Source organism: Micromys minutus (assembly GCF_963924665.1).
Source record: "Micromys minutus genome assembly, chromosome: 8".
Taxonomy (NCBI): Eukaryota; Metazoa; Chordata; class Mammalia; order Rodentia; family Muridae; genus Micromys; species Micromys minutus.
Window position 1 is genome coordinate 72,078,736 of NC_137977.1, and position 144,179 is coordinate 72,222,914.

The 144,179-nt window shown below is 38.7% G+C and overlaps 1 pseudogene across 1 annotated transcript; it reads right to left on the reverse strand.

Moving 5' to 3' along the window:
• Positions 1 to 17,930: 17,930 nt before the first annotated feature.
• LOC308423681 (glyceraldehyde-3-phosphate dehydrogenase-like) lies at positions 17,931 to 114,628 on the reverse strand (annotated as a pseudogene). The gene is made up of 2 exons (XR_013975666.1): positions 114,605 to 114,628; positions 17,931 to 19,050 (listed from the first exon to the last, which is right to left on the reverse strand). The product of XR_013975666.1 is annotated as a glyceraldehyde-3-phosphate dehydrogenase-like (transcript).
• Between the last annotated feature and the right edge of the window lie 29,551 nt (positions 114,629 to 144,179).

A 144,179-nucleotide genomic window follows, 5' to 3' on the forward strand; every position in this document is an offset into this window, starting at 1 on the left:
AGAGGAAAGCGAAAACACTTACCCAAGGGAAACCAAGACAACCTAGCAACACCAGACCCCAGCTCTCCCATCACAGCAAACAGCAGAATGCCAAACACTCCAGAATAAGAAGTCTCAGACCTGAAATCAAACCTCAAGATGATGATGGAGATCCTTAAACAAGAACAGGAGGAAAAGCATAAAGAAATAGAAGCTTTTAAAGAGGAAACAAAAAAAAGAAAACACTCAAAGAAATTAAAGAAATAGAGGAAAACAGAACCAAAAAGATGAAGGAATTAAAGAGGGGATTTAAAATGGAAATGGAAAAAATTACAAAAAAATACTAAAAGAGGCAACCCTGGAGGCAGAAATCCTAAAAATCAAATCAGTAGTCACAGATGCAAGCATCTCCAACAGACTACAAGGGATGGAAGAGAGAATCTCAGGGGCTGAAGACAACATGAAAAACAGAGAAAGAACAGTCAGACAAGATACAAAAGCCGAAAAGCTCCTAACCCAAAATATCCAGGAGATCCAGGACACAATGAGAAGACCAAACTTAAGGATAATAGGAATAGAAGAGGGCAAAGAATATCAACTAAGAGGCACAGTAAATATCTTTAACAAAATTGTAGAAGAAAACTCCCCTACTCTTAAGAATGAGATGACCATGAACATAAAAGAAGCCTACAGAACTCCAAATAGAGTTGATCAGAAAAGAAATTCCTCCCAACATATAATAGTCAAAACGCCAAGTGTCCAAAGCAAAGAAGGAATACTAAAAGCAGTAAGGGAAAAAAGGTCATGTAACATATAAAGGCATACCAATCAGAATCACACCCGATTTCTCAACAGAGGCTATGAAAGCTAGAAGAGCCTGGACAGACATCATGAAGACCCTAAGAAAACACAAGTGTCAGCCCAAGCTGCTATACCCAGCAAAACTCTCAATCACCATAGATGGAGAGATGAAGATATTCCAAGACAAAAAAAAAAAAATTCACACAATATATGACCACAAACCCTGCACTACAATGAATTATAGGTGAAAAACCTATGAACCAACTGGAATTAGTAGATATCTACAGAACATATCATCCTAAAACAAAAGAATACACCTTCTTCTCAGCACCTCACAGCACCTTCTTGAAAATTGACCACATAATTGGACACAGAACTACATCCTAGTAATAACAACAAAATACCTAAGCAAGAAAACCAAAAGAAGAAAGACACACAGGCACAATTCAACCTACAAAAGCAATAATAGCAGCAACCAGCAACCACTATTCCTTAGTTTGTGTTAACATAAATGGACTCAACTCCCCAATAAAAAGATATAGGCTATCAGATGGGATACATAAACAGAATCCAGCATTTTGCTGCATACAGGAAACTCATCTCAGAGACAAAGACAGACACTATCTCAGAGCCAAAGGTTGGGAAACAACCTTCCAAGCAAAAGGCCCCAAGAAGCAAGCTGGAGTGGCCATTCTAATATCGAATAAAGTACATTTTCAAGGAAAGTTATCAAAAAAGATAAGGAAGGACAATTTTACTCATTACAGGGAAAATTTTCAGGAGGAACTCTCAGTCCATAACATATATGCTCCAAACACAAGCGCACCCATATTCATAAAAGAAACCCTACTAAAGCTCAAAAAATACATTTTACCCCACACAATGATAGTGGGAGACCTCAACACACCACTCTCATCAATGGACAGATCATGGAAACAGAAACTGAACAAGGACACAGTAAAACTAGCAGAGGTTATGAACCAATTTTAATTAATAGACATCTACAGAACATTTCATCCTAAAACAAAAGTACACATTTCTTCTCAGCACCTCACGGCACCTTCTCCAAAATTGACCATATAATATAATCAGTCACAGAACAAGCATCAATAGTTGAAGATTGAAATACTCTTATGCATCCTATTAGATCACCATAGTCTAAGTCTGGTCTTTAATAACAACAAAGACAACAAAATCCCATATACACATGGAACAATGGGCTAAACAAAGCTCTATTAAGCAATAGCATGGTCAAAGAAGAAATAAAGAAAGAAATTAAGGATTTTCTAGAATTTAATGAAAATGAAAAAACAACATACCCAAACTTATGGGATGCAAGGAAAGCAGCACTGAGAGGAAAACTCATAGCTCTGAGTGCTTCCAAAAAGAAACTAGAGAGAGCATACACTAGCAACCTGACAGCACAGTTGAAAGCTCTAGAACAAAATGAAGCAGATACACCCAAGAGGAGTAGAAGGCAAGAAATAATCAAACTCAGAGCAGAAATTGACCAAATAGAAACAAAAAGAACCATCGAAAGAATCAACAAAACCAAGTTTTTGTTCTTTTAGAAAATTAACTAGATTGATAAACCCTATTTTTTATTTTTTAAATTGAGCAACTTTATTTTAAAAAACAAAGATAAATGTACAGATTTTAAGCATTTATGCATAAAAGTATACAATACATTTTTTCAGTACTTGATTTTTTTTTAAGGTTTGATAGTATGCATTAAAATCTTACTAGCTACAATGAGCATAAAGTACATGTAATACAAGATTTAACTTGGAAATAGTCAAAGTTTTCTTGGTCTGTAAAGATTAAGCATAATGGTTTTTAATTTTTTTTGGCTTTTTTTCTTCATGAATTTCATATAGTCTCTGAGTTGTTTCTGTGGTGTTCAGAGCTTTCTGGGGTTAGTATCCAATTATCAGTGACTGCATATTATGTCTGTTCCTTTGTGACTGAGTTATCTCACTCAGGATCATATTCTCTAGATGCATCCATTTTCTTAAAAATTTCATAAAGTAATTGGTTCTGATAACTGAGTAATATATATATGCATTTATGTTTGTATGTGAATCTGTACATGTATAGGTGTATAAGCTTCAGTACACAGAGATAAGTGTTATGATAGCATATTTCAAATAGAGTGATTTCATAGCAAACAGCATGAATAGTGAAGCTGAACTATAGTGGAAAAGGAATTGTGAAAATTAAGAGGGAAAGTTAAGTAGCAAAGTACCATGTAGTTCAAAGCCAAGGTTCTCTAGTATGGAGTTAGTAATTAGCCTGTGTGCTGCATTCTAACTTGTTCTAGTTTCCATTTAACCTGACTAGAATGCAAAGTACTGTTTGAGTTGCTGCTAAAAAAAAAAGATGGAGGTCTTATCATCATGTATCCTGTAGGATATTCCCCCCCCCCAATAAAAACTACATTTCCAGAAGTATGTGTTTCTGAATGAATAACTGAAAAAAAATGTTTGTAAATTTCAATTACAAGGCCCAGTATGAGTATCTAAAAATATGCGAAAGGCATAAAATTCACATCAGAGTCAAATTCTAAAATGAAAATATTATACAAAATATTTCAATTACTCACACATTCCTATGGCTCCTGGGGGGAACTTTGAAGGTAGAGCGAGAAAGAAAGATTACCTCTGTGAACAGCTCCCTGATCATCAGCATAAGCTGGGAAGAGAATGGGAGTGGGTATTTACTTCCCCTCTACTCTTTGCAGATGAGTGACAGTCTCCTTTCTCAAAGAACATGCCAGGTGACCTTGGCAGCTCCTCATCTAACCCTGAGTCTGTCTACCAGGAGTTTCACTACTAGTTTTTGCTTCCACTAAGAAAAGTGCTTATGAACTATAAAATTAGGACATGGGTTGCTTAAGATGGTTACACTGACACATGAAGCATAATTTGAAGGATTTAATTATACCTTTCTTGTGTCTACAGACAAAATCACAAAGAGATAGTCATGTTCCCCTGCAGAAAGAGAGAAAGAAAAAGAGAGATCATCATAAAGTCACTCACAGACTCACACAAAGTGTAATTTATAACCTCTCTAAATTAATAACCGTAGGCTGACTGAAATTTCCCTTCCACTAAGCCTGCATCAAAGCATTTTAAATTCTTCCACATTTTTATATGTCTGTACTTGGTAATTAATCCCCCAAGCACACTGTATAGCTTGGCTGATACAAATGCGCCTAGGTTTCTAGAAGCATTCAACTGAGACTGTGATGCAGGTAAACACATCAACATCTAGAATTTGATTGGAAAATAGGGGTGAGAGATACAGGCTAGAGGAGGAATGAGAAAAATGAAGCCACAAAAATCAACCAAGCAACTCTTCTATTTCCAGAGACAACAGAATTCACTGGCTAGATTAAAAATTGCCAAGAGATTTTATTACCATCTTATTTCCACAATGTAAACATTATTAAATGAAAAGAAACAAGAAACCAATTCTGTTGCAGTGTGAATGTAAATAACAATAATAGGAAATGTGGCCGCACACGGTATCTGACCTCTTGGGTCTCAGGCTCATAAACCAGCTCTGCTTATGGCAACAAATACTCCAGGGTAATGTGATAGCCGGGACCAGTGAAATTGCATGCAGAGTGGAACAACTTCCCATCCATGCAGCTTTCCTTGCAGTCTGATTCTAACACTGCCTTCCCAGAACTTTGCTCTCATTTCAAATTCCATCCTAAACAGCCACTTTCCTAACTGAAGCTATTTATGGATTTAAAGCAAAGAAGAAATTAGATTATTTGGCAATTGTGTACTTATGTCATGGGGAGAAATGGTACGTGTGTGTGTTTCTGTTTACAAATATATGTAGTAGGATAGGTGCACTTCCCTATGCATGTGCTTATAAAGGCCCACTGATAGAAGTTCAGTGTCTTTCAATATCACACCCTGCAACTTCTTTGTTTCGAAGAAAATCTCTCAGTGAACCTGGAATTTGCCATTTCATTTACACTGGTTGGGAACCCGTGCCTACCCATAGAAGGGACTTTCTTTTTCACACCCAGCTCCTTGGGAATCCTCTTATTTCTACCTCTTCAGACCCAGAATTACAGACTCACACTAGTATGCATAGCTGTGGATGCTGGGTATCCTCATAGTTTCTTAGACTTGTACAACAAGCCCTTTAGCCACTGAGCCCTGAAAATGGAATCCATTTTACAAATATTTTCAGAAGTGTTAGAACCAAGCCATATGATAAATATGATGCTAGAAGTAAATACAGATTATTGATGTAAGGCTGGATTCTTCATCAATGTTTACTGAAAATAATCTCAATCTTATGACAGGTGTGACTATCAATACCCCTTAAAGAAGTGAATGACATGGAAAGGTAGCAGGAAAAGAGAACATTGTCTAAACTCCACAGCTAATAGATAGACCATTATACTGTCTCACACAAAATTTAATAATAATTAAAATCTATTACTTGTTTTAACAACTTTATTTTACAAAACAAGGATAAAAGTACAGATTTTAAGCATTGTTTGCATAAAATTATACAATACATTTTTGTCGGTACTTTTTTTCAGATTTTAAAATAATTTTTACATAAAACTGTATGAATATATTTTTAGTCAGTACTTGATTTTTTAAAAGGTTTGATACTATGCATTGAAAACTTAATAGTTATAATGAGCATAAAGTACATGTAAAACAAAATGTAACAGGAAATAGTCAAAGTTTTCTTGTTGTATAGAGATTATTTTGTTTTGTTTTGTTTTGTTTTCCTTATTTCTTGGACTTCATACAGACTGTGAGTTGTTTCTGGGGCAGTGCGAGCCTCTGGGGTTAGCATCCCATTATCAGTGACTGCATATTATGTCTGTTCTTTTGTGACTGGGTTATCTCACTCAGAATTTATATTCTCTAGATGCAGCAATTTTCTTAAGAATTTGGTCAAGTCATTGTTTCTGGTGGCTGAGTAGTATTCCATTGTGTAAACTTACCACAATTTTTGTATCCATTCATCTTCTGAAGGACATCTGGGTTCTTTCCAGCTTCTGGCTATTATAAATAGAGCTTCTGAGAACATTGTGGTGCATATATCTTTGTTGTGTACTAAGGTGTCTCTGGGGTATATGTGCAGAAGTGGAATAGCTGGGACTTCAGGTAGTATTATGTCCAATTTTCTGAGGTATCACCAGACTGATTTCCAGAGTGGTTGTATTAGTTTGCAACCCCACCAACAGTGGAGAATGGTTCCTCTTTCTCCGAAACCTTGCCAGCATCTGTTGTCCTCTGAGTTTTGGATCTTGGCCAATCTGACTGGTGTGAGGTGGAATCTCAGGGTTGTTTTGATTTGCATTTCCCTGATGGCTAAGGATGTCGAGCACTTCCTCAGATATTTCTCAGCCATTTGATATTCTTCAACTGAAAATGTTTTGTTTAGCTCTGTACCCCATTTTTAATAGGGTTATTTGATTCTCTGGTGTCTAGCTTTTTGAGTTCTTTGTATGCCTTAGATATTAGGCCTCTATCTGATGTGGAGTTGGTAAAAATCTTTTCCCATACTGGTGGCTGCCATTTTGTTTTCTTGACAATGTCCTTAGCCTTACAGAAACTTTGCAATCTCATTAAGTCCCATTTGTTAATCTTTGACCTTAGAGCTTGAGCCATTGGTGTTTTGTTCACAAAATTTTCTCCTGTGCCTACATGATCTAAAGTTTTCCCTACTTTCTCATCTAATAGTTTAAGTGTATCTGGTTTAATGTGGAGATCTTTGATCCACTTACACTTGAGCTTTGTACAAGGAGATAAGAAAGGGTCTATTTTCATTCTTTTGCATGTTGAGTGCCAGTTGGACCAGAACCATTTGTTGAATAGGCTGTCCTTTTACCATTGAATGTTTACGGCTCCTTTGTCAAAAATCAGGTGACCATATATGTGAGGGCACATTTCTGGATCTTCTATTCTATTCCATTGATCCACATGCCTATTTCTGTACCAGTACCATGCAGTATTCAGCACAATTGCCTTGTAATATAGCTTGAGGTCAGGGATAGTGATTCCCGCAGATGTTTTCTTGTTGTTGAGGATAGATTTCACTATTCTAGGTCTTTTGTTATTCCATATGAAATTGCACATTGATCTTTCCAATTCCATGAAGAACTGGGTTGGAATTTTGATGGGGATTGCATTGAATCTGTAGATTGCTTCTGGTAGGATGGCCATTTTTAAAATGTTGATCTTTCCAATCAATGAGCATGGGAGATCTTTCCATTTTCTGAGGTCCTCCTCAATTTCCTTCTTTAGAGGTTTGAAGTTCTTGTCATACAGGTCCTTCACTTGCTTAGTTAGAGTCACACCAAGGTATTTCATAGTATTGGTGAAAATTGTGAAGGGTACCTTTTCCCTAATTTCTTTCTCCACATGTTTGTCCTTTGAGTATAGGAAGGCTACTGATTTGTTTGAGTTGATTTTGTATCCAGCCACTTTGCTGAACTTGTTTATCAGTTGTAGGAGTTCTCTGGTGGAGTTTTTGGGGTCACTCAAGTACACTATCATGTCATCGGCAAAGAGTGACGTTTTTATCTCTTCCTTTCCAATTTGTATCACCTTGATCTCCTTTTGCTCTCTAATTGCTCCAGCCAGGACTTCCAGTACTCTGTTGAATAGGTAGGGGGAGAGTGGGCAGCCTTGTCCAGTCCCTGATTTTAGTGGGATTGCTTCAAGTTTCCAACTGTTAAGTTTGATGTTGGCTGTTGGTTTGCTGTATATTGATTTTATTATGTTTAAGTATGGACCTTGGATTCCTGTTCTTTCCAGGACTTTTAACATGAAGTGGTGTTGAATTTTGTCAAATGCTTTCTCAGCATCTAGTGAGATGACCATGTGATTTTGTTCTTTGAGTTTGTTTATATGGTGGATTACATTGATAGATTTCCTTATATTAAACAATCCCTGCATCCCAGGGATGAAGCCAACTTGGTCATGATGAATGATCATTTTGATGTGTTCTTGGATTCGGTGTGCAAGGATTTTGTTGAATATTTTTGCGTCAGTGTTCATAAGTGAGATTGGTCTGAAGTTCTCTTTCCTTGTAGGGTCTTTGTGTGGTTTAGGTACAAGAGTTATTGTAGCCTCAAAAAATGAGTTGAGTAGCATTCCATCTGATTCTATTTTTTAGAATAGTTTGGAGAGTATTGGTGTTATATCCGCAATAAATGTCTGATATAACTCTGCACTGAACCCGTCTGGACCTGGGCTTTTTTTGGTTGGGTTATAGGGTTATTTAGATGGTTTACTTGATCTTGGTTTAACTTTGGGATCTTGTATCTGTCTAGGAATTCATCCATTTCCTCCAGATTTTCCAATTTTGTGGAGTATAAGTTTTTGTAGTAGGATCTGATGATTTCTTGAATTTTCTCAGTTTCAGTTGTTATGTTTCCACTTTCCTTTCCTATTTTATTAATTTGTATACTCTCTCTTTGCCCTCTAGTTAGTCTGGCTAGGGGTTTATCAATCTTGCTGATTTTCTCAAAGAACCAACTCTTGGTTTTGTTGATTTTTTCAATGGTTCTTTTTGTTTCTATTTGTTCTATTTCTGCTCTAATTTTGATTATTTCTTGCCGTCTACTCCTCTTGGGTATATCTGCTTCCTTTTGTTCTAGGGCTTTTAGCTGTGCTGTCAGGTTGCTGATGTAAGCTCTCTCCAGTTTCTTTTTGAAGCAGTTAAGGCTATGAGTATTCCTCACAGTACTGCTTTTATTGTATCCCATAGGTTTGGGTATGTTGTTTTTTCGTTTTCGTTGAATTCTAGAAAGTCCTTAATTTCTTTCTTTATTTCTTCTTTGACCCTGCTATCATTTAACAGAGAGTTGTTTAGTTTTCATGTGTACGTAGGATTTTTGTTGTCTTTGTTGTTGTTAAAGACCAGCCATAGACCATGGTGATCTCACAGGATGCATGAAGTATTTCAATCTTCTTATATCGATTGAGGCTTGTTCTGTGTCCAATTATGTGGTCAATTTTCGAGAAGGTGCCATGGGGTGGTGAGAAGAAGGTGTATTCTTTTACTTAAGGATGATATGTTCTGTATATATCTATTAAATCTAGTTGGTTCAGAGTATCTGCTAGTTTTGCAGTGTCCTTGTTCAGTTTCTGTTTCAATGATCTGTCCATTGGTGAGAGTGGGGTATTAAAGTCTCCCACTATTATTGTGTGGGGTGAAATGTATTTTTTGAGCTTTAGTAGGGTTTCTTTTATGAATGTGGGTGCTTTTTTATTTGGAGCATATATGTTAAGAATAGAGAGTTCCTCCTGACAGATTTCCCCGGTAATGAGTAAAAAGTGTCCTTCCTTTTCTTTTTTGATAACTTTTGGTTGGAAATTTACTTTATTCGATATTAGAATAGCCACTCCAGCTTGCTTCTTGGGGTTGTTTGCTTGGAAGTTTTTTTTTCCCACCCTTTTACTCTGAGATAGTGTCTGTCTCTGTCTCTGAGATGAGTTTCCTGTATGCAGCAAAAGGCTGGATTTTGTTTATGTATCCAGTCTGATAGTCTATGTCTCTTTATTAGGGTGTTGAGACCATTTATGTTAATACATATCAAGGAATAATTGTTTCTGTTTCCTGCCATTTTTGCTTTTTTGGGTTGAGTTGTATCTGTGTTTTTTTCTTCTTTTAGTTTTCTTGTTTAGGAGTTTTCTTGTTTTTACTAGGCTGTATTTTCCCTCCTTGTATTGGGTTTTCCACCTATAATTCTCTGTAGTGCTGGGTTTGTGGTGAGATATTGTGTAAATTTTGATTTGTCTTGAAATATCTTCATCTCTCCATCTATGGTGATTGATAGTTTTGCTGGGTATAGCAGCTTGGGCTGGCACTTGTGCTCTCTTAGGGTCTGCATGATGTCTGTCCAGGCTCTTCTAGCTTTCATAGTCTCTGTTGAGAAATCGGGTGTGATTCTGATTGGCCTGCCTTTATATGTTATCTGACCTTTTTCCCTTACTGCTTTTAGTATTCTTTCTTTGCTTTGGGCACTTGGTGTTTTGACTATTATGTGTAGGGAGGTATTTTTTTTCTGGTCCAACCTCTTTGGAGTTCTGAAGGCTTCTTTTATGCGCGTGATCATCTCATTCTTGAGGGTAGGGAAGTTTTCTTCTATGATTTTGTTGAAGATATTTACTGTGCCCCTTAGTTGATACTCTTCTCCCTCTTCTATTCCTATTATCCTTAGGTACAGTCTTCTCATTTTGTCTTGGATTTCCTGGACATTTTGGTTTAGGAGCTCTTTGTTTTTTGCATCTTCTCTGGCTGTTTTGTCTATGTTTGCAATGTTGTCTTCTGCCCCCAAGATTCTTTCTTCGATCTCTTGTAATCTATTAGAAATGCTTGCTTCTGTGACTCCTGATTTCTTTTTTTGGTGTTCTGCCTCTAGGGTTATCTCTTTTAGTGTTTTCTTTAATGTGTCAATTTCCGTTTTAATTTCCCTCTTCCATTCCTTTATTTCTTTGGTTCTGTTTTCCTCTAGTTCTTTGAGTTCTTTGAGTGTTTTTCTTGTTTCCTCTTTAAAAGCTTCTGAATCTTTTTGCTTTTCCTCCCATTCTTGTTTAAGTATCTCTATCAGCATCTTGAGGTATGATTTCAGGTCTGCATCTTCTTTTTCTGGAGTGTTTGGAATTCCAATGTTTGCTGTTATGGGAGAGCTGGGTTCTAGTGTTGCCAGGTTGTCTTGGTTTCCTTGGGATATACTCTTTCACTTTCCTCTTGCCATTTCGTTGTCAGTGATATGTTCTCACCTTTCCCTTGTATCTGGTCTGTGTCCCTGGATATCCACTGGTCTAGGTGGCAGATGGGCCCAGCCCTGTTCTCTGCCTCAGAGTCGCCGGGTGGGAACAGAGGTTCCAAAGTTCTGTTTCTGGTCCCCGGATCAGGCAGGTTGGAGGGTGCGCCCCGCGTGCACACTCCGCAGAGATCTCCCTGCTCCTCGGCCGCCCAGATCTCCCACTCACCATTCTCACAACTTTAGGAGCTGGCGGTCTGCGCGGCAGATGGTCCGGGCTCTGTTCTGCGCCCTGAAGTCGCCGCCAGGTGGAAACAGAAGTTCCAAAGTTCTGTTCCTGGTCCCAGATTTTCAGCCCTAGGAGCTGGCGGTCTGCACAGCAGATGGTCCGGGCTCTGTTCTGCGCCCTGAATTCGCCGCCGGTAGAAACAAGTTCCAAAGTTCTGCTCCTGGTCCCTGGATCAGGCAGGTCAGAGGGTGCGCCCTGCGTGCGCACTCTGCAGAGATCTCTCTGCTCCCTGGCTACCCAGATCCCCCACTCACCAGTTTTTCCACCTTAGGGGCTGGCGGTCCGCGTGGCACATCAAAATCTATTACTTTTTTATTGAAAAATTTATTTTAAGAAACAAAGATAAATAAATTTAAGCATTTTTGCATTAAAGTATACAAATACATTTTTAAGGTTACAATTAAATATTTGTGGGTACATATACATACACACATATATATGTAACAATAATAGAGGAAAACAGGCTATGAATTTGAGGGGATAGGAAAGAAACTGGGAGGGGCTGGAGAGAGGAGAGGGGGATGTGATACAGTTCTATTTTAATTAAAATATATTCTTTTTTGTTTTTTTTTTTCTTTTTTTCTTTTTTTTTCTTGAACTTTACACAGTCTATGACTTGTTTCTGGAGTGTTCAGAGCTTTCTGAGGTTAGTTTCCAATTATCAGTGACTGCATATTATGTCTGTTCTTTTGTGACTGGGTTATCTCACTCAGGATAATATTCTCTAGATGCATCCATTTTCTTAAGAATTTCATGAAGTCATTGTTTCTGATAGCTGAGTAGTACTCCATTGTGTAAATGTACCACAATTTTTATATCCATTCATCTACTGAAGGACATCTTGGTTCTTTCCAGCTTCTGGCTATTATAAATAGCTGCAATGAATATTATGGTGCATGTATCTTTGTTGTATGTTGGAGGATCTCTGGGGTATATGCCCAGAAGTGGAATAGCTGGGTCTTCAGGTAGTACTATGTCCATTTTTCTAAGGAACCGCCAGACTGATATCCAGAGTGGTTATATCAGTTTGCAACCCCAATACCAATAGAGAAGTGTTCCTTTTTCTCCACATCCTTGCCAGCATCTGCCGTCATCTGAGTTTTGGATCTTGGCCAATCTGACTGGTGTGAAGTGGATTCTCAGGGTTGTTTTAATTTCCATTTCTCTGATGCCTAAGGATGTTGAACACTGCCTGAGATGTTTATCAGCCATTTCATATTCCTCGATTGAGAACTTTTTGTTTAACTCTGTACCCCGTTTTTAATAGGGTTGTTTGATTCTCTGGTGTCTAGCTTTTTGAGTTCTTTGTATAACTTGGATATTAGGCCTCTATCTAATGTGGGGTTGGTAAAGATCTTTTCCCACCTGTTGGCCGCCGTTTTGTTTTCTTGACAGTGTCATTAGCCTTACAGAAACTGTGCAATTTCATTAAGTCCCATTTGTAAATCTTTGACCTTAGAGCTCCAGTCATTGGTGTTCTGTTCAGGAAATTTTCTCCTATGCCTATGAGTTCTAAGGTTTTCCCTACTTACTCATCTAATAGTTTCAGAGTACCTGGTTTAATGTGGGGATCTTTGATCCATTTACACTTGAGCGTTATACAAGGAGATAAGAAAGGGTCTATTTTCATTCTTCTGCATGCTGAGTGTAGGTTGGACCAACACCATTTGTTGAATAGGCTGTGCTTTTTCAATGTTTACAGCTCCTTTGTCAAAAATCAGGTGACCATATACATGAAGGCTCATTTCTGGATCTTCTATTCTATTCCACTGATCCATGTGCCTATTCTGTACCAATACCATGCAGTTTTATTGCCTTGCAATATAGCTTGAGGTCAGGGATAATGATTCCCGCAGATGTTTTCTTGTTGTTGAGGATGGATTGCGCTATTCTAGGTCTTTTGTTATTCCAGATGAAATTGCACATTCTTCTTTCCAACTCATTGTAGAACTGGGTGGGAATTTTGATGGGGATTGCATTGAATCTATAGATTGCTTTTGGTAAGATGGCCATTTTTAAAATGTTGATCATTCCAATCCATGAGCATGGTAGATCTTTCCATTTTCTGAAATCTTCCTCAATTTCCTTCTTTAGAGGTTTGAAGTTCTTGTCATACAGGTCCTTCACTTGCTTAGTTAGAGTCACACCAAGGTATTTCATAGTATTTGCAACTATTGTGAAGGGTATCTTTTCCCTAATTTCTTTCTCCACATGATTGTCCTTTGAATATAGAAAGGCTACTGATTCGTTTGAGTTAATTTTATATCCAGCCATTTTGTTGAACTAGTTTATCAGCTGTAGGAATTCTCTGGTGGAATTTGTGGGGTCACTTACGTACACTATCATGTCATCTGCAAATAGTAATGTTTTACTTCTTCCTTTCCAATTTGTATACATTTGATTTCCTTTTGCTGTCTAATTGTTCTGGCCAGGACTTCCAATACTATAATGAATAGGTAGGGGGAGAGTAGGCAGTCTTGTCAAGTTCCTGATTTTAGTGGGATTGCTTCAAGTTTCCCACTGTTAAATTTGTTGTTGTCTGTTGGTTTGCTGTATATTGCTTTTATTATGTTTAGGTATGGGCCTTGGATTCCTGTTCTTTCCAAGACTTTTAACATGAAGGGAGGTTGGATTCTGTCAAATGCTTTCTCAGCATTTAGTGAGATGACCATGTGGTTTTTTCCTTTGATTTTGTTTATATGGTGGATTACATTGATGGATTTCCGTATATTAAACCATCCCTGCATCCCAGTGATCAAGCCTACTTGATCATGGTGAATGATCATTTTGATGTGTTCTTGGATTCAGTTTGCAAGGATTCTGTTGAGTATTTTTGCATCAATGTTCATAAGTGAGATTGGTCTGAAGTTCTCTTTCCTTGTAGGGTCTTTGTGTGGTTTAGGAACGAGGGTTATTGTAGCCTTAAAAAATATGTTACATAGTGTTCCATCTGATTCTATTTTGTGGAATAGTGTGGAGAGTATTGGTATTATGTTGTCAATAAATATCTTATAAAACTCTGCACTGAACCCATCTGGACCTGGGCTTTTTTTTTTTTTGGTTGGGAGGCGTTTGATGAGTGCTTCTATTTTTTTAGGTGTTATGAGATTATTTAGATGGTTTACCTGGTCCTGGTTTAACTTTGGTATCTTGTATCTGTCTAGGAATTCATCCATTTCCTCCAGATTTTCCAGCTTTGTTGAGTATAGGCTTTTGTAGTAGGATCTGATGATTTCTTGAATTTCATTAGTTTCAGTCGTTATTTCTCCACTTTCCTTCTGATTTTGTTAATTTGGATACTCTCTCTTTGCCCTCTAGTTAGTCTGGCTAAGAGTTTATCAATCTTGTTAATTTTCTCAAAGAACCAGCTCTTGGTTTTGTTGATTCTTTGAATGGTTCTTTTTTTTTTCTGTTTTGTCCATTTCTGCCCTAAGTTTGATTATTTCTTGAAGTCTACTCTTCTTGGGTGTATCTGCTTCCTTTTGTTCTAGAGCTTTCAACTGTGCTGTCAGGTTGCTAGTGTATGCTCTCTCTAGTTTCTTTTTGGAAGCACTCAGAGTTATGAGTTTTCCTCTCAGTACTGCTTTCATTGCATCCCATAGGTTTGAGTATGTCATGTTTTCATTTTCATTGAATTCTAGAAAATTCTTAATTTCTTTTTATTTCTTCTTTGACCATGCTATTGTTTAACATAGGGTTGTTTAGTTTCCATGTGTATATGGGCTTTTTGTTGTCTTTGTTGCTATTAAAGACCAGCCTTAGACCATGGTGATCTGAAAGGATGCATGTGAGTATTTCAATCTTCTTATATCGATTGAGCCTCATTCTGTGTCTCCGCTGTTCCTGGTGGCCCATGGTCTGAGCACCTGTTGTGCACCTAAAAGCCACTTGCTGGGAACCGAGGGCCAGATGCTGGGTTCCTGGGTTTCTGGGTCCCTGGATCAAGCTGGTCAGGCGTGCACTTTCCAAGTGCTCCGCTGAGATCTCTCTGCCCTATGGCTAGTCGGAACCCGTTCTCACCCCCTTCTCACCAGGCCTGTGTCTCTGGGTCTCCTAAAATCTATTTCTAATATTCAAGTAGGAAAAAAATGGCAATACAACAAAAAGTTCCATTTGCCAGAGGATATTCTTAGTAAACTATAAAACATTTATAAATAAATCTCTGGGACAGATATAAGATCCAGGTAAATATTCCAAAATGTGCCCTAATAACAAGCTAAATGAGTGAAAAAAAATTTACTCTACAGTTGTCTGTATCAGTCATGACCTTAAGTGAATTTATATGCTCAGTAGTGTTTCAGTAAATGTACTAATTCTAAAGAATGTTCCAGATCTTTGCAAGTTGATCCTAAAAGTTATGAAAGAGAAATGTGATAGAAAAGGCCAAGACATTTTTATTACAGGAGGAAATACAGGCCTAGCATATTATAGCATTTAGAAAGTTAAACCATGGTTAATGGTGCTACAAATGATAACAAGATTTTAAAAAAAAATAAGGTGGAAAACTCAGAAGCAGCTATTGATATATGAAGCTAAGGACACTGAGAGACAGCAGGTTAGTTTAGGGAATGAGCTTTATACATTTTTTAAAGTTTATATTCCCCAACTCCCCTAATAACACATCAATTCCATTGAAGGAGTCATAAGAAACTTCGTAGTATGGGGGAAATAGAAGAATTGTTAATAACCTAGGGGAGATATGTGACACTTTTGTAAACAAACACCAAGTAAAGAAAGAATGGGGGAAAATCTAACTGCATTAAAACTTTAATCTTCACTAAAAAATGCAAGACAAGCCTGAAAGGAGATATAATGCATTTAATTGGAACTACCCTACCCAGGAGACTCTATTCATCCCAGACACCATAGGTTACTAAACAAAAAACCCAATGCCAGGTGTAGGATACTTTCCCTCAAGTTGTTGGTCAGAGGTATCCAAGAGACCATAAAACAATACAGAATATAATGTCATTTCTCTTGTTTACCCACCAGTACTTGATTATAAAGTACTATGGCAGAAGACAACACACATTGGTCATAAGATACAGAAATTTTAAAGCAATACTAATTGGAAAGCTTCTTCTCAGCTGACTAGCTCTAATGCTACTATATGCTGGACAGGCAACTGTTGGATTAAGGAGGCATCAGCATCAGGCCTATCCATCTGTGGACTCTGAATTTCATGGATGAAATGATATTGCCATGAATGCAAAGTAGCAAAAACATTTGGCAATGACTAAGTACTTCTGATTATACATAGGTACTGGAACATTGGCAGACAGGCTAATCTGCAAAGTTGGGCAACACCAACTACTATTGATTATAACTTAGGTATTGCAATGTTGGGGGCAATTTACCCAAGGCTTTCTTAGAGGCTCTGATGAAAGAATAGGAGACTAGTTCTGTGTCCTTCCCCAGATCCTTGCCCAGACTTGGCAAGGTCTAATCTGGGGCTTGGATCAGGGCCTCAGGTTAGTCGAATCTTAAGTTGCTGAGAACCTTAGTTTTCCCTCTGAAAGGCTGTAGTAGGCCATTGTATACTCAGTCTGACACACATGAAATACCCTGTGTTCCCACTGTGCGACAATGCTTGATAAGCTTTCTGATAACTTTGTCCTGTTGTGTGATAGCTTTCTGCTGACTTTCTCCCAGTTTCACCCCATAAACAGTATTAAGTATGCTGTGCTACTTAATAAATATGCTCGCATGAGCCATCCGCTTATGCAGACCTCCTCGCCCCAGGTTTCTGTATTATTTATTTTCTCATACCTCAACATCGTCCTCTCCCTCAACATGTATCAATTTGAGACCTTCATTCAGGTCACTGAAAAATCTAGCCAAGAACTCAGGGGCCCTTGGGGAGGTCGTAGGCCCTTAAGATGAACTTACTACTACTTGCTCAATGGGCATAGTATCAGTATGCTTGTAAATTTGTATCTATATTCCTATTTTACAGTGACCCACTCAGACTTCATAGAAGTTTCTGTGTGGAATAGATGATAATAAAAATGAAAACTTACAATTGGTCAAAGCAATAATCACTGAGGAGTGCTCAGCCACAAACTGAATATTCATAATACACCCCTTTCCCCAAGGCTCTGGAACTATCACAGAAGAGAGAACAAAGATTGGTGACAGCCAGAGGTTGGAGAGGATCACAGTAAACTGGGTTCAGTGTCATGACAGGACAGAAAAACTACACTCACAAACTCTCAGCCCCTGTGGTTCTCTGCACAAGATGAAATCAGCCAGCATTCTAGCATCAGATTAGGAGAGTTTCGTGAGCTCAGACCCATAACTGCCAAGTTAAACAGTTGAGTTTCTGGGTTTTCATAAAGGGTTTGTCTCCTATTCAGGATAAACATATTCCAGTGAATGGACCCATACTCAGAAGCATATGAACAGCACAAAGTGGAAGTGAGTCTCTTGGTCATTAACTTTTTAAAGAGAAAATAAGTTGTATGGATAGGAAGTAAGAGCTGATCTAGGAAGAGTTAGTGGGAGGAGTTGGGGAATAAGTTTGATCAAAATGCTTTTCATAAAAGTCTTACAGAATTAATTTTAAAAATTTTAAGCAGAAAGTTTGCAGTTCATATCAGAGCTGCAGAAATGCTATAGAATGACAATATTTAAATATGGACAAGTACTGGAGCCTTGTTGTCATGGAGATGGAAGGAACACATAGAGCACCCAGTGAGGAAGTTTCCTCTTTAACTACCACTGTGAGAAGTACCCTGCCTTGGCTCAGAGATGTAAACTGGCTACAGGCATACTTTTACTTCAGCCCTGTCATACCCTTCAGAATTGAAATAATACATTCACTGTTGGAAGCTGCTAGACAGATTACACATGGTTATTTCTTCAAGGAGAAATGAAACTGATTATCCCAGTAAACATTTAGAAACATAGATATTGTCTGAATTCTTAACAACAAGAATGCATATTGCATATGCTAATTCATTTTTTGGGGTGCAGAGGAACTTTATTGATGGTATTCAAGAGAGTAGGGAGGGCTCTCTAGGCCCCTATTATTATGGGGGTCTGGGATGGAAATCGTGAGGGAGATGCTCAGTGTTGGGGGCTGAGTTGGCATGGGACTCCTCAGAAACTGAGGGCCTCTCTCTTGCTCTCAGTGTCCTTGCTGGGGGGTGGGTGGTCCAGGGTTTCTTACTCCTTAGAGGCCATGTAGGCCATGAGGTCCACCACCCTGTTGCTGTAGCCGTATTCATTGTCATACCAAGAAATGAGCTTTACAAAGTTGTCATTGAGACCAATGCCAGCTCCAGCATCAAAAGTGGAAGAGTGGGAGTTGCTGTTGAAGTCACAGGAGACAACCTGGTCCTCAGTGTAGCCCAGAATGCCCTTTAGTGGGCCCTCAGCTGCCTGCTTTACCAACTTCTTGATGTCATCATACTTGGCAGGCTTCTCCAGGCGGCATGTCAGAACCACAACAGATACATTAGGGGTAGGAACACAGAAAGCCATGCTAGTGAGTTTCCCATTCAGCTCTGGATGACCTTGCCCACGGCTTTGGCAGCACCAGTGGATGCAGGGATAATGTTCTGGGCTGCCCCACGGCCATCACGCCACAGCTTTCCAGAGGGGCCATCCACAGTCTTCTGAGTGGCAGTGATGGCATGAACTGTGGTCATGAGCCCTTCCACGATGCCAAAGTTGTCATGGATGACCTTAGCCGGGGGGCTAAGCAGTTGTTGGTGCAGGATGCATTGCTGACAATCTTGAGGGAGTTGTCATATTTCTCATGGTTCACACCCATCACAAACATGGGGCATCGGCCGAAGGGGCAGAGATGATGACCCTTTTGGCCCCACCCTTCAAGTGGGCCCCGGCCTTCTCCATGGTGGTGAAGACACCAATAGATTCCACAACATACTCAGCACCAGCATCAGCCCATTTGATGTTAGCGGGATCCCGCTCCTGGAAGATGGTGATGGGCTTCCCATTGATGACAAGCTTCCCATTCTCAGCCTTGACTGTGCCATTGAATTTGCCATGGGTAGAGTCATACTGGAACATGTAGACCATGTAGTTGAGGTCAATGAAGGGGTCGTTGATGGCGACAATCTCCACCTTGCTAGATCCTGAGCAGAAGGCAGCCCTGGTAACCAGGAGCCCAATGCGGCCAAATCCGTTCACACCGACCTTCACCATCTTGTCTAAGGGATGGGGCTGGCACTGCACGAGAAGATGCGGCTGTCTGTAGAACAGGGAGGAGCAGAGAGCCGCTAATTCATTTTTAAATGATAAATACCAACCCTGGTTCATTAAGCAGGTTTAGTTTGAACTCCTGAATGAACTGAACCAGATAACATGAGATGATTACCGCTCAGATTTTAAATAAAAATATATGAAGATTTAGTTGCTTGGGCTCATGTAGTTTGGAATCTATTGTTGACTGAAGACACACAGTATAAATTTGAAAAATGGATTGATCTTTAAATGAACTAATGAGGTTTTCTCAGAATATATTTCTGAGCACAGTTGGTAGTGTGGGAAATATTTCATCCAAAAAAGTAAAAATATCAATAGCAATAAGAGACTTGTCTTTTTCTCCCCTGAAAGATGTAAACCATAAGTAGTGATTTATCTTACCACTTTTTACAGAAAATTGCTGCCAAGTAAAAATAATTACAGTTGGCCCGCATATTTTACTGCCAAGTGATCAACCACACATGAAAATATCCTAGCACTCATAAGTAACGTATTTTTAACATTTTCATACATATTTACTTGAATAAATCTCACATTTGAAATTATCATATCAAAAAATATTTTAAAACTCTAAACAATGGGAATATTTATAGTTGTAACATCTTTGAAACTTTTAGTCCACAATTCTATGGCCTATCAAATTGATATTTTTGTGTGCCTGTGATATTTTCAGAAAATATAAACTTGCTGCAATTGTATTGGTTTCACTAACTTTACATTTGCTTAATATGTCTCTTTATAAGGATCTAATTTAGTTTTTCAAATGATCCATTCAAATCAGTTTTACACCATGATGTTTCTCCAATAGATTCTGATTTTTCTAAGATGCATTTTCTGAAGATCAGAGTCAGAAGAGTTTTGTGATACTGAGTTCCCTTGGCTTTAATTTTATCTCAGTGAGTCACACTTGAGTAGTTCAGCTAGGAGACCTCCTTTTTCATTCTGCCTTCATAAGTGATTCAAAAATAAACATATATGTATTTCATTCATTTTTTTAAATAAATGCATCATATTTTATATATGTTCATAGTCCTTTTCAATCTGCTCCCAAATTCCATGCCCACACAATTTTTTTGTCTTCTTCATTTTGTGAACTCATTGAATTCTATTGATGCAACCTATAAACTCAGAGTAATGTGGCCATATACTGGAGCATGTGGGACATACCAGGGGTTGTGCCTTTGAAGAAAATTCTCTCTACAAGCACCAGTCAATTATGAATAGCTCCTCAGAATTATGGCTTGATGCCCCATTCCACTCTCTATGCTGGGACTTTTTCTGGCTATAGCTTGTACAGGATTTGTACACATTGTGATAACTGCTATGAGCTCATATATGCAAGAGTCCTCTTGTATATGGAAAACAGTTTCATTAGAGACATCCACCACCCGTGACTCTTTCAATTGTTCTGTATCCTCTACCACAATGGTTTCAAATCATTAGGAAGAGGAGAGTTTGGTATACTCATCCCAGTTATTGCCATGGTCACTTATTCTCTTCACCTTGATCAGTTGTGGGTCTGTATATTAATTGTGATCTACTAAAAAAGAGCAGACATAATATGCAGTCACTGATAATTTGATACTAGCCCCAGAAAGCTCTGAACACCCCAGAAACAACTCACAGGCCATATGAAGCTCAAGAATAACAAAAGCCAAAAAGTGAAAGCCTCAGTCCTTCTTAGGAAAAAAAAATAAGTGTATAGCATCCTCTCAGAGTGTGGTACACCTCGACCTTAAATCATTAATATTCCAAGAGCTAGGAATATAGCCTTGTGGTAATTTTTTCTATTCAAAGATCATTATGCTTAATCTATACACACCAAGAAAACTCCGACTGTTTCCATGTTACATTCTATTCTACATGTACTTTATTCTTATGGTAACTAGTAAGATTTCAATGCATGCTATGAAAACTCTAAAAGAATTAAGTACTGTCAGAAATATATTCATATAGTGTTATGCCAAAATGCTTTTAAAAATCTCTACATGTATCTCTCTTTTTTAAATAAAGTTGTAAGACAAAAAAGAAGTCTAGTTGATGAGATTTGAGAGATGAACTAATCTGTGGATATAATGATAAGTCACTGAAAGTCTGATTGACACAGGGACATTTGAAAAAATAATGGTAGTAAGTTCTCCCCCTTGAGCCTATGGTATATATCTCCCACACATTCTTCGTACCCTTAACATTTCTAGGTATGGGTTGCATCTTGTTGAGCCATCCTTGGATATAATTAGTGTACTGTGCATTATTCCCATGGTATTCCTACTACTGTTGCACCAGGGAGCATACCTTTCCACGTAGGTTCTTACTATAAGTTAAAGGGCTAATAGCTGGAGAAGATACATGATTTTTCACTTCTTGGAGCATGAAATATAGCTACTAGAGATGAAGCTTCCAGATCAATGCCATCTTCATTTTCCCATGTTCCCGTGTTCATGCAATCTCTTCCATAATAAGGTATTTGTTTTAGTATATTCTACATGTTTTCATTGGTAAGACTAAAAGCTCCCTAGTGGTAACCCTAAGAGGTAACTGACATGTCATGGCAGACTTCATTCACAAGACTAACTGGGCAATGCAACCTAAACTTTACAGGAAAAGAAAAATAAAACAGGAACCTAATTGTTGGGTGAAAGAGGATGAGAGTAGTTATTAAAGGAATTGGGTAGGTAAGTGTTCAAAGAAACATTGCATCAAATTCTCAAGTACTAAATGGGTGATACAAAGCACTGCATCCGAAATCACCTATCTTCACATTGGTCACAATGCAAAAAGCTACAAATCTCCAAACTCAAGTTGAGCAGCTCCACTCAAAGACTCCTCCTTCCCAGTAGCAGTTTAATGATTCTATGATTAATGATACTGGGAGGTGTGTGAATCTTTATGTGTTATGAGCTTTCTGAGCCTGGCAAATTTCTTAAATCTTGGGACCTTCCTTCTCCTTCCAGGAGTATAAGTATCAATTAAGAAGAAATGGTTATATAATATGTGCATACCTGGATCCCCAAACAATTCAGAAAGAAAAATGAGCCCATCAAGATGGGTGAAGATGAAGAAGAGCCTTAAACTCTTTATACAAACATTACACTTAAAAACTAGTGAAGATTAATAATGGTGAGACACTTGCTACAGAGCCTAAACTTGATAGATTTATACACATACTCATATACAAACAAACTCATGTCAAACACACACACACACACACAGACAGACAAATTTAGAGTATACACACACACACAACTTTTTTTTCTTTTTTAAATTTTTTACTTTATTTTAAAAAACAAAAATAAATATACAAATTTTCAGTATTTTGTATAAAAGTATATGAATACATTTTAAGGTTGTAATTAAGTATTTGTGGGTACATATACATACACATATGTATATATGTAACAATAATATAGGAAAAGAGGCTATTAATTTTAGGGGATAGGAGAGAGACAAGGAAGGGCTGTAGAGAGAAAAGGGGGATGTAATACAGTTCTATTTTAATTAAAATATATTCTTTTTTGTTGTTGTTAAACTTCACATAGTCTGTGAGTTGTTTCTGGTGTGTTCAGAGCTTTCTGGGGTTAGTATCCCATTATCAGTGACTGTATATTATGTCTGTTCTTTTGTGACTGGATTATCTCACTCAGGATGATATTCTCTAGATGTAACCATTTTCTTGAGAATTTCATTAAGTCATTGTTCCTGATAGCTGAGTAGTACTCCATTGTGTAAATGTACCACAATTTTTGTATCCATTCACCTACTAAAGGACATCTGAGTTCTTTCCAGCTTCTGGCTATTATAAATAGAGCTGCAATGAATATTGTGGTGCATGTATCTTTGTTGTATGTTGGAGCGTCTCTGGAGTAAATGCCCAGAAGTGGAATAACTGGGTCTTCAGGTAGTACTATGTCCATTTTTCTGAGGAACCACCAGACTGATTTCCAGAGTGGTTGTATCAGTTTACAACCCCATCAACAGTGGAGAAGTGTTCCTCTTTCTCCACATCCTTGCCAGCATCTGCTGTCATCTGAGTTTTGGATCTTGGCCAATCTGACTTGTGTGAGGTGGAATCTCAGGGTTGTTTTGATTTGCATTTCCCTGATGCCTAAGGATGTTGAGCACTTTCTTAGATGTTTCTCAGCCATTTGATATTCCTCCACTAAGAAATTTTTGTTTAAGTCTGTACCCCATTTTTAATAGGGTTGTTTAATTTTCTGATGTCTAGCTTTTTGAGTTCTTTGTATACCTTGGATATTAGGCCTCTATCTGATGTGGGGTTGGTAAAGATCTTTTGTCACTCTGTTGGCTGCTGTTTTGTTTTCTTGACATTGTCCTTAGCCTTACAGAAACTTTGCAATCTCATTAAGTCCCATTTGTAAATCTTTGACCTTAGAGCTGGAGCCATTGGCGTTCTGTTCAGGAAATTTTCTCCTGTGCCTATGAGTTCTAAGGTTTTCCCTACTTTCTCATCTAATAGTTTCAGTGTACCTGGTTTAATGTGGGGATCTTTGATCCACTTACACTTGAGCTTTATACGAGGAGATAAGAAAGGGTCTATTTTCATTCTTCTGCATGCTGAGTGCCAGTTGAACCAACACCATTTGTTGAATAGGCTGTGCTTTTTCAATGTTTACAGCTCCTTTGTCAAAAATCAGGTGACCATAGCCCTCATGTATATGGGCTCACAATTTTTTTTTTCAACTCATTCAAAGCACCATATGAAAGACAGAAATGTAAAGTTCTCTCTTAAGAAAACTAGAGAATGGGAGAAATTTTTTTGGCTACACTTTAGACTGAAAATACATATAGAACTCAAAAAACAAAGCATAAAAACAAAACAGCCAGTAAATGGGCTAGAATTCTGAAGTGTTCTCAAAATAGGAAATACAAACAGCTAATAAACATTTTTAGAAATACTCAAATCATCAATTATCAAAGAAATTAAAATTAAAACTATTTTAAGATTTCATTTCATACTAATCAGAATGATTATCATCAAGAAATCAAACAATTTGTTGTTATCTTGGCAACAGGCTTCTTTTTATTTTTCATGCTATCAAAAAAATCTTGATGATCCATGTAATGTAAACATGGGTAAAAATGTGCCTAACTGCACATATTAAATTGCCTGACTTTCAAAGTGAGGTTTTTTTAATGAATCTTTTGTAATTATGAAAGAAAAGAAATTAAATGATAACAAATGTTTATTAGAATATGGAAAAAGAGAAATTCTTGTTCACTGCTGGTAAGAGTACAAACTCAAGATGTAACTATGGAAATCAGAGGTTCCTCAGAAACCTAGAAAACAAGATTATAATGTGACCCTGTTCCATTCCTGAACATATACCCAAAACTCTACATCCCACTTTGCCCCAAGCCTGCCTAGTATTTGGCTGTGGGGTGTTTATATCTGCTCCTATCAGTTGCTGAATGAAACCGCTCTAAAGATGATTTGGAGAGGCACCAATCTGTGAGAATGGCTGTCTATAATTAGGTATCATTTCACTGACATTTTTGGCCAGTTGTGTTTGCTTCTATCCTAGACCTCTGAGCTACTTGTTCCTAGCCATTCTGACAGTCTCCTTTGGGCTTCCTCTCATGGTGTGGGTCTCAAGTTGGACAAATCATTCATCAGCCACTCCCACAAGTTCTGTGCCATCATTACTCCAACACATCTTGCAGGTAGCCCACATTGTGGGTCAAAGGTTTTGTGGCTGGGTTGATGTCTCAGTCCCACCACTGAAAGCCTTGTCTGGTTACAGAAGATAGCTGGTTCAGGTTCTGTATTCCCCATTACTAGGAGTCTTCCATAGGTTCACCCTCATAGATTCCAGTGAGATTTCATTGCACAAGGTTTCCGTATTACTTACCCCCAGTGCTTGCTAACTCTAGTCATCTCTTCCCCTCCATCCTTTCCCCTATACCTAATCCCCTGACCCTTCCTGTTCTCCTCTGCATCTGTCTCCAGTCTACCTTGCAAAATCTATCCTATTTCCCCTTCCAAGGGAGATCCATGCACAACTCCTCCTGCCCCTTTAGCCTTTCTTTTAACTTGTCCCCTCTGGGCATGTGGATTGTAGCACCTTTATCATTTATTTAATAGCTAATATCCTCTTATGAATGAGTATGTATCGTGCTTGCCTTTCTGGTTCTAGTTTATCTCACTTGGAATCATTTTTTCTAGTTCTATCCATTTGCCTGAAAATTGAATGACATCATTTTTTAGCAGCTAAGTAAAACTCCTTTATTTAAATGTACCACATTTTCTCAATCCATATTTAATTTGAGGAACATTTAGGCTAGAGAGCTGGCTTAGTTATTAAAGGTTAGATCAACAACCAAAACCATGTACTTTTAAAAAGCATTCTCTTTGTCAAATTTATTTCAACACTGAAGAAGAAATGCCCAGGAGACATGTATATTCATATTCTAAGGACTGTAGTAAAATCTCAGGAACTAGGAATGTAGACAGTCCCTGATGCCTTGATGTGAACAGTATTAATTTAGCAGAGAAGATTATTAAGGAATAGAAAGTTCAAATATCAAGTCTCAATGCATCCAGGTATCTAGTGATCATAAAATTAATGGTGGTGAAAAAGTCAAAGATTGCTGATTCAGCTTGCTTTGTTTCCTGCCTCTTCTCTCTGTCTCTGTCTCTGTCTCTGTCTCTCTCTTTCTCTCTCTCTCTCTCTCTCTCTCTCTCTCTCTCTCTCTCTCTCTCTCTCTCTCTCTCTCATTATCTCTATCTTTATCTCTATGTCTATCTCTCTCTCACACACACACATACATACATACATACATACACACACACACACACACACACACACACACACACACACACACACACAAATTGACCATTTTCTGGGGACTCAAACTATTTAGTGCATACAAATTGATAAACCTTTGCTTTTCTGCTTTGCTTCTTTTCCATGCCTCTACTCTGAGTATCTCTAACATTCTGCCTTTCATTCTTCTCCATCATGTAATTATAGGATATTGACAAAATAGATCAGTTGTTTCTCCTGAAGGCCATGATTATTACCTGATGACTCCTGGCTGTGTTTTTAGTGAGGTCAAGTTTCAAAGCCCTCTAAGTCTCTTACTAACTGCTACCTCATAATTCCTCTGGACCTTTGTCCTACTTCAGAAAGATCCCTGTAGACATGAACTGCGTTGATTTCCTTCCACCGCTAAATTGATAGTATGCGTTTATATGTCTGACTTTATATTTACTTTTATTATTCTACAAAAACAATCCTATCCTGTTCAGCTATACACCTTTCATTCTTCATCCTTTTTCACTTAGACCTGTCCTAGCATCCTCTACTTCTTTTCAACAGTTCATATTTCCCCATAAAGATTTTACTCTTTTTTAAACCTTTTTACCCTTCCCTCTTCTCTCACCATATCTTGTCTAAATATACCTTAAATCTCAGCCTACATCCTACATCTCAATTTCCTTTTCACTGCTTGCCCTATTCAACTCTAGCACCTATTTTTGTGATTCTCATGAAATTACATCCAGGAGAACACTTCTTATCCATTCCAGAATGTAAGTTTCCTGCTATATTTGACTTTATTTCTTACTCAGAATTTTATGATGGTTCACTAATAGTCTTGATTCTTTCTGCCCTTTAGTATTTCCTCTTGTACTGTGCCTGGGTTCTGCCTTTGGGCCTATACTTTTTCCACTCTGTATTCTTTCTGGATAATATTATGCACTCTTTATTAATGATCATATAATCAAAAAAGTGCCCAACTCTAATCATTTATTTCTTAATCTTTTGCGATTTCCACATTCTAGACCAATTATTAGCTAGAGAGAAAATATAAACAAGCTAGACACAATAAATTGTCTTTCTTCTTAGCAGTCTTAAACTTCAAACATTATTTAACATGTTTTAGGCTTAACTAATGACTAATGACTAATCCAGAGCTCATCTGCAAATAAATGGTCTGAACAATTCAAGAAAGCTACAGATCAATCATCCAAGTCCCCAAAGGTAGTTCTCATAGTTTTTCCTCTTCTTGACTCTGGCATCAGTTCTAAGTAACTTGCCAAGTTTGTACTTAAACAAAGGCAACTGTAAGGTGTCCCTTGTGTTAAAAAAAATGGGGCATCTCCAAAGATGGTTCTGATTACTAATTTGGAGCCTGGAAAAGTAAAGGGCACATGAGCAGAGAGAAAAACAAAAATAAACACCAAAGTCCTGCTTTTTCTGATGAGAATGTTCTATAGAAGTCAAGACATTTCTCAAAAGAGGAAATACTCCCAATGGCGAAGCTTTTGAGAGTGCCATTGTATAGTGTGCCCAAGTGCTCTTCTATGCTGTAATACTGAGTTGCTGCTGCAAGAGAATCAACAAGCAAAAAATGACTTCATTCTATTAGCTAGTTCAAACTTAGATGGGGTGTCTAAGTAGGGCAACTGCACCAAGAAGATGAAGATACTAAACTGTTGTTACCACACTAAGAAAAATGCAATGAAAATTTTCAAGGTCAGAACACAGAGAATGTGCACAGAACTGTGGTATATACAAAATTACTATCAGCAACATCCATTCATGATCTGTGTGTGTGTCTGCCTTGGGGGAGTTCTTTGGTGATATAGGAAGTGGTGGTGAAGTGTGAGCTAAGTTTTGAATTCTGGTCCAAAGTGGAAGGATATGGGGAAATCATGACAGTTTATAAAATGCCTTAAAATAGAACACGATTGGTTTAGGAAATGACAGTAGTAGGTGTTCCTCTAGGGTCAATGACCTACTCAAAGTTAGTTAGCTAGGTTGACAGTACCAAGCACAATTTCTCTGCTATTAATAAGCTTTTTAACTCCAAATTAGCTTTTGGTTACCAACAAGATAAAAGTGACACGTTGCAACACTGGGACTATCTTTCCAGGTCATTATTGTGGTTTCCAGGCATCATAGCTTGTTGGCACCATTGGTTGCCTTTATCCTTTGGCAGATTATATAGCACCTTCCTGTGCAGTGAGAGCCAGTACTCAGGGGAAAGGGCTTCCCGCCCAAGTCCAGCTCAGTTCCTACAAGTTCTGTGTCCAACTATTTCTGGTCCTCAACAACAGGGTCTTACTTTCACATCTTAGCATGCAGCCAAGACAGTACAATAGCAAACACTGGTTTGAAAAATCTCTCAAACAAACTACCAATTCACATCTTCCTAACCAGAAATTTTAAAGGAGTTTCACATATCTTTTTTTTCTCCCATGAGTTTTTTTTTTTTTTTTCTCACATGGTCTATATCTCTTGGGGACAGTGTTAACACCCCATGTGGCATAACTACATTTGATACCTCTCTCGTCTTCTACCTATATCTATCATCTCTATCTGTATATCTATCTATCTATCTATCTACCTACTTACCATCAGCTATCACCTATATGTTTGTATCTATTTCTCTCCACTTCCTATGCTCTGTGTGTGTGTTTGTGTATAAAGTGAACATATAAAACAATATTTCTCTGTGGCTCATTAAAAAAAAACCCCAATGTTATTATTTACCTTTTCATCTTCTCACTTTCTCTGTATTACCCCCTTTCTGAAATTCTCCAGACAAAGTCTCCCTTAATTTTTTCATTTCCCCTTTCTGGTACCTGTGCCCTGATGCCCCTATCTTGAACTTCTCCCTCCTCCACCATTGCTTCCTCTTTACTCTACTGGCTTCTGCAGTTATATCAGGTTATAAGATTTGGAGCTAATATTCACAAATGAAAGAAATGTGCAGTTTTGTCAATCTCTATCCTATCCCCTCACTCAGTATAATAATTATTATATAAACATATTATAATTATGATAACAATCTTAATTCCTGGGAACAACTAAGATATACCTCACCCGAAGAATAGATAAAGAAAATGTGGTACATTCACACATGGAATACTATTTGGCTATTAAAAAAAGAGACATACTGAGATCCAGAGACACAGGCCTGGTGAGAATGAGCTGAAAGTAGCCTGGCCAAAGGGGGCCAAGCATGCAGAAAGCACCCCTACCAGATTGGTTCAAAAGGCAGGAACTCTACAATAGGGACTCAGTTTCCACCCAAGGGGCCCTTGCATGCAGAACAAAAACTCAGGTCATCTGCAAAAAGGTACAGCGGAGATCTAGGGAAACAGGCAAGGTACACAGGAGAGACAGGAAAAAAATCACGGACAACAAGACCACTTATAATCACAGACAACAAGATGGCAAGATGAAAGCAAAAGAACATACCCCTGGGAAACCAAGACAACATGGCAACACCAGAACCCAGCTCTCCCATCAGGGCAAAGAGCAGAATGCCAAGCACTCCAGAAAAAGAAGACTCAGACCCGAAATCATACCTCAAGATGATGATAGAGATTCTTAAACAAGAATGAGAGGAAAAGCATAAAGAAATAGAAGCTTTTAACGAGGAAACAAGAAAAACACTCAAAGAAATCAAAGAACTAGAGGAAAACAGAACCAAAGAGATGAAGGAATGGAAGTGGGAATTTAAAATGGAAATGGAAACAATAAAGAAAACACTAAAAGAGACAACCCTGTAGGTAGAAAACCTAAAAGAGAAATCAGTAGTCACAGATGCAAGCATCTCCAACAGACTACAAGACATGAAAGAGAAAATCTCGGGTGCTGAAGACAACATGGAAAACATAGACAATACAGTCAGAGGAGATGCAAAAACCAAAAAGCTCCTAACCCAAAATGATTCTGACCTGAAAGTTTCATTCCTAGTGGGTAGTTTTCATTGTTCTGGGATGCACTGTGCATGCTACTGGGTTAGGAAGAATGATCAACAGTATATCTAGATGTGGTCCCTTTAGGCTATCAGAATTAATGACCTCACTAGTTATGCCCACTGGTACAACAGTGGCACAAATGTTATGGGAGTAATGAACCACTTTATGGTTAGATTTAAAATATTCTTCACTAAAAATAATTTACATCTTGTACCATTAACTAGGCCAAAAATATTTGTATGTCACAGGATCTAGGGTAAGACCCAATACTGCTAAATATAATATAATAAAATGCCTCATAGGTTATCATTATATTCCTGTATTTGGGTATCTCTTTCCTCTTAATGCTTATAGGGCACAGAAATTAACACAAAGACATACAATTAGTCAACTTATAAATTTCAGCTCTAAATGGATCACTTATATTATACCCTCTTTTTCAAGACTCACAGATAATCATAAAAGAGAGAATTAAAAGAAATTGTAAGTGCAGAGAAGTAGTAGGTGTCTTCAGTTAAACAGTATTCTGTAGGCACTTAGGTACCACTGTATACATGAACTCACAAATGTGACTTCATGCACAAGATCAAGTCAGCTAAACTCTCAACATGAGTAAAAAAGGGACTCATGAAGTTGCACCCAAAGATGAGAGGTTACTGGTAATCAATGGCTCCTGGAGAATGAAGTTGGGAGGATAAAATTATTGGGGAAAATGAAGGATAAATTTGAAAAAGATAAAAAGGTGATAGGTTTGATCAAAATGTGTTATACAAACGTGTGAAATTCATGAACAATGGAAAAGAAATACTTACAAAAGGAATAAAAACAGATTGCTTTGGAGACCCAGGAGGGACCAAAAGATGACATCTCAGTCAATTCATGAGTTATAAGTATATACATAGGGCTGGGTGATAAACAAACAACATAGAACTATTTATAACAATTCTAAGGAACTAGAACCTTCAAAAACAATGCCATTGATATCTGATGTGGCCTCTCTTGCTGTGTTCATAGTTAGATGACAGGATAAAAAGGCAAAATTTGAAATGTAGGCCTATCAAGTTCCCTAGATCCCTGTTTATTAATATTAATCACATCCTTAATAACAGAATCCTCTTAATCACATCCTAAAGATCCTTCTTTTTTGTTCTATCATTGAAATCTCAGTTATAATACACAAATCCAAGGTAAAAATCAATCCACAGAATAGAATTTTGACAACATCATGCTGAGACAGCTCAGTTCCATGATGGTCTGAAGAGCCTTCTGGTTTGCTGTAAAAATGTGATTGATATTGCTATATATCATGGGGAAAGGTAATGGAAACCTGTAAAGAAAAGTTAAGGCCAAATAGTCCTTGTCTCAAGTTTAGGCTCAAGATTGACTTTCAGATATCAAAGTAAATCATGGCAATTAGCTTCAATATTACTAATAAATAAAAAAGACTTCTTGGGTTGTAATCCAACTTCACCAGCTAGGGCAAGACCTTATATTGGAGCATGAATGATTTTCAATAACACTAGATAGAATATATGGAGGCAATGCTGGGGTCTGTGGGAAAATATAGGTGGAATTACAGGTAAGCAGACCAACCCTTTAGTAATTAGGATCAGTGATTTAAATCAAATCTCTCTTTGGACCACTAAGTCTAGGGGCCTAATCAGTAAATGCATATACATTAGTTATTTAAAAGAATTTACTATGGAGACCTGGACAATGAGGAACAAGAAGCTACACCTTCATATGATCTATGTTGCCTCCATAATAATCAACAGCATCCACTGTGGTTTCACATAAGTTCTTTCTTTGTGTCCAGACTCTGATGTGCACTGGACTGGAAGAATGAAGCAGAGACTGGAACAGGTGGTATCTGCATGATTCCTACCTGGCTTGGAGATGAGGGGCCTTCTCTGATGATCTTAGTGTTACAGCTCTTTTAGACAAAGGCTTTCTCTGAAGATCTTCAGTGAAACAGCTGGTGAAAATGCACTTTATTCGAGGTGACCATATATGAACCTTGGAGAGTAAGAAGGAGTTTTCAGCACAAATGTAAAATCCTTGGCTAGAGTCTAACATACAGAAAATGCCTCATTTGTACAGAGAAGCATTCTAGGAATCCCAAGTACTGGCCAAGTGGATTCTCATTGTGAAAGAGGATGTTGAACTTGTAGGTTTGTCATATGACCTATGCTTCTATTGTGAACCTAGTTCTGGTCATTGGAGGAAATGTGGGCTGGTTCCTGCTTTGAGAGGACTCTGAGTAGATCCTAGTGGTGTATGCAGGGAGGCAACACAAGATGATCAGTGAAACCCTCTGGCCTCACCACTGACTTGAACCTGTCACACAGGCTGGCTACAAGTACTATGCAGACAATTTTATACAGATGCAACCAGGTCGTCCCTGCCCTGAAGCTATCTATACTACAGGCCTCTCCAGTCCTAATCCAGGGACTGGCATTTAGGAACCAAGCAATGGGCCAGACCACTGAAAATGTCTGAATGTGTCATCTTCCTGGGAGCTAAATATATCACACAGTTCCACTGGCTCTTATAGAAATTAGCTGTTCTGAACCAGAGAAACTGTGTGAGAATGTGCCCTGAGGCTATTTTGTCTATTCCAGGAGGCTATTCATGCACAGGACAACTGTTCTGTGAGGCAGGAAGAAATAGTGGGCTACCTTCTCCAACTCAGAAACAAGTGAGTACAGAACTGAAATTGTGCTGTCAGGCCTCCAGTGAGCATCTCAACAGGCTTCTGCTACCTGAATCAAACACTTGACTTTCACTCTCTTGCTCCAAGAACATGATGTCATGAGGTTCAAAGGGAGGAACAAAAGGTTCAATTCTCCTAGAGCTAATTTCATAACTAAATCCTAAGCTTTTCATAGAAAGGTCACAGAGCACAGATGACTTCCCCAGGTAACATTAACAAATACTTGCTAAACTCCAGTTTGCGAGAACAGCTACCAGTAACAAAATCAGTTTTCTGCAAGGTTCCAGCCCACTTCAACAGTCCTTTGAAGGCCTCTCACCCAGCCCAGCATCTCTTACTACCCTGGAAAACATGACAATAGCTAGGAAAAATCCCAGGAACTTGGATACAGTTTAATAAGAGACATAGTCAAAGTTTCAGATTTTTTTTCTTAAGTAGATTATCTATTCTTCAATTAGGCATAAAGAAGAGGCCATGAAGTCAGAAAACAGATATCGAGCTAAGAAATCAAAGGCACAGCTTCTCCTAGGTATCACATTAGGGTTCATTGACAACATGAACTTGTTGCTCAGGTGGATTAAAGGTGGTGATGCATACCTTTAACCCCAGCACTTGGGAGGTAGAGGCAGGCAGATTTCTGTAAATTTGAGGCAAGCCTGGACTACAGGACTGAGTTTCAGGATAGCCAGAGCTACAAAAAGAATCTAAAAAATCAACAAAAAAGAAGCTGATGGGTCTGAAGCGATATCTTGGTAGATAAGAACATTAACTCTGCAAGTTCATTTACCCCTTAATGAAATGTTGTTCTGTTTGAGCTGCTTCTGCAGCATTAGTATTCTGAAACTGTTTTTTGCAGACAACGCTCCCATGCAGGCAGCTTTGTGATGGTCAGGTCAGTCAATAAGTGTGTGTGTGTGTGTGTGTGTGTGTGTGTGTGTGTGTGTGTGTGTTTTCTATCCTAGCCACCAGGCAAAGATGGCATAGTCAATACTCTCACAGTGATGGATGGCTTCATTCAATTTGAACAAGTGTATCCCAGCAAAGAACAAAGCATCTCCACAGTAGCTGAGTTCACTCTGGAAGTACTTGTCAGGACACAAGTTCCCCACATAAATCTACTCAAATTGATATATCAATGTGAGGCCTGGCTGTCATGTCCCGTATTTTACTAGACAAAGCTCCAGAAACATATTTCCTCTAGAGGGCTGATAAACTACAGTCCACTGGTGGTTTCTTGGCAGCATTTTGAGATAAAAAACGTTTCTGTAATTATTAGATTAAAACATTATGACTGCTTTATGATGTATGAAAATGGTATGAAATTCCAGCCTCATGTCCATAAATAAAACGGTACTGGAACACAAGCATCCTTGTTCATTTGTACAAGGCAACATTTACACTAAATAAAAGAGATGCATAGTTGAAAAGGCTTAAAATATTTAGAATCTATTTTGTAATTCACTGAACTCTATCTCTCCAAAATTCAGATAGCAAAGTCCTTATTCTCAGTGTCTCTGACTATGAATTTACTAAAGATAGACCTTTAAAGGGTTATTAATTTGGTCACATGAGATCCTTTTAAGGGCCTCATGCACTGATGTCTGGCCTCATAGGAAGAAGAAACAATCCAGACATTTACTTGGGCAGACCAAATGAAAATAGGGCAGGGAGAAAGATACATAAGAGTCGGGGCAGGAGCTTCTAGAAAACACAACCCCATCAGCATCGTTGACTGACTCTGACTCTGTCTCAGGACCAAGTTCTGTTGGGCAAGTCACTTGGTCTATGATATTTTTGTCAATCCAAGTAAAATACATATGCTTTGTTTAAAATGCATGCTTACAACTTTTGTCATATGATATAATGTTGCTTTAAAAATTATCTCTGAACTGGGCTACAGTAGTGCACACCTTTAATCCCAGCACTTGGGAGGCAGAGATAGGAAGATCTCTGTGAGTTCAAAGCCAGCCTGAACTACAGAGTTCCAGGACTGTCTAAGTTACACAAAGAAACCCTCTCTTGAAAAGACAAAAAAGCAAATAAGTAAAGCAAGCTCATGGGGTCTGGTGCAATGGCTTGGTAGGTAAGAGCATCAACTCTTACGTGTCTGTGTTCAAATCTCTGGCGCCCACATTACACACAGGGCACAGATATATGTTCCTGAAACACTAGTGTTTAAATAACACGCCAGCATTAGATAGCACACCAGAATATAGGTAACAAAGAGAGATATAAAGCAGGGTGGCATCCAAATTACCCATCGAGGCATAGATAGGAGGACTGCGTCTCCCACAGATGACATCTCCAAGGCCTAGGGTGGAGGTGGAAGTACAGACACCCAGCATTTTCCTTTTGGCTGTCTGCCTCCATAGTTCGGATAAACTACAAGATGTTTCCCTTATACCGCAGCAGCCCGACAATATTATGGTCAAGAAGCATCTCCTGAGGACACAGAATTTAATCCTCTTTCAGCTTTCATTGTGACAGTGCCTTGTTTCTGTGTCTTTCTTTGCCTCTTCTCTCTCAGAAATGCATAAGACATCCTGGGCTGTTTTGTTATTGAAAGCATGTCTCTCTGCATGTCTCATTTTAGAGGACACCAGGATGTTTGCATCTTGTCTACTCTTGCTAAAAGGACGATCAGCATCTGATTGCTCTACCAACTTGTGCTTCACATCCATGCAAACTGCATGGGAGGAGAGCTCTGTTCTCAGTCTGAAGCATAGAAGACATTCCAGAAGGCAGCAGTCAGATCCACAGTGACCAAGCATGGTCTTTTACCAGAACACAGAATATATCTCCAATATATATCCAAGTGTGCACATGAAGTAATGAGATCTGGATAAAAGCATTTGTTTAGTAAATACATAAATGTAATAAATCTACTGTAAATAATTAACCATGTCTTTAAAGAGTATCAAGAGTGCATTCATCATATACGAAGAAAGATAACCCCTTTTCACCAACCTCTGGTAACTACAAATAAGAGGAAAGCGCCCAATCAGTAGTGTTCAGGGATACTGAATATTTGTCTTCAATGCTACCAGTGCTGTCTGCAATAGCATACTTGGCAACTGGCATGAACAAAGGTGTCAGCCACCTGCCTAGATTTTTCAGGCATAATGCTAGGAACCAGACTGAAGAAAGACATGGTACTGACTTAAAAAAAAAAAAAAAAAAAAAAAAAAAAAAAAAAAAAAAAACAACCACAGAATAGGGATGTCTTAATCAGACCCAGGGGAGGTCGGGGTGGATGGACATGGTTGAAATCATGAGCCAAGGAATAGTCCCTAAGGAACAAAAAATATTTGATTCACCTAAGTTAAATCTTAAAGAATAAAGAATTTAGAGAATATGAAATTAAAGAATTTCACAAAGTAGAAAATGAGGACAAAGAAAAGGGCAAATGTGCCTCCAGGAATGAAAAAGCTTCACATGAAATGTAAAGAGTATTTCTGTGATGACAGGAAAGCCCGACGTCAGACAGGACTTTTTGAAGTGGAAAACAGTGCATCTCTTTTAACAAGGTAACACTCCTCTGAAATCCTCACCTTCCCGTGGCCTGCTGGAACTGACCTGTGCCCTAATTCCTTCATGTCTTCTTGAATCACTCAGCTATACATGTAAAGATCTGCTATTGCCTGGCACCACTACAGACCCTGCTGATATGAAAGCAACAAGCAAGAGCGTATGCTGTCTTCAAGAAAGTTATGTTAATGATCTAAAATAAAACTAGTAAGTATTTTTAAAGTGAAAGTTCTCATTCATTGGAAGAAGGTACTCATTGTGAATGATAAAAAGAAGAAGAATTGTGGCAAACAGTAATCTGGTAACAAGGGAGAATCTGTCCGAGGTTGCTGTTCCCATTTAACTGAATCAAAACTGCACAGGATCTTATTGGCATCCGCTGTTTGGTAGCACTGGTCATGTCTCAGTGTTCAAGGCCTGTGTGGGGCTAGCCAAGAGCCCAGAGTGGGCTAAAGAATTAATTAGACAAGAATAATCTGAAAAAAATCCCCATAACTGACAGAGAGATCCATTGTCTGACAGTTAATGTTAGATACTTACTTCTAAACTATTACACTAAGATTTAACAAGTCCATAGTTCTTTCTGAATCATGGTGTCATCTCAGCATGTTTTATGAATGACCCTTTCTGAGTGGTGGTTCACATTTTGGACTTCAAACTAAATGTGCTTTTCCTGCCTTTGTGTCTAAGATTTCTCTGCAGTGATAGCCAAGAGAGAAGAAAGATTTGCAATGGTTATTTCTAAGGGTGGGAGGTTTCTGAAGGATTCTAAGCTTGTGTGGATACTGGACACAGAAGAGATAAAGGATCGTGGGGAAGCTCACTGTGTAAGAGATTAGCTGGGGACTCAGATAAGACAATAGCTGCTGGGGCTCAAGGGTGCCAGGAAACAGGGACATCAGGTTAAAATCCGACTGCAAAGGATTCTCTACTCCCAGCTCTTCACACAAAACACCCAGAAGCCAGCACGCTTTATAAGTCAAGAAACAAATGAAATTAATAATATAAAACAACAACAAAGGTCTATCCTCAAGAAGTCAGGTTTAACAGGACTGTGGGGGGAAAAAAAAACAGGGATATCACTAGAGGTGACACCCCACCATGTGAAGCTACAAAGGACATTACACAGGGTTCTGAAACTACGCTGGTTCCTTCGTGGCCCTGCACAACATTGTGTGTTGGTGATCCTGTGTAGCAAAAGTAAATGCACAAAGAGCTAATAATATGTGAAGTCAAGGCACTCCCAGATATTTTAGAACATTATTCATCAGTATAAATGATGAACAACTAGCAAAGCTTCATCATGCATTGGACAAGATCCTACAGCACAAACAAGAGTGCCAAAGAGAAAATAAGAGACCTAAAGGCTTTGGGTAGTTTTGTTTTATTGTATTTTTGAAACTGTAATTGCAACATCTCTCCCTTTACTTTCCTCCCTCAAAACTCTCCCACTTGGCTCCCATTCTCTTTCAAACACATGGCCTCTCGTTTCACTAGTTGTTACTTCAAGTATGAATATATAGTCATAAATATATATATATATATATATATATATATATATATATATATTCACAAATTTAACCACCTCAGTTCATATAACATTGCTTGTATATATTTTACAGGGCTAATCATTGGCTAATCATTTACCAATCACTGAATTCTTCCCTTGCCTGCTCACAGCTTTACTTAATCACCTACATTTATTTGTGTAAGGTTGAAGCCTTCTGGGCTTACCTCTGTCCACTTGGGCATGGCCACTGCTGTCATCCTGTTCAGCTCACATTTGGGTAGTCACGATGACAAGGCTTTATAGATGTGGCAAAAGTCCAAACGAGTAAAATTGAAACAAGAGTTTAAAAGAAGAAGAAAAAACAAAACAGAACAAGAAAAATGATGTTTTAATGGCTCCAGCCACATATGTAGCAGACGATGACATTGTCTGGCATCAATAGGAGAAGCTTTTGGTCCTGTGAAGGCTTGTTTCCCAGTGTAGGGGGATGCCAGGGAGGTAAGATGGGAGTGGGTATGTGGAAGTGGGAGCTTCTCCATTGGAGCAAGAGTAAGGTAGAGGAAGGGAAAGGGATGGGATAGGGGAAGAGAGGATAACATTTAAAATGTAAATACAAAAAAAAATATCCAATAAAAAGATTTAAAAAACCAAAAACAAAAAAAATCTAATGATGTATTCAGTTTTATAACTGATGCTCTAATTTGATATGAAAAGAAAAAAATCTTAAAGTAGGACTCTCAGAAATAAAAATATGATCTCCAGCAACTGTACTAGGAGGGAAAGAAACTAAAGAATATCTTGAAGAAGAATAATAAAGATTTAATCTGATTCTTTTTTAATCAATCTAACATGTTTTGAAGGAAGTAAATAAAAAATGGGAAATGTTATTTTAAAAAGACAAAGGTTAAAAAATAGATATTTATGCTTTCATATAAAATGGAAGAAAACCTACAACAGAAAAGAATGCTTTAGAGAATGCTGGGAGACAGCTGACAATGCAAAGATATCTTCAAATTTCCTGTAAGGGCTAAAGGTAGACTTTGTCAAACACACCAGCATGCTTTTCCCTCTCAGGAAGTTATTAAGAATATAGGTCACCAAGAAAAATGACTATGGCAAGAAATCAAAAAATTTAACATTCAGAACACAGTGGATCCAGGATCCACCTAAGAAATGCAGTAAAGGAACATTCCAGATGACAGGTACCAGATATGCACAGAGAGCAGCAACTTAGGACCAGAAAATAAGTGGATAAATAAATAGATGGATAGATAGACAGATAGATATATAGACAGACAGACAGACAGACAGACAGACAGACAGACAGACAGATAGATAGATAGATAGATAGATAGATAGATAGATAGATAGATAGATAGATATAGATAGATAGACAGATAGATGACATACATACAGAGAGATAGACAGACAGACAAACTAACAAATATAAAATATAAAATCAATAAATGATACAGGGGCACGTCTTTGGGTCAGGAGGAAATGAATGGTGCAGACGGTACTGTCTTGTGTTAATTGATGTTGAGAATATGGATTATGGAAAGAGATCAAGTCAAAAAGGAAGACAAAGAAACTCCATGAAAAACAAAAGTTCTAGAGCCTCACCATCACTGTGGACTACTGGTGAATAGTCATCTAACCACTACCAGAAAAAGTATTTTGCCTTCAAATTCTTATCAAACAACTAGTAAAAAATTAAAACAAAAGCTTATGTTAACAATGTCAAGATACAGAAAGAAACTATGATGAGCTAAAAGAATAATGGCCTGGCTACTGTTGTGTAACAGTTAGGAACCAACAGATTCGATCCCAGAATTATAGAATTAAGAAACTTGAAAAACATAATAGACTCGTCCTGGGATAGAGGTGGGATTCTTAGTTTTTTACCTGTATGATTCTCACAAAATAATCAAATATTGATGATAAATCACAAAAGTATAAGTATGTTAGCTAGCAATATATAAATGAACACCATCAAAGATGAACTGAGTTAAATAGTTTTAAGTAGAATTAGAAGTGGCAAGGATATTGCTTTTACTAGAACAGCCTCTGTGTCATAAGCATGTATTGTTTAACCATATATGTTATTATGTAGTAACTATAACAATGACCTTTTCCTTTTTGAGAATATAATTACATCATTTCTCCCTTCCTTCCAAATCTTCCCATATACCCCTTCTTTTTGTCCAATCTGTGGCCTTCCTTTTAATTGTTCTTGCATACACATATGTTTACATTATATTGGATTATATGCATATATTATATATGTATAGTATGTAATATATGGTCTGTTATTTACAGTATATATTATAATGCATGCATGTATTATAACATGTTCAGTCAGTTTAATGTTACACATATGTATGTTTTCAAGGCTGATTATTTGGTAATGGATAACCAAGTGCTTGCTCTTCCCTTGGGACACTGTTTCTCCTGTTCTCTGTTTTCCTTGGTTGCCTGTAGTTCTTTCTGTAAAGTTAAAGCTTCCTGAGATTTCTCTGTCCACATTGTCTGTTGGTGTTCTTATTCAACTCATGTTTTTGCAGAATTGTTGGCGTGACTTTATGGGTGTAGTTTCTAACACTACTAGGAGATACAATATCACAGCAAACACCCTGTTTCTGAACCACCCCATATGCAGCCAACAAACCCAAGCACTATTGCTGATGCCAAGAAGTGTTTACTGGCAGGAACCAGATATGGATGCCTTCTCAGAGGCTCTCCCAGAGTCATATATATACAGATGCGGATGCTTGCAGCTAACCATCAGATTGAACATGGGGACACCAAAGAAAAACTAGAGAAAGGATGGAAATAGCTGAAAGGTTTGCACCCTCATGGGAAGAACAACATCAGCAGCAGCCAAGGCACTGAGGTGGAAAGGGTGAATGGGAGAAGGAGCACCTTCATGGAAACAAGTTGAGGGGGAGGAAGGAGGGAAGGTATAACATTTGAAAAGTAAATACAGAAAATATTCAATAAAATTTAAAAAATAAATAAATAAAACAAAAAAATAAATTTGACTTAAGCCTTATGCACATTTATCATGTTTTAGTGCAGATCTCAAATGTTCCCCCAAAGTATCTGTAATGATGACATTATTCTCATGCAGCCATGTTCAAATGTGGGGTGTTTTGAAGGTAGCTAGACCATAAATGATTCAACTTAGTAAATGTAGTAATTCATAGAATAAGACATTGGACAAGGGCAGAAACTTTAGAAGTCAGTAAGAAGTAGCAGGTCATTAGGAGCATGTACTTGGGGAGTAGGTGTATATCCTGACCTATACATCCTGTCCATGCCAAAAGCAATTTAGCTGAGCCACATACTCCAGCTATGATGTTCTGACTCACCATAACCTAATGCAAGGGACCCAGAATAATGCAGTCTGAAATCTCTGAAACTGTAAGCAAAATTTGTTATTCTTAGTTCATTTCTCTTAGGCAGTTTGTCATAACAATTGGAAGCTGAATAACAAACTTGTCCTTACCCAGGATCCACTGAATCAGAACAGTAGGGAAGGAAAAGTGAAAAATCTGTTTAACATTCTCTCTGAGAGATTTTGATGCCATAAATTTAAGCAACTATTGTAAATTCTCAAAAACATTGAGAATGAACCCTAAGTTTAAAATAATGAAAATTCTCAGGAATGGGACAGCTATATTCTTGACTTTCAATGAACAATTATTATTTTCATAAACATAGTGTATGTGTCTTTGTATGTTTATGTGTATTACAACATAAAATGTTTCCAAAATCGAAGTATTATTTAATCATATTTACTTACCCAAAAAATAGGTGACAAGTTTTAGGATAGATATGTTCTCTAGATACTCAGATGAAAACTAGACATAATTTGATATCTATAAAGACTCATAAAGTAGAATATAAGTTGTACTAAGATTCAACCAGACATACATTGTAGTAGAGTCATTCCTAACAACCTCCTTCCAGAGAGACAATATGTACCTTGCTAAGAGACATGGGTGTGGCATTCCCACATCATAGACCAACAATAAATGTGTTAATTACCAAAGCAGACTACATTTCAGCCTTATGAAAATTATTCTAGAGAACAGGTGCTCAGGCCATCTGCCACCAGGAACAGCGGAGATCCAGGGACACAGGCCTGGTGAGACTGTGCTGCGAGTAGTTGAGGTGCAGAGAAGTCTGGGCCGAGTGCCTGGAAAGCGCTCCCTGCCATTGGTTCAGGGGAGCAGGAACTCTGCCATAGGGTCTTGGTTTCCACCCAAAGAGCCCTTGCTTGCAGAACAAATGCTCAGGCAATTTGCCACTGGGAACAATGGAGATCCAGGAACACAGGCCAGGTACACGGGAGAGATGGGAACCAATCACTGAAAACAAGACCACGTATAATCAAAGACAACAAGATGGCAAGAGGAAAGCGAAAGAACTTACCCAAGGGAAACCAAGACAACCTGGCAACACCAGTACCCAGCTCTCCCATCACAGCAAACAGCAGAATGCCAAACACTCCAAAAAAAGAAAATTCAGACCTGAAATCATACCTCAAGATGATGATAGAGATCTTTAAACAAGAACAGGAGGAAAAGCATAAAGAAATAGAGCTTTTAAAGAAGAAACAAAAACACTCAAAGAAATCAAAGAACTAGAGGAAAACAGAACCAAAGAGATGAAGGAATTAAAGAAAGAATTTAAAATGAAAATTGAAACAATAAAGAAAATACTAAAAGAGACAACCCTGGAGGTAGAAAACCTGAAAAGGAAATCAGGAGTCACAGATGCAAGCATCTCCAACAGACTACAAGAGATGGAAGAGAGAATCTCAGAGGCCAAAGACAACATGGAAAAAACATAGACAAAACAGTCAAGAAGATGCAAAAGCTGAAAAGCTCCTAACCCAAAATGTCCAGGAGATCCAGGACACAATGAGAAGACCAAACCTAAGGATAATAGAAATAGAAGAGGGTGAAGAACAGACATAATATGCAGTCACTGATAATTGGATACTAGCCCCAGAAAGCTCTGAATACCCAAGAAACAACTCACAGACTATATGAAGTTCAAGAAAAAAAAAAAGGCCAAAAAAAAGAAAGAAAGAAAATGAAAAACCATTATGCTTAATCTTTACACACCAAGAAAACTTTGACTATTTCCAGGCTACATCTTGTTTTACATGTACTTTATGCTCACTGTAACTAGTAAGATTTTAATGCACACTATCAAACCTTTAAAAAAGCAAGTACTGACAAAAATGTATTCACATATTTTTATGGATAAATGCTTAAAATCTGTACATTTATCTTTATTTTTTAAAATAAAGTTGTTCAATTAAAAAATCCAAAACTGCAAAAAAATAGTATTTTAATTCTAGATAATAGAATCCAAATAATTATAAATATGTTTGTTGTGCTACTTATGTTTGATAAATAATCAAAGTATAAATTAATCTATTTAATGACAGTCTTGGATTCAGTGAGTCCATTTGGTTCAAATTCTTTCTGGATCACATTTTGATGTGAGAAATCTTCAGGTTACAAGAGTTCTCAGTACTTAAGATAAAAGCTATTTATGTATGAAAAAGTTCAGAAAGCATACAGAAGGGGCAGAACTGAAAAGCCCAAAGCAAAACTAAAAGGGAAAAATGGGAAGAACAGATGACAAGGATGGTTGGCTGTAGTGTGGCTCAAGTTCAAATTAAAGAATAAAGCCAATAAAAATGACAAGAATGAGGAGGAAAGACAAGAAATGTCTGTGTCACCCAAGACACCCAAGGACTTAGGTTTAAAATGAAATAGACCTGGAGAAAATGGAGACTTAACAACCGCCATTACCTTTGATTTATATAATCCAGGGTAAGTGCCTGTGAGAGCAACATTCAGTGCACATAGAGTTTCAATTCTTTTAGCCATTTTCTTTTAGGAAGATTTGTGTGCAATAGCACTTACAGGTTAAAATTCCATAGTGAGGATGAAATTTAACTCTAAATATTGCCCTACATGCAGTCTTGAAAATTTCAGCACAAAGTACTGAGATTGTTTTCAAATAATATAAATTATTTTCAAAGAATGTACTAAAGCAAATAGCAGTTGGTCCATCTTATGTCTCTAATGCCAGTGTGGCCAGATTAAGTGGACATTTTACATTTCTCCCTTTCCAACTCATCAACAAATTAATGACAAAGATATAATGATTAAAGTGTGTGCCTGTTTCCATGGAAAAACAAGTCATATGTTTTACTAGTAAAAATTAGTAATTTACAAAATATTGACCTGTTTTGAGAATTAGATAAGCCAGGAGTTTCTTCTACTTTCCAAGTACAGCTATATCTTCCTTGAGCATATATTAATATATCACAGCAACTCTTTTGTTATTATCACTAGTACTGAAATTTCAATTCAACATCTATACCAATCACTACTTAATGGCTTCCAAATATAAATGCTCATCTTAAACAAAATTATTATCAAATAGTAAGTGAATCACAAAATATCAAATATGTAATTCGAATTATATGTAGCAATCAATTCCCTCTCTATTTTTGAACATGATCAGCACAGTTGCTCTTACTGATTCAACAGCAGGTTCTTGTGCCCACATAGTTGGGCTCTCCCCATGGGTGCTGCAAAGGAATGAACCAAGGTTCCTAAGAAGTATTTTCTCAGTCTTTCTATATTGGATTTATGTGCAGCTATTTACCGGATGATGTAATTGTGATGTTCAAGTTTTTAGTCATCAGCAAAATAGTCAAGACGTCTCTCTACATTTTAGAAGTCTCATATTTTGGCGGAAATATAACTTGTTATAAAACAAAGGATGAGAATTATGCCTAGAATCAATCATAAACATGATCATAGCAAATAACAAGAGTGTATCATTAGAACACAAGTGTCCAAGTCAAAAACCTGTCTGTATCTGTCGACAGGCCCAGTGCTATAGAGCAGAGAGACCAATGGATCCCTGTAATGCACTTGTCAAATGTTCTGACCGAACTGGTGTGTTACATATCTAATGAGAAACTTAGATTCAAAGGGAAAAGGGCTGCCTGATATTGATCTCTGCTTCTTTGAGCATCTGTCTGCACATATGCAGGCATGCACACATTTCAGTGTCTCCATACTTCCCTATTTATTTCAGAGTTTCTTATACTCCTTCCATTAATGCACTCACTACCAAGGAATCTTTCTTCAACTAGAGGATTATAGAGAGATTTAAAAGTTCACCTGATTAAATTTTTGTGGCCTCTGTCTATAGCCCTGCAATAAGCCACTGCATGAGTAGATGTGTCATAATAAGAGCATACTTCTGTTGAGACAAAATATTCTTACAAAGTCCTTCACAAAGTACATAATTAATTATACTGTAGTCAAATGGGAATGAAAACAAATACAAAACTATTTAAAGATATAGAGAGAACTTAAGTACATTCAAATGAATGAAACTAATCTGAAAAGATTACCAATTGTGTAACATTCTTGAAAAATAAAACTGTAGATGCCAGTAATTACCAAAGTTTGGACCAGAGGGGGCGGAGTAGACAGAGGAGATTTTTATAGCTTCGACCTTATTTTATGCTGTGATAGTGGATACATGTCATTTTATGTTTGACCAAAACAACGGAGTATACACTACTCAGACTGACTCTGCTGTTAGCCATCTGCTGCAGATACTGATGGAACACTGACGCACATTCTTCAGTTGTAATAAATGCACCCTCTGAGGATGTTGATAGAAGAGGCTATGTATGTGTATTGTGTTGTGGGGAATATGGGAAACTCACATACATCCATCAAACTCAACTTTCCTATATGCCTAAAGCTGCCCTAAAATTATAAAGTCCCCTAAAAATGAGAAGCACTTCCCTGATGGTCTGAAACTGAACCTTATCTGGGAGTCTTGTATTTTACTTGCTAAACCCAGCAGCAGTACTCAAAGTTAGCTGGAGTATTTAGTTATACAATTTGCAATAAATGTCTTACTACATATGGCATATTTTGAGCTTCCTTCTCCCATCTCAGAAGGCACGTATCATTATCTGTTCAACCTAAACACCCTGCCATATAGACAGTGAAGTAGTGGTGAATTACTGCATTCACTACAGTTTGGCTCCCTCTAATGAATTTTGGGGTTATAAAAATATTTCCATGTCAATTTCTAGCCTTGTAAATGAACATTCTTTGTTTATATAGGTTTTTCATTTGATCACAGGCCTTTTTGTTTACATGTGTATTGTTTTCATAATTTTGTTAAGGCTCTGCCAAGTTAGAAATTGCTGTTTCAATTGTTTGGGTATTCCTCATGGTCTGAAAGTGACATCAGAAGAATGCTCTGCATAAATATTCTCCTGTATCAGAAATTTTTTAAGTTGTACATCTGACCTTTAATGCAACATGCTTTTTGTTCTGATAATAGGGCTATCTCTGAGAAGCTCATTTACATGGTATCACTACGAATTTTGTATTTTATTTATTCATAGAGCAATCCCTGTCAATCTTTGCAAGGCCATGATTAGAATCTTTATATTTCTGAAGCTACCTGTCAATGCAACTGTGCTTGAATAATTACATTCAGAAATCTATAACCCTGGGCAACTTCACTTGCTACAGCTATTTCTATGCTGAGAATTTTAGGTATCAGCACATAACCAAGCTAACAATAAAGCTGGTGAAACTGAACCTATTACCTGCCAAACACATCTCTAGACACTTGTATCTTAGAGAGAAGTCTATTATAGGGATACTGACACATATCACACCCCCACTGTCCCTCTACACACATACAATATTATAAATGGTAGGTGCCAACTAAGGGCTGTCATGGGCCATAATCGGCCTATCTGCCAGAATAGATTTAATTTGCTGACATAAAACAACCTCACTTTATATATTCCTGGGTTCAACTGATGTCTGAGAAGTCTCAGAGACTCATAGTTCCCACCCTGATGACAGACTATCAGTCACTAATTACAGTGGACATTGGGCACTCTTCACTTTACTCTGAGACCTTCACAGGGGCTCTTATTAGAAGGTTTTTCTTCTAAGTCCAAAGCCAAGATGGAATACCTCAACATAGCATCCAATTTTAATGACTCTCAAACTAGAATATAAACCCCTATTCAGCATGCATTAACTCTCGTCAGGATTTTAACCACTGGCCTCTTTCTTGTCTCTCTCTGGCCATAGTAGATGCAAATCTTTGGTGTAACCATAGTAGACCCAGAGGAGTCAGGCTTTAGAACATCTAGCTGGTGGTTAAAATAAAGACCGATAGAGTTAAGAGACAATCCAGGCCCTCCTTCATCCCCAGAGTCCTGTGACAGCTCCCTCCATGTTCTAACCCCTCCTGCAAGAAAGGAAAATTAGGGGTTTGATTATTTATTCTCAGTGAACAGAGAAGCCCTGAGGGAAATGCAGGCTGTCAAATATTAAGAACAAGTGGTGCAATTAGAAACCAGAGTTTGGGTCTTAGATTTCTCTGTAAGGAAAAAAGACAGAAAGAAAGTTAGAAATGGGGAACCAGAGAGCTTTAGAAAACACATATTCTTAAGCAAAATCTGAGAATTCATACCCAGCCTTCTCATTCAGATTTCATTTGCTTCACCCTTGGAATAAAATATAAAGATGCTCAGAAATAGACACAAAATTGGCAGCCTGCTACTGGTGTAAAATACATCCAAACACAATAAATGACACTTCTTATAAACAGTGATCTCTGACATGATGGAGTGAATTGGCCACACCAGGCAGAGCCGAGGCAATGGTCACTCCCTCCACCTGAAAATAAATGTTCAGTGAACATATATGCCTTTGGAGAATGCTCACAGGTATATGAAAATATCTACCAGATGACAAAATGTATTATTAAAAATAAATGAAAATTCTATACCCTTCCTTTAGAACAGAAGATTCTGCTTCATTGTCCATGTGCACATGCTGCTTTTTAGCCTGAGTATATGAAGGTGCACAGTTCACACAAAGGCCACCAGGTATCCACTGATCATATTGTCCCTTCATGGGACATGAAGGGACTCTGGAGCCTTTCCTTTGCCTATTCTGTGAGGTATTTTTTATGAATTTTATGCAATAAAGCTCTTAGAAATTGACTAGGAGACTACAGTGGAGCTATACCTGAACAATTAGCCACTTGGGGTAGAAGGAGTACTTTGGCTAATTGGGTAATTGTACTTAATTACTGCCAATCTTGATGCTCCCTTTGACATTGATAATCTATGCACATGGGTGTAACACCTAAAATCTAGAATCAATGTTATTGCAGCATCGATGTCTGGAGAAAACACGAACCTAGAATTGCCTGTCCTTGCACTCTTTTCCCTACTCTAGTTCCAAGGGAAAGATCAATGAGCTATTCAATTCCCCTTTTTCTAAAACTGGGTATTATTCATATTTATCAGTGAGCACCAGGCTTCCAATCCTTGTCCTATATGATATTGAGGAGCCAGCTTTACCCTATGTTACTACAAACCCTGCCTTCCATAGTTCCCAATTTATACCCTGTTCTGAGTTCAAGTCATACTATTTCCATATGACCCTGTCTGGCAAATAGTTCCCTCCTGCCCCAAGCTTGGGTTTCCTCAGGACATTGCAATGGATGATGGAGATTTCATCATTCTCCATCCTTAAGGTGTATATCCATAGTGCAACATATAGAGTGATTTGCACATCACATTTCATAGCTGAGAAATTCCTCCAAGTCTTCTCATGTTCTTCCAAGTAAAATCTGAGCTCCCGTGATGGTTAATTCAAGGCCCAGATTCCCATTACTCCATGCCACAGCATAGATCTCCTTGATCATCTATTGTTTATTTTTTCAATTTAAACCATAGTAAAAGAGCTATTGATTGCTGCCATGCTATGTGTGCCACTACAGCACCCGTAGGATTATCTTGCCATGCTGGTCATTGTGGTTCATAGATGTCAAAGCTATGTAGAATGTCTTAGCTGTGTTGGTGAAGTCCCTTCCTGAGAAGCATGAATGTTACCTTTTGCTACCATAAAAGCTAGTTCTCCAGTGTGAAGTATTCAGGACAGTTCCAGTTTAGGGGTTTCTAGGACCTGTTGCATGGTGTCTTCAACAATTGGAATTTATCTTCAACCTCTGGAGGGCAACCAAGAAAATTACCTCTAACATTTTAGGAGTATCTTGAACAATGACCATTAACTCAAAAGAGGACTTCCTCATGTCTGGTATTGGAATTTTGCTAGATAATTTCTGGTTCTTAGAGAAAGCATTAATCAAGATGGTAGGGATTTCTTTAAACTGTATATGTGTATTTATACACAGATTGATATGTATTATAGGTCTTTATTAGACAGATAGTTAATAGTATGATTTTTACAACTTTTTCAGACATATTTGCTAATATTTTCCTCGTCTTCCTGTAGTTTTCTCTCTCCCTCCCTAATTAGATCTATTCCCTCATTTTTCCCATTTCCCAATCAGATTTCTTGTCTCTTGCCATTCCTCTCTTTATTGATCCCCCACTTTCCCACCCCAGAAATGGTCCTGATTTATGCACTTACTCCAGGGTATGTACTCATATCTAAGATTTGGGGGTAGCAGCCTCAAATGAAGGACATTATGTGGTGTTTGTCTTTCTGGATCTTGGTTTCATAATTCAATATTATTTTTCCTATTCCCATCATTTACCTACAAAGTTTATGATTTCACCTTTCTTTGCAGATGAATAGTATTTCCTAGTGCCACAGAACATACTATGAAAATTGAATATTCAATGCCAAATGGTTAGCTCTGAGAACCTATGTTATATGGGAACTAGCATTATATGGGAAGGTTAGCATTAGAAGAGTGGAAAGACAAGGATACATAATACTTATCATCTCAAAATATAAAAAAATTAATTAAATATGTTTTTAAGTTTCAAAAGAAAAAGAGAATTAGAATGACTATCTCAACTTTTTTCTCCCTTCTTAAATGAGTAACAGATATGTCTACAAATGCAAGTCATGAAAGGAACATTGTTCTACTAATAAAACCCTTTTGAAGAAGGCTGTCTCCTCCAACACTTCTATACCAAACAGCAGTCTTCCCTTCTGTTCTTTCTGCATTGAACTTAGTTTAAATAATAACCTAACAACCACCTACAACATAAACTATGTCATACTTGTTCATGAAAAGCCATCTAATGATGAATATATTACTGCCATGATATATCTATACACATTCCGGGTTTTAAAGACAGCTGCTATTATCACAACTTATGGCTGTTCTTTGCCACTCCAACCACCCCGGGTCTTCTTTAAGCTCACACCTGGAAGTTTCTACTGAGTCATCCTCCTAGGAGCCCAGAGATCCTCCCAACAACCACAGTGGTGAAATCATTTTGAGATATATGTTCCCCAAAAATACCTACTGTGTGAGTTAGTGTTGTGTTATCAACTTGACAGAATCTAGAATGGCCTTGGAAATGGGCCTCCAGGCATGCCTGTTAGGAACTATCTTAATTACATTAATTGATGTGGGAACACCCATTTAAATTATGGGTAAGACCATTCCCTGGGCAAGAGACTTTAGACATCATAATTTTTTTTAAAAGCAACCTTAAAATTAGCATGGATGCATTTCTGTCTTTATTCTTATGTGACTGTGATGTGACCATTCTGCACCATAAAAGACTGTGCCTTGTCCTGTGAGCTAAAATAAACCATTTTCCCTTGAGCTACTTTTGTCAGAGTATCTTATCACAAAAATGGGAGAAGAAAGCCAAGACTCTCACTGACTCATGGGCAATTCAGGCCACCAAAAAGCCTGCTGCTCTAAGACCACAGGCTGTTTCTGACTCTGTTGCCTGTCTTTGGGATCCCTTTCCCTAACTGGGCCACCTCTTCTAGTCTTATACTGCAACATGAACATCCAAAACTGGTTGATGTTCATGGGCAGCCTTCCCTTTTCCAAAGAGGAAGGGAAGAGAAGTGGACATGGCAGGGGTGGGGACGGACAGGTCGCAGTAGGGGTTGTGGCTGGGAGGAAAGGAGAGAAAGAAAACTGCAGTTGGAAAGTAAATCAATCAATTAATTATATTTAAAATAGATTGTCTACCCAAATCTCATATGTGACACCTGCATCTTTACACACTTAAATATGACCCTTTTTTTCTGTCTTTCTCAAAGTCAATTTATAAGCAGGATGCAAACAAAACCAGCCTTTTCTGGTTGTAGCATATGTTCAAGGGTTTCTTACTTGAAGTACAAACTTCCAAGAATCTAGTAGAATGTTACAGAAAGCAGCCCTGCTGTTGCCTGTTGCCTCAGCAGACCCTACAAAGTTGAAGGCTACTGGAGTTGACTAAAACACATTTCTTCCCATTTTTCTTACTAACACATTTTTATTTATTGAAGGCCTATTGCTTAGCTGACATTGTCCTAGATGCAACAGTATAGTGATGTATAAGCTCTCTCTGTTCCCTTGCTCACCGTAGTTGGATGTGCCTGAAAGGACCCAATCAAAACACTGTGAGAAAGAAAAGTGGATAAATAACTGTGGAACAGCAGGACAGTATTTGGGTGTGTGTTCAGGTAGTATGCATGGTGCCATAGAATGATCGGCAGTGTCTTTAAAGCCATGTTTCTGAATGAAAGAAGCCAATGTGGCAATGTGCAATCTGTATGCCTCCAACCACAGGGCAGTCTGAGAAGTTCAGAACTGTAAAGAGATGAGTTGGAGGTTAAGAAAGTGTGGATTAGCATAGCTTGCAGGGCACACTGTATGAGGTTGTAAGGGAAAACACAACCCACAGAGTTAGGACTGGAGACATGGCTCAGCAGCTATGAGTGTTGGCTTCTCTTCCAGAGGTCCTGAGTTTGAGTTCAATGTCCAGAACGCAGATGGCAGCTCACAACACTCTACAGCTGTTGTCTAGTGGGATCCAACATCCTCTTTTAGTGTGCAATGTTTATGCAGATAAATTAACCGTATACATAAAATAAATATAGAAAATAAACATTCAAAAAATTAGAAAAGAAAAAAAAGAAGAGTTTTCAACACCAGAATAAACCAAGCTGCAGGCTGTGTTCATTCACTGACAGACACACACTAACCTGTAACAAGATGTAGGCTGTGTCTGTTCATTCACACTAACCTGTCACATGAGTCATAACAAGTCTACCGTGCCACTGGAATACAGAATGAATGTAGACAAAAAGAGTGGGGAGTCTGTGATGCTCGACTTCCTGTAACCCTACAACTGTTCTAAGAGGGAAATATCAATTAACTGCAAATTTAAAATCATTGGAAAGACCAGTTTTAGCACTAATGTAGACTTCTAAAGATAACATACAATGACTGACTAGTGTCTCATATGCCAGCAATACCTAATCTTTATATAATCCATTACTGGCTCATCTTTAGATGACACAATTTAAGCGAGACAGGAAACAATTTGCCCGGGTTGGTTTGACCCATGGACTGTGGGTCATGTTTGTGTATACATATATTCATGTAGGTGTACATGCTCATACATTCACATGTATATGGAGACCAGAGGTCAACATCAGATATCTTTTTCACATCCTGGAGCTCATCTATTGGCTGTCTAGTCAGCCAGCAGGTTCTCAGGATCCTCCTGACTCCATCTTCCTATCGCTATGGTTGCACGGACTTATTTATACACACCAACAGATCTTCACTGGTGTCTTCACCCCTTTATTCACAGATCCATCTTTTCAGCCTCCAAAAGTTCTCTTAAAACAGTACAAAGGCAGTGAGCATCTTTAGTAATCGTGTTAATGACTAGGCTAATCTTTAGAACCTCAAGCAATGACTTTCTGTTCTAAGGTTGTCACTCATCTTCTCCATCCTCTTTTTATTTTTTTTTTGTTTTTTTTTTTACATTTTTTTAAACGACTTTATTTTACAAAGCAAAGATAAATGTACAGATTTTAAACATTTTTTGCTTAAAATTATACATTTTTGTCAGTAATGTTTTTTCAGACATTGAAATAATTTTTACATAAAACCATGTGAATATATTTTTTTGTCAGAACTTGATTTTTTTCAAGGGCTTGACAGTATGCATTGAAAACCTAATAGTTACAATAAGCATAAAGTACATGCAAAAAAAAAAAAAAAAAAAACGCAACATGGGAATAGTCAAAGTCTTCTTGTTTTGTAAATATATGTATATTTTTTTTTGTTTTCTTTATTTCTTGGACTTCATACAGTCTGTGAGTTGTTTCTGGGGGAGTGCAAGCCTCTGGGGTTAGCATCCCACTATCAGTGACTGCATATTATGTCTGTTCTTTTGTGACTGGATTATCTCACTCAGGATGATATTCTCTAGATGCAGCCATTTTCTTAAGAATTTGGTTAAGTCATTGTTTCTGGTGGCTGAGTAGTATTCCATTGTGCATATGTACCACAATTTTTGTATCCATCCTCTTTTTAAATGCATGCAATTCCTACTACAGAAGCCTCCCAATTCAGAAGGAAAGCAGAAGGCAGTCAGTCAAACAGGCAGAGGATTTCACTTGCATAAAGATGTGTGGCCACAAGAGGGCACTGCAGACATGGTGAGGAATGGCGTGTACACAGGTACCAAGCTATGCTCATGGAAATGAAATCCAAGGGGAAAAAGCTGTTGCCTTCTTCCAGTTTAAAAAAATGAATCATGAATTTATTAAAATGGTGGCACCTCCTATTTTAAGCCACCACACACTGTTGAGCAGTTTATTCAGCAGTATTCAGAATAGAATTATTTCTCCTGAAAGAATCCACAGTAATATTTAATGGCATTAATTAGGTCCTAGCTGACTCATAAAACTACTCACCTTCTATGCTAAGCAATAAAACTAAGTAAATTCTTAGGTAATCCAAGTATTGATTAAGGCATCATAAGCTGACAGATTTTTGTTGTCACATAACACCTGCCACAGCACCATTTATTCATTTAGCAAGACTGAGTTGCAAATTATCATTAAACATACTTGGTTAGCTTATAAACTGTTACAGAGCACAGATTACAGACATGGGGATAAAGGAATCTGAATAAAAAATTCCCCTGAGGGGTTGCTGGGTAAGAAACGTTGAGTAAGTTTCTTTCAGCTGTGTCAAAATACCTGGGTCCTTGGTGGCTGACAATTGTCATACTAAATATGATAGAACTTATATTTTTGCCACATAAATGGGACATGGGAAACCAAGACAGAAGCATTTCATGGGCTCAGTTGGATTTTTTTAATGCAGCGCATTAATTTACAATGCAGCCATGCAAAAAGAAAAAAAAAGAAAAAAAGAAGAAAAAAAGTTCCATGTGGTCATGTTTTACCAAGTAAAAAATTTGAAATGAGACTTCCTAGTTTGTTAATAAGAAGGTGAAGGTAAGGATTGTTTTTAACTTTAGCAAGTACATATGGATGGTGTATAATAATACATATTTGAAAACAGAAGTTGTGCATGGCAACACTTTGTTTATTATACAAACATTGGTGTATTTTGAAAAATGAATTGGGGATTAATTTTTAATCTTTATTTTGGGGTTGAGAATTAAACCGCATAATGAAACCAAAAAAGCACTTCCAAACATAATTTAGAAGCTGTGCCGATTTAAAGCAAATTTGTTGACCCCCACTTACCTAATAGCTATACTCAAAGCAATGCAGAAATGGGTGTGCAAAGGGACATTTTCATTATATGTAGAGAAAAGTTATGTCATCAATTTAACCCCTGCTCAGTCATTTATAATTTTGTTCATGTGTTAGTGTCTGAAACAGAGCTAGCCAAGCACACAGAAAACACCTCTGAATAGATCTGGAAACTTGAGGGCACCAGAAGATTCAGTGTAGACTGTCGGTATGTAGCGCCCTCTGCTGTCCAACTGAACAATTCATTGTCAGAATATCTGTTCCTTAGTCCTAGACAATGGGAGACAGGGATGTTAAGATTTTTCTAGAATTAGACCTGTAATTCCAGGTAATAACCACTCATCTCTGTGGTTTATCGGATAAACATTTTCTTTTATTGAACAAAACAAAAGCTGGTATATGCAAATAAATAATCACCAAAAATAAATAAATAAATCACATTTAGAGTGCACATTTAAAGGCTTTCTGTCTGTTCAGATCGAAGATGGAAGGTAAACTCACCTCATCTTCCACCGATTCATCAGCATAACTTGCCCTCTTCAAGGTTGCACAGCCACTTCCTGTAGCGAGAACTATTTACCCTGAATCTATAAGCTTGTATCTTCTCCCGTGGGACCCAAAACGCACCACACAATAAACATGCATTGTTTACCTTGGATACTTTGAGTGCTCTGACCATTCAGCAAATTATTATTATCTCATTTAATTTTTAAAACCTATTCGGCGGCAGTGGAAGCTAAAGAGACTCAAAACCAATCAAAGCTCTGAGAATAACCAACAGTTGATTCAACGGTCCCAAATGAGACACCTATGTCATGGCATAGGGAATGTTAGGAACAGGAAACTTGAAAAATAAAAGGGATCAGGTGTATAGAAGGTGTTGTAAAGTTCTGTCTTTGGGGGTTGGGACGACTGTGGCAATCTTAGCAGGTGGTGACCTACAGAAGAGCTATACACCCCGTTCTGATTATGATTATTATTGTGCCTTACATTTGAAAGTTGTATTATCTGCCCAAAGCAGCTTTCTAACCTCAGAACTAGGTCGTGCAATACTGGGAATTTTGGCTTTCTAAGTATTTCTTTTGTGTGGGGTGTTGTTTCTTGGGAAATCGGTGAGTTTAAAGGGGTCACTTATGAGAACATGGGTAGGGAGTTATTTTTCAGAGCTTGGGTGATTTCCCAGTGGCTTATACCACCAACACCCATTCCCTGCAACCATAAACTTCTTATGGATCCTCTGGGGAACAGTAATGGATTGGCAACTGTCAGCTAGATACACACTCAAATTTGAACGTGTCCATGATACAGGTGTTGTAAAGCAACTTGAAGAAAAATTTGTTTACAGTGTTGGAAAGGTGCTAAACTAAAGGCTTGTCATACTCAAAAGCTGGACAAGCGAGTTATGTAAATTTAGGAAATCATGACCACCACATTCCTAATCCTCATTTTGACTGATGTTTTCATATGCTCTACAGCAACACTGAGGTGTGGCATATAAATAGTCCCAGTAAGACCTCCATGATTTATTTCCCTGAGAGTGAAAAAGTCATCTCAGCAGACAAGAGTAAGATTCTTAGTAGGTGAGTTATTTGTGTATAAGAGTTTTGTAACTTTAATGAATTATGATTTTTTTCTCAATAGTAAAAATATACCACTAATTTGGAGGTGACATTTCAAGCTAAAATAAACTGAAGCACCCTTAAGCGATATAATACTATAGAATAATTTTTCTTGCTTTTATCAACAGTATGAAGGAATGCTTCAACACATGCTTATATTTTTTAATTCTTTTTTACGTGAGCACTATATTTTCACCAAAATATGTATGACTTTATCATATCACAGTTTTCAGTTTCCCTCAACAGTATATCAAGATACAGAGTTCAACTTTCCCACATGAATAAAATTGACTTTTGCAATAATTTCCTTTTTTACCTATCAAAACTCTGTTCTTGGAACAAATTTCCACATTCTAAAAACTATAGATCACAAAATGAAAATTCCCCAAGCTCCTTCAAATACCACACAATGACTGTTACCTGCACAAACAAAATTCTTGTGGGAAGAGTTCCTGGAGGAGAAGCAGCTGTTCCGGACCTTGCTTTTCTGTGGAATCAGCATATCTTCCAGGACTGGTCTGCACTTGGTACTCAGTCAGCCTTGTGCACACAGAACAGTGTCTCTCTGAGCATGCTCACACAGAAGTCCTCCATTCTCATCGGGGACACTGTGGCACTGTGTAACCCAAGCCCACTTGTTTGCTAAGATTCTTGTATCAAGAGGGCCCTGCTGTCTTTTACTTTATTTTTCATTCTGTTTCTTTAAGAAAGGGTCTCACTGTATAGTATAGAATGCCCTGAAGCTCATGTTCATCCTCCTGGCTCATCCTCTCAAGTGCTGGGATCAAAAGAACATACCTATTGATTTTTATAGCTGATTTATATGTATCATTTTAACCAAATGTGTGCAGCATGTAGTATTCTTTCTTTAATGAATGCTTCTGAATGGTTCCTCTATGGTCAATCCTTCAGCATTTCGGTGGGTTGAAATAAAATTTAACTTAAATAAAAATGTCTTCCATTGCACATATTGTAAAACCTTGTAGTTGTTCTACCAAAAGAAATAAAGGGGGTGTCACTTGATTTTGGAAGATTCAAATAGTTGGTGGGCTGTTGCCACATAGTGAGAGAGTTCAATCCAAAAACATCATGTCACAGTGACTGGAGTTCAGAGGTCTGAACATACCATAGAAGTATGCATAGTATTTATAAATAAATATACAATATAATTATATAGTACATATTTGTTTGATAAATATATTTACACCTACTGTCTTGGGGTTACTATTGTTGTAACCAAACACCTTTTCTTTCTTATTCATCCCTGAGGTCTCAAATCTAAACCATAAATAAGCTTTAAAGTCCCAGGCTTTACAAATCTAAAATTAAATTTTCAATCTCTTTAACATATCCAATCCCTCTAAAAATCCAAAATCTCTTTTTAAAAGTTCAGTCTTTCAGCCACAGGCTCCAGGAAAAATTAAATAATTAAATGTTTTCTTCAAGAGGAAAGAACCACAGGACAGTCACAATCTAAACACAGTACAACAAAATTCCAATAGTATAAATAACTCAGCATCCAGTTATCTGGGATTCACTCATGATTTTCTGAGCTTCTCCAGGGAAGTTGGGTCACATAGCTCTGGCCTCTGTAGCACACACAGCTTGTCTTCTCTGCTTCAGCTGGCTGCTGCTACTCCACTGCTGTTGCTGCTACTGGTGGTCGTCCATGATCCCACCAAACACTGGGGGGTTCTTCTGCTGCAGCTGGATTGCACTTTCACCAATAACCTTTCATAGACTCTCTTCATGGTGCTCAACTTCAACTTCTCTGCATGACCCCTTTAGTCCGGGGCCTTCAACTACCACTAAGGCTGCACCTTCACCATAGCCTCTCCTGAACTCTCACAGGGCCAAGTCTTAGCTGTTTTACATGACCCCTTCAGGCCTTCACAAAAAGTGCCACCTGAGTAATCTTACAAAATCAAATTCAGCTGCCAGCCTGAGGCATAACCTTAGTAGCCTCTGTGTGCTGACTCTCAGGAAACACCTCCTAGATTTCACTTCAATGATTCTGGTCTATATTCAATCACCAACAAATTCTCAGTTCCCAACAACTAGAATGAGTAACCCAGTAAAGCAAAAGTCTTGTTTTAGTAGTTTTGGTATCTTGTTAATCACAGCTGATTCTTCAGCCCAGGTCACCAGAAGCACAAAAAGACCAAGGTAGTCTCTGCTTCCATCTGAAACCTCAAAAGCCAGGCCATCATTGTCTGTGCTGTTCTCAACTTTCTTATCTTCCAAACTCCTATTGAACAGCCTACTGAGTTCTCACCCCTTAATGGCTTTTATAGTCCCAAGTTCCAAAGTCCTTCCACGATCCTCCCCAAAACTTGATCAGGGCTGTCACAGCAATACCCAACTCTTCTAGTACCAACTTGTCCTTGGAGTTTCTATTGCTGTGACTAAACCCCATAACTAAAAATCAAGTTGGAAAAGCGTTTATTCATCTTATACTTCCACACTGTTGTGCATTACCAAAGGAAGTCAGAAACACAAACAGGGTTGGATCTTGCTACTTACTGGCTTGCTTTCCCTGGCTTGCTCAATCTGCTTTCTTATAGAACCTAGGACCACCTGCCCAGGGCTCCACCCACAGTGGGCTGGACCCTCCCTTATTGAACACTAATTGAGAAAATAGCTTACATCTGGAACTCAGAGGTATTTGCTCTTCCTTCCTCTCTGATGATTGTAGCCTATGTCAAGTTAACACAAAACAGTCAGTACACCTAGTTTTAAGGTATTCACAGATGGCCTTTGGGTAGCTTGTTTAAAATATTCACACTCAGAAAGTCAATGTTTATCAGTACAAACAGACTTTCATTCCTTATTCAGCTGGAGTTTCATTTATCATTTGAATTCATAGAATTACTTTGAATATATATATATGAATACATATTTAAATATATATACACCCATTTGCTATCAAGATTTATAGAAATATTTTGATTTTAATATATGTGCTCTATTTTTCTATTTTCATCATTACCTGCATTCTACAAAAGTCTTATTAGCCTTTCATCTAAGTTTGTAAGTAAATTGAGTGGGATACAACTCCTATCATCAAGACAAATCATAACATTATTGATTATCCTTAAAACTCTAAGCAATATTGTGCAAATAAGGTGAAAATATTCTGAGTACTAACTGGAAGTTGTGTGAAAATGCCAGACAAGGAAGGCAATCCACACAACTCCTGTCCAGCTTCTAAGAATGAAGTTATTAGCTGCGGTAAGACTGAAAATCATAAGACATGTAATGAAAATGTGTAAAATGTTCATGAGCTGCTTTCCAGGTCTGTGATTGAATCCATTTGCTTCTCCTTCTCTATGGGACAATGGTTAAAACATTAGAGGCCATCAGGTTCAAGAAGAAGCAGGTCTAGTCTAACAACGCAGCATACATCCCTCTGGGGCATCATCTTCAGTGGCTTAAAATGACCGTGATGACATTGCTCGTATCTTGGATGCTTCTAGCCTTTGCAGGTCAAAGCTTTATAGCCAGATTTCTGACCTAGATGGGGAAGCTGCTTGTCAGGCTCACCCCTACAGAGAAGTTTTTGAGAGCTGATAGCTGCTGGTGGAGCGAGGCTCATTCTTCCTGATGATATGGCCACTGGCAGGATTGGCCCCTCATCCAGGCACATGAGTACAGTAGTTAAATTTTTAAAAAGAAGAAATGTCATTTTGAGCAGATGGGTTGGGAAAGTTATGGTGGAGATATAGGAAGAAAATGGGGTGTCAATATGATTATATTTTATTGTACATATGTATTTAATTCTCAAATAATAATTTAAAATATCAAGGTTTGGGAGATTTACAGAAGACTACCATACCTCAGGGATAACTTTAATCTAAAGAAGTCTTCTAGAAACACAAATTCCTTCATTCCACATAAACCCCTTGATTTACACATCAATCAACTGCTGAACCATTTGGTGTATGGTATAATGCACACGGTACCAAGCAGGGCATAAGCCCATGTGGAAACACAGGGTAGTAAACAGGGATGATTCATTCTGTCTCTCAGAAGATGTGCAATTGGTGTTTGGGACAAACTATAAATTAGCTAACTAACAAAAGTTTTATTATGAAATGGATAAAGGCTGGAAGCAACAATAGACAGGAAAAAAACATGAAATTAGTCAGAAAGGTCTCTGCTGATGGGGCAGAGGGATAGTGACTAGCATGGGAAATGCCCTGTGTAGTGGCAGTAGATAGGTGACATTGAAGAGATCCTCAGGGCCCACTAACTGGATTTTCAGGACTCCAGAGCAGAATTTGCATTTACCTTCAAAGAATAACTGCTTTAAGAGGGTAAATGATATTTTATTATACATGAATAATATCTATACATACATATATGTATATATCATACTTGTATGCCATGTTGCATATACTTTCTATGATACAAATCTATGATCTATGTAGGGGAATTTTAATCCAGCAACATGCATGATGGCTCTGGCAAACAAAACATGATCTGAATAAAATATGATGTGCCCTGGATTACAGTATGATCTGGCTGGAATACAAATATGTCCTTAGTACACATCTTTAATCCCAAAAAATGAAGAAAATGTTAGTTTGTAGAAGAAAGCAGCCATGTTTAAAAATCGTGTCTAATTGAGGGGAGCAGGCAAAGTGTGGAATCAGAGAAAGGCTTAGTAGAATGAATCAGAAATAGGATCTGCCTAATTCTCCTAAGAACAGAGGGAAAGAGAAGCTATTTAAGAGCAGCATTGGGTGGTGGGGGATGGAGACAGATAGAGAGAGGGAGAGAGGGAGGAATCAGTGCAGTGAGTTCAGTTCAGTAGAGTTGAGTTCATTTGGGAGTTTGTAAAGTTTGGTGCAGGTCAGCAGAGGTAGTTGAAGCCTGAAAATAAGGAGCCAGAAGATTACAACAAATTACCAGAGTTAGCTTGAGGCCAAGCAGAGCAATTCAGTGAGAAGCTAAGAGAAAATAGATTGAATCAGTCAGCTTGGACAAGAGTTTGAGCCAGAAGAGCTGAGTTGAATCAACCAGCCAAAGTTCAGAAAAAACTATAAAGAGTAAAAATACTCAACAATAAATCTCAGAGGCTGAAATATTCTAGGCCTCAGTTAGCAGACAGAGAATGGAAAATGAAGCCTCCAAGATCCAGGCTTGGATTATATGGAGGCTAGAAACTTCCAGATCTAACTAGACCTAGGGATGATAAGAACAGAGATAGAAATGTTTTGGGTGCTGCTCAAGCAAATGTGTTCACACAGCTGTGTAAAGTTCTCATCTCAGTCAGTTCATCTGAGGAAGTAAAGGTGACAATTACTTTTATAAATCTATCATATGTGTGTATGTGTGTGTTGGTCAAATGTAAATGGGGAATAGCAATAAATAAATAAAATTCAAATAGATGATGGGGGTTTGGACAGATGCAGTCAGAGAGAAAATGGAGCCCATGGTGTCCATTAGGAATAGATTTAAGACGCAGATATACATCTGCTCATGTATATCTAAGAAACTGAGAAATTGTCACCAGTGCCTAAGTGCTGGCTTACCCACTTGGATGACAATTTTATTTAGATTATGATGTCTAGAAAATGGGGGGAAAACCCTATGAGGACAGGATGAAAGAAGATCAGCTGTTTAAAAGACACTGTAGAATTCCAATGATGAAGACACGCTGGCAATGGATCATGCTAAGATGTGTCTCCCTTCCCACTTAGCAAGTAGAGATTACAATATCGACAAGTTCTATAAAAGGCCAAAATACTCCTTGGATGTGTCACTAATCATCTAGCCATGCCCCTCCTATGGCAGTTGTACCATGAAACAATCACCTTCTTAAAACCTTAGTTCAATAGTTAATTCTCTTTTCAAAAATTGTCCGTAAGTAATTTTTCAAAATAAAATCAGAATTCCAATATTTAAAATGATCTGGCCTTAAGCATCTTTTTACTCAGTAATTCCTTACAAACCCAAGTAATTAAAGCATCCTCACCTCTCCTTGAACCTTCTTGATGACGGATTTTATTATTTCATTCTCTTCCTTTTTCTTTTTCTTTTCACCTCATTAGCTCATTCTTACTTGGCTCACCATTATTAACTATTAAGAAGCATACACAACAATAGTTCTGATCTCATGATATCTTTCCAATCTTGATATATATGTAGTATAGTCTGTGCAGGACCTAAGTGATTTGGACTTGTAGACAAAATATGCTTAGTGTCTGATCTCAGGATAAGAGCTAACCTTGCATTTCTCAACTATGTTTTAAACAGGTTTACTAAAAGGACTCAATGGACTCTGACCCACCACCAACTCTCAACATAACTTAAAGAGGAAACTAAAATTAAAATAGCAAAACTATAGGACTGCAATGCCAAAACTCTAAAAGGGAAAAACAAAACAAGATGAGCTTTGCAGATGACTTTCCATTTGTAGCTGCCAAAGACTCTGTCCATAAATGATACCCTATATCTTATAACAAATAAAACTTGATTTCTCCTTGTCCCCAAATAGCATATTTCTGAATTCATAGAAATCCTCTTTTTAAATATCCTCTTTTTAATAAATTGAAATTTCTAAAAGTTTTTATCAAAAACAGGTGGTCAGGGACATGATGGCTCAGTGGGTAAATGTATTTACCATACAAGCTGAGTAGCCTGAGTCTAATTCACCCAAACCACATAAAGGTGAAAGAAAAGAATCAACTCCATAAAATTGTCTTCTGGCTTACGCGTGTGTCCTGTGGTGCATGTACTCACACATGCATTCATCATGCACACAGCTACACACTAATCATTTTTAAAAATTAGATGAAGTAGATGTTTTAATTCTACCTGATGCCAGCTTCCTCCAACCCTTTATGTTGATGTCTATAATAGCCAAAAGAATAAGTATCTTTACTATCAAAACTTTAAAAGAGTCAAGTACTGACAAAAATGTATTCATATACTTTTATGCAAAAAGGCTTAAACTCTGTACATTTATCTTTGTTTTTTAAAATAAAGTTGTTCAATTTTTAAAAAAGAATAAGTATCTTTATTGAAATTTTATTGTTTTCCAATAATACTATTATTTATTCCTAACAATAATCCTATGCCACGGGTACATTCATTGTTCCCACTTTAGGAAAGAGTAAACTAAGGCTTAGTGAGTCTGAATCATGTATGCAAGCATTTCATAGCCTATGCACACACAGTACGGCAATTTGCAGCCACGTTTGTGTGATTTGTCGATAATGACAATGGTCCTATTTGGCATCACTCTCTATTGCTAACATAATTCCTAACTACATATTTCAAGATTTGGAATCTTGAATGTCTGTGGTCAAGATCTTGTCGAGGATACCTCCCATCCCCTGCCCCTACAACTAATATCCTCATTTGCAACCAGAGACTACTCCCAACAATAGTGGAAATTGTTAACTCCAAGAAACATTATGTCTGTCTGTAGGTCTTAATGCTTTTACAATAAATGAAGATTCTGTGCTAATGTGGAGCAAAGAATAGACTGAAAATGTCCCTAAACCTTTGCCTGAGGACAGATGATCAGTAAATAAGGAGGAGGCATTAGTGAGAGAAGCTTAATGAAATGCTAATGAGCAATCTTTTCTTCAAAGGTTAATAACTGGGAACGCTTCCAAGCCACTATTTCACTTCTGAGTATGAACAAGAAACTTACTTCCAAAACTCTGAGATTGCACATCACCCAGCATTCAGGACTCCTGTCACCAGAGCAGTTCCAGCCATTGGTGGCAACTTAGAAACACTAATGCTAATTATGACCATAAGCTGCTCATGAGGATCCCTTATGGGAATTATACCTCTATAGAATTACTAGTTGTATTTTACTTAGGACTAAATCCATTTTTTTTCTTTCAGGACATTTATGTCTTTAGTATTGAAGAAATAACTAGACTAATCCTATGCTAATCCTAAAAGCTGTAATCCTCTTTATATTTTCAAATCTATTATCACTGTAGAGTGAATGGCATTTAAACAACATCCTCTTTTCTATTTGTCCATGCCAAGGAGACTTCCCACAGACCCGCAGCCTCTGAACCTGATACCTAGGAGTCTCTTCCTAGTCAGTAAAACTAGGAAAGAACAGAATCTGCCTCTAGCTGCCATCCCTGGTCTTTCTACAGCTCTTCAAGTAGAAACCCCCAGCCCTGGGCAGGAGCTATGAGGCACCAGTTGCCAGTGGCTACTGCCAACAGTGAGTCTCTGTGGAAGTCTTTGCTCCCTCCACAGTAGGACACTCTTACTTGGTTTATCAACTGTAACTGCCAGCAGGCATTCCACTGTAGGTAGGAGTCCCAAACGTGCAATAACAGGAGCAGAGCTGGCAGAGGTCTCCCCTACATAATTGAATCTGAGCTCTCTGAGAGTTCACTGCTTAAACCTGGACTACAGTCAAGATTGGCCTCCCCTCCTCTCTGGTCTGTAACTGAATCAGGTCTTGTAATTATGCCTGCAGCCATGCCAAACTCCATCTGTGTCTTACAACTGGGACTTAGAGGAGGGAAGTGAGATCCTTTTAATAGACAAACTCATGACAAACTAACACATTCTGCAGGACCAGTGACTTTTATAGTGTCATAATGATCATCAATAACAAAGTTTCCACGAACCTATTTGATATAAGGTGGTGTGCTAAAGTTTCCTAAAATTTAACACCAATGTTTAACAAGCCATCCTTGACACTCAATGAATTCATAGGCCATGTTAGGCATAGTCTTGTGTTACACCTCCATATGGATCTACTGAGAATAAAATGCAAATGTTTTTCCAATCTTGATCATTAGACCAAATTTCAATTTTTAAAAATCTCAAGCAAAATATCTAAGTCTGTGAAATAGATTTTAAATAAATAACTACATATGAAGTACAGGTGTTGATCTACATCTCTTCATTACAACTTCATTGTTTTAATTTTTTCCTGACTCTTAGGAATAAACAGTCACGGTTTTTAAAATCACTTTGGAACTAGGGGTACTGATGCAAACCTGTAATCCTAGAGCCCAACAGATGGAGGCAGGAAGATGACACATTCCAGGCCATCTTTGACAACCATAGAGAAAGCCTGTCTCAAAAATCAAGTATAGATGTTTGAGAATGCTTGTTTGGGGTTTAAGAACTTCTAGAAGGATCTGCACACAGTGAGCAATTTCTAAATCATACATAAAGTGTTAGGAAGGAGCACACAAATCCTCTCTCTGACATGGTTGTAAAATACACACCTGGGAGTTTTGTCATTTACAAAATCTTCTATCTCTAATCCCCTGAGGATGTAACTCGGGCTCTCAAAGAGTTCTGTGGCTGAATGTGTAACTTGTTGCCTGTCTTCCATCTGAGGATACAGTTATAAACACCCAGCCTCACAGAGGACCAGCCTACTAGGAGACCTGGAAGCCTCCCTTTGTCCCATTCACACCCATGGGTAGGATGTGATATAAGTCATATCTGGGAGTCCCAATCAAACTGATGGCAAAACCTTTGGGAAACACCATACTAAGGTGCTTTGTTGTTTATTTTCTTTCTCTCTTTTTTTCTTTCTTTCTTTCTTTTTTGTATTTTTATGTGCATTGGTTTTTGCCTGTATGTCTGTCTGTCAGATACCCTGGAACAAGAGTTACAGACAGTTTTGAGCTGCCATGTAGGTGCTGAGAATTGAACCTGGGTCCTCTGGTAGAGCAGCCAATTTGTCCAACTGCTGAGCCATCTCTCCAGCCTCTGTTGTTTATTTTTTGAGATGACTTTATAATAAAGGAAGTTATGTGGATATCAAAGTCTGTAGGGATAAGAAATCATTCTCCAAGGGACCGCTTTTAATTATAGTTTGCATTTTAACATCAATGATTCTTAATCTTTGCTTCAGCTCTTGCATAGAACAGCAGTTTTTAATCTTAGTTGTACATTAGAATCACCAGGGAGCATTTAAAATGCCTCATGCCCTGGACACATGCCAGAACAATTAAACCAGATGCTAAGAAGCTGAGACCCAGGCATCAGTAGCTTTCACGGCTCCCAGGTGACCCCAAAGTGCAACCATGATTATGGGCCACCGGAGGAGAACTTTTCTCTAACTGGGTCTTGATGACTGTGATTTCAGCAGTTTTCACATATGTTGCAGATTGTGTTCATGAAAACATATAAAAACAGTCAAAAGTAATCCACTTTCAAGAGTATACTCAACCAGAGAGTTCCATGTATAGGCACACATAAATATGTAAATTATGAATATTTAAATAAGAAAGTAAAATATAAACACTAGAAAACCAATTGGATGTTGTTTATAAATATGTGAAAACCAGCAGGCTGGAATACACAAAGGTGAATGGAAAGATGAACATCACATTTGTAAAGCTGATCCCATTTGAAATGAGGACTCTACTCCAGCAATGATCTTACTGTTTCCTTAATAGTTCTCACCTTTTAAATTATTATAACAATGCATTTTGAAATTTAAAATAGACACTTTCAAGATATCAAACTTGTTAATGGAAAATGAAATAATTATATGTAATTTACCCAATTAACGATCAGAATTGTTAAATCTGTAAAATCTGACAATTCACACAGACAAGTGACAAGAAAAAAACTAGAAAAATACTAGGACTATGTAAGCAGCTGGGGAGTGCTGAGAGGCTAGGCAGGGCCAAGATGCAGGTAAAATGTGGTTAAGGTGTTGGCCCAGATGTACAATGATCACTACAGTACCTGTCACAACTCTGTTGGCTGAGAGGGAGATGAGGAAGGAAATATTAACACTGGCAGTCAACATCAATGAAATAGAAATATATCCAGCATATCTTTCTATAATCATCACTTAGGAGTCTCATGATAATTCAATGAGATGGAGATGTGGCCAGGGTGTCTTCATAGTCAACATTCATCAGTGTAGCAATAAGCATCCCTCACTTAGAAAATCTGGCCCAGGTTGCCATGAATAAGCATGAAGAGAAGTGAGAGGTTAAAGAACATCTTGACTACATTTTCAGAAGAGCTTTTGGAGTTTGGTAGTCCTTGACGGAGCAGAGAAAACAGAAGCTCCAATTTGAAGAAGGATCAGAGGTCCTTGCAAGCACAAATTAAGGCAGATTATGACCACCAAGCCAGCACTGTAGAGATATGTAAAGGAGAAACACACACAGAGGGGGGAAAAAGACTGTTTCAGTCATGAGAACACATGAAATAAGTTTCACAGAAGAAATAGATGAACAGAGGGAAACCGAGACAGAGTCCAGCATATCTAACACAGGAAACTAGCCAACACCTTTGACCAATTAAGGAGAAAGTTCAGAACAAGCAATTATTGAACCAACAGAAAAACAACCAACAAGATGACAAAAACTGGTAAGCTGCTTTTCAATAACCTTAAATATTTAAGTGGCCTCGAGTCCCTAGTAAAGAGATACATACCTCACAATTCTTCAGAGTACAAAGAAAAAGTAACTAACATCCTCAGCCACAAATAGGACGTTTACATCACACTCATTCTCTCCCCACGGCTCAGAGACCATTGCAAAAGAGACAAAAAGATTTTAAGATCTAGAGATTGGAGTGACAGGAGCAAAAGTGTGTGCAAGACAAGACCACTGCATTCATAAACTCACAGAAACTGTGGTTGCTGGCACAAAATCAATAGAAATTAGCAGGAAAAGGAAGACTACACACACACACACACACACACACACACACACACACACACACACCTGCAACCACAGCTGAGGAGCTATTGACAGTTGATAGTTCTAGAGAAGAGTGAACTGCTGTTCTTTAAGGTTATGTCCCCTGGGAGGTTGACCATATGCCTGTGTATTGCCCCACTCTTACAAATATATAGGCACATATATTGAACTCAGATGTTATGAAGAGAAAGATAGAAGGAGAAATAAGGAAGAGAAGGAGGAAGGGAAGAAGGGAGGAAGGGAGAGAGGGAGGGAGGGAGAGAGGGAGGGAGGGAAGAAAGGGAGACCAGCATTAGGAAAGAAGTAGAACAAGAGAGGTGGATGTGAGACGACTTAAGGGGAGGATGGGGGTGAATATGATCAAAATACATTGTAGGTATACATAAAATTCTTAAATAATTGATTAAAACGCTTTAATTAAAAACTAAGAGTTAAAAACCAAAGAGATGAATACTACTTCCTGTAAAGAGAAATAAATTTCAACTATATTATCCCTAAGAAATGCACCTCGCTGACAAAGACACCCACAGACTGAATACCAAATGATGTAAAACAAATGGCTGAAACAATCTGTCATAGCTATTCTGATGTATGATAAAGTAGGCTTCAAGCTCAAGTTAACACTAAGTAGCATAACAGGTCATGTATGTGCTACTACAGTAATAGTGGGTTCAGTACCTATCCTAGTTAATTTATATTGTCAATTTGGCACAACCTTGAGTCACTTTGGAAGAGGTAACTTTAGTTGAAGAATTGCCTCTATCCAATTGGCCTGTGGTCATATTTTTTAGATTATCTTGATTGATAATTGATGGAGAACCTAGCCCATAGTGTGCAGCACCATCACTAGACAGGCAGGAAAGGTAACTAAGCATGATCCAGTGAACAAGACAATCAGCAGTGCCTCCCAGGGTTTCTGCTCAATTTATGTTTGTGTTCCTGCCTTGACTTCCCTCAATGATGGACTGAAACCTATAAAATGAGTTAAACTCTGTTCTTCCCCTAGTCATTTTCAGTCAGATTGTGAATCACCAAAAGAGAAAGCAAACTAAGACAGTCCCTAACTCCCATCCTGAGAAATGTCAGCGAAAATGTCCATCAACAAGTAAATAAAATGTGATGCATGTATACATTTTTATTTATTTATAAATGACTTTAATTCTTTTTGTTTATTCACTTTATATCCCAATATCAGCCCCCCAACTCCTTCCAAAACACCCTCAAACAGATCCCCCCATTCCTCATTCCCCTTCTCCTCTGAGATGGGGGTGGCCCCATTGGTATTAGCCACCTACACTATCCCCACCCCCACCACTGGCACTTCAAATCACTGCAGGAATAGGTACATCCTCTCCAGACAAAGCAGCCCAGTTGGGGAATCAGAATGCATAGGCAGGCAGGCAACAGATTCAGGGGCAGCCCTTACTCCAGTTGTTGGGGGACTTGAAGGAAAACCAAACTGCACAACTGCTACATATGTACAGAGGGTTTAGGTACAGCCTGTGCTCACTCTTTGGTTGGTGGTTCAGGTTAATTGGGAGTCCCCAAGAGTTCAGGTTAATTGGTTCTGTTGGTCTTCCCATGGAGTCTCTGTCCTCTTCAGGTCCCTCAGTCCTTCCCTCAACTCTGCCATAAGACTCCATGAGCTCCATCTGGTGATTGGCTGTAGGTCTCTGCATCTCTTTCCATTGGCTGCTGTGTGGAGCCTCTTGGAGAACAGTTATACTAGGCTCCTGTCTGCAAACATAATAGAATATCATTAAGAGTGTCAGGGATTGGTTCTGGCCCATGGGATTTGTCTCAGTTTGGGGCCATTTATTGGTTGGCCATTCCCTTAGTCTCTGACCTATGTTTGTCCCTGCACATCTTGAAGGTAGGACACATTTTGGGTCAAAGGTTTTGTGGGGGGTAGGCACCTACAAATGATTTCCAAAGTGGTTGTATAATGACATTTGCAGAAAAGTAGAAAAGTGAATGATTGCTATGTTAATGTAAATAAGCTAGACTCAGGAAAGCAAAACCAAGAGTTAAATGTGTGTGTGTGTGTGTGTGTGTGTGTGTGTGTGTGTGTGTGTGTGATATCCTATCATCATCCTATTTGTCAAAGAACCCAGTAATACAATAAGCATGTTTATTAATTTACAAAGTGAAGAAATGCTATCTGTTGCACTTCAAGATCTCTCTCATTTGTATATTAAATAGGATTTCAGTACTGACTATACTTATTCAAACAACAGCTTTAGAGAAAACAGTTAAACTAAAATTTCAGTGTCTTACTGTAGCCAGTTAGGGATGATCTGACTTTGAAGACTTGGTGATGCAGTATTATAAAAAATATCTCCTGGGTCCCTAATTCTTGTGCCTTCTCTTGGACTCTTTTCCTTCCTTTGGTTTGTGTTGTCATACTCCAAAGTGGCAATTTTTGTTTTATCTTATTATATCTTATTTTGATATATTTTTAAATGAATGATTAAATTAAAAACTAGTCATTATGGTAAAGGTTTGTGGGGCAAGTAAGTTGTGTAATCAGGGAAATGTGCTTAGAACTAGAGTGAGGTCAAGACATGTCCAAACCCTGAAAATCTCATCTTCAGACTGCAGGAGTAAGGGTCACTCTCTCCCTGTTCTAGATATAATGCCCTGGAACATGGATCCTTGGGACCTTCACTTCCTATAAGGACATGTCCAGGAAACACCTAAAATTCCTCATGGAGCAAATGAAGCCTTCCCAGTACCTCGGCCCCAGCCAATAATGTACATTCACCCTGAAAACCCCTACCCACTCTGCAAGGTTTATATAGCCTTTATTACCCCTGAATAAAGAGAGCTATAACACAGAATATATCTTGGAGAAGTCTATTTCTTCCCAGAACTTAAGCCAACTACTGAGTTCCTATGAATCCACCAGCCCAGAAAAGCTTTGTTCCTTTCATTCCAGGACAGAAGCTGTCAAAGGTTAGCACCTGAACTATAATTTATACCTGCTGGGAAATGGAAAATCAGTTTTCTCCAATATAGTGACACTAAATATATCAACCACTCCAGCACAGGCTTCATCTTTAGGTGCATTTGACCAACATATAATGGACTGCATAGGTGTGTGTGCATGTGTGTGTGCGTGTGTGTGTGTGTGTGTGTGTGTGTATCTCCTCAGTGTTCAGAGCAAATATATTCCCCAGAGTTCCCTACCATAACTCCCACCTCCTTTTTCCTGCCTCAGCTAATAAGCCATCAGCTTTTTATTGACATGTGATACTTCTAATCAGTACATAAGAGATTCTGTCTACATTGGCATGGTTTTGTTGTTTTTGCTTGATTTGGAGGATTGTTGTTATATTGGGGTTTTGTTTGTTTGTTAAGAGAGAACATAAAGTTGAATGGGAGGAAGAGGGTCTGGAAAGACTTAAGGAAGGGGAGGGGTAAAAAGTTTAAATCAAAATATGTAGATTGTCCTGAAGCTGTTTGTTTAACATTAATTCCACTTCCTCAAGAAGGGCTGCCTAGTCATATGACTCCAACTGAACCTTCCCACTTTAATTAGTAAAATAAAGGAAAGCCAGTGACTGTGCAGGTTGAGGGAGGTGGAGACGGCTGAAAGGTCTGAGGAGGTCAGAGGTCAAAGGGTGGAGGTCGTGGCAACCTGGAGGTTCCCAAGGACCAGCTGGTCCCAGGTGGGATTGACTGGCGTTAAATAGCTATGAACATCAAGTATTTCATAGGTCTAATATCACATATAGAAGGGCAGTTTGTATCTTTGTCTATTTGATGCAATCTTGTTGTGTAGAGGGTTTGTAGATTGAGAGTTGAATATATAAATCTGTATGAAAAGCTATTGCCTGTAAAGTTGTATTTATGTGGGATTTTGGGGTATAGAAACACCCAGGGACAGAGGCAGAGAACAAGCAGTGGAAAACCACCAGGTAAGGGAGTTTTGAGGACAAGTTGGGCCATGGTGGTGGCTCAGACCGGGCGCCAGAAGTGTGCACGGCTCTGTATCAGGGTCAGGCCTGTGGAGTGAGACCTCAGGGCCGATAAAGGGATAAACCATTTATTGTTCAATATTTACTGCAACAAAAATATCTCTTACATTCTAAGAGATTGGAACTTTTGCTGAACTTCATAGCCAGAGTTAATATTACACCTTGAGGTCACAAAAGACTGCTGTCATACTGTGTACTCAGCCTGTTTGTTTAACCTGCTTTTAAAAGAACAATGTTAACAGTCAACCTTACTTGTCTTGGGTTTTCCATGCAATCAACTTTTACAGCCTAACCTAATGCAAAGCTGTAATCTTAAATTACCTGCTCTTTTATGGCCCTGAACCATAGCAATGAATCTGTGTTCCAATAATCATGTGCTGAAAGTAGCAAAATTAGAGATTAAAAGTGACTTTATAAAATGAATATCCACCATAAATGTTCAACACAACAGTTGGATATTGCTTGATAAACAAAAATGTTGCTAGTTTGGTATCTTGGTTTGGTTGTGCAGTATGTTGGGGTCATCTGAAATCATTGACTTCATCCCTTGTAAATTGCTGTTAAAGATTTCTGTAAGTTTTTCTTCATTCCTTCCCATGTGATGCTTTCTGTGTTATTCAATAGAGAGCAAACTTCTTTGATTGGGACAGGCACTTAGAAACACATTCATATAGAGACAGACATAGACACGGCAGGCACAGATTCAGACGCATGCAACTGATAGACAGGACTAAAGACTCAAGGCGGCATGGAATAGAGAATTTAAAACCTGCTTCACTCACTTGTTCAATGACAGCAAAATGAAATGCCCTGATTTCTTTCCTTAGTAGGACATTAATCTATTACTGGTGACTCAGTGTTTATTATTAATTCATTCAAAACTGCCAAAGATATTACCAGAAAAAAAATCACTTTAAATTGTTAGTGTGTGCCAGGAATACATCCTGTTACATGTAAGGCAAGAAATTAAACTGTAAGTCCCACCCACCCAAGAACCAGGTGATTTCCTGGAATATTGGGACTTGTACTTTTTTAAAAATAACAATAGTATCTGTGCTTGGTGTCTGCAGATGGGATGGAGTAGTCCCTAGATGTCCAAGGGAGTGGCACAATTTAGAGGTGTGGCCTTGTTGGAGTAGGTGTGTCACTGTGGGTGTGGGCTTAAGACCCTCACCCTAGCTTCCTGACAATCACTCTTCTACTAGCATCCCTCAGATGAAAATGTAGAACTCTCAGCTACTCCTGCCTGAAAGCTGATATGTTCCTGCCTTGATGATAATGGACTGAACCTCTGAACCTGTAAGCCAGCCCCAATTAAATTAATTAAAAGTCCTTTATAGAACTTGCCTTGGTCATGGTGCCTGTTCACAGCAGTAAAACCCTAACTAAGACACATAATAATAACAAAGTAAAAGTATTTATGGGGCGAATGTATAGCCCTCTCTATTGTACAATAAAGTCCTGAAGAATGTGTGTATACACATGCATGTGTGTGCAAACATAAGTGTATCAGCATGTGTGTGTGCATGTAATTCTTGGTTCCCCATCTCTAGTCTCCCACCACAGTGTCTGAGAACATAAATAAATAAATTTAGAACCAAAGTTCAAAAACTCACATTTTTCTCACCAACTATAAAATTTAGTTACATACAATGTGTGCTCAGACTGTGCTAACTATTGCTCTGTCAAGACTCACTTGTTCTTCAAAGACATGCTTCTTTCTTTATTGATTCAGAAAAGATCCAGTTTTCTAACAGTGTGTAAAGTTCTGGGGCATGTTTTCGCTCCCTTTCCTGCCTTATTTCAGGAGTAAGAAGTTACAGCCCTTTATTTCTTCCTTTGAAAGAATCCTTATTTTCTTTCATATTTGGCCTTTGTTTATTCAATTAAGTATGCACTGTATCAGGTGCCTAAGATATGTTTGTGAATGAAACAAAGCAAGACCCCTATCCTCAAGAGTCTTACATACTAGGACGAGACAAACAATATGCACCTTCTAGCATACTAGATGAAGGCTTCCACAGTACAAACATTTGAACAAGGTGGTGGAGATCAGGGGCAGACAGAGGGAAATGGCTAGTGTAGGAAAGAGAAGGGATTGTATGGAGCTGAACAAATTGCAGGTTTTCTTGTCAGTTTCATCAGAAATTTAGCAGCCTGTCCCTCAGAAGAAGTTTAAGTTATGAGGATGTGCTTTCAACTGTAAAACAGTACAAAAGTAGAAAGGTTCACTTTTTACCACCACTATTTATAGACTAACTGGAATATAGGCATGAAAATTGAGTAGATCATCCCTCTCACATACATACCCACACAGAGAGAGACAGTGTAGTCATTATTATACTTTTAAAAGCATACTGTTTCAGACTGGGTCTTACTACTATCCCAGGCTGCCTCTGACTCATAATTCTTCCACTTCCAGGAAACAATTCTCCTGTAAGATTTCTATTTCCTTCATTGTACTTGCCCTGTTACTCTCACTTTCTCATTTTTTCTGACATCAACATCTATGTGATTAATTGGTCCTCACTGAGAATCTGAAATCAATGTTGTATTATACCACACTGGTCTAATGAAGACATTCCACTGCTAAATGAGGCCAAGATCTGCTTTCACTTAATGCTGCTGTTTTGTGGTGGATATGTGCTCAGTCTCAGCAGAATGGAGAATTGAGAAAATACAGAATGTTTGATTTTTTTTCATTGCACACAGAAAAAAAGATTGATCATCTTTCTATCCCTTAACTAGTAATGATTTTGTTGTGAGCATTCACTTCTTTGCAGTGCAGTACGTTTCCTTAATAATATTTCTTTGACCAGCAGGTTTCCTGTTGCTCCTTTCTGGGAGTTTTGACTGTGCAGTTTACCTTACCATAAAACTTTCACCTATACTCAGATGGATCTTTTCCTTCTGGGTGCATGTTTTAACTTCAAGGACTTGAAACTTTCCTTCTATTTGAAGAGGCCTGAAGACTTTCTACACAGCAACAGGAATGCTGACGTGGATAAGGAACTGGCCCTGGGGCTGATAAAATTCCTGTAGCTCCAAAATCTCCACTAATAAGAGTGCCCTGCAGTCAAGGAGCCATAGCAAACAGTAATGGTCTATTCGCATCCATTATACGGCAGGGTGCCCACTGCTTTATTGACTGGCAGAAAACAATTCCCATTCCATGAAACAATAAAAACTAAATTGAGTGTGAACTCTCCCAAGGTCACTGCCTGTAACCTTATAACACCAAAAATGAGAGCTGTAAACCCTATCGTGTACCATCCTGTCAACAATGGCCTCTGTGCTGCCTCCCATAGATCGTGCTGCCAGAATACTACAGAGATGCATTTCTTCCCCACATCTAGATATCTTTCTGGTAGCTATTGCTACCCCTCAACAGAGCCACACAGCAGGTGTCCACACCTACTGAGGTGCACCATAGCAATACACAACAATCAATCAGGTCCTCTATGTTGATACCCATCTGTGTAATCACCAGCCTCCAGAGCTCCTCAGTACTCATTCCCACCCAGGGTGACTGTAACAACTGACAAATTTATACCCATGTCTTTCTCAGACACAAAGGCTCACCTTCTCTTTGACTAATGTTTAAGTATTTTAGGGCAGATATTGAGTGTGAAGGTTTGTATATGTTTGGTCCTGGGAGTGGCACTATTGAGAAGTGTGGCTTTGTTGAAGTAGGTGTGGCCTTGTTGGTGTGAGCTTTAATACCTTTGCCTTAACTGCCTGAGAGCCAGTATTCTTCTAGCAGCCTTCAGATAAAGATGTGAAACTCTCAGCTCCTCCTACATGGCACCATGACTACCCAGATGCTACCATGTTCCCACCTTGATGATTATGAACTGAACCTCTGACCCTGTAAGCCTGCCCCAATTAAATTTTGTCCTTATAAGAGTTGCTTTGGTCATGGTGTCTGTTCACAGCAGTAAAACCCTAAGACACTGAATGAATCCTAAAATGACAGAGACAACTAAAAGGGGATCCATCTCAACTCTCTTCATGCAGAGAAATGTTCCTCAAACCATCTGAGGATGCTATTCTTGTTCAATAGGGAAAAAAAAGTTCTAGTGTTCTGCTATGCCTGGGAATGCACACATTTAACAGAGTATGTTACATACCTCAGAATAAAAGAGAGCAGCATGAGTATACACACCATAAAAAAATAAGAGACTTAATGTAATGGATACAATAGTTACCCTGTGTTGTTTGCTGTGCTGTTTACACAGTGTGTTGGTTTATTATTGGTTCCAAGTAATTTTTTTAAGAATCAACTCAGCTCATGCACTTGTCCAGCATTAAAACAAAACCTAGGTGTGCAATCTTCCTTTCTCTAAGTCATCATTCCATCTCATTACTCTTGTTCTGAATCCAGCTTGTCTCTTGGTTCTTTGGAACTCACCCTATTTTACCTCCATGGCTCCCTATGGATTTTATGATGGAAACAATGAGGAAGTAACCAACATGAAACTGCTGTTCCCACCAGCCCAGAGTTTAAGAGACCACAGCAGGCAGAACACAAAAGGCCAAGCAAACGTCAAAGCCTATTTAACAATAACCAACTCAGATATTTTAGTTAGAGTTTTACTGCTGTGAACAGACACATAACCAAGGCAACTCTTATAAATGACAACATTTAATTGGGACTAACTTCCACATTTAGAGTTTCAGTTCATTATCATCAAGGTAGGAAGCATGACAGCATCCAGGCAGACATGGTGCTGGGGAAGAAGCTGAGAGTTCTGCATCTTGATCAGAAGGCAGCAAGGAGACTAGATTACATACGGGGTAGAGGTTGAGCATAGGAGACCTCAATGCCCACCCCTACAGTGACATACTTCCTCCAACAAGGTCACACCTCCTAATAGTGCCACTCCTTGGGCCAAGCATATTCAAACCACCACACCAGGTAAGAGGAGAATTGGGGCCAAGCTTTGATATACTATATGCTCACAGAAGCAGGGAGGCATTCATGAACAGACTCTCTGATTGGAGAGAAGGTATAGGAGGTCTCACATGAATAACTTGGACTTTACTGAAGTAGTAGAACAATCCCTATAACTGCAAATCATTATAAATTCATATTGGCCCAGATACTTACCCTCTACACAAGGCCTTCACAGTCACCCAGTAGATGTCTTTGACATGCTCTTAGACTTTCAAAACTGTGAACTAAGTGAATTTCCTTTGTTAACAAATTACTCAGTCTCTGGTGCTTTGCTACAACAACACAGAACAGACACTGATCAACTTTCTACTTCAGTCTCTGTCTTGTTTTCTCCCCACTGCAGTGGCTTATGCCTTAATGGATAATTCTGAGACTTGGCACCTGACAGGAAAGAAAATCATACTGAGTTGAAGGAACAGACTAAATCCTACTGTGAGCCCTGTCTTGGGGGAGAACCAAAGGCATCGTGGCCTAAAGCCTTCCTGCTGCTCCAAAACTTCTCACTGTTGGGTCATCAACACTATCATTTTGCACAGCCCCATCCTACCACAGGTGAACTTCACTTCATTACCTTGGGCAAGTCCTCATAAGGACAAACTATCAAAGATCCTGGTCATGTCTCAAACCATCACAATACCTTGGCAGGGCATCATTTCACTGGCTGCCTTAACTTAGATGATAACAAGATCAGAAGGTGTTCAGCCTTGCTTGTCGAAAGGCAAGTTTTCTTGTTTCCCTCACTCCACCAAGAGCCTCTACTTTCTGCCTATGTTAGCGTGGTGCCACCAAAAAGAAAGAAAAAAGAAAAAAAAATGAGTAACAGGCCCTAAACCAGTCACTAAAAGAAATAGGCTGGGCTGTTTTCAGAGGGAAACAGTCACCTGCACCAAAGTTGAAAGCACAGGAAGTGTTCATTCTAAGGAAACAGACTATAAAACCCAAAGTAGATGCTTTACGGCAGCTTTGCAGATAAAATAAAACTTTAGCAGACTATAACATGCGTTGCCATTCCTCTTTCTTCACGGGCTCACAGTACTGCAAAAATATCCCACATCAGATCAACATTATTGCTCTCTCATGGAAATTTATGACTTCCCTGAACAAAGACTAGCAAATGATGTATGTAGATTTTATTTCTGTTCTCAGGGCCTGTAGTCCAGGCAGAAGCCACAGATATTTCCCCACCAATGATGCACACTCTATTTGAACAAAATACTTAATATCTTGTAAACAAATGAAGCTTATAGTTACAACCATTAAAATATCACCACAAAGTTATGAAGAGAATACAAAATTTGGTTATATTTTAGAAAACAAATGAAAGACCTTCATTTAAACTTAGAATTTTTATTTACTGTGCAAGTGCCCTCGATCAAGTCATCCCTTGTACAATGACATAACCTCTTTCTCTCTCTCTCTCTCTCACTCTCTCTCTCTTAAACATATGGTGTTGTCTTAGGGATTAAGTAATGCAATATAATTCAGACATTTGGGACACTAAAAGTGCCATCCAGATGCACAACATTTTATTTGAAATGTATTTTTCATGGGTGTTTCCAAAGCACAAAAAGAAGAAAATTCCTAAAACATTTATTTGCAGCATTTATTCAATGCCTTCCTAATAGATCTATAGCCTTACTGAAGCTGACAAAGATTTAACAGTGACTCTTCATGCCAAAACATTAAGCTTTTCCAAATAACAGCATGTTCTGTTTTGTTTTGTTTTGCTTTAAAAAAAAAAAGAAGAAGAACCTAAGTATTTTTTCTTCACTGGTAAATTTTTCCTTCCTTACAAGAACCGGTATTTTTTTTCTCTTTCAACTTTATTTAAAAATAGAGAGAGAGATACATGTACAGACTTTTAAAAGCATTTTGGGATAACACAATATGAATATGTTTTTGTCAGTACTTAATTCTTTTAGAGGTTTGATAGCATGCATTGAAATCTTACTAGTTACCATAAGTGTCGTCATGTAGAATAGAATGTAACATGGAGACAGTCAGAGTTTTCTTGGTGTGTATAGATTAAACATAATGATTTTTGAATAACAAAAATTGCGACAAGGCTATATTCTTAGATCTTGAATTATTAATGGTTTAAGGTCCAGGTGTACCAGACTCTGAGAGGGTATTATACACTTATATTTTTTCCTAAGAAGAACTGAAGCTTTCACTTTTTGGCCTTTGTTTTTCTTGGCCTGTGAGTTGTTTCTTGGGTATTCAGAGATTTCTGGGGCTAGTATCCAATTATCAGTGACTGCATATTATGTCTGCTCTTTTGTGACTGGGTTACCTCACTCAGGATGATATTCTCTAGATGCATCCACTTTCTTAGGAATTTCATAAAGACATTGTTTCTAATAGCTGAGTAGTATTCCATTCTGTAAATATACCACAATTTTTGTATCCATTCATCTACTGAAGGATATCTGGGTTCTTTCCAGCTTCTGGCTATTATAAATAAGGTTGCTATGAACATTGTGGTGCATGTGTCTTTATTGTATATTGGAACATCTCTGGGGTATATGCTCAGAAGTGGAATAACTCGGTCTTCAGGTAGTACTATGTCCAATTTTCTGAGGAACCGCCAGACTGATTTCCAGAGTGGTTGTACCAGTTTACAACCCCACCAACAGTGGAGAAGTGTTCTTCTTTCTCCACATCCTCACCAGCATCTGCTGTCATCTGAATTTTTGATCTTGACCAATCTGACTGGTATGAGGTGGAATCTCAGGGTTGTTTTGATTTGCATTTCCCTGATGACTAGGGATGTCAAGCACTTCCTTAGATGCTTCACAGTCATTTGAGATTCCTCAATTGAGAATTTTTTGTTTAGCTCTGTACCCCATATCTGGTATTTTTACATCGTAGTAATAGCTCTCCCCATTTTTCATATCTAACTGTGATGGCTATTCCTGGTTGTCAACCTGACTACATCTAGAATGAACACCAAACCAGAAATGAAGGGCACACCTGTGATCTAGAACTTGAGGCTGGAAAACACAGGCTTTTGACCTGGATCTTGAACTGGAGATCATGAGGCATAATGGCCATTAAAATCTTGGGCTCAGGAAAAGTAGTGCATGCCTTTAATCCTAGGAGACTGGGGCAAGCAGATTTCTGAGTTCAAGGCCAGCCTGAGACAAAGCTAGTTCCAGATCCAAGTATGATGGTACACTTTAATCTGGGCCACATCTTTTGCTCAAGAACTACAAAAGGACATTGGAAGAAGGAAGACTCATTCTTCTTCACCTCCTTAAACTTGCCTGCTCATCTCTTGGAGCCTGCTTCTTCAGTATTCCAGCTTATACAGAAGACCAGGTGAAACAACTAGCTTCATGGGACTGAACTACTACCAGATTTATTTAACTTCCCATTCAAAGTTGCTGGGTTTGTTGAACTACAGGCTATAAGTCATTACAATAAATTTCCTTAATATACAAAGACATCCCCATAAGTTCCATGCCTCTACAGAACCCTAATACACTAACCATTATTCACAGTCAACACATTAATATGTCTATCCCTTCTGGACCTCATAAACTTATTCAAAAAGCCCTCTTTCAATGCTACAGCAACCCGTATCTCAGTAGATAAAGTCTTAGTATATGTGTGAGTTCATAGCTCAAGAATAGTTCATTCCTCAAGAGCAGGAATAACAAGGACATCATGCCAGGACCCCTCTAACATCTGCAAGGTATCCCAGTGATGAGAAATTCCCTCTTGGTCTCATTTTACTCACTGTTTTAAAAAAGACACCCTAATACTAGAAAAGAAAGAAAATCAACTACTAAATTTTATTTAATATATTACATTGGTTTGTTATGTTTGTTTTATTATATGTTTATTCAAGCTAATCTTTAAGTTCATAAAAGGCAAATGAATTCAGGAAATGCATTGGTAAAATGGCTTAGTATTCTTCCATACTTCCTCCCACAAGTAATAGTTATCATCTTGACACAAATACAATGCACTTGATCATATCCACCCATTCCCAACCACTCATTCTCAGATCCTTACATAAGCATCTCCCTTTCAAAATCATGTTCTCTTCTTCTCTTTTTGGATGACCATCAGCAACCTATCAGTAGTTCATTCCTAAAGAAAAACAACTCTCCCTTCTCCAGGAGCTGTGGACTGCCCATAGATCCTCAATATGAACAGGGACTTGTAAGCCCTTCACACACCTATGCTTGATTGATGACTGGCTTGATCTTGTGCAGGTCTATTCAGACATCAACAGCTGCTGTGAGTTCACTTGGGCAATATTCCTGTCATGTCCAGAAGGCACCAATTTTTGGCAGTCTTCATAGCCCTCTGGCTCTTTGAACTTGAATGGCCCATGTCATACATAATGTCTCATCATGAAATGTTCTAACACTGGGGTGTCAAATAATTTTCCATCTAAAAATGAAACTGTTCTAAAATTGTAAGAACATGTCTGGTAATCAAAATATGAAGTTTGCAGTGTTTTTTTTTTTTTTTTAATTGGTACAAATTTCATCTCCAAATAGGTAATGTGTTTTCTTTCCTATATAAGTCTTGTTGCACAGTAGTTGAAATGTCTTCCAAAATATCCAGGAGAGCTGCTTTCTTTTCTTGAAGTGAGTGAAAATAATTAGAGGCTTTAAATTTGTGTTATTTCATAGATAAATACCTAGAACCAAGAGCTACACTGAGTCCTAGGTCTGACCAATGCCTGACACACTCCAGAGAAAATCAGAAGGCATCAGAGATAAGTTACCGCATACCCTCACTCCCAAATCAGCATAGCTACATACATACACAAGCACATGCACATAACTTGCCATAGTAAAGAAAGAATTCTCAAAGTCAGAGGATCAGTCAGCGTTTGGTTGAACAGATCCTGAAGAAGACAGGATCTTCTTCACAAAGGAAAGACTCAAATGACATCAAATCAAAGGCTTGTTTTCTTTTGATTGCCATTATCTAGGCATTTTTAGAATAGACTCTGGGTTTCCAAGAATATAAAAGCCTGGATAACACGTATGTAACTTTCATGTTGCTCCAATAAGGGGATACTGTATATAACTCTAGCAGGAGGGGTGTAAGTTGACCCAACAGAGTATGATCAAGGTGTGAATGTCATTGAAACACAAAGAACACTAACAAAGACTTTATAAAGTTACAATGCACTGGACCACAGAGGTTGCTCCTTCTTGAGTTGTAGTGTTTCACAGGTCTGAATAAAACTTCCTTCTGTACAATGGGAGGTAAGAAGGGGTAAAAAGGACTCTGGTTGTGTCAGACATTATTTTTTCTTTTTAAATATCAGCCTAGAGAATGAAACCTAATTTTACCTCCTTATATCATAGACTTCAAATATGAACAGTTTTTCTTTTGTTTTGTTTTGTTGGTTTTTCAATTTTATTGGATATTCTCTGTATTTACATTTCAAATGTTATACTCTTCCCCCATCCCTTCCCTCCTCCCCCTCAACTTTTTTCCATGAAGGTGCTCCCTCTCCCAATCACTCTCTCCACCTCAGTGTGTATGGTGATAAACTGTTTTTCTTTTCTTGCTAACTATAATTGCTTCAGGAACTTTCATAGTTGGTATTCACTGTAGGGTCCAAACAAGTGGAAAATGTATGAGAGTGAGAGATGGATGGATGAATGGATGGATGAATGGATGGATGAATGGATGGATGGATGGGGATAGATAGATAGATAGATGATAGATAGATAGATAGATAGATAGATAGATAGATAGATAGATAGATAGATGTGTGTGTGTGTGTGTGTGTGTGTGTGTGTGTGTGTGTGTGTGTAGAATTATTATCACCAGGTCAGGTTAAAATAAAGGGGAAGAGAGCACCATCCTGAATTTGTATTTATAAAGTGAGGCAGATATTTTTTTGCATTCCCTAGGATCACAGCAAAATTCTGCAGAGGAGCTTCTGTGGGTGACTGATGTGACAGGTGTCTTACAAGTACAGCACACATTTTTACAATTCCAAGCCTCTGCAAAGCCAGGCTCTTTTTCATCTTTTCTTGACATTTTGCTCCTAAAATTAGCTTTTTGATGAGAAAATTGCTGAGTCTTTCCAGAGCTAGTTAAAGGTAAGGCGAATGCCTGCGATTGAAATTGAGTTGATTCTCCTTTGCTGTGCTGATTGCGCCTGGTAATTGGACATTGGAATTAGTCTTGCCATGACCTTTCACAATGAGAAGAGAAAAAGCTCTATTCAATTTGCTGGGATTCTCTTCCATATTTAAAGTACTTTTCTGAATGAAGTAATCTACTCTGCTTTTTAATGAGCAATACCAAACAACCTGGTTTTCATGTTGTCCTCTACTTTTAATCAATAACCCTACTTCTTAAATCAAAAAAAGCTAATCTATGGCTTACCTTCTTAACTTTTGTCTGCTCATACCTTTGCATGTTTATAGACTTTGCTGGAACATTTGATGACTGGTAAGCAAGACTTAGCCACCCATCTGTTGTTTCCTCTGCCTTCCCCAGAGAAATTCTCATTCCCTCCTGTTAAAACCAGGAAGAGTGATTTGCATTAGTGACTCACTGGGAGAAAATCTTGGAATTCCTGAGCATCATGGTTTTCCCTTTCTTTTGAAAATACTTCAACCTTTCTGATTGTCCTAGTTGTATTTCTGATGCTGTGATATAATATCTTGGCCAGAAACAACTTTGAGGGGGGAAAAGGGTTTGTTTTTGCTTCAGTTTCTAGGTTACAAGCCATTGGAGAAGTCAAGGCATGAACTCAACCAGCTAGTCACATGACATATATAGTCAAGAGCAAAGAAAAACTGCTGCCTGATTATTCTGCTAGTTTTTCCCACTCCTCTGCAGCCCAGGGCTCCCAACTCAGAGAATGGTGTCCACAGTAGACAGGACAATTAACAATCATGACCATCTGCCAGAGCTGGGGAGGGGATGTGTGACTCATACCTTTAATCTCAACAGTTGGAGGAAGAAGGAGATGGGTCTCTGTAAATTGAAGACCAGCCTAGACTACCAAATGAGTTCCAGAACAGCCAGGGATATTATACAGAAAAACTGTCTCAAAAAACAAACAAAAGCACACACACACACCCAAAGAAAAGTAAAAAAAAAAAAAAAAAAAAAAAAAAAAAAGAAAGAAAGAAAGAAAGAAAGAAAGAAAGAAAGAAAGAAAAAAAGATAATTGGCCACAGGCAAACTTGATCAGACAAAAATTTCACAGCTGAAATTCTCCTCCCAGACACTGTTATGGCAAGTCAACAACCAAAACCAACAATACCACTGTTGTAACATGAATCATCTTATTTGTTGATTTGTTCATTCATCAATATTAATAGATTCTAGATTCAGCCATAGTTAGGAACTATAAAGTTGCTCATAATGAGGAGGAGGATTTGAACTTATCATGGAGCAGAGACAAATAGTAATATAAATTATTAATTTAGAAAAAAATAAAAATAGAAAACTAAGTTAGAAAGCTCTGAAGAAAATAAATAAAAAGAATATGGACATAGAATCCACTAACACTCTAGAAGGAAGACCAGGGACTGAAGAGATGGCTCACCCTTTAGGCTAGGCTCACAAGCAAACACTGTGAGAAGGAAAATCAGAACAGCAATCTGAACACGAGAAGATGCAGAAATATTGTGCACAGATAGTGATCACTCAGAAATCACAGAAGGGATTCAAGCAGGGGGCTGAGTAAACAAGACCAAACTCTGAGGCACAAATCTGCACTCAGAGTATCCTTTGGTGGCCCTTCTGCAGAATGATATTTAAAGCCACAGGACTGAGTGACCCTGCCAAGAAGGGGGAAGGAAATACAACATGTCTTATTGCTGTGAAAAGACACCATGACCAAGGCAACACTTATAAAGAAAAATATTTAGCCGAGGCTGGTTTACAGTTTCAGAGGTTTAGTCTATTACTGCCGCCGTGAAAAGCATGTCAGTGTGCAAACACACATGGTGCTGAAGGATCAAAGAACATTTAAATTTGAACTGAATATAGCCAAGAGGATATACTCTTCCCCACTGGGGAAGCATAGGAGGCCTCAAAGCCCACCTGGCAATGACACACTTCTTCCAAGGAGGCCACACCTCCTACAGGAAAGCCACACCTCCTAATCCTGCTGCTCCAGGTGGCCAAGTGTTGGAACACACAAGTCTATGGCCACCAAACCTCTTCAAACCACCACAGAAAGGGAAAAAAAGCTAATAGCACTTTTAAATTTAAAACTAAATTAAAAATTAAATAAAAAAGATGAAGAAAGGTATTCATGAAACTAGATACATCTCCAGAAAGTATGGGCAGCCTCATGAAATGACACCAAAATTAAAGAAACTAACAAAAGACTTTATCAAAATCAAACAATCCTCAACAGCAACAACTAACTCCCTGTCACCTGGTGTGGACATAACCACGTGTCACACATTTTCCTCAGGGCAACCCAAGATGGAGAGAATGGTCCTAAGTGATAGATATGTCTACAATAGGACTCTGGGACATAAGGCATGGGGGTTATTGCAGAAGAGCGGGGGGGGGGGGAAGATTTTAAGAGCAATGGGATAAGGGAGTTAGCTTTGAGATTCTGTCTTCTAGAAATATTAGAGACACTACACCCATGACAGTTTCACCAAGATGGCTGCCTAAACATTACCTTAACAAGGGTAGTACCAATAAACATGCTAACATAAAAGGAGGAAAACTTATGAAGCCTCAATCTGACAAAAAGAACTACAGAGAACTAAGGAATACTGCAAGTGGGAGAAACAGTCTCCCCAGGGAAGAGTACTAAACTGTTACACAATACCAAATGGTCACCCCTAAAAACATATATAAACAAATAACAACATATAGAGACTGGGCAGACTGTATTTATATATTTGTATGTGTGTGCTTGTATGTATGTGTGTGTGTGTGTGTGTGTGTGTGTGTGTGTGTGTGTGTGTGTGTGTGTGTGTGTGTGTAGGTGGGGTTTTAGAGGGCAGGAATTTAAAGGAGAGAAAAGGGGTCACCTACTTGGGAGGACCTGAAGAGAGGAAAGCAGAGGGAGAAATTATATGATTAAATCATCTCAGAAAAATAATTTTATGATAGAGAAAGGGCTTTGGAACTAGACATCACCAAGTGGATGTCATAACCAGCCCTGCCATTTCTGAGCAAGTCTTTGGATACGGTTTAGTTCATTCCTTTGTGAAGTGGGTACGTTCTTAATCTCTTACTTCAATGGACTCTTAACTTTATTCCAGGCACAGCTGTGCATGGCTTTCATAATGTAGAAATCATTATGGGAAGCATTTGTTTTAGTCAGTGGAGAAAGCCATGGGAACCCCAGTGAGTGAAGTCTGAGGGGATGTGTCATGCAGGCTGTGCTACAGACCCCCAGACCCACCGGGTAGCAGCAAAGCCTTCCTTTCTGGTCCAAGTGTGAATGTTGACAGTGTGTGCCAAAGTACCCACCATAGCCTTTCTCCAGACCCTGAATGGTCACAGCCTGACAACTGTTCACTTTCAGAGGGTGTGCCTACTGAAATTAGCTAAATCTTTCCTTAATCCAATTACATACCATAAATCTACCTCTCTGCTCAGCTGTATACAATAACCCTGCCTCTCAGTTCAACTCTATATAATAAACTCAATGTTGAGCTTCTCAGGTGCTGTGGCTTCACCAATAGTACGGATAGTCTGTGTATCTATTTTTTTTCTCATTCCGTTGCTATTCCAGTCAGATCCATTCGGTGCACTGCGCTGGATGCAGCAATTTAGAATTTCTATTGCTGTGTTAAAACACAAAAAGCAGGGGCTGGAGAAATGGCTCAGCAGTTAAGAGCACTGACTGCTCTCCCAAAGGTCGTGAATTCAATTCTCAGCAACCACATGGAGGCTCACAAACATCTGTAATGGGATCCGATGTCCTCTTCTGGTGTGTCTGAAAGACAGCAACAGTGTACTCATAAAAGAATAAATAATTTTTAAAAAGAAAGAAAGAACACAAAAGGCAGCTCCATCACTAAGGGAAGTCATGACAGGAACCTGACGGTAGGAACAGAAGCAAAGGCCACTGAGGAACAAATTCTGCGTACTGACTTTTCCCAGTGGCTTGCTTAGCCTCCTTTCTTATCCCATCCAGGACCACCTGTTTAGGGATGGCCCCACCCAGGTGAGCTGGGCTCTCTCACATAGATCATCATCATCATTAATAACAACAACAACACTCATAATAACAATAATAATAAGTGTACTGCAGACTCGTCTATAGGCAAACCTGATGGAGGCATTTTCACAATTGAGGTTTCAATTCTTAGACAACTAGAACTCGTATCAAGTTGGAAAACAAAACAAACAGGACACCATATGACACACAAAGACCTCCATTTATGGATGACAATGATTGGGACAAAGAACCTAATAGGACACAGACAACTTCTTACTTGCATGTGAATTGAATGTGATCCTTGTTATGTGGTGATAGCACCCTTCAAACCCAGGGCTTTGCACACACTATACAAGGATTCTCCCACTGAGCTACATTGCCAGTCCCTTTTCCAAAAATAGGTGCTAGACCCTGTGACTCACTTCCTAACAGGGAATTGATCAGGTTATCAAAAGACCAGAGGTTCTGCTTTATAGCAGTCTCTGAACCTCTCTGTTTCTCATTCAATGAGAGAAGCCAAGAACAAAGTTAGGAACAGAGACCACCACTTATACAGCCTGTCTGAGGTTCACCACTGAGATGAACGTACAGCCACCTCTGACCCCAGCCTCTGAGACACCTAAAGACCCAACTAAATTATGCCCGTTTTCCTGAAACACAAAAGGTATCACAATAAATGTCTGGCATCTCAACGCAAAACTGCTAAGTTTTTGGTATGATTTATTACATAGAAACATAGTTTATATTGGTAATTTGTGGCAGATTAGAGTATAAACAGTTTTCATTTCAAACACTGCTAAAAAAGAGGAAAGAGTGTGGAAAGTAGCCAGTTAAGGGGTCTTTAAATGATTATCAAGTTTCAGTGACCACAATGAATCCTTTTGTTGCTTTTCAAATTCAACTAGTCCAACCTGGAGGGAAATCTAAAACCTTGACATTCTGTTTTTCGGGATGATCATACAGGTATGGCCCCTGGCACCCACAAGTATGTACTTAGCGTCTCCCCCACCTCTGTCTACCTTCCCCACAGCTGCCATATTGAATCACAGTCCTGATTTTTATAGGACTGGAGTACCAGGAAGAGAGGGGCCTGGGCCTTGGAAGCAGCCATCTTAGATCTGATTATTTCTACATTAAAGCACTCATGGAGTATCCTCAAAATATAATCTGTAATAATGTCTAGGCAAAATGTACTTTAAATGACTTTTGAATGACCTTCTCTCTGCACTATTCCAGCCAAACCAAACCTCAAGAGACATGTGAAGGGGTAGTTACAGCAAGAAAAAAATAATAATATTGATGAAAGTTAAAACATCGTTAAGAAGAACTGTGATACTGGTTTCATTAGCATGCCAAACTGTCTGAACTCTGAGCAAAGCTCAATACGGTTTATGGCCCTGTGAAATGCATTAAGTACGAGTTTTAATTCTCTGATTTGAAACATGGACAGATTTTTTTTTTTCCAGAAATGCAAAGCAACTAACAGCTCTGGTTTGCTGTGAGGAACCTGCGCCTTGCACACATGATATTTAATTTCCAAGTAACTTCATGGACAATCCCAGTCAAAAATGGGCTGGGTTGTGAAGTGTTACATGAGATACAAATTTTAGAGGTTAATGAGAAGCTATACACTGACTTCCAACACATGTAAAGAGAAGAGCATACAGGAAGCAACCAAAACCAACGGGAGCAAGTGAAGCTGCTTCACCTTGAGCCAAGACAATGGCTAGGGGAGAGTAGTTGACTTTAACACCTGAGTCCCTGGGCTATATCAGCAGCAACACAGGGGACAGGACCTAATTAGTCATGAGAAAAGCATATTGTATAAACAAATATTCAGTCCTCAAGGATAAGAATTTGATATAGGCTTTGGAAATAGCTTATGTCCAGTCTTACAGACTTTCCTTTGTGTATATTACACACACACACACACACACATCTATGGAGAGAGAGAGGGGTGAGGGAGGGAGGGGGGAGGAAGGGAGGGAGGGAGGGAGAGTGTGTATATAAACAGTTTGAGTGGTTTTGCCACTTGGGGTGATAATGCTCTCCTGAAGAGCCACAGATTACTAAAAGTCCCACTGACAGTCACAGTCTCTCCCTTTCAGTTATTGTTTTAGGGAGTCCAAAAGCCTCCCAAAGATACGTAGACTGTTACCATTGCCCTTGCTTGCCTTCCAGAACTTAAAGTAAGACCTATTGCTGAAGAAACCACACACTTTGGACACAAAATTTTGGATACTCAAACCGGAACTGACCTGGAAGCTTTTTCCGTGAGAACTAGATCTCCTAGTACTGAAAATAAGTTAACATGCTGTGAACATTAGACATGGTTAGTTCTAAGCTACCAACCTCATCGCTAAACTTAAACCCTGGAAGATACATTATTGTCGTAATCAAAATGACGCCGCGGGAGAGAAAACGAGTTAAATTGACAGGCTGAAACCAACACAACCTCTTAAAAGTCAAATGAAGCCTGTCCTGAAGTTTTAAATTCTATTTACGTTTTTAATGCCCAAGGCTGTCACAAGGGGGCGCTGCTGGTAAACCAACGGCTGTGTTAACTAGAAGGACCTTCCAGGTTCCAGCCTACAGCAAGAAGTACGGACAACATGCAGCATGAAGTTTTCACATAAACATGCGTGCAAACGCAAATGTCCATAAAAAAAAAATACCAGGTTACCACTCTTTTCATGTTTCCAAGGGAGAACAAAAGTTGAGGTATATTCATCCTACGCCCACGTCCACATTGGGAGGACAATTTTAGAACCACTTGGAAAGCTGAATCTCCTAGCGAAGTCTTCCAGGTTGACCCTACGACCTACCAGTCAGCTTCCTCATGTCATTTCAGTTAAAAGTGTTGTCTTTTATATCACATTTTCAAGGACTAACAGAGAAAAGCAAACAAACAAAATCCCTTACCCCTGGATGTTTAAAATGCAAATCAAGTTTTGAAATTCAGAGTCAGGCTTTGTTGTACTTGGAATTGATTTCACTATTTTTAACTTCCCTCCAGTGAAGTCAACAAAGAGTCTCTGGAACTTCAGGACTGAAAAGTTGCAACCGGGTTTTATTGTTTAGCTTAAAAGCTTCCTCTTAGAAGTGACAATTTAAAAAAAAAAAAATTAAATTAAAAAAAATCTTTCACAGTTTCAGGCTCTTGTCTTTTCAGCAAGAGCATTTCCACAATTTATGTGATCCCGTTAGATTTAATTATTTTTCACTAATTACTTTCCAAACGGATTTATAGGGTTGTTTTCCTGTTTTGCTACTGGACACTCATAAATCAACTGCAGGTTATCTATTTTGGGGATATCATAGAATGGGTGAGCTGGCCAAGCACGAAGTACTAATCCTTCCCTATGTCCCAACAAGGTTCTTTACCTTTGTATTTACATGATAATGACCTTATCCAACCATCTGCTTGTTGTGTGAGGAGTAAGAGGAGTTTCCCATCCAAGGACCCTAGTATTCCCTCCCAGGCAGTTCCTTTCTGTGCTATACTGGGTGTGTACTAAGGGACTGTAGGTGACAGATAAGCACTGTCCTTAATAAAGGTAGCATCCTTAAAGACTGGACTTACCCCTAGACTGTATGTAAATTATTACTAATTTGCATAGCAAGGACTGATTGGTACAGGAAGGGTGCCTTGTTGTTTGGGTTAAACAGTGTAGTGGTTTGAATGAGAAAGGCCCCATAGGCTGAAATAATTGGGTGTTGGTCCCCAGCAGATGGGACTGTTTGGAAAGGATTATAAAGGTATGGCCTTGTTGGAAGTGGTGTGTAGCTAGGGGAAGACCTCTCAGCCCGATACCAAGTTCCGGTCATTATTGTTATGGACTTAATTCTCTAGAACTATGAGTCCCAAATTCAACAGCTTTTTCTATGAGTCACTGTATTTTGTCAATAGAAAAGTAACTAAGGCAAATAGCATCCCTACCAAATCGTTTCTTCAAGTCATATACCCTCCACAAGCCCCAGAACCTGTTAATATGACATTTAAAATAGTGTCTCAGCTACTGTAATTTGGAACCTTAGGCTAAGATCGACCTTGATTTTGAGTAAGTAGTTCTAGAACTGTGGGTAGTGTCCTCAAAGCAGTGACAGTCTCTGCGCTCCAGGTGGAACTGACCCTGTTAACTGCTAGGTTCTAAACCCTTGGCCTTCAGGGTGAGATAATAAGTCTGTGGCTTAAGCCCACTCCACTTGTAGTAATTTGTTGTAATACCCAAGAAACTAATGCAGCCGACGTGTTCAAATTAATTCTTTACTAGCTTTGTGGCCCTGAGCACCACATTTCAAACTCCCTCCTCTCTGAACCAGCATTCCTAACATTTACCTCACAGAGAAATCGAAAAAACAGTTTAGACTGCCATTATCGACTTTCTACTTCTTCTGAACGGTGTCATTTTGCTTCTTCACCCAGAGGACCCAAGTGAAAACAAACTACTTCCTACTTCCGTGTGGCAGTTCTGGAGACCTCATTCATGCTCGGTTGTAAACCACCTATGCCAACATGTTGCTATGCTGGTTGTCATAGGAACCGAGATGTAACCAGCAAGACTGGAATCTCCAGAAAGCTCTTACCAGTCAGTAGTGGGGTTAAAGCAGTGTTTTCGCCTCTCCAGACGTGGAAAAGGAGAAAGTAACTGGAGAAAAGCTGTATCAGGATTCAAGTCAAAAATGGTTTTCAAAGTATGTGTGCAGGGACCCTAAAGTCTTGCCCTTAAACTGAACAAAGAAGGCTGAACTGGCTGCCACTAGAAACCCCATGCATGATTTCAACAGGAAACCACAAAGAACTTGAAAACATCAAAGCCTGTGAAGGATTAACCCACAGGAAGCCACAAAGCCAGACTAGTCGCCCCTCCTGGGGCAAAGAGCACTTTCCTCCCAAGACTTTCTGGTTGGTGCCGCTGGGAAAGACAGCAGGAGTGCATTCCTAGAAGGGCAAAATGGGTCAGAAGTGATGATGAAAACACAGGCCCAATGTTTTCTTCTCACGTTTGCGTGTACACAACAGTAGTCTGGCTCAACTCTCCATAAACATTTCAAACTCTAACCCTCAGTTTCTGAGTCCAGGAAAAGACGACCGGGCTGTGAACAACCCAAGTGTAGAAGAGAAAATGAACCTAGAATAGAAGATGAAATCAGATAAAGCCCTGGGGCACAGTCCTCATCAGGGATATAAAGGCAAACGTAGATAAGATGCAGAGTGGAAGAGGAAGCACCTAGCCAGGAGGAGACCTGGATGCCAAGGTCATACCCCACACATGCCCAGGAGAGAAGGGGAGGGGAAAGGGGGAGATTGTGGGAGGGGGTGTCAGGGAGTGCGATGGTGAGCAGCATGTAAAATGAACGCATAAAAAATTAAATTAAATTTAAGAAATAAAGATGCAGGTAAACAGCCTTGCACAGCATAGTGTGAAAATAAGCTGATAGAATATCAATCTATAACTAAAGAACAAACAGCCCTGGTGCCTTTCTGAGGTAAGGGACAGCTTTTGTAGAAATGGGAGAAGCCAGAGAAAAATACAATCATAGAAAGATATGGCCTCGCTGAAGTCAGCAGCTGTAGCAATATTGAGTTCTCAACATACGGAGCTGTGCTTTCTCCCAAGGGACCAAGAAACAGGATGATGCTTCCTGAGCTTTGCCTTGGTGAAACAGAGTTAGACTAGCAACATTATTATAGGTTTGGCCACGAGAATAAATATTGCGACGATAGAGAAAATGTTAAATGGAAAAAAAAAAAAAAAAAAAAACTACTGATAAAATACAAATATATAAAGCTAACAAATTATCCTGACCACAAGAGGTCAGTATTGTTTCAAAGTAAAATTACCCTAAACCCCTTGGGGGCAGGGTATAAGGTTCTTTTTAAAGAGATTACATTTCCTTATAAACCAAAGGTTAGTCTCCAATGAATTTGATTTTTATAGCCTACTGAGTGACAGATGGCTACAGAATGTGAGAAATATCAAGTTGTTAAAAAAATTAACTTGTTAAAATATATATTTCCTGTTAAAAATGAACTTGAATCCTTTACATTCAAAAGCAGTAGTTGTAATTAAGTAGAAAAATTTAAATTTTATATAATATATAAAATAAGTTTATAAATTTAAATGTTTATATTTAAATAAATTTTGTTTCTGTATGTTAAAATACATTGTATGTAAAATTATATATGTATATATACACACACATAAGTATATGTTTAGAGAGAAAGGGATGGACTGAACTTGGAGCTCAGTATCAAAGAAAAGTAGCAGCATGTCCTTAATTACTCTGCAGCTAAAGAAGTCAGACACACTTGCTACCTTTTGGTAAAAGTAGAAGAAGAAACAGTGCTGGACCAGGGTTAAGATGGAGATATGTACTAGACAATGGTTTTCCTGCCTTAAAGCCAAGATTAGGAGAACTGAGAAGCCAAGAAATGACAGGCAGGGAGGGAAAGGAGAGGAGGAAGAGGATCGAGAGAGGGAAGAGGGGGAAGAGGAAGCAGAGAGGGAGGGATGTGATTGGTGTAAACACAGCAAGGAAATGTTCCTGTTCAGGAAAGTTTTAGGTCTGCAACTAAGAATCAGGCCTGTTGCCCTGGATGCCTCCTATTCGAAACATTCTAATAGTCATTCGTTTGTTGCCTCAGCCCTCATTAGCTGATGTGGATGAGTAAATACATTCGTAAATATTTGATACCTGAGAAGGTATTTCCTGTTTAAAAGTGAGATGAGGCTCATTCAGACCAAAAACAGCAGATCAGCAAATCTAGAGTCAGCAAGGCTGTGACACAGTGAGGTGGCAGGAAAGAGAACTCTGCATGGCATCTTCAGTGCCCAGAGAAACCACAAAATGAAGCTGGAATTGTAGTTTCTGCAAACATTAAACATGAAAGACCTATTTAGTCTCTGTGTAAGATGAACAGTGGAGACAGAACAACACAACGTAACAAAGTTAATGGAGCTGTCTGGGAGGGAGGTGTCTAGGAAGAAACCAAACAGGAAAACCCAAAGCTCTGATTGATTGGACCTGAGTCAGGGTGTATGGACTTTGTGTAGATATTGGGGGGGGGCTGTGTATGTGTGTGGTATGTGTGTGTGCATGCTATATATGTCTTGTGTGTGTGTTTATGGTGTATGTGTATGCTATCTGTGCATGTGCTATTAATGCGTGTGTGTGGTATGTTATACAAGGGGTATTATAAGACTCACTTTGAGTCTTAACTATGGGAGACCCCCCAAAGTGAGATACAAGAACAAAGTTCAATGCAAGTGCAAAAGGTTTACTTTTGGCATGTCTGGGTCGACCCGCAAATAGCCCCTTGTGGTGAGTGACTGAAAGGGGACCCCAAATGGCCATAACAGGCAGTTTTTATACCTTTTAGGGGCACAGGTTACATCAGCAGGGTTATAGTTTAAATTTATTGGCTAAGCATACTGACCTTTGACTCTATTGGTTAGCAAACATATGACATACATTTGAACTCAATCAGGGACCAGAGGGTCAGGTGACTATCAGTCAGTACATTCTGTGGTTTTTCAAGGATGTTCCTACTCCTCTGGAGAACTGTGGGTGGAGAATGGAACTTGGCCTAGCCTTGACCCAAGAAGGAAAGCTGGTACTTGGCCTAGTCTTGACCTGAGGCAGAGGGTGTAAGGCTTGCGAAAGCCCCTAGGGTCTTTCAGTATGTTCATGTATGGTGTATGTGTCATGTGCATGTGGTATATATGTGTTTGTGTTGTGCATATGGTATATGTGTGTGTGTGTATGATATGTGTGGTATGTATGTGTGTGATGTGTGGTGTGAGTGGTGTGGTATGTATATATGTGTGTGTGGTGTGGTATGGTGTGGTTTGGTGTGTTGTGTGTGTGATATTTGTGATATGTATGTGTGTATATATGTAGTATGTGTGATGTGGAGTGTGTGTGTGTGTAATGTATGTGTATGTGCTATATATGTCCTATGTGTATGTTTATTTATGGTGTGTGTATATGCTATCTATGCATGTGCTATGAATGCATGTGTGTGTTGTATGTTATACAAGTGATATGTACATGTGTGGTGTATTTGTCATGTGCATGTGGTATATATGTATTTGTGCTGTACATAAGGTGTGTGTGTGTGTGTGTGTGTGTGTGTGTGTGTGTGTGTGTGTGAGTGAGTGAAATGTGTGGAATTTATGTACATGTATGTGTTCATTCATTGCTGAAACCTAATTTCAACAAAACCACTAACTTTTCCTCTTAAAACACAGCTATTAAACAATCACTTTTTACGCAGGAGTACTTCAAATAATAACAAATCATCATATCAGTCTATGCACACAAATAATGCCAAGCAAACACCATGAGTTGTTAATGATAATGGGAGTAAAACAATATTCAGCCAAATGCTTTTTAAATTAAATTTTAATAAAGAAAAGATTAAAAGATGATTACTCCCTAGATGTCCCAACTTTTATATCCATTGCTCAAGGTCTCTTCAGAGTATTCTTTTTTTTATTTGAATTATTCATGGAAAAATTAGTACACTGGATCTAAAAACTGTACCCCATAAATCTATAAAGTAGAGTCACACTCAATTTTGCACTATCTAAGGTCATTCTTAATAACTCGCACAGCACAGTAGAAAAGGTATCTACCATAGCCAGGAACCAACAGGAGAAAGGATGGGCCTCTGGTTCTACTACATCTTACTGGCTGTACAGAAACTGAAATGGTGGCAATGGGCACACTGTGACTCTAAGCTGATTTTGGACTTCCAAATAAAAATGGAGGTGAGCAAGCAGGGTGGTTTCTGCCTGGTAGAACTGGATCAGCAGTTTTTGTGAGTAGAATCTAGAGTCAATAGACCTCAAGCTTCCCTGGTACCAGAAGAAGATTACATACACACAGGGGATTTGGAAATGCATTGAGATCATTGACTGTCATGAAAAGAAGTGGTTGTCCTTCAATGGCTACAACCCCCCTTTGCAATGTTCTCTTAAGTGCTGGGGCTTTGGGGAGCTGCACCATGTCTAGCTAGTAAACACAGTATTGTCAGGTCTGTTCTCCAGTCTCTCCTCTGCATGGGTCTTGGAAGCAGCTCTGTCTCCATGACATTCTTGGGTGCCCAAGAAATCTCCACTATTCTCATTCATGACTGCTGTAGGAGCAAATCCACAGACTGTGGAGTTCTTTCAAAGATAGTAGATAGAATTCACAATACAATGCTATAATTAATTATGATTCCCTCTTATGATTTGCCTGTAACATTCTTATGATCTCATCATCCACAGAGAGTAAATATCATACAATTATCATTTTATATTATATAATTATATATTATATTGTAGTATTATGTTGTTGGTTGTAAAACAAAGAAGGAATACTAAAGTTTCCTAAAATCTATTTTTAAAATCATGTCTATTTGAGGGAAGGCAAGATGGCTCAATAGGTGCAAGTGCTTGCTCCTCAGGCCTGGCATCCTGAGTCTGGTCCCTGGAACCCAGCTGATGGGAGAACTAACACCTGAAAGCTGTCTTTCCATCTCTATTATCTAAATACAAGTTAACGTATACTCACACTCAATACACATACACAATGATAGATAAGTAATTGAATAGTAAATAAAGGCTACTCTGACTTCATCTCTCCCTCATATTTGCTAAGGATAAGATCTGGAGTACAGATTGGAAAATTGTATTAGACTATACTACCTATTGCATTGACTTCGGTGGCTACAGGAGAACTAATAGCAGTAGTATTCAAATAAATACTGTGTACATAAGCTTAAAATACCAGTGATTCTAAAAGATGACTCTTCTCTTAAATTAGCACAGTAAGGAATGCAAATAATCTTCCAGTTTACTCATACTTCTGTTAGGCTTTTATAGCACACAGGATGCGCGTCTCTGCTTCTACTTGCTCTGTTACCATGGTATCTCTTTTCCTCTTGAACTTGGGGGGTCTCCAAGTGGCATTTCACATAAACATACAAGGATACATCCCTTTCAGTCACCAAATGGTAATTTCCTTATCTCTGATCTTTTAAATACTCTGCTGTTTCCAAAACCTCCTGGCCACCAGTGATACCACCAAATATCCTGGTCAAAGCTGCAGAGCTCTGAGCCCTGGCTTTGCATGAACCACCATACTTGACCTCACAGTGCTCGGATCTCAACATTCAGGGTCCACAATACACTGGGATATAATATTCTGTGTAGCAAATGCAGAAAGAATTATATGCCATAAACAGAGAGAGAGAGAGAGAGAGAGAGAGAGAGAGAGAGAGAGAAGAAGAAGAAGGAGGAGGAGGAGGAGGAGAATAGAAAAGAGGAGGGGAAATAGGGAGGTATAGGGAGAGAGAGAAGGGGTGGAGCTGGAGGAGGAGGAGCAGGAGAAGGGGGAGCAGGAGGAGGAGAGGAGACCTTTGCACTATGCCCATGGATGGCATCCCCCAAAGCACTTTTGTGTCCTCAAAGCACCTCTCCCAGATTTTTGCACTGTGAGATGTTTCTGTTTTTGGTGTCCAGATTTGAAAATCTCACACTCTCAAGGGTAGACTGGAGATGTAATTGGGGTCAGGAGAGGACCTGAGGTTAAGAAGGTGAGAGGACCAACTCACAGCTAGCATCTCCTGACAAACTCATCTACTAATCCAGAGCTTTTCCATCAGACTTAATTGGACACAGCTCCTTACCTCCCCTGTATGTCCTACAGACTTCTGCTCCTAGGGATGTTGGCTTCTATGTTGACCACATCTTAAATTCAAGCAAAATTCCACCCCTATAGATCACACAGCCTCAGCCAGAATTCTCAATTAATTATGGAGAGAATATGTGGCCAATTGGAAATGTCACAAAGACAAACTACAAAAGAACTCATTTTACCTGCAGTGAAATATGTATTCTGTTCAAATATTTAATTTCTATTCTCCAAAAAAATGATAAATCTATAATGCTATGCCCTCCTGCCCCTCCTACATCCAACTGTTTTGTTACTGTGTGGAAAGAAAAATTCTCACTCCCTTAAAGTCCATTCAGAAAGCATATTAATGAAGCCTTCTTTGTCAAAGCTGATTTTCCCCAGGGTGACCTTGTCTTCCTTCTCTACAGTAGTATCACATGCATGCCTATCAGACATCATCAGTCAGGGAGACTTTGTATTTATCCCTGATTTATGCGGAAGTAGCAAATTCTGGGATAATATGCCAGGGACGAAGTGGAAATCCGAGGTTTCTAATTGTAGATAACCCTCAGAGGTCACAGTCTGGCTAATTATGAGCCAGGCTTAATGTACTACACAATCACCATTACTTACTGGCTATCAGATGTAAGCAAGATCATATTTTAATATAGGAGAACAAAAAAACTTCAGTAATATGGCCACAAATCAAAGAAGGCCCAAGCATGGTATAGAACATCTCTTTCAAAATAATTTCCTATTTTTTTTTTGAGACACTTTCAGAAAAGTTACAAAAATGGTGAAACAGATAACATTTACAGCTTTTAAGTAGAATCTCAAAAAGTTCTCTCTTTGTGACCTTAGATTCATTATTCTCTGTCTTAATGTGTGTGTCTTTCTGAATGGTAGAGTGCTGGCTTACAGAGACATGTTTCCTCTCTATCTGGATACTTTGGTCTTCCTAATTACAGTATAATTTTCATTATTAGAAGTCAGCACTTGCCAAAGACCAGCCTCGGCTTGAAGACGTTTCTGAGAGAAGGAGTGGCTGAAGCAGAGGAAACAAAAGACTGGGAGTGAAATCGTGGGTCCAAGGCTGGCGGCCTAGGCTCTGCCGGACACAGCGTTCCAGCCTGAATTCTCTCGGTCCTGCTTTCCTTCTTTCTCTGATCTTCTTTCTCTGGAGATCTTCTGACAGCTGTCTGTGTTCTGCTAGAGTCAGTTCTCCAAGCTGTTCTCTAAAAGTTCGATGTACAACTCATCTCCTGCAGATCACAAGCCCAAGTCTTCCATTTTCTATATCAATCCAGTCATTTCCTTCTGGTTTTCTTCTGATTATCCTAAAAATTTACATCCCATCGGGTCAATCCAGCCTCTTAATTCTTAGGAGACAGCAACAAGCACAGTTTTTCTCTTAAGACCGCAAAACAATTCAGAAATCTGCCTGCCTCTGTTAAGCACAGATGCTAATGTAGCTAGGTGGGACCTCATCCTGAAATTACTGTTTCTACCACACCTGCATCTGAACTCTATGAGTCCACGGCTGACCTTGAACTAAGGAATCCACCTACCTTTGTATCCACCTTCCTTTGTATCTTTCTGACAAGCTGGCTTATAATGTAGCTACCTGTGTTCCCTTATATTCGTGAAGTCCCTCATAATTCATATTGCATCCTTCTTTTTTGCCTGGTTGAAAAATAATATATTTTCAAACTCATGTTTCAAACTCATGTCTAAAAGAGTTCTCTTCCACAACCTTAGAGCCTGTCCTGAAGATCTCCGCATTTATCATTTTTCTGAGACATTAGCCACACCTTTGCTTCCTGGACTCATAGTGCCTACTGATGAGAAAGAAACCAAGATTTAAGGCTCGTGAGTAGTACTACAAGGGCTCTAAGACCCTTTCAAGGAACAACAAAGTACAAGAATCCACCACAGCCTTGGTCAAATGTCCCTGAGTATCTAGACCTTGGGTTCCTGCTGGTTGCATCTAAGTTGAAAAGTGAGGGGAAAAGACAGAATGTTGGGTCTATACCTTTTATTTCCTCTCTGTTTCCCTTTGAACCAACTTAATGTAACTCAAAACTCTTTAATTACTGCATTAGACACTCAAGGCATCATGTGTTCTCAGAGTCTCAAACTTATGGAAAAAACAAGCACCATAACTTTTAAGTCCAAGTGGCTTTATGAACCAAAGTGTTAGTAAGTAGTCAGGAACCAAATGAAAATAAGATCTATTTTATAAAAAGAACAATATGCACTGGGATAGACACCATAACGAGTTATTTTTAATATATGTATAATTTATCTCTTATATGTATAATTAATTTACTCTACAGTTGAGAAAACTGAGGGTTATCAGGCCAAGAAACTTTATAATGTCCTACCATAATAACCTACCAATGAGATGCAGACAAAGAATATGTACCACATTCCTTAGAAACACTTTGTGGTTCAGAGAAAAAGGACCATTTGAAGGAGGGTAAGAAATCTTCCCAAATCTCATGCTGAAGACAGTATCAAGATAAGGTAGAAGACATAAACATTCAAGGGTATATAACCAAGATGTTAAATAATGGAGATGTGACCCAATTCTTACCTGGGGAAATACATTGTTTTTCTTTTTTTTCTTTTTCTTCCTTTCTCTCTCTCTCTCTCTCTCTCTCTCTCTCTCTCTCTCTCTCTCTCTCTCTCTCTCTCTCTCTCTCTCTCTCTCTCTGTTTTGTTTCTTTTTAATTTTTCAAGACAGTGTTTCTCTGTGTACTTTTGACTGTCCTGGAACTCACTCTGTAGACCAGGCTGGCTTTAGATTCACAGAGATCAGCCTGCCTCTGCCTCCTGAGTGCTGGGATAAAAGATGTCCCACCACAGCCCAGCTATCATCAGAGTTTTTCTAAACAACCTGTGAAACTTCAATTATACTCATAGAAAAGCATAAGTCCATGTAGCTAAGAGTCCTCAGAAGGCAAGGCGCTCAGAGAGCCACCTGTTTCTGCCTCCCAACTGCTGGGATTAAAGGCCATTACTCCAAGCTAGCAATGTTTCTTCTGCTGTAGAATTTTCTTTTTGATGCCTGGACTTGCTAAACCTCTCAACCAAAATACTATAACCAATGCTCATCTTAGAAGTAACATTTCTTTGTTTATACCATTATTATTTAATACCCATCACTTATTGTTTTCCTAAGGCTTGCTTAGGAAAGAACTGAATCAGGATCTACCTATCTGCTTGAAGTTATCAACTTTAGCAACAGGCTTTTATGCAAAGCAGAGTGTTGCATTTTCATTATCTCAGAACATGAATCGTTTAAACATGATGCTACCAAAGTCATAAACTCTATTCACCAAAGTAGAATGGCTTCCGGTATTACACAGGCATAGTTCCTAGGTACCTGACCCCATCTGAATATTTTTTTCAAAGTCAGATAAGCTCTTGTGCTGTTGCTCACTTCACCTGCAACAGCCATTTATGTCCTTTGAGTGCTAGGAAACTTTTAAAACTGTACTCCTTGGGAACCTAGAAATACTTTCATAAATCAAGTAATGCATTTACCAAACCAGTGTTAGCTCTGGCTGTGCCTGGAACTGTCTTCCGAAGTATGGTGGAGTTAGCAGATGCAAGATTAAGTTCTGATGTGTGAAGACTTGTCTTTAGGTATGGCAGAAATCCAGATAAAGAAAGGGGAGCCGATATACAGGCTCCTTGTACAGAGCCCACATGTCTGCAATAGGACATCTCCATCCAGACTTCATAAGACAACTCATCCTGTGTAAGGGACAATGCCATTTATAATCTCAACCAGATGGCTATGGACAGTTTGTGGAGGTGGATGTGTAAAGAAAACATCCTTCTTGGCAACCATTACTCCCCAATTCTTTGTGTGCATCAAAGCAGCACCCAACACTTCTGAGAGTTTACTCTAGGAATGTAGGAATGTACTCTGGTTTCCATTTACACAGCAACTGCTACTCATTCCCCGTCACAGAACTTCTTCCAACGGGAAGTAACGAAAACACAGCTACAGGCAAAAAGAAATGTATCTCCCTGTTCATTGCCAGAAACGCCCGGAGAAAAAGAACAAAGAAAGGAAACCAGTATTTTCCTTACTACCTCACCAATGATGCTGGTTCTTAGGTAAGGCAGTCTAAGTTCATAGATGCATCTCCTATAATGTTCCCAGACAAAGAATAAAACAAAAGCTAGAAGAAAGGATGGGTGACTTTGAACTAAAATGATATACTGTGGAGTGTGTATCATTTCAGTGTGCCCTGCACAAAGGAACAGAGAACCGGGTGCCTCGCAAACTGAGCTGATTCTCATTTTTACTGAAGTGAAAGATACAGGGTGCATATTTGAGGAAGGAGACAGCTAACCACAAAGAATCATACTTTTCATTTTGGGTCAGCTGCCCAGCAAGTGCATTGTTAATCCAACGGTCACAGCCCTAGTCTGTTCTTCTGTTTCATTTAAAAATAAACAGGGACAAGTGGTTTGAAGACTACTTGCCAAAAGATAACCTAAGATTGCTTTGAATTAGCCCTGTTCCTAATTTCCTAACTCTTTACCTATCCCAACACAATCTTAATAAAGTTGCAGACCTCTTAACTATTATTTAAGGGGATGACGTACACACACAAACACACACACACAGGAGAGAGAGAGAGAGAGAGAGAGAGAGAGAGAGAGAGAGAGAAAGAGAGAGAGAGACAGTTTTTTTTTTTTACTATTTAAGTATTATTTCTCAAATACCAATGATGACCCCACCGCTGGGCTTCACTCAATGTTTCTGTTTCTCAGGCTACTCAAAAGTAAAGCCAGGATACAATGGCACATCCCTATAACACTGCTGTGCTAATTACTTGGGCTAATTTCTAAGGTGCTTCCAACAGGGTCTAGCATATGGTGTATTATAGCTCCTTTTGTGAGCCTGGGAAGTTGGCATAGACTTCACTGAGCAGCTGGTGTGACCAAGACAATTAGGTAAGAAAATAGGAGGCAGAATTCTGAGTATGCCAGTAGGAGAAAGCTTGGAGGAATGAGGGAGGGGGATTATTATGCTGACCCTAATTAAACAGGCCTGCCTGCCAGGGATCATCCTTCCTAAAACCCGCAGGGAAAATGCAGGCTTGATTGTGAACAAAGCACTCAGCTCTCCCAGGATAAGAGGATGTCAGTATTTTACACACTGCATTGTTGTGTTTTTCAAAAGATTTTGAGCTTAAAGAATCTTTTCTTTTAATTGAATTTTTTTTTCAGAAATATATCCAGATCACATGTTCTACTCCCCTAACTCTTACCAGATCTTTCCCACTTCTCCACCTACCCAACCCCACACCGTTCCTTTCTATCTCTAAAAATTAAGCAAGCAGACAAACAAAAATCAAAATTTAGAAAAATATATATGTACATATATATAACAAAAAAATTTTCTGTTTTCCTGTTGTTTTTAGGAATCATGTGGCTCCAGAGATAATTCTAAAAATTTTAAATGCACTATAGGAGTCATATTTAAGCTAAGTACTGGAAAACATAGTATTCTTCTGATTAAATTTTTTAAAATGTGTCCATTGTCAACATCACACAGTTTTAAAATGTAGGACTTAGGAATGATTCAGCCCAATAAGATCAAAAGGTCAGGAGGTAATTGCTACTGAAAGACAGCTTTTTAAAAACAGTTCCCAAGAGAAAGGGCAAGCTACACATTTGAGGCCACAGGTCAGGAGCCAGGCTATATTGGTGACAATAGTGAACTTAGAAGGCACAGGAACCACTCTTGAGATCCCACAGGAAAGGCAAGATAACCGTGATGAGATGAGTCACTTGAGTGGGCTCAGGGTTCCTAGATTCACTCTAGGTGGCAGGCACCTGGCTCTAGATGCTCAGGGAAAAGGATTGCTGTCTTCTGCTGTGCCTATCACAGAAAGCAAATCAGGTTCAGAGGTAGGTGCCTGGTGATCTCCTCAAAAGATGATGAATGCTGAAAGGATTCCTACTATCCACCTGGCTTCCAGAATCAGAGTATTAAGAACATGTAAAAAGAGTGAAGGAGAGACATTGAGAAAGCAAGGACCTAAACATTCCATGCATTGAGAACAAAGCCCTGCCTATGGGCAGGTGAAGAATCCTGCTTCAGAGAAACCTGTCAATTTTTTCAACACTCTTTATAAAAGTGTGTGTATGTATGTGTGTGTGTGTATGTGTGTGTGTGAGTGTGTGTGCGTGTGCTACAATTACTCCTAATGTTTATTGTGAGCTGATTAAGTATCTCACTTCAGAAGCAGAAATCTACTTTTTCCATAGACTGGTGCCAACCTCTATGTGCAACTGGAAAAAGAATTGGGGAATTAATGACTCATTGCTATTGCAGGTCAGGTATGCGCAGGCTATGCCCTCCCACACTTGGCAGATCTCTGAAAAGAACCAATGATCTTTGCTTAAAAATAAGGAAACAAGTCATAGTGACTGACCAAGAGTTACTAGTTCTGACTCCAAAAGAAGAAGTAACGATAATAATACAGATGGATAGCTGGGAAATAAATATAGCCAAAATAAGAGAAAGGAAGACATCATATGACATCACATGAAATAAAGAGTCATGCACTTTATCAAAAAGTGTATGTACGGACAGACAAGGCACAGCTTCTTGGGCCTCAAGATTATTGCATATAAAACATAAGGCTTGAAGCAAGGGATATTTTACATTAAGTGTCTTATCTAGTAACTAAATATGGAACTCAATGCTGACTTCCTTGGCTGGACTATCTTTTCGGTACAGAGCACAGATATTCAGATATTAATGAATAACAGAGCTACAAAAGAGGCTTTGTTTCTTCAACATCATTTCTCAAAGAAATATATGTACAAAATAAAAATTTGATTTGCTGGTGGGAGCATCAATCTTGTTTAAGCAGGGCCAACGTAGAATGCGTGTTAGCAAAACTGGAAGGAGAAGGAAATGAGCAAAGAAGAGGGAGAACAGGGGCATTTAGCCTGGCCAGTAGTGGGTTGTCAGTCATGAGAAAGAGAGGCAGGAAAGGGCAACGAGAAAGGAGAGATGGCGTGATCTTTTCCACCCCTCATCTGGTATAAATGTCAGCCACAAGTGCTGCAGACATGGCCCACTTGCTTTCTTTCTTTAAAGACTCTATGGCTAAACAGACTGATTCTGTAGAAGCATTCAGCTATTGGAGGCAGACTGTGATTATATCTATTCTCCTGCAGGGAAATTGTTAGATACATTTATTCAATACATTAGTATTGAACTTCTACTTAAACACAATTGACTTAATCACTTAAGTCGTAACAGACACAAATAATTCTAGCTTTTATGGAGTTGACTATTTAGAGGAGAAAACAGCAAATGGAAACAATAGAACAAGCATCTCTGGAAAAACATAAGTAAAAAAACGTAAAAGATACTTATCTCACATTTATTTTTTATATGTGTATATGTGCATGCCTGTGTGTGATAGATATATGATCACCTTAGGAAGTGAGATGTTATGCTACCTTATCCTGGACAAAGGTGCCGGGAATCAAACTCAGATTGTCTAGAGTAGCAACAAGTACTATTAACCACTGAGCCATCTCTCCACTCCCAGAGAAAAATATTCTTACCAAAAAGCTTTTGCCAAAGGCAAGATGTAGATTCTGATGACACAATAAACCTGATGGTGCTATAGTAGCACCATTACCTGGTGATAGCCAATAATTCACTAATTGGACCTAAGGTCTGACCAACTGAAAGGGAAAGTATACCTCATGCCAGAACCTGGCCAACCAGGTTTAGTTAAACCATAGATTTCGGAGGAGAACCTACAACTGCCACTTTATTTTCATTTGTTAATTCTGTAACTGCAGAGAACAGAATACTGGCAGCATTCTGGTATTGTCATTTCTATGGCCATCACCAGCTTATGTTTTGTAAATATCCTTCCCTTCTCACTTGCTAAAGGCAATCTAAAATTGTGTCAGAGATGCTGACTGGCTTTAATGAAGATCTGAGGGCCAATGGCTGTGCAGGAAATGGAGGGTCGAACTTCAGGCAGACAGATGCTGGAGAAGAAGCAGATGTGGGAGACAGGAGAGCAGACAAAGATTACAGTAGGGAGAAAAATGCCACATGGTATGTTGTACCAAGATAGGTGAGAAACAAGCTGGGAGATTTCCTAAGCAAACAGCCAAAGCTTTAAACTATGTCATTATTTATACCGATGGTGAGTCCTGGAAAGACCTGCTGTTTTTGGCACCTCAAGGGGTCTTATAATATAGTTTAAAGCTTGGGCCTTTAGCTTGGGCAGTCTTCCAGCTATTCTATTAACCCAACTCACTAGTCTACCACTGCATGTGGCTCGCTCTACACCTTTCTCTGTTTTGCTGCAGTTCACCTGTTCCCTCCGTGTCTGCTCTTAAATCCCCTGTGCCTACTTTTCTCCCAACACCCCTCTCCCTGTACAGAAGTCCCTTTATGCACACCCAGCTATTGGCTGTCAAAACTTGTGATACAATTCTAGATTGCCTTGAGGCAAGTGAGGAAGGAAAGCTATTTACAAAATGTAAAGCCAGGGATTGTGCATAGAAATGACAATTCCAATATCCCACCAGCGTTTAGCTCTCTGCTGGTCAGAATGGTCTCAACAAGAGACCATTACAGATAACCATAACCAATCAAAATTCAGAGACCAATAGACTGGGTTAATCCCAGTTCCAACTAATGCATCTACAACACAATAACTGTCCCGTAAGGCTAGGGGATCATTTTGGTATAATATGGCAGATTTCTCTTGCAAGAGCACATTGTAAGAGACAGAGGAACAGGAAGTTTGCTGACTCCTAGAAATGTCAGAGAAGCTTTACTCATGATATCTCATCAGAATGGCTGCTTACATTAAACCTGAATAAAGATGATGCTAATAGATAGTAGATATGCTAATGTGGACGGTAGAAAGCTCAAGAGGTCTTAAGTATAAGCAAAGAACTACAGGCAACTAAGGAATGCTAAGAGCTGACAAAATAACCTTCCCTAGTTGGTTATCTAATACTCTAAAATCAGATACATACAAGTAACATTATAAAAACTGAGCATGTTGCACACACATAAAAGTGTGTGGCTGTGTGTATAACTTGCTTATTTATTTAATATATTAAATATATTTAGTTGCAAATATGTTAGTTTAATTGTTGCACACACAGACACACACACACACACACACACACACACACACATACACACAAAATTTTAAAAAAACAGGCCATGAATTTGAAAACAAGATGGAAGATATATGTTAGAGGTTGTAGAGAGAAATAACATAATTATACTATAATTTCAAATAATATATATAAAAATAAATAAGAAATTTAAAAATTTTAAGACTTTTAAAACTAATTGACAAAAGTGTTCTAGATGGGAAACAAAGAGAATAAAGGTATTCTTTCAAACAGTTTACCAAATCCTCCCAAACATGATACCCCTAAAGTTTACTGCTCTTCTCCCTTCCTGTGAACTTCTCCTGGATCCTCAGTGTAAAAATGCTTTTCTTCTATCTTTACTTAGTGAACTTCTGCTCTTACTTTGGAACACAGAGTAATTCTGGGGCTTTGCAGAGTCTCCAGTTTCTGTCACTGCTGCTCAGCTGTGCTGTTAGGATGGGAACACAGCCATAGGCAAACTCTAGAAGAAGCATGCTGCATTACAATGTGCTTCTATATTTAAAATCAGGTTGGACTGTGCCTATAGTTTCTAGTTTGCTAGCCCTTTGGATAGATGTCAGGATTTTCTTTTTTTCTTTTAATTTTTTTAATAAAAAAAAAATTGTATTTACTTAGAAGCATTCAGAATCTAAACAAAATAACCACATTTTTTTTTGCAATTACAGAGTGGTATTCAGTTAATGAAACAACAATTATCCTCATATAAGCTGCATCAGAGACAACTGAAGATGAAAATAAAATAAAATAAAATAAAACCAAAAGAAAAAAGAAAAGAAAAAGAAAGAAAGAAAGAAAGAAAGAAAGAATAAAACAACCAAACTTCTGTCTCCATATATAACTAATTTGTGCTGTGCACCAACAAGAGCCTGCTTTAAATTTCCATGCCAATTTACAACCCCCAGACTGTACCAGGGAAGGTTAGTGGCTATTGAAAATACCACCAGGACAGGGCTATCTAAAGACACATTCGGTAGTGTGTTAACTATGCAAAAGAAAGGCACTGTACAGTTTAAAAACAAATCTTATACAGCCTTACATTTCAATATTTTTCTTTAAAAGGAGTGAGTTGTGTACAGGGGAGTTAAATGCTTTATAGACAAGAAAAAAACTGCACTAGAACCAACTTATTCATCATCATCATCTTCATCTTCCTCTTCTTCCTCATCCTCTTCATCCTCTTCCTCTTCCTTCTTTTTCTTGCTCTTTTCAGCCTTGACCACCCCCCTTTACGCTGCATCAGGTTTTCCTTTAGCTCTGTACGCAGCAATATTCTTTTTGTACTTCTCCTTCAGCTTGGCAGCCTTCTTCTCACAGGGCTGCTTGTCATCGGTGGCAGTGTTGTTCCACATCTCCCCTAGTTTCTTTGCGACATCACCAATGGATACGCCAGGATGCTTACCTTTGATTTTTGGGCGGTACTCAGAACAGAACAAGAAGAAGGCCGAAGGAGGCCTCTTGGGTGCATTGGGGTTCTTGAACTTCTTTTTGGTCTCCCCTTTGGGGGGGATGTATGTTTTAATTTCTCTTTCATAACGAGCCTTGTCAGCCATTTGCCATCTTCAGATTTCCCCTTTTCTTTAGCAGACATGGTCTTCCACCTCTCTGAGCACTTTTTGGAGAACTCTGAGAAGTTGACAGAAGCATCCCGGCGCTTCTTCTTGTGTTCTTTCCAGCAGGTTTGCACAAAGAATGCATATGAGGACATTTTGCCTCTCGGCTTTCTTAGGATCTTCCTTTGCCCATGTTTAGTTGATTTTCCTCTGCAGGGCAGAATCGCCCAGTGCCTCTTTTCTTTTAATTTTAAATTGGATATTATTTTTGTACATTTCGAATGTCATCCTTTTTCGCAGTTTCTCCTCTGCAAACCCCCTTTCATATCTCCCTTACCCTGCTTCTATGAGGGTGCTTCCCACTCATCCACATACTCCCAGCCTCACCACCCTAGCATTCCTCCACACTGGGAAATCGAGTCTTCACAGGGCCAAGGGCCTCCCCTCCCACTGATGCCAGATAAGGAACCTTCAGCTCCTTCGGTCCTTCTTCCCAACTCCTCCATTGAGGTGCCTGTGATTAGTCCAATAGTTGGCTTCCGGCATCTGCATCTGTATTGGTCAGGATCTGGCACAACCTCCAGGACACAGCTGTATCAGACTCCTGTCAGCATGTACTTCTTGGCTTTAGCAATAGTATCTGGGTTTGGTGTCTGCATGTGGGATGGATCGCCAGGTGGGGTGGTCTCTGGATGGTCTCTCCTTCAGTCTCTGCTCCAATCTTTGTCCCTGTATTTCCTTTAGACACAAGAAATTCTGGGTTAAAGTCGTGAACATGGGTGGGTTGTGGACATGCCTAACCTCTAGATATGGACTCCATAGGTTCTCCCTCCTCTTTGTGGGTTATTTTAGCTAGTGTCATCCCCTTGGCGCCCTGGGAGGCTCTTGCTTTCCTGGTATCTAGGACTTTCTGGTTGCCAATTCCATCCCCCATCGCTACATATCTCTGTTCAACTTCCTGACCCTCTGTATATTTCCTCCATTACCTCCCATGCTTGATTCTACCCCTCTTTTTCCTCTCCCCGTCCTCAAGTCCTCCCAAGTCCCTAGCACCTCTACTTCCCTTGATTATTTTATTCCCCCTTCTAAGTGGAACTGAAGAATCCATTCTTTGATCTTCCCTCCTCTTGAGCTTTACATGGTCCCTGAGTTGCAGTTGTATTCTGGGTATTCTAAGTTCATTTCCTAATATATCTTATCAGGGAGTACATACCATCTGTGTTCCTTTGTGACTGAGTTACCTCACTTGGGATATTTTCTAGTTCCATCCATTTGCCTGCGAATTTCATGAGGTCATTGTTTTTAATAGCTGAGTAGTATTCCATTGTGTAATTTTCTTTATCGATTCCTCTGTTGAAGGACATCTGGATTCTTTCCAGCTTCTGGCTATTATAAATCAGGCTGCTATGAACATGGTGGAGCAAGTATCCTTGTTATATGTTGGAGCATCTTTTTGGGTATATGCCCAGGAGTGGTATAGCTATGTCCAATTTTCTGAGAAACCTTCAGACTGGTTTCCAGAGTGGTTGTACCAGCTTTTAATCTCACCAGCAATGAGGAGTGTTCTCCTTTCTCCACATCCTAGCCAGCATCTGCTGTCACCTAAGTTTGTAAACATAACCATTCTGACTTGTATGAGGTAGAATCTCAGGGTTGTTTTGATTTCCATTTTACTGATGACTAAGGATGTTGAACATTTCCTTAGGTGCTGCCTGGCCATTTGATATTCCTCAGTTGAGAATTCTCTGTTTAACTTGGGGTTTTTTTTGTTTGTTTGTTTGTTTGTTTTTGGTTTTTGGGGGGGGGGGTTTCATGTAGGTTTATATATTAAATTCTCAATCCACAAACCCTCTATAGAATAAGATATTATAACCCATGGATAAAGATACAAGCTGCCCTTCTATATGAGATAAATAGACCTATAGAAACCCTTAAAAATTATTCATATCTACCTAACACCAACTAAGTCCACCTGGATACAGATCACCCTTCTCCAGCTCCATCTTGCTTCTCTCCCGGAATTTCTGCTCTCTTCCATTTTCCTACCTTTTCTCTACCTATCTCTCCACTCTCCAATCATGTATCACCTGAACATCAATCCACAAATCACCTTTTCTACTTACTTTAAAAAAAAAAAAAACTTCACCATTAAATGTAGCCTGTGTACAACTATTACCACTTGAAAATATTCTAAATGACTATATTTTCTCAAAGTTAATTGTCTTGGATAGGCTATAAAACTAAATTAGTCTTCAACTCCATCAGAAATCTGACAATGGATAAATATCTAAAACATGGCAAACCTGTTACGGTTTCCAGAGCTGAGAGAGGTTATAGAAACAAATGTCCACTAGAAGTACCCTGTTAGCAGTTTGTGAGAGTAAGTCTCCTAGCCCAGGATCCCTGACAGACTTTAAAAGGCAGAAATCTTGAAGGACTGATCATTTTGGCTCAGCAAAGATTATCAGTTGACTATTCTGCATAAAGTGTCTCTTTTTTGACAGTATTCATCTATAGATGAAATCAACAGTGTCTGCCCAGTGGCTGGGCACAAAGTATACCTCACCTGGAAGTAGAGGTGCTCAGTTTCTTCGTTAATCCACCAAAGGCCAGTTAGCCATTGTTTAACAGGACTATGTGGTTCTCTGGAGTTTGACTTCTTGAGTTCTTTGTATGTTTTAGATATTAGCACTCTATCGGGTGTAGGATTGGTAAACATCTTCTTCCAATCTGTTGTTTGACATTTTGTTCTATTGACGGCATCCTTTGCCTTACAGAAGTTTTGAAATTTTGTCAGATTCCATTTGTCCATTCTTAATCTTAGAGCATATGCCATTGGTCTTCTGTGCAGAAAATTTTCACCTGAACCCAATTCAAGGCTCTTGTCCACTTTCTCTTCTATTTGTTTTAGTGTATTGGGTTTTATGTGGAAGTCCTTGGTCCACTTGAACTTGAGCTTTGTACAGGGTGGTAAGAATGGATCAATTTGCATTCTTATATGTAACGGCCATCTGTTGAGCCAGCACCATGTGTTGAAAATGTTGCCTTTTACCCACTGGATGATTTTAGCTTCTTTTTCAAAGATCAAGTGACCATAGATGTGTGGGTTCATTTCTAGGCCTTCAATTCTGTTCCATTTATCTACTGTCTATATCTGTACCAATACCATGTAGTTTTTAATTACTATTGCTCTTTAATTACTATTGTTAGGGATGGTGATTTCCCCTAAAAGTTCTTTTATTGTTGAAAATAGTTTTTGCTGTCCTGGGTTTTTTGTTATTCCAAATGAATTTGATAATTGCTCTTTGTAACTCTATGAAAATTTGAGTTGGAATTTTGATAGGTATTACATTGAATCTATAGATTGCTTTAGGCAAAATGGCCATTTTTACTATATTAATTGATGAGTATGGGAGACCGTTCCATCTTCTGAGATCTTCAATTTTTTTAAGCAATTTGAAGTTTTTGTCATACAGATATTATACTTTCTTCATTAGAGTCACACTAAGATATTTCATGTTATTTGTGACTATTGTAAAGGGTGTCATTTCCCTAATTTCTTTCTCAGCTTGTTTATGATTTGACTAGAGGAAGGGTACTTATTTGAGTTAATTTTATATTCAGCCACTTTGCTGAAGTTGGTTATCAGGTTTATAAGTTGTCTGTTAGAATTTTGTGGTCACTTAAGCATAGTATCATATCATATACAAATAGTGATATTTTTACTTCTTCCTTCCCAATTAGTATCTCTTTGACTTCCTTTTGTTGTCTAATTGCTCTGGCTAGGACTTCCAGAACTATGTTGGATAAATAGGGAGAGAGTAGGCAGCCTTGTTTAGTCCCTGATTTTAGTGGGAATGCTTCAAGTTTCTCTTCATTTGGTTTGATATTGACTACTAGTTTGCTGTACATTGCCTTTACTAGGTCTAGATATGGGCCTTGAATTCCTGATCTTTCCAAGACTTTTAACATGAAGGGGTGTTGAACTCTGTCAAATGCTTTTTCAGCATCTATCAAAATGATTATGTGTTTCATTTCTCTGAGTTTGTTTATGAGGTGGATTATATTGATGTATTCTCATATATTTAAGCATCCCTGCATCCCTAGGATGAACCCTACTTGATCATAAGAGATAATCTTTTTGATTTTTTTTTTTTTTGGATTCAGTTTGCCAGAATTTATTGAGTATTTTTGCATCAATATTCATAAGAGAAATTGGTCTAAAGTTCTATTTTTTTCTTGGGTCTTTGTAAGGTTTTGGTATCAGCATAATTGTGGCTTCATAGAACAAGTTGGGTAGTGTTCCTTCTGTTTCTATTTTGTGGAATAGTTTGGAAAGTATTGGTATTAGGTCTTTTTGAAGGTTTGATAAATTTCTGTCTCTGTGCCCTCTGGTTACTCTGGCTAATGGTTTATCTATTTTGTTGATTTTCTCAAAGAACCAGCCCTTGTTTTTGCAGATTCTTTGTATAGTTCTTTTTGTTTGATTGATTTCAGCCCTGAGATTGATTATTTCCTGCCATCTATGCCTATTTGCTTCCTTTTGTTCTAGAGCTTTCAGTGTTCTGTCAAGCTGTTAGTGTATGCACTCCTAGTTTCTTTTTGGAGGTACTTAGAGCTATAAGGAGTTTTCCTTTTAGCACTGCTTTTTTGTGTCCCATAAATTTGGGTATGTTGTGATTTCATTTTCATTAACATACATATACATACAAAGACACACGCACTCATATAAAGATGCATGCACAGAGAAATAAATTAAGAAATAAAATCTTTAAAAATAAATCACAAAGCCTTTAATTATTTAGAGGGATTTTAGTCACCAACAAACTGTGTGGATCCCTTTTTCTTTTGGGTTGCAAAAAGTTAGATAGCAAGAGCATGTTGAAGTTTTAGAGTCTAGGAGCTAGCCATGACCTCTGGGCACCTTCTCTTTTGTTTTTATTAATTATACATAACAATATCTTTCATCAGTTTCATACATGTATACAATGATGACTCTTCAATGCAGAGTTTGTATGTTGAGAGAGCACCAGCTGGCTTCATTGAGCCCCTAACTGCCATAACACAGTTGCTTAGTAATAACTCCCACCTCAGCTTCCTCTTTCTAAGGACCTATGGCAGCACCTTAATTTTCTTAGGACGATAGTGTCAGTAATGTGTAGCATGGATCCCAGGTTGAGGAGCCATGAAGAGAGATCTACAGCTGACCTTACCTGAACTCCTGTTAACTGTAATCATGAGATATGACTACCCATGACACTCACTCACTGACACAAATATTAAACATGTATATCACCAAGTTGCTTTTTCTATTTCATATTGCAGCTACCTCTAGGCTTACCTCTTCATAGCTCCCCGTTTACATTAGAAACAGTCTTCCTACAACATAGACCTTATCTTGTCACTCTGAGCCCCAGGCTCATCTTCAGGGCCTTCTACTTTGGTCCTACCTATTGTTATAGTCTTGACCTTAAGCATCACATGCACCCAGCTTTACACACTGCTATTCTTTGAAACAAAGATGCACTTTCAATATTTCACTCATTTACAAACATTATCTGAGTGTTTGATTAAGCCAAATATGTCAAAGTACACAGGAGATAAAAGATAGGATGTTTTTACCTCAGTGTAATGGCATCTATGATCACAGAGGCATGGATAGGATATTGCCAGATCAGTTATCAACACTGAGAAGGAAGTGGGGATGGGTATAGGAGTTGAATGCTACTTTTCTTAAATGTAACTCAACAGTGTTTCTCTTCATTTGGTAAGTCTAACAACCATGTGTGAGTGTAACTGTAGCATCTACTGCATATTCATTGCAACAAAGATGTCTGACCAGCCAGACACTGTAACATTACTTATAATCCAAACACTGAGGAACTGACACAGGAGGATGGTGAGGTCATCTCCACCCTAGGCTACATATTATAACTCTCTCTCTCTCTCTCTCTCTCTCTCTCTCTCTCTCTCTCTCTCTCTCTCTCTCTCTCTCTTTCTCTCTCTCTCTCTGTCTCTCTCTGTCTCTCTCTGTCTCTCTGTCTCCCTCTCTCTCTCTGTCTCTCTCTCTCTGTCTCTCTCTCTCTGTCTCTCTCTCTCTCTCTCTCTCTCTCTCTCTCTCTCTCTCTCTCTCTCTCTCTCTCTCTCATACACACACACATCTTCTCAAGGTTTTCATTTTCATGCCCTAGTTATCATTACTATAGTCTTGTCTTTTAGCATTTACGTTGTAAAAACTTAACAATACATCTATCCTCCAAATTATCCCCAAACATGCACTTAAATAATCTCATATTCAGCCAGAAGTAAATCTCTGTGTCACACATTTCTTCTTCCTTCCTTATCCACCAACAACAGTCAATACACATCCCCAACATTTTCAACACAAATGGTAAGTTGACAAAAATTTTTCCTCAATATTAAGACCAGGAATATTTATGAAGGGAGGAATTTTAATATAATTACTTCTGGGTATTTGGTGGCATTTTTTTTTCTAGTGTTGAAGTTCAAACTACGGGCCTTGTATATGCTAAGAAAACCTTATAGCACTGAAACACATCCCAATCCTGGGAGTTCTTATTGCCAACAGACAATTATGTAGGTAATACCTTCTGTGAAGGAAATTCTCCAGACATACTCACTATATGTTCGGCATTCATTTTTCCCAGATGGGTGAACTCACTGACTTTTCAGGTAAATCTGTCACCATGTAGGTAGTTGTGTTATGGACCATCTCTCAGACCTGTAGGAAGGCAGAGAAGGTCATATCAAGCCTGCTTTATTGGTCTTGGGAAAATGAAATTTTCAGTTTCATGCTCGATGGTCCTGTATGAAGTGGTGTTATTAGAAAGATCTATCGCACCATGCTGCATTAAACCTCGCAAAGGAGTCTCAAAAGTGGGTCGACAGGTAGACTCTCTGGAGCTCAGCTCTGTAAAGCAACCACCTCCCAGAGAAACCTCAGCTAGCGCCTCTTACTTCACCAGGAACCCCAATCATGATATGAATCTAATGAATAAATTAACTAGCAGCAATTTTTCCAAAATCACACTGCTTTTAGTGGATAATAAAACTGAAGAAGCATATTTTAAAAATTATTTTTACTGAAATGCCAATTCTTTCACATATTATATATTTTAAAGTTCTCATCTTCTAAAATAACTCCAAGGGAGAAAGTTTTAAAGATAGAATCTGTTAAGTGTAATTATATATCTGGAGAGAAAGAGTAGTTATCATTATTTCCTATATTTTGTGTGTTTTAAATTTTCATTCAAGGCAAATAGACTTTGTGGAGTATATGTGGTTTTTTTTAAAAAACAGAAAAAGCAACTTTCATGACTTGAAAGTTTTAACTATTGTTTTATGTAGATCACGTTGTCTGGAGATTTTTCCATGAGTGCTTATACACACACACACACACACACACACACACACACACACACACACACAAATATATATACCTTTGCCTCCACCCTAATGAAAATCAGTGAAAACCATTCATAAAATGCTAATTAAATAAAATAATCCAGAACTAAGCAGCAATACACCCACCACCAGGAACACTACATGAACTGTAGCACATTGCTGCTTTATCATAACTGCTTGGCGATTTCCAGCTAAAATGAATGGAAATGAGGAGAGAGGAACAACAGGATGGGGATATCTAAGAAGTCCTTTGAGTCATGCATCTGCTGTCACCACAAACACTCTCCCACTTAGCAGCACTAGAATGCTATGCCTATAATTGCCTCTGAGCTATTTTTTCAATGAGTGTTTCATTTTGTTTTTGAGCAGTGTTCAGTCCAGACATAAACCTTCACACATCTCTCACACATTCTTTGCTACTTGCTGGCTTCCTCATCACTTCCTCCTACTATGAGGTGACCCCAGGGTCCTTACAATAAAACACACTGAAATACAACCACCTCATGAGTGGAATGAATTACAATTTTCCACATTGACACCATGGCCTGTTTAGTTACAAACAATGTACACCCTGCCTCTTCAGGAGGCATTAACCTAGGCATGTCCTTTGCCAAGGTAAAGCACCAGCCATAGAAAATCTCGCCTCTTAAAGATGAAAGATTTGTTCAGTACAAGCAAGTATAGTTTCTTGGTGGGCTAGTTAGTTGGTGAAGAGTCAGGATCTCATTCTGTAGCTTAAATTGGTCTTGAACTTGTGATCCTTGTGCTTCAGCTCTTCTGGTGTTGAGATTACAGCATCCCAACACACTCTGTTCCGTGTGCTGCTTTCATTCAAACCTTAGGTTCAGAAGGACACTAATACTGAGTGGAAGTTGATTCCCAAGAAAAAGAAAAATGCTTAATTTAATTTCTAATAACTCTAATGTGAGGATGAGGGTTCTGAATCTTTCTAGTTGTACAAGAGGGCAACTCTAGATCAAGAGTTCTCATTAAATCTTTTCGCAGGAGCATTCAACCACAAGCCATGAGCAGCAGCTATAGGCACATCCCATGCTATATAGAAAGCCAGAACCTCATCCACCTATATTTCAGGAGACAAATAATGAATGGTACAAAAGTCACATCAGCATCAGTAGGCTCCAAATATTGCTTGGCAGACATATCACCGAATCTAACTCAAAATGACGATTTTCCACAGTAAGTAACTTGAGCCACTAATGAGGTATAGGTATAAAAAGCTAGACACAATCCTAAGGGTTGGGGAAAATATGTTATCTTCACAAACAGAGCTGTATAGTAACCAAAACCCCTGTGCCATTTCTCATTGACAAGGATCCATTTGTTTCCTCTGTATTAAAATATATATTTAGGAGCAAGTCAGTAAATATTTTTATTTAGGCAGTGGATTTCCATTTTTCTTACCTAAGAAACATCCCTAAGTTAAGAAGCACCCTCAATATTCTTGCCACCACATAGGCCCAACCGTTCATTCTTCCTCAGGTATAAATATCCCCTACCCCTTCCTAATAAAGCTGCCCTCTGATACAGTCTTCTAAGTAACTTTTTCCACCGTACTCACCGCTGCTCAGAATCCTCCTCCAGCCCGGGCTGTGCTTGGCACCTCGTCCACCTGGGATTAAAGCCTGGCAGAGGTGGAGCAAATAAGACTAAGTCCTACCCTAATAACCTCATTTAAGCTCAGGTACACCCTCAAATAATCTATCTCCCAAAATATTCATGTCACAGGGTTCGAGAAACTACATAAAGATGTGTGAGGCACAAACTTTCAATCTAGCATAGTGAGTGAGGTGGAATTATTCCAGATGAGTCACAAAGAGTATGAACCAGTGATGCTAATACTGCAACTCTTTAATACAGTTCTTCCTGCTGGTAAATCCGAACCATAAAATTATTTTTGTTGCTACTTCAGAACTATAATTGTGTTACTGTTATAAGCCATAATATAAATATCTGTGTTTTCCAATGGTCTTAGTCTACCTCGTGAGAGGACTGTGACCTAACAGGTTGAGAACTCCACTGATAGAAGAGCTAGCTCCTCAAACTTGGGGCTTCATTTTCATACATATTAACTAACAATCAGGTTAATGCTGAGACTGACGACATATTAAATCAGCAACGAAATTGAAAGGGAAAAAAATTGCATCTTTGATCTAGCAAAGCGAGATTAAGATCAGCATTAATTATACTTATTTGCTTGAAATTGGAGAGTAATTTGAAGTTGAAGGGTGTAAAGTTCCCTTGTCTGATTAAGCCCCATTATTAGCCTAATACTCTGAATTATACTTTTTAAACTCTACTGCATTACTTGATGGGTTGGAAGAATTAGCTGCTCAAAACTTAGCTGTAAAAGAAGCTGGGAAGCCACAAAGCACAGTTTAATGATACGGTATATATCTACTACCAACGCACTGTGGCACTACCTACAGAGAGGAAAGCATTGCTGAGGAGAAAGCCAGTCTAGCTCAGCCTCCATCACTGTCCATTGAGTCTATTCATACCCTCCAAACATTTCCTGTCCTCCGTGGGTCTTGTGTCAGCTTGTACATCTGTCTCAGCTGACATCACTCTGCAAATCCTGGCAAGAAACTGCAGCTCAACACCAGAAGTTTTTTTGGTGCGTTTCTCTCTATGGAGTCCCGACAAATGCAGCTCAACTCACTATATAAGGCAGACCAGTGCTGTGAACTCGGTCTAATACTGCTTTATTATGTTAATTTGGTCCCCAGAATTGCAGGAATCAAACCTGTACAGCCCCACATAAGATGCTGAGGGACCCTGCCCGACCCCCCCTCCCCCCCCCCCCCCCGTTGGTTCTGACTGTTAAATAAAGTTGCCTGCAGCCTTTAGGATTGCTAGGGCAAGGAACGGAGGAAGGAGCAGGAAGAGAGAGCCGCCATTCCAGGAAAGAAGTAGATGCCATGAGAGGTGCAGGACGGAGAACATAGCCGTCATGTAGGTGCGGGAGATTTCAGCAGGTCTGGGTCTGGGTCAGACAAGATGGGATATAAGTTTTAGTAAGTTATAACTCAGGAATATCGGAGGGGAGTGTGTTAGCCAGGCAGAGGTTTGGAAGTGGCTCGGCCATTGAGTTGTTTAAGGTATATTAAAATATAAAGGCTGCATGTGGTGTCATTCATTCAGGATCCCAGAATATATCAGGGTGGGTAGCAAGGAGCTCCACCTTTGTGGCCAGGGTCGATTTGAATAGGATGAATCTAAAACTGCTACAGATTAATACATGCCTGTCCTAGTGACGAACCCGTCATGTGTCCTTTCACATGCTTGCTTTAGCAGAGCATCCTCTCTCCTGTGCCAGCTTCAGCAAAATGTTCCTTCTTGCATCTGCCTTAGCCGTTTACCTGTGTCTGCTTCAGATAAACGTTCCTGCACGTTTTCTCCAGCAGAACACCATCCAGCCAAAGAAATGTTCAACATCCTTAGTCATTAGGGAAATGCAAATCACAATGACCTGAGATTCTATATAACTTATTTTACTGGAAGATGTTAGTTACACACAGGGTACTTGGTACCTTTTATATAGTTCTCTCAAACCTCCTGTGAATTTGTAATTATTTCAAAGTTAAAAATGTTACAATAAAAAATTAGTAAATGGCTTTTCTAAATGTCAACATGAGTTCATTATTTTAAACTCCTCTCAATATTCTATGCACACAATTCTCTGAAAGATTTTTTTTTCTATTTCATATTTTGTGCACACAAAATTGAAGAAGGTGACACTTAGCTAAAGGACAAAGGACATTCGCATACATTTTAATGAAGTTTACAAGACTGATGATTATCTTCCACAGTCTGATGCCATATGTTTATTTCAGATGACAAATGATATTTACAACAGCAATGCTAATGAGAAGGCTCTTTCCTGAATTATTATTATTTTTTCATACCAAGGAAATTGGCAGTGGGAACGCAACCCCACAGTCAAAAGTCTAATGCTGATGCTCTCATTATGTTAAGTGGTTGAAGCCAGTTTCCCAAGTCTATTAAACCTTAATCTGTATTCAGCTCTTTAAAACTCACTTATCCTAGCAGAGCTGAGTGGTAGAGGAAGTATAGGCACCTACTTGTCCAACAAGATTTAGCGTCATATTTTTAAGCTGCCACAAAGTAGCTGATGGGAGACCAATTCGAAGATGAAAAGATTAGAAACAATAGAAAGCCCAAGCATAGGTCACGTGCTGCATAGGCATGTGAGGAAAATAAAGGCACACTCTACCTGGAGATCGGCCAGCTTGCTCAATAGTTGCTGTTAGTAGAAGTTTACTGCTGCAAAGCAGAAAGGAGGAATGGAAAATCGGTGTCCTCCTGTAGCCCCCAGGCACTAAAGCCAGGGCTGGACTCTATTTGAGGGAGCAGGTGGTGGGTCAAAGCAGGGACCAATGAAGGGTGCATCCTTGTCAGTGCTTCTAAGGGGAAACTGCCTTTCAATGGAGTATTGGTGGCAACTATTTTAAATAAATATTTCAAAAGAGACTTAAAAGTATTTAAACCAGCATATATCCAACCTGTATTAGTGTCCTAAGGTTGCCATTACAAATGATCAAGAACTGGTCAGCTTGAAATCAGCACAATACATCTTATCCAGTATTGAAGTTAGGAGTCTGAAGTCAGGGTATTGGCAGGTCTGGTTCCTTTTGAAGGCTCCAAGGGAGGCTATCCCTGCTTCCCTCCCAGTTTCTGAGATTGCAGCTTTCCTGTGGTGTTAGCTGGTAGTTTTTCAGTACAATGTCTGCCAGGTTTATTATGTGGCCTCATTGTATCTCCAGTATTACAACTGCCCTCCTTGTGTAAAGACACCAATCACTGGATTGTACCCCATCTTAATCTAATATGGCCTTACCCTATCTTTTTTTTTAACAACTTTATTTTACAAAACAAAAATAAATGTACAGATTTTAAGCATTTTTTGCATAAAATTATACAATACATTTTTGTCAGTACTTTTTTTTTCAGATTTTAAAATAATTTTTACATAAAACCTTACCCTATCTTGATCACTTCTGTAAAGTTCCTTAACTTCGCAAGGTAACTTTCACAGGTACTGAAGGTCTTGAACACATTCTTTTCTGGAATACAGTTAAGTCAGTATACAAGCCAAACTACCTTCTGATGCAGTCCATCTTAGATTATCACTTTTCACTATCTGATATTAAAAAATTCCAGTTGGAATGGTTCCAAATATAACAAAATACTTTATATCAAGCAGATTACAAAATATTTAAATAAGTGCTTACATACTCAATAGATAAATACGTTATAAACATACATCAAAAAGAAAATTTATGCAAAAATAAGATTTATAAATTTATATGAATTGAGTTAAATTTTATAGGCTTAACAAAATAAGTATTTGTTTGAATTTAAAAAATGAACAAGGTATAAATATAGACCAAAAATGTTATAAATGGGGTGGGAGAGATTGTTCAGTGGTTAGAGCACTGACTACTCTTCCAGAGTTCCTGAGTTCAATTCCCACTAATCACATGGTGGCTCACAAACATCTGTAATGGAATGTGATGTCTTCTAGTGTGTCTGAACATAGTTACAGTGTACTCTTTGAATTAAAGTAAATAAATGCATAAATGTTAAAATGTTGTAAATGTTAAACAATGTTTAAATATAACATAACTAGGCTTTTTGAGGAAGGGTTTCATGTATCCGAGGCTTATTTTGATTTTATTATATAGCTGAGAATTACCTTGAATTACTAATCCTGATACCTCAACTTCCATATTAAAATTACAACTATGTGTATGCCATCACATCCTGGTTCAACTTCTTTTGCTCAGTTTGTTACCCTCAAAAAGAAGGGGCCACAAGACTCTAGTAGAAAATTAGCAAAAGATGACAGCTCTCTGATGTCTAGAAAAATCAAAGCATATTCTTTCTTGCTGTTTATCAACACACTGCAGATATGAAACAACCACAGGAACTGAGGTGAGATGTTCAAGAGCACTTGCTGCTATCACAGAGGGCCTGGGTTCAGTTCCCAACACCCATGTGCCAGATTAGCACTGCAACTACAGTTCCAAGGGATCTAATATTTTCTTCTGGCCTTCTGGCCTCTGCAGACACTGTACGCATGCCATAAACATTCAGATAAGCAGGAACATACATTCTTTTTTTGAAAAAGAAAGAAGTCATAACCTTTTTTTTTAAATTCCTGCCAAATGTATTGCAATTAAAAATGAAACAGTAAGTGTGGTGGACACATCTTTAATCCCAGGAGTCTATAGGTAGAGTCAGGTGGATCTGTGAATTCCAGGCCAGTCTGGTCGACTTTCCAAGGTCCAGGCAAGACCTACATGGTGAGACCTTAGTTTTGAAAATTAATAAACTCTTAATGGTAACAAGAGGGCAGTGGTTACAAATACCACCACCTCTCATACATGTCACCAGTGTAAATTATCCAGCCTTTTCAGGATCACTTTATTACCTGGCATCAAGTCTTTAAATGTGGAACAATTTTCACTACAATATTCATTCTCATTCCTGTTGGTAACCATGCGAATAAATATTCTTTTTAAAAAAAGCTATATTTTTATCAATTATTTTTGTTTGACTTAATGATTTTAAGAAAGAGAATTTTTTTGCCATATTCTTCCTTTACCTTGGGGTAAAATATATTCTATAGTGAACTATACCCTAGAAATGATCAAATTATTGATCCATGAAGAGTACACACTTTAGGGACTGATCTAGTTGACTAATTTACCTTAAACAAAACCACAGCACATTGACAGCCATCCCCAGAGGCAAATCTGTGGGAATAAGAGAACCCTTTCTCTAAGAACCGAATCTTCGTTTTCACTGGGCCCACAAAAGCCCTGAGATGACTTGCTGTCTGCAGATGCTTTGATTTATAGGTAGATCTGAACATGCTTTCCCAAAGGAGAGAGACTGCTACTGTGCAAGGATTGCAGAAATAAACAATGCTTATGGCTGACAGCAGAAAAATCAATGAAAAGAACAATGGAAGAGAGTTTGAGTGAACAGAAAATACTATTAAAATTATCTCTTAGAAGTATATAAGTGTGTTAATCAATGGAATTTCTGTTTAGACAAAATTTCAGATTTAACAAGCAGTCTGAGAATGAGTAAAAAGGAAGGCCCTAGTGAGGCCATCTGCATTCAGATGAGTATATTTAAAAAGAGCAAAGAAAGAAAGAAAAGAAAATCAGACACTTGCCACTGAGCCAAACAAACTGAGGTTGACTCCTGGAACCCATATAGTATAAGGAGAAAATTGATTCCTCAAAATTAATTGTCCTTTGATCACTAGATACATGCATGGAACATGTGAACCCCCCCCCACACACAAATAAGTAAATTCAATAAAAGAAAAAAATGAAGTAACATACATTTTCCAGAGCATTGTTGTACATTGTCAATATATCACAACAAAATATTAGATTTGAATTGAGGCAAATGCTGTCATATTAGTTACAATAGAATTGCACATAATATGAATTAACTGCTTCACATTTGTGAATTACATAATCATGTAAATAATAGCTTCTTTCTTAGGTAGGAAAATAATATTTAATTGCATGTGAAATAATATAAAAATTTCCTAGATTTTTTATTAAGAAATTTCTTAAATCTTCACTTTTCTCCTAAAAATCTAAAAATAATTTTGGTATTTTTATTTGTTTTTTTAATGTGATGTTTCTCTTAGCTGCAGGAAACAAGTTATTCACTTCTCAAAACATGTTTGATGGAAAATTATATAAAGAAACCAAGTCAGATACTGAGAGGAATTTTTTGAAGTTTAGAAGTATAAGAAATCCTTTCATAACCACTTACCCAATAAGTACTGTGCTATACATAGAAAAATAAAAAATACATATGACTCCGCCTTTTGTACCAGTTAGGGAAGAGAGATACACAAATAGGTCAACTCTTTCTTTCCCTTTTTCTTTCCTGGCTTATAATTTTCTAATTAATCAATAATCAAGAAAGACATTAATTGATATCTTCAAATAGTTGTGGCTTCAGAGTTCTCTCTAGTGGCTGTTAATGTACTAATTTACATGAAAAGGGGGAATGAAATAATTGTTTTTTTTTTTTTCTTGATGATCTAACCAAACGCCTGGCAAAATTAATTCATGGAAGGAGTGTTCTGTTGGCTTGTGGTTTGAAGGAATAAAGACCATCATGACAGTGAAGGCAGGGCAATGGGAGAATGAAGGCGATAGCTGGTCAAATAGTATCTACCATCAAGATGCAGGAAGGGTTATATTTATTCAGACTGAATCTCCAGTTCAGTTCAGATAAACCCCTCTGGAAATACCTCCATGAATCACACAGAGAGCTGTCTCCTAGGGGGTTCTAAATCTAGTCCTAACAGTTAGATTAACCATGACTAGTTTACCCCTTGCCAACTTGACATACAAACATATCGCTTTAAATCACAAATATTTTTTGGGCTGGAGTGATGGTTCCGAGGTTAAAGGCACTGCCTGCTCCCCCAGAGGATCTGATTTCTAGCTCCAAGAGTCCAATATCTTCCTCTGGCTTCTGTGTACACTAGGCAGGCAAATCCTGTACATCAGACAGGCAGAAGACCTACTCATAGAATAAAATAATGACCTAAGTGTTTTAATTATACCATTGCTACTCTGTTTACTTACCTTATCTTCCACTTCTGAGGGCAACCAGGGGCAATAGCAATACTTCCTGTAATATTCTTGGAATCTTGTGAACAACCCTGACCAGAAACTTTAAAGAAAGCTTTCCATGTCTGGTACTGAGGTTTCTGTTAAATGATCTCAACACAAATAGGAAACCTCATTCAAACAATATGTGTATATTTAAGCACTGGCTTATTTAATCTTCTTAATTATTACGTTTAATTATTTGGGTGAAGGCATGCGCCACAGATTTCACGTGGAGGTCAGGGGAGAGCTTTAGGAAGTAATCTCTCTTCTTCTGCCATATTATCCACAGAGAAATCTCTCAGTTTCTCAGCCAGTCCCTTTCGCCCAGTCTCCAAAACAGACTTTACATTTTAAGCTAAAGAACATGTTTCACTTTGAAGAACTCTTCAAATAAGTCAGGAGACATATGTAAAAAGGCACACACACACACACACACACACACACACACAATTAAAACTTTATGTAAATATGTAATTAGCTAAAGTGGGAGGGGAAAAATAACATAAAACCTCTTCTGTCCCTAAATTCAGGATAGTTATTCAGCAATTCAACAAAGAAAACAGGCAAATACAAGAAAATGTACTTCAAATATATAACTCTTTACCTTTATTGAGGAATCTATATTTACAATAGGAATTAACTATATATCCCATATACAGACATGAAAGAGAATATTCCTAGTTGTTTTCTAAAAGGAAGAATTTAAACACAACAGTGAGCACTAAAATACATAAAGGGCACTATTCTAAAGTCCAGGAGAAAACTCTTTCAGAATGATGGGCTGGGGCTAGGAAGGAAAGAGAAGTGGTTATTAAAGCAGCAGGCAGCAGCCTAGCTCCTTACTGGGACCACAGAACAGTATTCACCCTACGAATATCAAAACCAACAAAGTACCAAAACGCCATCCACTGGTACAAAAGGATTTAAACTTTAGACTCACTGGAGCAAAATTTCTGAATAAATCTTGCCATGCCTTAAGAAATACCCTGAAGATAATCCATCAATTAAATGCTGGAGAACAGTAAAGCCACCATCAATCTGGAATTAATTACAAATGACTCAGAAACTGACTGGGGCTATGCATGCCACAGGATACAAAGATGGATGGGAATATGTCAACTCGGACTATTTATCATGGCTTAAGCTGGAGCTGCTTATGACTTTGTGTATACTTTTCCCTATACTTCTCAGCAGCATTTCTGGATTTACAGAAATAATAAGTTAGAATGGCCCACCCCTTCCCAATGCCCTTGGCATCACCAGGTCATTCCCATTTGAAGTTGTTCCATGGAAGTAGCCTCTGTTTGTATAGCTAATTATAACTTTAGTTTCATGTTTCATATCTATAGTTGGTTTTATTGCCAGACAACTGTTGTTGGATTCAGGTTGTCCATATTCTGGAATTAAATGAGCAACATTTGGCCTGGGGCCCACACTTAATATATAAAATATAATTGTTCTGGTTTCCTGGTCCAGAACAATTAATTACCAAGAACTAAGAGGTGAAAACTTGAAACTACTCTTTGTAAACATTGAGAAATTATGGAGAATGGGGAAATGTTCTTTAAAAATGGATATGGAAAATGTTGGTCCTGTTTTCATAAACATGAGTCTCAGGATAATAAACACTTATTTGAAACTGATTTTGACCAAATTTTAAAACAGGCTTCAAAAAATGGGTATTTTGTAACATTAAAGAAGCAAGAGATCCTCCTCCCACTTGGAAATCCAGTCAACACTTCTTAGTTTTCACATAATTGTTTCTCCACAATGAAAACAGAAGCCAAAGCAGTCCTGCCTCGGAAGTCTTAATTTCAGAAAGGCATTTAATATGGAATGCATTAACGTTCTGGCTGTAGAGTCACCAGAATTTATGTATCAGAGTGACCACTAGTGACCCGTTCAAACACTACTCCTGTTGATCACTTCAGTTAAGATGAGAGTCAGGGACAATGTGTCAACTTTACAGAGGAAATGAAAAGGAGAACTATAGAAGAAAGCAACAAGATCAGCAATCACTGGAAACATTTAGCCAGGGGGGAAAGCTAGGAAGCAAAATGCAATCGCTGTAAATGCACAGCAATGGTGGTGGTAAAACTCCAACCGTACCAGTGAAAATAACAAGGAAAATAAAGTAGAAATCTTTGGGTAAAATATCCAACTGCATGCAAAGAGGATGCATAAAATTGGAAATCTGTATGTGAAATTTTCTAAATGCAAATTAAAGCTGATTATATATGTTTTGTGTGAGCCATACCTAATTTTTAGTCTTCATATAAATATAAAAAAAGATGTTTATTAATAGTATATGGTTTCATTGTCTTCACCATTGTTCAGAACACACTATTTTCTATAGTAATCCTCTATTAAAGAAAAACACTACCTAGCTATGGTGCTTCTGAATTTTATAATTAACATGGTAAAATTACCTTGCAGACCATGACCCCAACATCCTCAAAGCTCTGACAAGAATGGACAGTCCCAGTATTTGACACAAGCTCACCTAGATCCCAAATCGGTCAGGTACAAAAGAACAGAGAGTTGGTTAGCCTAGAAAATAAGGCATGTGACTGAGATATTGACAAAGTGAAAAGGTACAAGTAAATTGGAAGAGAAATTTACAATCTAGAAGCTAAGTAAGGAGGTAAAAGGTCACTTTAGTAAAGAGCATGGCCAGTATTTCAATGAGGAAAGTACATGATCATCAGGAATTTTCAGAGGAAAAAAAAAATCACTTTAGGGGGAATGCTATCAAAGCTTTACAATACCCAGTAAAAAAGTGGGTACAAACAAATTGATAATACCTATATTTCATCAACCCCCAAAGACTGGTTTTAAGCTCCCAACTTTTTATTTTGCACAGTAAATACATTTGTTTAAACTAAAAAGATTGGCACATCTGACAATCACCATGACATTGTACAAGATATGTGACATGAGAAACATTGGATAGTATACTGTAAAATTCAAGTTCAAAACCTTTGATCTGAAATGAAACAACCCCGTTTTATTTTTCTCAACCCACGAGTTGGAAAGTGAGAGACCTCTTCTTCATCAGGACAGTAGTTCTCCTCCCAGTACTTGTCTGTGCTGTTCTTGCATGACCGTGGACTTTTCTTTCTGTCCTACCAACAAAATATGTTTAAATGGAAGACCCGTGGCCCTTACCGTGAGGCCCTAGAGGGGACCTCACGGTCTTTGACTGAAATCATGCTCTGTTAAGGAACCTTACCACTGGGCTGTCAGAGAGCTCAGGCCACATAGGAAGGCTGTCCTAGTTTTTTAGTTAATGCTAAGTCAATTCTTGTCAGTCACATCAACATAACTCAGAGCTACCTACATTAATGTTTGACTGTGTTAATTACCCACTGCTCCAACCGAGACACATGGACTATCACTTCATAACAGTGAAATGTTTTCTGATATTTTAGGCCAGAAACTTTTAGGTAACTTATTTTTACTCATTTGTTTATTTGACTCTATGTTCAGTTTTCTGAGGTGGGAGTCTCATCATATGGCTCCAGCTTTCCTAGAGCTCGGTGTTGAACCCTAGCCTTGAACTCATGGCAGTGCTCTAACTTCAGCTTTGCCAGTGCTGAGAGTGCAGGTGGGAACCACTGTCCTGGGTTTGCAGTGATCCTACGTCTGATCCTGGTATCACGATAAATATATAAACAAATGTTTCTCAAGGATCTAATTATATTAATCTAAGTAATATATCTGACATTATATTTAATACTACTGTCTAGATGCTAAGCTAAAAATAAAGGGCTTCCCAACTCAAAATAACTGGAATAACTGAACCATTTGATTTCACCTAACAGAATGTGATATAATAATAAGTAAGGCAGTTAACAAAGAGTTTCTTAATTAAACTGATCTGCAGCCACTTCATGGATGTTAATTCCCTCAGTCCTTCCACCAGTCGCTCCCACTCCTGTTATGGGGAGGACTGGTAACATGCCACTTCTGCCTCTCCATGTACTCCCTCCCTGAGGTATTTGCTGTGTTCTCCAGCAGGAACCAGGTGACTGTAGTTGACTCACACTCACTGAGATTTACACTGGGGATGGGAGGGACCTCTACTCTGTGCATGTCCATGAGCCACCAGCCTGCCTTCTGACTTTTGAATTCAATCTCAAGCCCTAAACAAGTCAAGACCTCACAATAAGTTTATTCTGCTAAGCCGCACTTGCATGTATCTATCTGCATCTAGGCTTGAACATCTAAACATAGGAGAGGGGCATGAAAAGAAATGCACCTGCATTTACTGAAGAATGAATTTTATTTTAAAATATCCATTGTATGACATTCATTGCACGACAAGCAACACTGAGAACTCATTAGACTCAAAGGATGGAGAAACATTCCTCCCTTCAGAGAATTGTGTGTGATTCCATGAATGGTCATAGAGACCTAACACCAAAAAGTTAATCTCTATATAATTTTCCAGACTAATATTCTCAATATAAATAAATATTCTGGTTATTTTAGAGATCCTAAGAGTTTAAATGACCTGCCTTGTGCAGATAGTTAGGTGGATGATGCCCAAGAAGAGTAATCCAAGAGTTGTCACATTCTCATCCTGAACTTCCCCATCATCTTTTCATACTGTGTGGAGACATAGCTGAGATTTTACTCTAGTAGCTTCACAAGGCATAAGCATTTGCATAGGGCTTAGACTCAATGTCTTCATTCTATCCAAAGCCAAAGTACACTTTCCCCACTGCCTTTACCTTGAACAGTTAGCATCAGCTGGCTACCTTGAGTAGAGTCTTGTTCCAGTGTGATCACATTTATATAATAAGTCACTGTCCCCCTCTAACCTTCTAATCTCAGCTGCTGACACACTGGCCTGCCTGATTTTCCACTGCCCTTGTACTCCTACTAAATTTTTAAAACACTCTAAGTGGGCAAACCTTTTGTATTCTCTTTTCTTATCTGTCTATGAGCATTAGAACCTAAATGAGAATGCAAGTTTTGTATCTCATTGCATATGCCATTTCTACCTTACGACACACTTTTATAGTTTATGACATGGACTTAGAAAGAAATACAACTTAAAGAATATTTGCTGAATAGCAGCCCTCTTCTAGGAGGAAGAGAAACTTCATGATGTACATTCCAGCATTGTTCAAATTAGGGGTATAGAGGCAAGTAAGTAAGTTCATAAACATAGTGGTGTGTGTTGCATAAAATATTGGAGAAATAATATTACACCAATATCCAGTGGGAGATCTCAGGCAGTATTGTTAACTGAGAAAGCAGATGCAAACAGGAAAGGTAGTTTGGTGTTTGAGGAGAGTTGTTCTAGAATAAAGAATAGTGGAGGGAGAGAGAGCCTAGCATACTCACAGGCTATAAAAATACCCCACCTGACTGGCATGTCAAGGCACTTGACAGAAGTGAAGCCTGCTGATGACTTCAGGGATTGCTGTAAGTAGTTCAGAGGGATAAAAAAAAAAAAGACTCAAAGTTTTTTTGTTTTTTGTTTTTTGTTTTTTTCAACAAAAGAAGGGAATAGAAAAGTGAAGAGGATGCCATTGAGGAACTCATCACCTCCTGGGAGCCACAGATTTGTAAACAAATCATTACAGAATTCTTTGTTTAGTTCTAAGAATAGTGAGCACAGAGGGCCTGGGGACACAGGAGAAAGCCATCACACTGCCTGCAGAGAGGAAGAGCTTTGTGTAGGTGACAGTTGAGCAAGATGACAGATTAGTGGGTGGCAGCTAGTCCCTGCTGAAGGGGTGGGTGGACCCTTTCACTGGGACCAAGGAAAGCACCTCCAACTCATTACTCAGTATTAAGTTAGCCAACCATTTGCTGCTCTCTTCAAGTTTCATGAACTTGTATTTCAGCTCTGTCTCAGGAATTTGTCTGTCTTGTTAGAGACAGTGGTTATTAACCTACCTTTCTGTTCTCAAGGCCTCAGAATGTTTGTATACAGAAAACACCCATCTGGCACATTCCAGAAACAAAAATGCATTTTAGAAATACTTTTCATACACAGAAGCTGGGTATGTTTCTGGTACCTGCATTTGTGGAAGCGTCATTCCCTAAGCACAGCATTGAGAGATGTAAGCAATGCATACCACGGCTGATTGAGATGCACAGGACACCCTACACTGTCTCAGTCCACCCTCCATGCAAACAAACTCTGAGCTCAAGTGTCCGAGTCACTGTAATAAAATGAGTCCATTTTCTTGATTGATAATTGATGCAGGAAGGTCCGGGCTACTGTACGAGGTGCCATCAATGGGCAGGTCTGGGGTATATAAAAATGTATACTGAGTAAGCCAGGGCAGGAAGCCAGTGAGCAGCATTCTTTCATGGTCTCTGCCTCAATTCCTGCCTTCCTTCTGTGATGTTTTGTGATCTGTAAGCCAAATGAGCACTTTCCTCTCCATGTTGTTTTTGATCATAGTCTTTACCACAGCAATAGAAACCTAACTGAGACCACACAGGAGGAGAGTCATGAGGGAAGAATGAGATTGGTATAAATGCCCTGTTTGTGGATAATGTTCTCAAAAGGAAATAACTTTTAAACTAATTTCGAGATTGCATTAGTTTGGTATGAAGCAATAAATAAAGAATGATAATATACTTACAACTATGTAAAAGAAACAGAAGTCCCCCTTCTTCCTTGGCTCTATTTGCAAGGTGGCTGCCATCTCTTATGGCACTGTATCTGTCCCCTGGTCTCCACTGAAGACCAAGATGGTCAAAAAGAAGACCATATTCACCAGGCACCACATAGACTGATGTGTCAAAGTTAAGCAACATGGGCAAAAACCCAGAGGTATCACAACAGGTTGCCTCAGAAAAGACTCAGGGACTAGAAAAAATTCAGGGGCCAGATCCTGATGCCCAATGTCGGTTGTGGGAGCAACAAGAAAATCGAGCACATGCTACCTGGTCCACAAGGTCAAGGAGCTGGAAGTGCTGCTGATATGAAACAACGTTTACTGTGCTGAGATTACTCACGGTGTTTTCTTCAAGAACCCCAAAGCCACCCTATAATGAGAAGGCAGCTGGCTATCAGAGTCACCAATCCCAACTTCAGACCCTGCAGCCATAATAACAATAATAATAATAATAATAATAATAATAATAATAATAATAATAATAATAATAATAATGGATCACATGTGTATTTTATTTTTGTTTAAATAAAATCACAGAAGCTGAAAAAAGAAGAGGATGAGGAAATGGAAATTTATCCTCATTGTCTATGGCGATTTGAATAAGATGTCCCTCATAAATACCCTAATTAATGGAACTCTTCGGGAAGAATTAGGACAGCGGTTCTCAACCTGTGGGTCTCAACCCCTTTAGGGGTCATATTCTGCATTTCAGATATTTATTTACATTGTGATCCATAAGAGTAGCAAAGTTACCATTATAAAGTAGCAACAAGGCTGCAGAGATGGCTCAGCAGGTTAAGAGCACTGACTGTTCTTCCAGAGGTCCAGAGTTCAAATCCCAGCAGCCACATGGTGACTCACAACCATCTGTCATGAGATCTGATGCCCTCTTCTGGTGTATCTGCAGATAACTATATATAATAAATAAATAAATCTTTAAAAAAAAAAGTAGCAACAAAATAAATTTCCTCACCACATCTACATGCTGACCTCCAGTTGAACCAGCACCATTTGTTAAAAATGCTGTGTTTTTTTTTCCACTGGATGGTTTTCACTCCTTTGTCAAAGATCAAGTGACCATAGGTATGTGGGTTCATTTCTGGGTCTTCAATTCTATTCAATTGATCTACCTGCCTGTCTCTGTACCAATACCATACAGTTTTTATCAGCATTGCTCTGTAAAACAGCTTAATACTAGGGATGGTGATTTCCCCCAGAAGTTCTTTTATTATTGAGAATAGTGTTTGCTATGCTGGTTTTTTGTTTGTTTGTTTTTTGTTTTTTCATTAGATATTTTGTATTTACGTTTGAGATATTATCCCTTTACCCTGCCCCACTCCCATTCCCCCTTCATTTGCCTTCACAAAGGTACACTCCTTTCTGATTCCCCTCTCAACCCCATAGCCTTGGCATTCCCCTACGTTGGGAAAAGTGCCTTTTCTGGAAGAAAAGTCTCTTGTCACATTGATGCCAGACACTGCTATCTTCAGCTACATATACAACTGGATTAATAGGTCTCTTAAAGTTTGTGTGCTGGGTTTTTTGTTATTCCAAATGAATTTGCAAATTGCTCTTTCCAACTCTATCAAGAAATGAGTTGAATCCAATAGAGAGCTAATATCCAATATATACAAAGAACTCAAAAAATTAAACCCAAGAGAATCAAATAACCCTACTAAAAAATGTGGGACAAAGCTAGACAAAAAATTCTCAACTAAAGAATATCAAATGGTTGAGAAGCATCTAAAGAAATGTTCAATATCCTTAGTCATCAGGAAAACGCAAATCCAAACAACCCTGAGATTCTACTTAACACCACTCACACTGGCTAAGATGAAGAACTCAGGTGACAACAGATGCTGGCCAGGATGTGGAGAGAGAAGAACACTCCTACAATGTTGGTGAGATTGTAAGCTGGTACAACCACTCTGGAAATTATATGGCAGTTCCTCAGAAAATTGGACATAGTAGTACCTGAGGACCTAGCTATACCATTCCTGTGCATATACCCAAAAGATGCCCCAACATATAGCAGAGACACATGTTCCACTATGTTCATAGCAGACTTGTTTCTAATAGCCAGAAGCTGAAAAGAACCCAGATGTCCTTTCACAGAGAAATGGATACAGAAAATGTACTTTTACACAATGGATTACTACTCAGCTATTAAAAACCATGCCTTGATGAAATTCTTAGGCAAATGGATGCAACTAGAATGTATTATCCCAAGTGAGGTAACTCAGTCACAAAAAAACACACATGGTATGCACTCACTGATAAGTGGATATTAGCCCAAAGGCTCAGACTGCCCAAGATACGATCGACAGACTACATAAAGCTCAAGAAGTTGGAAGACCAATGGATGCTTCGGTCCTTCTTCAAAAGGGGAACAAAATACCCACAGGAGAAAATACAGAGACAAAAATTGGAGCAGAGACTGAAGTAAGGGCCATCCAGAGACTGTGGGGATCCATCCTATATACTGTCAAAAAACCCAGAAAATAATGTGGACGCCAAGAAGTGCATGCTGACAGGCTCCTGATATAGCTGTCTCCTGAGAGACTCTGCCAGAGTCTGAGAAATACAGAGTCAGATGCTCTCAATTAACCATTGGTCTGAGAATGGGGTTCCCAATGAAGGAGTTAAAAAAGGACTGAAGGAGCTGAAGGGGTTTGCAACCCCATAGGAAGAACAACAATATCAACCAACGAGACCCACCAGAGCTCCCAGAGACAAAACCACCTACCAAAGAACACACATGGAGGGACCCATGAGTCCAGCAACATATGTAGCAGAGAATGGCCTTACCAGGCATTAACAAGAGGAGAGATCCTTGTCCCTGAGAAGGCTCAATATCCCAGTGTAGGGGAATGCCGGGACAGGGAGATGGGAGTGAGTGAGTGAGCTGGGGAACATTCTCATAGAGGAAGGGAGAGGGGAGATGGGACAGAGGGATTCCAGAGGGGAAACTGAGAAAAGTGATAATATTTAAAAGTAAAGAAAATATCTAATAAAAATTTTAAAAGGTCACAGCATTAGAAAAGTTGAGAACCACTGAATTAGGAGGCATAACCTCGATGGAGGAGGTATGTCCTTTGGATCAGACTTAGAGGTGCCATTCCCAGTGTGTTCTTTCTGTCTCTTTCTGCTTTGGGATCAAGATGTGAGCTCTCAGTGTTTCTTGTTCTCATGCCTTTGCTGTATCATCACTGACTGTAACTCTTTGAAACAAAAACCACAACTAAACTCTTTCTATTATAAGTTTCCTTGGTCTTGTTGTTTCATCACAGCTGCAAAAAGGTAATGAGACAGCTGGACATGGTGGTGCTTTCCTTTAACCCAACAATGGGGAGGCAAAGACAGATGAATCTCTGGGTTCAAGGCCATCCTGATCTGTAAAACCAGTCCCATGGCAGTCAGGGCTTCACAGAGAAACCCTGTCTCAACAAACAAAAATACAACAACAACAAAAAAAAAAAGAAAGAAAGAAAGAAAGAAAGAAAGAAAGAAAGAAAGAAAAGAAAAAAAAGTAACTAAGACAAAAGTTGGTACCAAGAAGTGGAGTATTGCTATGAAGAACCTGACTGTGTTTGGTTATTCTGTAGGAATGTGGAAGACTTTTGGAGTTTGAGCTAGAAAATCGGCTAGATGTTGTACACAGAGCTTAGTGGGCCATCAGTAGGAGCCTGAGATTTTCTCTATCACGAGTCTATTAGTTTCGGTTCTCTAAGGGAACAAGACTGATAGAATGAATGTATACTTATATGGAATCTATTAGAGCAGCTTATGTGCTATGGTCTACATAGTCCAACAATGTCTCCTATAGAAAGGTAAAAAATGTGGTCATTGTCAGTCCATGAGAATAGGTGTTCCAACACTCCCAATCTGGTGCTGGAGCCCCAAGTAATTCCTAGAGAGCTGTTGGTCTAGGTTTGGATTCCAAAGAAGTAGGTCACAATACCAGTGAGGGAAATGCCTCAGCAACAGGATAGGGGGGGGGCTCTTGTCTCCAGAGGCTTTTTCATCAAGGGTAGAATAATGAAATGAAGTCTCATTCAGTCTCTCAGAAAAGCCTACCTATTCCTTCCTAGACAGGCTCTTTTTGACAGCCCCTTCTGCTCCTGGGACATTTTTAACATCAATGAAGGAGTGGCTGCCTCTCTTCAGTGGCTTTAGGAGCCAGAAACAAAAAGTTCCTGCAGCTGAAATAATTTGTTGTTCCTCATAAACTCATCAGGTTTAGAATCACATAAAAGATGCCCCTGCTTGTGTCTGAGGACTTTTACAAAGAGGATTAACTGAGGGAGGTATTGCCTGCCCTGTGGATGGGTGGGACAACCTACCAGGTGCTCCCTGTATAAAGAGGTCTGAGAAAAAGAGTAGCATGTTCGTACCTCTGCTTTCTTCTGAGCCAATGTGCTTGCTGCCATCGCTGCTGACATCAGACTCCAGCTTCTTCAACCTTTTACTGTGCTCTCAGCACCAGCTACCCTCCAGATAGCTTCCAGTACCAGATTGGTACTAACGAGATACCAAGCTTCACAAACTTCTCTCCTTCTCTAGCATGTAGACAGACATTGCAGAAATATCTCACACAACACTGCATGCAAGACGATCTAATAACTAGTCCTTCATGATACATGTGATACATCCTGTTCACTTTTCCACTGAGGTAAGTAAGAGACCAGTCTTTGTTCTCCGGATGCCTCCAATAGCTGAGTAAATTCCTGCTTGGTGGCACATGCATATGTTAGAACTTTAAACTTTATCAGACAAGAGCCAGGGAGGGTGATACTGGTTCATACCAATGTGTCTTATCATTTGCTGTTACAGCACCTTTTCATCAAGTGCAAAATAATGAAGTGAAATCCAAGGGCTTCCTAGATATATCCTAGATATGACTTCCTCTATATAATGGTTTTTGTGGGACAATGATTTGCACACAAGACTCAGATTGACTTCACGTAAGAAGAGTCAAGAAAGGCCAACCATACTAAATGATGTGTGAGGTGCAGTGGGCTACCAGTGAGTAACCAAATTCTGTTGTCAATCAACTTGCTTCATGTTTGTAATGCTTTGCCACTAAAACTAAACAACAAATAGGCCCTCAAGAGTAACAGGGAGGCCTGATGTTATCTTTTAACATTACGTTTCTCTGGTTTTCTATCTTCTATTCTACTTTATTTTCTTCTAATTCAGTCTTTACTTCCAGTTTCAAAGTGGGTCTATGCCTTTTCAGGATTAAAGTTTCATGCTCTATAATAAGATTTAAGAACACATTCTTTTTAAAAGCCTCCTTCTTTGCTTCCTTTTCATAGATCTGATTATTTAGCTAACTTTAATGGAGCAATTAAGTACTAAAGCATTCTTCAGTATGTATTCTTACCATCTCATTTAGTCATAGAATATTATCTGTTCTTAGATTTGTAAAGATAACAAAGCCCATTCTAGACTGGGCATGGTGGTACACATGTGTTACCTTTGCTCCTGGGGAGACTAAAGTAGGAAAACCAGAAGTTCAAGGGCAGCTTCAGCAAGACCCTATTTCAAAGTAGGATTTAAAAGGACCAAGAACATAGTTCAATAAATCGAGTGCTTACCTACCACATACAAGGTCCAGGGCTCAACTGACAACATTGAAAAATATAACAATAATATATAAAAACCCATGGAATTTTATTTTAAAATGAGAAAGAAAGAAAGAAAGAAAGAAAGGAAGGAAGGAAGGAAGGAAGGAAGGAAGGAAGGAAGGAAGAAAGGAAGAAAGAAAGAAAAGAAACCCCTGAAATTTGCCTGGGCCTCACACAATAAGGTAGAGACTGAATGAAGAACATCCCATGTACCTGTCTTAAATCCACTCTCTCTTTTCTTTCTTTCCTTTTTTCCCTTTTTAAAAAAAATTGGATATTCTCTGCATTTACATTTGAGATGTTATTCCATTTTTCTCCAATTCCATTCCCCACCCCCTCCCATTGCCTCCCTGAAGGTGCTCCCTCTCCCACCTCAGTGCCTTGTCATTCCTCTAAGAAAACAAGTCTTCACTGAGCCAAAGTCCTTTTCTCTCACTGATGCCAGAAAATGCTGTCCTCTGCTGCATATACATCTGGGGCCATGGGTCTCTCCAAGTGAACTCACTGGTTGGTGTTTTAGTCCCTGGAGGGTTTGGTTAGTTGGTCATTTTGTTCTTCCCATGGGATTGCAGACCCTCTCAGCTCCTTCAGTCCTCTCTCTAGCTCCTTTACTGGGGTTCCCATGTTTAGTCCGATGGTTAGCTGCAAGCATCCTCTTCTGTATCAGTATGGCTCTGGCAGAGCCTCTGAAGAGGCATCCATATCAGATTCCTGCCAGTAAGCACTACTTGGCATCAGCAATAGTGCTTGGGTTTGGTAGCTGCATATGGGATGGATCCCCAGGAGATGCAGTCTCTGGATGATCTTTTCTCCAATTCCTGCTCCTCTATTTATTCCATTATTTCTTCCCATGGGTGATTTGTTTTCCCTTCTAAGAAGGACTAGAGCATCTACCTTCTGGCATTCCTTCTCTTTGAGCTTCATAATTTCTGTGAATTGTTTCTTGGGTATTCTGAGGTTTTCAGGCTAGTATCCACTTATAAGTGAGTACAAACTATGAGTGTTCTTTTGTAACTGGGTTACCTCACTCTGGATGATAGCTTCAAGTTCCATCCATTTGCCTAGGAATTTCATGAAGTCTTTGTTTTTAAAAGCTGAGTAGTACTCCATTGTGTAAATATATTACACTTTTTTATCCATTCCTCTGTTGAAGGGCATCTAGATTCTTTCCAGCTTCTGGCTATTATAAATTAGGCTGCTATGGGCATGGTGGAGCATGTGTCCTTGCTATATACTGGAGCTTCTTTGGGTATATGTCCAAGAGTGGTGTAGCTGGGTCCTTAGGTACTACTATGTCCAATTTTCCACACTCTTAATCACTGTGTAAACTGTCATCTGCATCATCAAATCAGAATTGGCAGACATAGTGGAAAGAACCGTATGAACAAAATTTAAAAATCTTGTTTTTCATCCTTCTCACATTGATTTCAATCACTGTAGCCCAGGCTGATCTTAAATTTGTGACCCTTCTGTCTCCCAGCCTCTCTGAGCTATGACTATGAAAGTGCACATCACACACCCAGCTTACGTTGACCACATAAATCTTAGCTGATGATAAATAGCATGCTGATCATTACTATACTATAAACTTGATATTTTCTTCATCTTATTATGTGTTATCTTTACAGTGGAGTCACTGATTCACAGAGTAGCTGATCTGACTCAGCTACACAGGACAGAGTCTAGACTCCATCCCATGACTTCTAACCCCAGGCTCGAAGTATGCATTGACTCCTGGTTGCTTGCATATCTCATTTCTCCACCATGGTCAGAGGCCATATGTTAGACTTTTCTGTAGTAAACAAATGCCTAACTCTAGAGAGAAACGATGAATATATTAACACTTGAAACAGAGGGAAAAAACAAGCAAATCTATTTTAATGACAACCTTCCTAACTGTATAAGCAACAGCAGTTATATTCAGTTTTCATGAACAGAGCATTCCTCAACCTGATAAAGCTACATAGATATAACAATTCTATAGCCAACAATATAAGTGTAAAAAACAAACCTCAGAGTGTTTTTTTTTTTTAAACTAAGTTCAAGACCAAGATAAGAGTGTCCACTCTCTCCACTCCTATTCAAAATTTTTAATTTAATAAAAAAGAATAATATTCTAGTTGTGGGATCTAAGTAATGGAAAAATGATAGTTTACATTATCCAAAAGTCCTTAACTTTTATGTTTGAAAAACATTCAAGTGTTGGAGAACATAGACTCACAGCAGGTATGCTACTACACTGGTTTCACAGAACCTGAGCTCTCTTAAAGGTCAAGCAGGGACGGGAGGGATTCACCCGGCCTGACCACATACTGCTCACCTGCTGACAAACATACTCTGGAAAGGTAAAGCATAGCATTTAATTGTGCACCCACCAGTGAGACATCCAGGCTCTGATGGTTAGTTCCAAACTCAGACAGCCCTTATTAAACTCTGGAACAAGACCCACAAGGCTAAGCCTGAGTGCTTCTCCCGTGTGCACATGGAGCACTAGTAACTCAACACTGTGGAATGAATTGGAGAGCCAACCATAAAGCTGCCCATTCACTACTAATTTCCATCACCTCCACATACTTACAAATATCTCACCCTAAGAAACACGGCCACCCAAGTACAACAGAGTTGAACCAAAGAATCCTGCTTACTGTGTTGTATCTGTTGCTTTTCTGTCACTGCGATAAAAATACTTGAAAAACTTAAAGGAGAAGATTTATTTTGGCCCACAGTTTGAGAAGATTTCAGGCTTTGGCTACTTGGCCCCATATGCTTAGGAAAAACCTTATATTGGTAGGAGCATTTAATGGTGGAGAGCTACACTACTCACTTTGTGACCAAACAGGAAGTAGAGAATAATACAGAAAGGGGCTATGGATAGTATAGCCCCATCAGATACCTAGGTAAAAATTCTTTCTGGTGTCTAAAACATAAGCTCTGGGACACTTTATATTTAAGCCACACTACCTGTAAAACTTGCTGTCATTTCAAATCCCTTTGATTACACTGAAAGGAACTCAAGAATACCAACTCCAAATAAATAGCCACTGTGAACTCCATAGGTGCTCATCCCATGAATAAATCACCAACCATAGTCACAGACCCTGTTCATTAAAGTTAGAAACGACACCCCTGCACCTGAATCTGCTATCTCCTGGAATTCTGCTTCCCCTTGTATTTTGTCCTATTAAAAGAGAAGCAGATAAAGTAGTAAGTTGCTTGCCTGGGTTGGCACATGACCTGCAGCGCCTCTGTGGGACTGTCTTGCTCGCAACCATGGCGTACTCAGAGAAGCGTTCAGAATTACAGAAGGTTTAACCTAAACCCCACTCATTGAACAATCTGGTCTACAGGAAACAAAGTACGTGACAGCATGCATGACCAGTAAGGGCCACCGGCAGGTACATGTTTCCTCTCTGAGTAATCAATACAGAGCCACTCAAGCTGAATTCGCAAAGGTTACTCTAGCCACTGTCTGTCTCTGTTCAGTCTCTTCCATCCAAGAGCACACACTGTCCTTCTCTGAGGTTGATTCAAGTCTTTCCTCAAGTAACAGAACTTCTGCAATCATTTTGCTTCAGATTGAAAAGCATACTTCTTCTTAAACTCCCATAGTTATAAACAGGAGGAAGGGAGAAAGAGAAGGGCGGGTCAAAGAGAAGCAAGATACGAGTTGTTTGATAGTGTCTAGGAAAATAGAAAAATGTTCAAAGTGCCTTATAAGGGCATAGACTCAGTATTTTAATTTCAAAGGTGACAGGATGGCTTGTGATACGGCTCAGTTGCTCTTTACCACAGCAGTCCTCAGCCTTCCTGGTGCTGTGATCTCCAACCCTTCAATACAGTTAGTTTCTCATGTTGTGATGACTCCCCTAAAATTATTTCATGGCTACTTCATAACTATAATTTCTACTTTTATGAATCATAATGTATACATCTGACATGTATCTGATATTCGATCTTCCAAAAAGGTCACAACCTAAGATTGAGAACCATGGCTTTTATCACATTTCTAAATTTTTCCAACTTTTATACAGAACTGTTGCTGTGCTTCTGATATACTCCTACTCCAACTTTCCTGTAGAGACCTTTAAGCTATCATTTAATTATGAATCAAGGAAGCAACTGAGTCCCTGAAGTTCATAAGACCCTTCAGTTCTTCTGTTAAACATAATTAGAGTTTTCCTGTTGTCATGAGACTGTTAAGTCTGATAGAGGATGCTTTATAATAGCTTGAAGCAGGAAGTTAGTCAGTCTTACACATTAAGCAGACCTGGTCAGTGTCCTCTGAGTGTCTCAACTCATCTCTGAAGGTTGGTATATGGAATCTAAATAATGTTTTCTAGGATTCCTACAAGTAGAGGGCTGGAAAAGGTACTTTTGTCATTTTCTCAGAAGAACTTGAAGTGTCTAATCCAATTTCTAAGACAAAACTTCAACAGAGAAAGAGGAGGAAGTAAAGAAAAAGAATGGCTATGAAAGGAGAAAACAGCTATTCCTGTTAATAACAAGGTCGCAGGGGAGTGAGTCTACAGTGAGTCCTCAGTTTGGTATGTCTTTCTCAGTCTGTCTCAATCAAGTTCCAAGGACAGAGACTTCTGACTCCAGATACACCCAAGCCTTGTATTGAGTGCTACCCCAACTCTGTTTAAATACGCATTGACTGGCTGCCTATGACACCATTAAGAAGGATAGCACTGTAGCATCTAGAGATGAGCTAAGTGTCAGGACAATGTGGAATACATGCAAACTCTGACTCCTTTTGTACAAGGGACTTGAATATCTCAGACAATCATCCGGGCCATACTGAGAACTACTCACTCAGAAGCCACTCCTAGCCTTCAAGCTGAACTCCCCCCCCCATACACACACTCACACCTCCCCCCCTTGTGTGTGTGTGTGTGTGTGTGTATGTGTGTGTGTGTGTGTGTGTGTGCTTGAGCATACTGGGAAAGGCAGATAGTACAGAAGTCTCAAAATGTTCCCTTACTCCTTTGTCAGAATAATGGTCTTTATTTATTTAAATGAACTACAATAGACTGAAGGTTTACCTCTCCACACACTCAATATATTGAAATTCTAACAACCAAAGTGATGGTAAGGAAATGATGAGTGTGTCCTCCTGAATGGACTCAGTGTCCTGATGGCACAAACCCAGAGAGCTCGCTGGCCACTAGAAAAAACACCAACTAGGAACCAGCAAAGGAGCACTCATCTGACATCAAATATGCTGGCATTTTGATCTGGAACTTGCTAGTCCCTAGAACAATAAGACTTATTTTATAATCTTCACAGTTAATGATAGAACTATCCCTTGGTATCCATGAACTATTAGTTCTTGGGCTTTCCACAGATGCCAAGATCCTCACATAGTGTTTGCTTGTAACACACACCATCCTATATAGTCATCTCTAGATGCTACAGCACCAATGCAAAGAAAGGGTTGCCACACCATACCTTTGTAGGAATAATAGCAAATGTGAAAGTTTGAGCCTGATGAGTACATTTGGCTGAAGATTTGTCTAAAGATGTGGCACCTCAGCTTCAGTGAGGTGATGAACTATTGTAACAACAGAAAGTCCAAGCAGATGTGTTTCCATACATTTAAGATGAAAAAACACATAAAATTGTGTACATAAAACAGTAGAGAAGGACCAGTGAGATGGTTCAAAGGACATAGGTGCTTGCGGCCAAATGCTATGATCTGAGTTCAACTCAGGACACACACGTGGTAGAAGTAGAAAACAGACTACACAAGTTGCCCTCCAACTTTCACATGGGCACTGTAACATTTGTACCCACATACAACATACAGACCACACACACACACACACATACACACGCACACACACACACACACACACACACACACACACACAAGGAGGAGGGGAAAAGGGAAGGGGGAGGGAGAGGGGAGGGAGAATGAGAGGGAGAGAGGTCAAAACAGTAAATAAAGCAAACTTAAATTCTGGTCAAATGTAACCATGAGTAGAAATGCTACTTTTGCTTAGTGGGAACAGAAAATGAGTAAATAAACTTTTATATCCAATCCTTTAAACATGTTTTCACTGTAACAATGGATATTAAAAGAAATAACCAGCAAGCTCAATCACAGATACATAATTTGGCTGAGTATGATAGACAGAGTAACATGAATGCACACTGCTTTGGGACTGTCACTTCCTGGTTCATCCTCATTAAGAGAAATTCAGTTTTCATAGGATGGCAATGTGCCAAGCCTTAAAAACAAAAACAAAAGACCAGGGCTTGGCCAAAAGCTCATGACTCAGTAAGATGGTTCATGGTTCAGTGAATAAATTGGCTGCTGTGAATCATGAGTGACAGAAGCCATCTAGAAAAGGCTGTGGCCAGCCAATGAGTTTCCTGGATGTGGCCTGCCATTTTGAATGGCTGCAATAGGTGCTTCTCTGTGCTGATATGCCCACCCTATTGAGCAAAGTTTTTGCAGATCAACGTGAAGATGAACTTTCATGAATTAATGCTGTTTAGATGAATTAAGGACTTCATAAAATTCCTGATTTGTTTAAGTAATCTTAAGTAGAAAGTTCAAGGAAATGGTTTTAGTTGGTTTTACCAGAAAGATGTAATAAAGTTAGAATCAAAGGTAGAATGTGTCCCCTCCTCATAGAACACTAAGTAAAGGCTGCATAATAAGGAACACCAGGAGCTTTCATAAACTGTACCAAAAGAAATAAGCTTGGGACAGTTCTGTGATGAAGGAAAATCATTCATTCTAGATCAGGTCCAAGGATTAGGCCACAGGTGTGCACTATGAAGAAGCAAGGCCGTGTGAAACTGTTGCTTTGAATTTGTAAGGAGCTTCCAGAACAAAACACTGCTTTGAACTTACACATCCTTCTGTATCTCCCCTTTTGGGTAACATTTTATCTATGGGGTAATGTTATAAAGAACTGTTGTGTAAAAAGGTGTAAATTGACAGAGAAGAAATAACATGTGGCCTTTGGGGCTCTTCTCTATACACTAAATGTATACATGTGTATGTGTATGTATATGTGTATGTATATGTGTGTTTGAGTTCTTTTCTTTCTTTTCTTTTCCCTCTGGCTCACAAAGAGTTAACTAATCCCAAGCCTCTTTCCTGGCCATTGAGAATCCCTTGAGCTAAAGAGGAAAGAACCCAGCTAACTAAGCCTTTCTTCTTAATCCTCTGCTGCTACCAGCAGGAGTTAAATTGGCAGAAGCCAGCTGCTTTGGGGCTTTTGGCCACAGAACAACAGAGTTAAAGAAAGAGTTAAATTGCTAAAAGTAAGCATGCAACTGATGATCCCAATGCCAACCCCCCCCCAGTGGATGCTGGGCTAGTACTTGAAGGACCAAGTGGACATTTTCATCAAGTTTTTAAAAAATAGATAGACTGCATTGATGGTGCAGGTTTGTAATTCCTGTACTGTGGGTTTGCAGACAGAAGAGTATACCAAAGGATAGTGTGGCTAAAATGGTAAATTCCAGATTAACTTAAAAACCCTATCTCAAACACCAAGGTGGAGAGTGACTAAGCAAAACACCGGACAGTGACCTCTGGTCTCAAAATACATGTGCACACACCTATACACACACACACACACACACACACACTCATATGACTCGAGGTTCTCTTGTAGCCAAGGAGGAAGAGGAAGTTCAGGTAAGTTAGGTTTTTTTGTTTGTAGAAATGTCTTGAGGTTTGAAATGACTGGTTGTCCTTCATGCACTTCCTTGTTCCTTTATTGATAATGTGATTTTCATTTTTTTCTGCAATTATACTAGAAGCATAGTACAGCTGATAGTCACACCTAACCA